This window comes from Leptinotarsa decemlineata, unplaced genomic scaffold (genome assembly GCF_025532065.1).
Source record: "Leptinotarsa decemlineata unplaced genomic scaffold, Ldec_3_MD MMD2_tig00003736_RagTag_RagTag, whole genome shotgun sequence".
Taxonomy (NCBI): Eukaryota; Metazoa; Arthropoda; class Insecta; order Coleoptera; family Chrysomelidae; genus Leptinotarsa; species Leptinotarsa decemlineata.
This window is the reverse complement of record NW_027412593.1, coordinates 4,703,175-4,847,353: the sequence shown is the minus strand read 5'-3', so window position 1 is coordinate 4,847,353 and position 144,179 is coordinate 4,703,175. Positions and strand designations below refer to the sequence as shown.

Sequence of the window (144,179 nt, the reverse complement as noted above, 5' to 3'; positions counted from 1 at the left end):
GTGGAAATCAATAAAGTGTTAGTTGAATTCAACATAACATATCAAAGATTTTTTATCGACTTTCTTTGGGTATTTTCACCTTCCACAATCTGAAAAATATGAAAATTATATTGAAGAACTTTAGGTATAGTTGTCCTTACAATCCTTACTAAATATTCATCTCTAAAAATAACACTTTTTTTATTCTCTGCAAATGCAGAAAAAGATTATTATTATTATTGTGTTAAGAAGTGGATCTTGCTGACAAAAATTTCTGATATAAAATTTGATGTATAATTGAATTATATAATTCCATAAATATATACAGTGTGACAATTTGAAAACTTACAATGGCTATATCTGAGCAACCAAATTAAATATAAGGATGAAAAATGAGAAATGCAGTTTTGTTTGAAAATGTTCTTATAGGACGAACCTGCAGTAACGTTAGTTACAAATAAAAATGGTAAAAAACATAAATAAAAAGTTTCATTTCTCATTTTCTCGCAACCCAATTTTATTTTCTTCAATGACAACTCCCCTACTTGTGATACCTTATCTAAAACCTCTTAAGAAATGCTCTTCAATTGTATTCTAAAAAGCTACATTCGATGTAGTAAGTTTTGGTTAATTAATTAAAACACTATTTTAATTGAACTTTTATTTTCTATTATTAATTTATAGGTGGGGAACCCACGATGCAAAATGGGGATTTACTCGAGCGTCATAGAGACATATTAGGTTGCAAAGCTTAGATGATAAGAAAAAAAAATGTTATATAATATAAACCTTTTCATCGGTGGGGCTAGCGGCTATAGGTTTTTAAATATGTAACAAAATAATGTTGCATGGACATACTCGAGCGCGTCAGATATTGATAGCATCAACGTTCTACGTATTTTTAATAATGTTCGTATGTTAATCTGATCGTTTGCATGATGCGGTTGGTTGTATGTAAGGGTTTAAAGTGAAAAGAAAAAAATTTAATCGAGTGCGTCAGATTTTCTAAGGGGGTATTAAGTACACCCAAGAAAAGCTCTCATTCAATAATCTGACGATTTCGATCTGACGCAAACTCGCGGCCATCATTATAATGTGCAAAAAAAATTCGCCATTCTGAAATACTCGAGCGCGTCAGATTAAGATATATATGGTTCATCTTTATGTTCTAGACGTGCTGTCTCATAATCTGACGATTATCTAGAGGGATTCGCCTAATCTGACAAAAAAAATAATTTTTTTCAATTTTTTTAAAATCATTGAACTTAGTTTATTGAAAAGCTCAGGAAATAGCATGCAAATAAATGAGTGTATGTTTTTTAAATACAATACTTGTATTTATAAGAATATAATTTAAAAAATATGATCAAAAAAATTTAGTTTTTGTAATCAGTTGATTAATTAATCATCTTCATCACGAACGAATCTCTGTGATCAGCTGTGATAGCGTTATGGCAACAGAATTCAGAGTGGAAACGGAGTGAGGGAGTAATAGATAGAGAAAAAATGAAAAAGGAATAGAAACGCGGAGAGGGAAATATAGATATCACACAGCTGCACACATTAAACTTTATCGACGAATTTTTGTTATTTCGAGTTGCGGAAATCGTCAGATTATATATTTTTCGTTATCCTTGAATTATTTCCTTCAAAATAAAAAAAAAATTGCTACGCTCGAGAATGTCGAAATGACGTTATTTTTTTACAACTTTGCTGCCCTTCCCTTTACGTCACTCTCAAATTGTCAGATTACTGGAATATACACTTTTTAGCATGTAATTAACTCACCCTACCTCAATCTGACGCGCTCGCGAATTTCTGATCATCAATTTTTTTTACTAATCCGATCCTTTATCCCTCACAGGCGGCCTTATATATGGGGCTCATATTTGGTGGTACTTAACCGAGTACAAGGTATCCCCCTGTATATTAATCTGCCGCGCTTTAGAAAATCCTGAAATCCCCGCTTGGGCTCCCCTATGATAAGAAATGTTTGAAAACATTCTTATTACCATCGAAGCATTAATATTGAGACTCTTGAACATTTTACGCTTGTACTATTTTTGTTTGTTTGTACTTGACTAAATTTGACTTTAGTTGATAAGTAAAAGTAACAAAAAAGGGGTGTTTGAAATATTCGTTTTTTAGAGGTATTTTTGTATTGCATTTTATTACTTTAAGATACTCTTATTGAAAATGATACTCTCATTATTAATACATTTGGTTTTTATTTTGAGAAACAGAACAGCTGAAAGTGTGAAAATGATTTTTATTTATGGTAGAGAAGATCAGTGTTTGTTAAGAACAATTAAAGTATATAACCAAAGGCACCCAAATGTACGTCATTTGTACATTCGTCAACTAGTAGCAAAATTTCAAGAATACTAGACGAAGCAACGCAAATTGAAGTACTCGAACAGTTTGCAATGAATCATACTTATCAGGGAGCTACAGTAACCGGATTATTCCACTAATCTGTAAGGAAAGCACTTAAATTTCATCCATTTATAATGCAAATCCTTATAAACTTGGTGACGATGACCCTGACAGAAGAACTGAATTTTGTGAAATTATGACAGCTAGATTTATCGCAGAACCTCGGCTCATCACAAATATTTACTTTAGTGACGAGTGCACTTTTTATTTAAGTGGGCATGCAAATGAACAAAACTGTTATCACTGAGGTGGGAGAACCCACGACTATTTAGAAAAGGGCATTCGCAATACCCCAAAAAAGTAAATGTTTAGGCTGGTATATTGGGAGATGGAATTTTTTGATCCATCATTTATAGAAGGAAATTTAAATGGCAAAATGTATGCTCACATGCTAAAAGATCTATTGAACCTCGGATAGTTCATGAATTAGAGAATCAGAGAGACATACACAACAATTTATTTTCAAATGAAAATTCATTACATTTTCAACAGGATAGGGTACCTCAATATATAGTTCTAGTTAGACAATGGTTTGATAATGATTATGCTAAATAATGGATTGGAAGAAGAGGTCCTATTGAATAGCCTCCTGGATCCCCAGACCTATCAAAATAAAAAAATAAAAATAATTTATTCGCACCCGCTACATAGCAGCCATCCTTAGGATTGATGTATACGTCAAATACTGTTACATTGAACAAAATATGATAAAATGTCACAAACACTAAGAGTACTAAAGAACAGGCAAACATGTGTAACTCTCAGGCAACAAGTAAATCAAAAATTATCATTCAGGAATTCACTGATGGAGTAATAGGCTTTTGCACACAGAATTGTTTTTCATTTTTTTTATGGTCCAGTTTTCTGAGATGTGGAAGTTTATTAAATATCCTTATACCTGCGTAGTCTGGAGATCTTTCAAATGTCTTCAAATTATGCTTTGTAACTGAAAGTGCATCCGCGTTTCTTGTAGGATATGAACGGTAATCCGAGTTTTTTGTGAATTTATTAATATGTTGCTTTTCATATATTGATAATTTATATAGATAAATACAGGGAAATGTTAGAATATTGTACTTTGAAAAAGCGGCTTTACAGCTGTTTCTATCCAATTTTAAAATGTTTTTGTATATTGCCTATTGTTTATGCCTATTTGAAATAAATATATTATTATTATTCTATTTTTTATATTAAAAATGAGACGGATAATTCGCTTTTGACATATGAACGCTCTTCCAGAATTTACACAATCCCTCCATAAAATAACATTATATGCCAAATGGGAGTAAATCAATGCATAGTAAGTATCAATAAGAGCCATCTGATTCACCGTAGACTTCAGTTTTAAAATTGCATATAATCTTGAGATTAATTTCTTGCAAACATGCTGCAGTTGGTCACTCTATGTTAAACACTGATCTAGATAGGCCCCTAGAAATTTTGTATTGGTACTAGTTGATACAACATCAATATTTATGTTATTGTGAATTTCTCGGCATGTGAAATTGATACATACGGTTTTATTCAAGTTTAAGATGAGATTATTTCTATTACGCCAATTAAGACATAAACAGAATGAAAGCATACACTCCAATTGATATGCTATATCTGAGATGAGAATCTATGAGGGCACAGTAAAAAATTTTTGCATCATCGAATCATAGTTTTTTTGATGATACCCTTAGTGCAAAACATTTGAAGTAAATTTTCTTATTTAGAATGACTTTCTCGAATTTCATACATTAATGAATAATAATGCTTAAGAATTTGATTTGTAGAGATCTTATTTAATTTATTTAACAATTTTCGTCATTGCCTATTTTTCCACTAAATAATTAACAAATTGTATGTACTGTAATAATAATCTATCGGCTAGATGTGAGAAAGAAATATAAAAAAAGAAAGGCAAAAATAAGTCAATCACGATCTTTTGACAGTTTTTTTTAATGATTCCAAAGAAGAATTGAAAAGATCTAAATATACATTTTATGTGTTTGCAAGTCTCAAAATTCTACCTATAGAATAATTCTGGCCATAGTTGGTATGATAAAAGGATACTTTGAAAATGTCTGTATTTCTTGTTCTCTTCGGATTCACATTTAAAGTTATATGTTCAACAAGTTCCGGAGAATTGATGCTACCATTGATCATTTTGTGAATTAATGTAAGATCTGATTCTAATCTTCTCTGAGCCAGAGTATTCGAGTTAAGAATGTCTAATATATTTTTATAGTTATATTCACCATTAAGATATCCCAGTTTCAAATCAAATCAAAATATACTTTATTGTCCGAAGATTTGCATCTTATTGACAAAGTCCAAGAAATACAATGTTGATATAAAAAAAGTACTAAAAAAGTATAAATGTAAATATAAAAAAGTTCCAAAAATGAATAAATGTAAATATAAAAAAAAGTTCTAAAAATGTATAGATAAAATATCACCATGTATAAAGTGATAGTACAATAGTAGTAAAAATATTAGTAATATATTATTAAAAGAATTCGCTAAAATACTCTTCCAAACTATAATAGGGTCTATCCACAAGGAGGTTCTTCATCGCCTTTTTGAAATGAACGTTGCTTAAATTTGCAGATCTCATTTCTAATGGTAAATGATTGAACAATTTACCACCATTGTAGTATATGGAATCCTTGATTAAATTCGAAGTTGGGATGGGAAGTCTAAAGGTATAATTGCTATTGCGAGTAGCATAAGGAGTAGAAGCAAAGTTGAACTTCGATTTATGTTTATAAATAAGGCAAACTGTCTTTAAGATAAAAAGTGCGATGACTGTTAACATTTTATTGGCAGTGAACAAATTCCTACACGATTCTCTGGGTTTAACTTTACAGAGACATCTTAGTGCCCTCTTCTGTAATATCAATACAGAAGAGAGGAGGGATGAGTTGCATGCTCCCCAAAAAGGTATTCCATAACGTAGTCGAGATTCAACAAGTGCATGGTAAACGGTCTTTGCGACATGGAAACCCAACTCATTTGAAACCACTCTAATTGCATAACATCCTGAGGAGATCTTACTCTTCAGTTGTTTAAAGTGCTCATCAAATTTCAGCGTATTATCAATGAATACACCGAGAAACTTTGTGTTTAATTTATTTATTTATTTATTTCAACGGACAAGCCAATTTTTACAAATATCTTTTTATAAATTGTACATGTGCTTACAAACTAAAGATACATCAGATGTTTTTAATCGATTTTTTGAAGGATAATAATGATGAATTAAACAATTCCAGGTTAAGTTGGTAATGATTTGCTGATTTCAATATCCTACATATTGTTTCATTCTGACCATAATTGGTTCTACAAAAAGGAATTTTAAAAATATCACTATTTCTGGTTCTTCTATCATTTACAGAGAGAGTAGTACAAAGCTCAACTATTTCTGGAGAATCAATATAGCCGTTTAATACTTTGTGGACAAACACAAGATCTGTTTCAAGTCTCCTATGAGTTAAGGTGTTCATGTTCAATATGTTCAATATCTGTGAGTAGTTATGCTCTCCTCTATTTAATCCTAACTGAAAAGCAACATATCTCAAGAATTTGTTTTGACACCCCTCTAACATCTCAACATCAACATTATAATAGGGTGACCATACAATGGAGTTATACTCAAGAATGGATCTTACTTGTGCACAATAAATCAGTTTTATAGATTCGACACTTAGGTCTCTAGCAGAACGAAGTGTAAAGCCTAACATCTTACGGGCTCGAGAAGAGGCTTCCGTTATTTGGTACTTAAATGACATTTTTGAGTCAAAAACGACACCTAAATCTTTTATATTATCCGTTACTGCTAAATCATTCCCATTGATTTTATACGAGTAATCATATACATTATTGATCCTTGAGAAAGTAATTTTTTGACACTTATCTGGATTCAAATGCAAAAGGTTGTTGACGTCACACCAGCTAGAAAACTGTACCAAATCACATTGAAGTGCCTGAGCATCTGATCAATTTTGTATTGATTTGAACACCTTTAAATCATCTGCAAACATTAGAAATGAGCTGGAGGTAAAAACAGTGGAGAAATCATTGATGAATAAATTGAACAGTAATGGGCCTATATGGGATCCCTGAGGAACACCTGATGGCACATTTATCGGTTCAGATATAGAGTTGCCATATTTAACGTATTGAACTCTATTGTAAAGGTAGCATTCAATCCAATTTAAAACATCTCCCTCTAAACCCAAGGCATTCAACTTAGCAATCAGTAGGTTATGGTTGACTCTATCAAAGGCTTTAGAAAAATCTGTGTATATAGAGTCCACTTGTAGCCTATTTTCAAGATTATTTATGATGTAGTTTTCATAAAGTAATAAGTTCGTAGAAGTTGATTTCCCTTTGGTAAAACCATGTTGTTGATTGATTATGATGTTTCTGAAATCGAATGAAAGTTTTCTAGTGATTAGACAGTCCAGCATTTTTGGCAACTCTGACTGATTGCATATGCCTCTATAGTTTTTAATATTGTTATGAAGTCCACTTTTATGAACTGGTTTGATATAGCTTTGTTTCCAAAATTTTGGGAATATTCCTTTTTCAATAGAAAGATTGAATAGCCAGTGTAGTGGTTTTGCTAGAGTATAAATACAATTTTTAATCAGGTGCAAGGGTATCTTATCAGGATCTGTTGTTAGTTTAAATGGTAGTTTCAAAGCTAAATCTATAACTTCCTTAATATCTATATTATAGTGTAATATTTGTAATATTTTGTAATACGTCAGCGTCTATTGAAATGTCATCAAGCGAACATTTGAATGATATTATATTCGTTTTGGATGCATTTAGAGAGAGTAAATTTGCATCGCACCAGCTCTTCACCTTCTTCAAGTCGGATGATATTATTTTAATTAGCTCCATTGAGTTTTTTCTTTCCACTATATTGTAGTATCATCCGCGAATAGAGTGAAACTACCAGATATGTTGATCATAGATATGTCATTCATATATAACAGAAACAGAATAGGGCCTAACACAGAGCCCTGTGGTACACCAGATTCAATGGCCCTGTTCTCCGAGAGTTCCGTTGTCCTCACCATTTGACTTCGACCTGAAAGGTACGATTTGAACCAAGTGTTCGTTACACCTTTACATCCATATTTATGAAGTTTTTTTAATAAAATGTTATGATTAACGCAATCAAACGCCTTTGAAATATCGCAAAAAATTGCGGCGGCTACTTCACCAGCATTCAATTCAGAGTAAATTTCATATAAAAAAGAGAAGATAGCATCATTTGTATCTTTTTTCTCTTGAAACCCAAACTGGTTTTTGCTTATAATACAGTGCAGTTTTAAGAATTCATCTAAACGTACTTTGACTAATTTCTCAATAATTTTTGCTAAAGTCGGTATTAAAGGACGCAGATTGGAGGGATTATCTAAATCACCACCTTTATGTAGTGGAATGACAACGGAAGTCTTCAGGGAAGAAGGAAATGAGCCAGTTCTGAATGAGGTATTAATAAGGGCGACCAAAGTTTCTAGAGCATTGAGTGGTAAATTCAAGAGAATCTTAACGGAAATATCATCATATCCGGCCGTGTTTTTATTTTTAATGTCATGAAGTGTTTTGAACAATTCATTAAGGTCAGTGTCATATAAAATAAGACTAAGTTTATATGCAGAGTTCCTTGAAAACTTCTTTTGAACACTTTCAAGCATATCAATATTCACATTTTTTATGTCAGATGATGAACATTGTATTATTCACAGGTGGAAGCACTGCATTTGGAGCAAGCTAATACAGATTTCTTCATACTTTGCGAGCTGTTGAAAGATTACCTTGGTCTCCTGGGTGCTGTAAGAGACGCTTTCCATGAAAGAACGAAACTGTTTCAGCACTGGCAGCACTCACAACATATGCTCGCAAAAAAAACGTGAAGCCAAGACCAAATATGAGCTGACAAATCGAAATGATAAAATGGATCAAGCTAATGCAGAAGTTGTTGAGGTTTGTGATTGGTTTAGATAGAAAAGATCTATTAAGCAATGCTGATAGATAATAATATAATTCAAATTATATTTTTTAGTGGGAATCAAAAGTTGAACGTGGTCAAGACAATTTCGACAGGATATCTCAAATGATTAAGAAGGAAATGGAAAGATTTGAGAAATGCAGGATTCATGATTTCAAAGTCATGTTCATTAAGTATTTGGAAAATCATTTGGAACATCAAGCTCAGGTGTGTACTGAAATTTTCTAATATGAATATCTATTTTCACTGAAACTCAAGGTCTTATATTACGAAACTGTCCGTAACTTTGAAAAAGTTATACCAGGTGTCTAACAATATGTATTTGCTCAATCTAGTGAAAAAAATTTTTAACAGGTTCACTGGCGACCATATTTTTGAGGTACTCTCTGATGCCGTTATGTTTTATTTGTTTTCTGTCAATTATAAGTCTGAAAAAATCTATAAGTCTGCCTCTGCCTGGAATCGCTCTTGATTTTCTTTTGCGTATTAGTCGAAGCTGAATTGGTATCTACAACCAAAACTGGAATATTTCCTAACGACTGGTCATCACCATGTGCATCTGAATAACTTTCTGATTCGGAGGTATATTCGTCTTCGGGCTCTGGCAAATTTCGTCATCACTGCTATCTTCTAAACACTGCAATAATTCTTCATCTGTGAGTGATTTCCTACTGCAAACATGTAAATTAAGTTCTTTTTTTTTGAAATTCAGAAGGTTCCAGGTTTATCGTCCGTGTTTAATGACACAAAAAGTAAAAGCCGCGTAACCAAATATAACACGTGCTCAACAAATGTTTTCAAAAAGACACCAGTACAGCTGAAACTTCCTCTAGCCAACGCCGAATGAATACTGATCTTTACAAGTTAGGCATACACAACACTCCGGTCTGATTGGGTGGCATCGTTTATTGATGCTCGTATACTCCGATCGGAGTAATTGGTGCTCAACCTGTTAATCAAAGTTACATGTATATTTTTTAAGGGAACCACCATTTCAATACCATCTGAATTTTTTCTGAATTTCTGTGAAATGATTAAGAGAACATCAAAGTAGCTTATAATACTCTGATATTCATTTTTTTTATACTGGATGTGAAACATAAGTGGAACTACCTATTGAGGGAACACCCAAGTCAGTTTGCTGAGTTTTTATGTCGGTGTTGGTGGAATGACCAATCTTCAAAACCGACAGCTGTGTTAGCAGAACTTTGAGAAGCTATCCTGGAATGTCATCGGAAAACAAATCCACATGTTTCTATTAATGATATAAAATCAAGAAAGGTTAATGCAGTCAAGTTGCTGGAAAATAATTCAAAGACCAATATATTGAAATTGATCATAATACAGTAAAATCTCATTAATCTGGTACTTCAATAGACTGATAAATCCAATAATCCGGCACCTTCCACCCGCGGCGCGTTCGCCCCTCTACGCCTATGCGCTCCGTCGCCACGTCATCGTCTAGCAGTCTAACCTCAAAACTAAGCATGTGCACGTGCGTGCGTATTTACATGTTGTTTTCAAGTGAGAATACTGTGTAGTTAAAAATATCAAGTGAAGGGAAACACAAGACACTATTTTATTCACAATGATTTTTTCCTCTATAATCCAGTAATTCGAACATTCCAATAATCCGGCACCCTCTAGTTTTTAATAGTGACGGATTAATCAGATTCCACTTTATATTTTAATACACTTTCAAAGAAACGAGGAGGAATTCCTAACTCATAACTTTTCAAAATTTTTAGTGTCCGACCGAAAGTTCGGTTTTGGACGAGTTTGGGCAAAAAAACGGGTTTCGGTTTAGTTTCGATTTCGGCGGCAAACCTGCCAAAACTACGACCGAAACTGCATTCGAGGGTTCTCGCGCTGTGATCGGTCATGTTCGGCGCGTTGAATTTCATACAAGCCACGAAGACATTTTGCCGCGTCCACGTGCCTAATCGTGTCGTGACTTTGTGCTTTACTCTGTTTATTACATAAATATTAAGTACCTATTGTGATATTAGGTAACAACTCAAATAAGTAATTTTATGTTTAATATTTTTGAAAAACCATTAAAGAAGAATCTACACCTACTCAAACACCTCGCCTATTATTTTTGAGGTGCAACTAATATTTTTTCTTGAATAAGGGGTTGTTATGTTGATTGGTTGATTATCAATAAGTGAAAATGTCAAAGACTGCATAACGTTGTGATTTAAAGATAAAAAAATAAAGATTGACTGAAGGAAGTTTAGGTTTCGGCCGAAACTGAGACCGTTGCCGAAATTCGGTTTCGGTAGTAAAAACCAGTTTCGGTCTGATATTAAAAATTTTCCATGTACTTGTTTTATTATTTTACCGCAGCAATAAAAATATATAAAAGAGAAGTATATGGATTGTTCATACAGTGCGTGTAGCATAAGTGTTACCCCCCCTATCGAGCTCCTTACTGGACTATTGTTAGGAAAATCGCCGAGACACGTCGATTTTTCATTTCTGCAGTGGACATTTTTGTATGAATAGTTCACCCCTGACTTCATCCCTTACTGGAGGCGAGCAACCCTGCCGAATAATTTAAATAGCATGGGGTGCTGAGTGATAGCTCATTTGAAAGGGGTTTTTATCCTTATTTAACCGTGCAAAGAATTACACCACAAATTGGAAGGCAACTCAACTAACACAATTTTTTTCTGTTATTACAGTAAATGTTCAAAATATTCTCTGTTGACCGCCCAGCAAAAATAGAGTCTACTTTTACACGCTCTATATTAGCTTCACCTGTATGTATGTTTGTTTGTAACTCTCAAGCTCGGGATCTGTATTGACAGAATTATCGATGTTATTGCTTGATCTATTCGTGGGCAGATGGCGCTGTATGTAACCTCCTTGATAGGTTGTTCAAAAGAAAATGAAAAAAGTATTGTTTAAAAAACTAAAAAAAACGCTTATATAGCATATGAAACTAAAAAGTAAAAAATAAATATAGTTAAAAAACTAAAAAACACGCTTTTAAAGAACATCGAACTAAAAAGTTGAAAATATATATAGTTCAAAAAAACTAAAAAAACACGCTTTTAAAGAACATCGAACTAAAAAGTTTAAAATATTTTTTTAACTAAGCTTAAAACAATAACTATCGAAAAATACTAGTATTATTGTGACAAAAGCGTGGGCGCTTTGTGCCATATTTTTTGTATATCTATCGCCCAGGCTTTTTTCACAATAATACTAGTATTTTTAGATCGTTATTGTTTTAAGCTTATTTTAAAAAACATTATTTTTAACTTTTTAGTTCGATATTCTTTTAAACTATATTTATTAGATTCAGTCCTGATGCTTTGCAAAATATCGCGATTAATTGTTGCACACACTATTTCGTAATCCACGCACGCAACTCCTGAATAGAGTGCCACTGAGTCTCCTAGACTTAAGATTTCAGGTAACCCCATAAGAAGAAATCTGAAGGAGTTAGATCTGGTGATCTTGGAGGCCATTCCACAGATCTTCGGCGCCCGATCCATCGTCCTGCATAAAGAGGCACCAGTCAGATTTTCTTCAATAAATAGCGGACCTCTAATGTGGTTAACCAGTATTTTCATCGGACCAGTACCTCACATTTTGTCTATGCCTCATCACTGAAACAAATGTGTTTCAAATAGCTAATCAGCGAAACCTCACAATTCAAGGCAACAGTTCTTCTCGATGAGGACAGATTATTCACAAACTCGTTAATAATATCCACTTGTTTATCTTCCCCTGTAGTTGATCGCCCAGACGTGTTTTATTTTGCACAGTTCCGTTCTCATAAAACTTTTCCACTATCTGTTTGAAATAGTGTCTATTAATAACACCTACAAAAACGTGCAGTTCATATCTACTCAAATGACAAATACGTTTTACTTGACGTCTGAACCAAAACCGATATCATACAGGGCCGAATTTTTAATTCTAAGGGTGATTGCGCTACGTTAATTGTCGTTATTCTCAAACAATCATAAATCTTGAAATAAGGTAGCGAATTTCAATTCCTTTGCACGGTAGAATAAAGAATAAAACCCCCTAGCTGATGAGCTATCACTTCCTACCCCATGCTGTTTAAGTTTTTCGAAAGGGTTGCTCCCCTCCAGTAAGGGATGAAATTAGGGGTGAACTGTTCATATTCAAATGGACATTGTAGAAATCAAAAATAGACGTGTCTGGGCGATTTTCCTAACGAGAGTCCAGTAACTTATGATGCGCCCTGTGTATTAGATACATTTATTTATTTATTTACGGGCAAGCCCATTTAAAGTATAAATTACAATGTTAAATTATAATTAAAATAAAATCAAATAAGGTACTGAAATACAAATTGCAACTAATAATAAGATTGAAATGGGTGAATTTTAAGTTTAAAAGGGGTTTATTTTAAAGTATAAATAAAACGACAAGAGACAATGAGCGACAATAAAACATATACCACATACTTGTGATGCACTGTTTGGAACCTTTGGTGTAGTATTGAATATTACTGGAGTTTTGCCCAACACCAAGTGATCATCTTCAAGAGGAAGAATAAACAGAGTTGAAAATAACGATTTGCTGTTGGGTAAAACTCCAGTAATATTCAAATACCACATATACTACCTCAAACTATACACTAAACTAAAACATTAAAGCCCAGTATTTCCTAAGTGAGTTTTAAAACGATGCAAGGAGATGTTGAACATCTCAAGATCAACGTTACTATTGGCTAATCGTAAGATTCTAGAAATGCAGCTATTGAATGTATGGTTCAAACGATAAAATGGTACATAAAATGTTTGTTGCTGTCGATTTAGTTTTACCAATAGTTAGCAATATTTTCATTAACATCAATGCATTTTTCAGCTCGTAAAATACTGGGAAGCTTTCTTACCAGAGGCGAAAGCTATTGCTTGACTAGAGGATATTTGCAAAGAATAGCAGCGTGTACATTCCTACTGGAGATTTACAGAAATATGAACTTCTTGTTTCTCTCTATTCTTTCTGGAATCTCATACCTATCTTTATTATTTGGCAAATTGAGTGCTATCTCATCATTGTAAAAAGGTATCTAGAAGGCGAATTATGCAATATGTGTATTGTTTCTTAGGTTATTGTTAGCATGTTCGTGTGTTGGATTTAGGATAGTTTGAAGAGTATCCTCAAACTCAAACTTTTTCAAAAAAAATGTTGTCTAAAATTACTTTACTTACCATTGAAAAAGGATTGTATCAAAAGCAATATTGGCAAAGAGAAGACTAGATCAAACGAATGTGAACTATTTTGATCCAACTTATCTTTTAGAAAATCACTAAAACTTCAGGTTTACAATATCAAAAAGCAATGGAAAAATTAAATTAAAATTGTAAATTAGAACAACAGAAAATTTTTCAAGAAATAGTGAAATGAAAATGGTAAATAGGACAAAAAAATGACACTCAGTAAGTTTTGTCATGAAATGTGTATATGTACAATTCTTATTTTGTTTTTTTTTATTCAAATTTCAGAGTAAGTGTGAAGGCAATTCTGTTCCTCAAGATATTCAAGATATTGACACAAATCCTTGAAATATAGTAATGTTCGACCAAAGCATCTTTTAGGTTTTTTATAGTATGTAATGAGCACTTATTGATAACCTTTCACATGATGATGAGGGAGTTGAACAAGAAAAAAATTAGGTAATCCACACAACTTTTTGTTTAACGCCCTGGCATTTTCAATTCCTAAATTGGATAGCTAAGCGAATGATATTTTTTTCTTGTATAGGGGATGTTGAAAATTCCAATTCATGAAACCAAATGACAGACAATGATTTCATGGTGACATCCAAAAAAATGATGCTGCTCCTAACAATATGGAAACATAAAACATGCATTATGAGCAGTCTTAGATGTGCATTTTCTACTGGAAAATGGGTTAGAAATATTTTTTCTGTACATATTCAGGATCTGAGATACTTTCAAAATTTATTCATAACCTTGAAAATGAACACTTTGATGAAATCAGTTAGTTGAAAGCCAGTGAATAAAGGAATAGTCTGATTTAATTTCCATTACATTGATGATGCCCCCAATATACTTGGAATATGTCGTTTTGTGGGGCATTTTGATTATTCATCTTCCAACATTAGGTTGAGAAATAGGATAGTGGGTAAAAATTCCAAGAACGACCAAGCAGTTATTATCAACATGAGATTCCCATTTGGCCCGTGTGGATTTATAAAATGTTGCATAGCATGTAGACAGACTGGATCAAGGGTAGACAACAAGATGCGAAAGAGTTTCTAGGTTTTCTTTTCAATGGTCTCAATGATGAAATGTTGGAGTTGATGGATTTGTTAAAATGTTGTACTGAAGATGGAAAACCTCCGGTTAAGTCTGCTACAGGCAATGATTCAAGTGATCAGTGGAAGACGATAAGACTTAAAAATAATGGATATGCAAGCAGTAGGACCAACTTGGCCAGTACATTGACATCTTTGAGGGGCAACTGAAATTGACCGTGCCGGAGATCACATTACTGAGAATATCCAGCCTTTCCTCACACTGCCTCTTAACATTGAGAAAGTTGATACTGTCAGGGTGGTGATGATTTCGTTAAAAATTAATGACTAGGTCGAAGTGTGGGAGCAAGTAATACTCATATCGCATATATATGGTTGAGGTACAACGATTCCTTGGTCAAGACCATGCAAAAAGAATATGTGCTGAAGCCCCAGCGAGTTCCTTACTTGTTGTTCTACAAGGGCAGCGATATGAACCGACCTAAATAGCGCCCCCCTATCTCAGCATCTGGGTTCGTTGGGAATTTCTTGGTCGGATTACAGTAATAGTACGTTTATACATTTCCAATACTTACTGATTGATCATGATTTGTACATTTTCTATTTTGGAATTTCAGTTTATCACTTCCTTGCAACCATTCAAATACAGTTACTAGTAACTTCCTTGGATATGATAAAACTAAACCCCAATATTGATTTATAATAACTAATACCCACATTGAGTTATTATCTTGAATCAAAACAGATGTTTGATATTGCCCATCAACAATCAAATGTCAAGGAGTTTGTTACATATATAACTTGATTTCTGTGTAGATCCAATATCCAAAAGTACTGAAGAATTTTATCAAATTTGTTGAGGTAATTGAGAGAGCTTTGTAATATATGTCGAATTCTGCCAATTGATTTCTGGATGTATGTTACATTATATTGCATATCATGCTCATAATGGTAATGAATGAATTTTATATTTTATTAATTTACTTCCTATTATACATTTATATTATATTTTACTATTGGCTTTCTCTGAACTCGCGATCATGTTCATCAGCAAAAGATCTTCATAAATGGTCGAATAAAATTTAAATCGGTGGTCTCTCATTTCATTATTAGAAATATCATTTTTCAGTTCTCGCAGATAACATTTTGGTCCTAATCTAAAAAATTTCTAGTAAGTAGAGATATCCCTACTGACTTTAAATTTGATGTAGAATCATATATATATAGATATTCATGAAGCATATTCTAATTTTATTCATTACGGAAATTTTATTAAGTTATAGCATGGTAACTGTTGCTCAATTTGCATGAAATCAGTTACCTTGTCAAGTGTAAAAGTATCTACATCATTTGGCACTTCTGCAGTAGAATTTACATTGTATATAGGAGTGGTAGGATTAATAGCTAGTTTTTATACCAGTGTACTTTGAATTCTGTGCAACTGGAAGCCCACCATTAGACTTTCAACTTGTCTGAATATTGTCCCTATAAAAAATTCTGTACTTAGGTTTCTTGTACAGTCAGGTATTTCCAGATAAAGCTGAAAAATATGGTCCAGATTTTTTTGTACGTGAATGATTGCGTGTCTTGATATATATTATTTTAAGTATTTGCCATTGTCATATGCTATTATATTATGAATATTGTGATAAATCATTCTGTTTAAGAAACATATATATTTAATTTTGTTCTATTTGCCACGCCAACTGGAAATTTGAATTTCGAAGTTGAGCGTATGTTACAAAAAATTATCTTTTCGTAGTTTTAAGGTATTGCATGATGAATATTTTGTTGCTTCAATGATTTCAAAAATTATATATTGTATATTTTAGCGAGTTTTCATTTATCCCGAAAATTTCATTTTTCTATTTAAGTATAGTACGTGCCAACTAAGATGAGATTTTGATTCGCATTTAAATCCATATTTTACCTGCCCCAGAAGATAGCTATTGGTCACAAAAACTGATGTCAATAATACATTGGTGAAATATAACCTAAATGGGCGGAGTCTTTTAATAGAGAATGATTCTTTCGTTTTTGTGCTGACTCATGTTAGTTGGCACGTACTATAAACATTTCAAACTTGTAGTAGTAATCGTTTAAAAAATATAGGAGCAGAATTCTGATTATTTTTCTATAAAATGTAAAAAAAATCATAAATCAATGAAACTAAATATGTTTACTGTTTCACCTGATTTTTGAAATAATACGGAGGTGGAAGAAACGAAATATTAAGCAAAAATTAAAAAATAGTACAGTGATTTCTGTATCAAAAATTTCATCCGATAACTACTTTATCTTCCCTTAACAAAATGATTGAGAGGGCAGTATATGAACAATTGATTGATTTCATTGAAAGTAATAACTGATTATGATAAACCAAACTGGATTTCGATCTAAACACTGTAAAACAGCATTACAAGTTTCCATATTCAATGTCAATAAAACGAAAGCAATGATAATTACAACAAAACAATTCAGTTAACAAAACATAAGTATAAATATATACAATCAAAAAAATGAAATTGTTGAGAAATTCAAATGTTTGGGGTTATTCGTGGAACAACCACTGAATATAAAAACACATTACAATTATATTCGCAATAAAAATGCAAAAAAAATATTTTTCTTTGGCCGTGTAAACAGTTGCTTACCGTTTCAGACTTCCATTACAGTTTTCAAATAAATCATTCATCCCCATTTCGCTTACTGTGCTACTTTACTATCACAACTTGATGCAAATTGTTTGTCTGCATTGCAAAAATGACAGAATAGAGGCTTGCTCCTAATTTTAAAATGTGATAGATATACGCCAACTTCAACAACGCCAACATTAAATTTTAATATTGTTATTTTTTTTCTATTCATTGAATGCAATTCCGAGCATACATATTTTATTGTTATGAAGTTGGGCTATGACTTTGTCCATCCAATTTTAAATGTTTTTGTATATTAGAATGCCTAGTTGAAATAAAGATTATTATTGTTATTCTTGTTTGCTAGCTTAAGCATTCTAGTAATGGATGAACAACTGTGATACTCTGGGATTCCCTAAATTCACATTCTATTAATCAGTTGCGTTAATCCTGGATGATTTGTTGATAAGTAGAATTTGGAACCTCTGGCGTGAAATCTATTTAAAAGAATCTATTGGAAACAATTTTCCCTCACCAGAACAAAAATGTCATCTAAACATGTGTTTTGCTGACCAAGTTAGCATCATCAGGAAATGACTCTTATTTTCAGCTCTACCTGATGGTGATTAGTTGCACCCTAAAACGTCATAGAATTGTGTGAGTGTATGTAGTAGTTCGACGTTTCGGTTTTGACTTTGAAGCCATTTTCAAGAAGCTATCATTACACTGAGGTCTCAATTTGCCTACTCCTCAGTTAGTGACTCGTTGCAAGGGTTTTGTGACTTGACGCCAAGGCCTCAATCTGCCTACTCCCCACGGATTCAACATTGGGAGCCATTTGAATTCGACCCTCTTTTCGCAATCAAGTGTTTCCTATATTTTATACTTTGCTGTACCGCTGAATATTATTCCACTCACTACCCTCAATTCAGTTTTATTTTATCTTGAACCTGGATGCCAAGAATCTGCAGTTTTAGCTTCTGATGGTGAATCCGTTTGCATTTGACCCTCTTTTCACAACAAACTGTTGTCTATCCTTCGCACATGGCTGCACTGTACTGTCTGCGGTCTTCCGCCTCTTTTTATAAGTGATTGTCCAATTCATTTTTTTTTCATTGATATTACATAAAAAAATTGAAAATGAGTTCTTGTTCATATGAAATAAGAATGTCGATAGAAAACATAAAAAAATGGTGGGAAACCTTCATTCAGTAGGTTTTTTCTTGACATATGAGAAAATTGAAGATGGTTTCAAAGTTCTGAATTTATTGAAATAGTAGATGGGGATCAGCTGAGCTCACCCAAGATTAGCATCAAAATTCTATACCAATAAACCTAACACTTTGTTGATAAGAGGTTTCCTCAACGATTTTGCGAGAATAGGATGAAAACTACTTGTTTTATATAATGTATATTTGTCGGACTGAATACATTTCAATTATTCTTTACTACATCAAATTAAAAATATATTAAATAAACTTTACATTGTTTAAATGCCGGTATAAAAACCTAACCCTTCGTGAGGGAATGTGATGAAAATTATCTTTCTTCTAATATCACAGTTTCTTGAGGACACAGCTTCAATTCTTTGAGTGTTTGGTATTTATCCAGCGAGGTTAACTGAAAAAAAGTAAATAATTTACAGAATTTTATTCCGTGCACAAAGATGTTTAATTTGACATAGGGCCGACTTATTAGTGTGGAGAGGAATTTTAGAAATAATTACATAAGTCAATTGAATAAATGTGGGGAAAATGCAATTTTTCAAAGATTAGAATCAAGCATTATGGAAATAAGATGGAATGTGAAAGTTACAGATCTCGAATTACTCTTCTTACTTTTTATTTGCAAGCATGATGATGAGTAAAAGATATACTGTAACATCTGGGCGTAGAATAAATCCAAAACAAACATTTTTCCTAGACCTGTGTTTCACCAACCAAATTGGCATATACAGGAGATGAAGTTTCAGTTTTCTTCATCGTAGTCGTCGAGAAGAGTATAACATTTCTAATGATTTGGAAAAGTGCTTGTTTTGGATATAACGATAAGATTTATTAAAACACTCTGGTTGCTTCGTATGTATTTTTGTCAGGAAAATAGGTTTCAGACTTACTGAGAAAAACACTTTTGAATAACCAGAAACCAAGTGACCAAATCAATGAAGAGTTTGAATTGTCCTTTGGTGTCGACGGACAGAGGGATTCAGAAAGATGTTTGATGAAATTGAATTTTCAAGTATGCCAAATACGGATATCTCAATCTACAGGGGTTATAAAAATTATTAAACATTTTCATTGGAATCATATTTGAAATATAGATGAGGTTTACTTTCTCTCAAGTATATCAGCATAGTAAAACAACAGAACGACTTTATACAAGATACACTCAGCACAGAACAGGAACTATGAAGTTTCTCAAGACCAATTTCACCAAAAATACTAAATCAAAATTATTATTCATGTTCTTCATGAAGGTTGGAAGGTTTTCTTCTAATTTCTCAATATTATAAAAATTATGGTAAAATAAAGTTAGCCTGGTTAAAATGTTATCTCAGATTTTTAAATGAAATGTGTGCTATATACCCATTTTTTAAACCATAATTCTATATACCAAGTGATTCCACATTAGTAGATAGACGAAGCCGATACTGGCTCCTTCCGGTCTGAGCTCGATGGCTAGTAGAGAGCTCAATGACCGAAGCTAATTAGACGAGAAACCTCCGCGGCCCTTGGGGCTGAATTTTCTAGTACATCATATTTTGACTTTTCCTCTCACACATGAGAGGTTCACAAGAAAAACGGACAATACAGGAAATAGCAGTCAGTAACGATTTCTCGAGGGATATAGTAGATGATATAATAAGGAAGAAAAAGTTTAGGTTAGGAATGAACGAAATCTCGACTTTTAAAAATGACGAAAACCAAAATAAATATATCTCAGTTCCATACCACCAATACACGAAGAACTTTGGAAAGATTTTCAAGGAACTAGGTATGAAGGTGGTTTTTTAAAACAAGTCATACACTACAGAGCCTTTTAGGAAACCCAAAAGACAAAGTCGAGAATTCAGAAAAGTCTGGAATTTTGCGATGCCAAAAATTATGGACAGACAAAAAGGTCTATTAAAATAAGATATAAGGAACACTTAATACACCTAAAATATGGAAGACCAGAAAAATCAGCAGTCGCCCATCATATTTTGCAACAAAACCATTTCATAGACTTTAGTTCATTAAGATCAGTAAGACAAGTTAACAACATGCATCTAGAGAGTGCATGAGAGTGTAGAAATAAGTAAACATAATAATATTATAAATAACGATGGTGGACCAATACTTAATAGTATACTATATAGCTTGTTAAAATAATCATCAGATTTACCTTATTATTACATAAGGAAACATTGTAAAATTAATTTAAAACTAGTAAATAGTGAAATGATTTCAAGACACTTAAGACGCAGGTATCTAGAAGAGGTATCTATGGTATAAATAAGGATAACATTGTACGTATTTTTAGTTCAATCTTCCTCCTGAAGATGATCACTTGGTGGTCGAAGCACGTGTCGAGGTGTTAAAATAACGGTTTGGTGTTAGGATAAAACTCCAGTAATATTCATACTTACATCTCTTCTAGGCCAACTAGATATGACTTTGTATTCCTCTGATGGGTATCCTTTCACTACCAAAAAGTCCAGCAACACCTATAACCAAAACCAAACCAATGAGACTTTAAAATTAATTTTTAAATTATTCCAGCCCAAAAAAAATCAACTGATGTTGAACCTTAACTATGTTGATGAAACTGAATATCAACAGGAAAAGAGATACTCCTGAACACTATGAAGGATGTTTATTAAAGTGAATTGAATTTACGATTTATATTATGAGCATTTTTATATTTACTGAATTTAATGTTAGATATTTAAATAGATAATTATTAATTTCAAAGTGAAAAATATTTTTTAAATGTATATTTTCATTAACTTTATTTTCATTGTATTAATTTCAAAAACCACCTCTATTAAATTATGTATTATAGAACAGGGTAAAGAAGCCATCCAAATTATAGAGCCTAACAAATATAACTTTTGCGTTTTCATCATGTGAGACTCATGCTTTGGGAATATTTGAAGTAATTTTATTGTAAAATAAAAACTTCCATCATAAGAATCGAATAGAGCTCTTTGTAAACTTTTACCCTTTCGATTTAGAAATAATCAACAAGAGTAATTCAACAGCAACTCTACTTACTTTGAGCGGAGTATTGGCCTGAAACCTTCTTTCCAGGTTATCTCCTTTTGGTAATCTGAATCGAATTTTAGTGATACCATCCCCTTGACCGAGGGGAGGTTCTGGTGGAAGACTTGCTTCAACTTGTCTACGGTGAGCCTCTTTTTTGGCTTCTGACTCCGCTTTCTCACTTTCCAGTTTTTGCCTCTCCTCATTTTCTGCTCTTTCCTGCATCCTTTTTGCTTCCTCTTTAGCTCTATTGGAAATAATGGTATATAAAACTATATGACTTCACGACAGTTGAAAAAGAGGCTACATATGTGTGTTTACTTGAAATACTGAAAGGGACTGCGAATGCAATCAAATACCTGACAACAACAAGAACATAGTTTTGTGATGACACCATTCTAATATTGATGAACTGAAAACGTCAAAGGGTTTCCAGGAAACGTTTGGTGAAAGGTGACGTTTTTTGTTGTGGTCATAATAAAAAACCCTTTTCTTTTTCAATATTTTCTAGAAGCAATTAAAGTGAAGAATTATTGAAAAATTAACAGCTTACCGGTCTGCTTCTAAGCTTTCTCGGAATGCCATGTCTTGTTCGAATTTGACGAGTTCCCGTTCGGCGCGTTCTTCTTCTTCTTTAATTTCAACTCGTTGATGTTCCGTGAACACTTCCACGCACTCTATCAGACTTGATAATAGTTCATTTACACCTACATTTCCTATATAAAACATAATAAAAGGATTAAATAAAAAGCTGCAAAAAGAGATATGTTTATTTCAATAGGAGAGTATTTGAACGCTTCAAGGCAATATTGAAATATCTGACAGACTGAAAAAATTGTAGTAGAAAAAAAAGTGCTCAATTGAAGATTTATTATACTGAAAATGGAACTATAATATATTATTATAAATTAATAATGGTAATGATACACCTATTAGTAGGAAAGTAACTAATGTACTATCTTTTCTTCAATATACTTATTCCCGAATCATAAATATTTAAAAAGGCCTGTCTGTTTGAAAAGATGTGTCTATTATATCTCAAATGAGGTACTTATGTTCGGTAGATAGTAGATAGATAGTTAATGTCACTATTTATCGCCATTATTGAAGACATTTACTCTTGTTACTTCATTTTGCAAAATGGTATATAAGATAAAATCACATAAATTTGCAATCTATAAAATATTCAAATTACATTAGAAGTATTTCCAAAGACAGACCTGAAAACTAAAAAATTTGCATTCAATCAGGTAAACCACAACTCTTTGATGCACAAGTTACCAAAAAACTATGATTAGTTGTAAATAATTGATCCACAATATCAAATTTGCAGTTCAAAAAAATTGTTTGCACTCAGAATTACTAGTAACATGTTCAAATGGCTTAAAAGATTTGGGGGTCGTTTTTGATGCAACAACTTCGATTTGTAAACTATATTAACCAAATGAGTGTGAAATCATCCAAAACACTAGTTCTTATTTTACTTCATTGTTCGGGGTTTTTCCACTGAAGCATTAAAAAGGATTTATTTAGCTATAATGGTATCTAAATTAGAATATGCATGTATCATTTGGTCTCCATTTTACAATGTGCACTGTGTATCTCTAGAAAGAGTGCAAAATGAATTTTTGAGATTTTGTTCTTTCAAGTTGGGTCTTCAAATACAGTACCGTGACTATTCGATTATATTTCAAAAAATGGGGCTGAAACTTTTGCATACCAGAAGAATTCACGCAGATCTATGCTATGCATTCGAGCTCAATGAACTGATGACTTGTCCTGAATTACTTGAATACGTCTAAAATTCATATTCCGAACAGAAATCTTAGACACAGCCATTTATTTCATACACCCTTCCATCATACAAATTATGGCAAACATACACCCTTGGAAAACACCCTAAAGTTAGTGGATGACAAAAACATCAGTATTTTTGGTGTCTCTTATGGTCGTTCTGAACAATCATTGAATAATTAAGTTGGTAATTGTTTATATAAGGTAGTAACAAGTTTAAATTTCAATGTTATATCCTAAAGTATCTTATGTGAACAGTTGAAACATTCTGTAGTATCCTATTTTATATTTTACCTTTCTAGATTGTTACTCATTTTCTGTGAAATGTGAAATTTTAAAGTTGTAATGGGGTTTATCCAGTATAAATAAATAAATATTTACTCAATTATTACCCATGAAGTCAAGTGTACCACTGGGATCCCAGTGTGAACCACTGATATTCTGACCCATTCATGAACCACACTAATTCATACAGGAATGTAGGCTTTCACGGCTACCGTCAATGTTTTGGTTGGTTTCCGGGTTTTGTTACGGTCTTCTTTGCTTACAATTTCCAAACATTTCAACTGCAACTGTGGCAGTCATCTTCAGTGGCGTGGTCAAAGTACTTCCCTTTCAGTTGATACGTCAAGCAGAGTACTTTGGCCACGCCACTGAAGATGACTCTTGCAGTTAAAACATTTGGATATTATGACCGAAGAAGACCACGGCAAAACCAGGAAGCCAACCCAAAATTTAAATTCATACATTTACAAATCAAAACTTCGGACCTTTATAGAAAATTTATAATTTTCAAAGAAGAACAGCTCCAAAATAACCTTAATGGAAGTGCTGATTGAAGTGAAGCTAATTGCTTGTGTTTATGGTTTTCAGTAGATCCCAGTATCCAATATTTTATTTATTTATATTTATTTATTTATATATTCGGGATACAAACAGAAAAAAATCCACTACAGTATCCACATAATTAAATTAATATTAAATTAGAGTAATATCTATACTACACATGTACACAGTGTCTAAAGTAAGGGATGAATTAAAATCAAATACAATAACAATAAAAACTGAATAATAGTTATTGACGAAATGTGTTAATTATAATTTATTAAAATAATCTTTCAATATTTTTTTGGCAGTAAGCAAAGAAGTATTAAAAATATCGAAGTAGTTTGCGAGAGAATTACCCCATTTAACGCATCGACATAGAGGAGAGTTCTGCGAACAGTTTGTTCTCTTGAAAGGTAAATTAAATAATTCATGTGCTCTGATTGTTCTATTTGGAACATTTAAGTAAATGATTGATAATAACGATGGACAATTGATTTTGTTTATTATTTTTTGTAAAAATAAAATATCTGATATGTTACGCCTATGTTCCAACGATACTAACTGGAGGTCTCGTCTAATTCGCAAAGTATCACTGTTTTCAGTAATTCGAATACCTTGTTTGTAAGCAACGAATTTTAAAAATCGATTTTGAATACGTTCTAATCGATCGATGTATATATTATACTGTGGACTCCAGATGGTTGATGCAAACATTAACTTACTTAATACAAAAGCATTATAGAGATTGTGTATTGATTTTGTTTGATTGAAGAATTTACATTTTCTCTTGACATATCCCAGAGCTCTACTGCTCTTATTTATTACATAATCTATATGTTTATCGAAAATAAGTTTGGAGTCAAAAATAACTCCTAAATCTTTAAATGTATTAACTCGTGACAGCAAGATATTATTTATGTGATATGAATATGTAAGAATATTTTTGTTGCGGGTGAATGATATACAACTACATTTGGAAAAATTGAGATATAATTCGTTTTGTTTACAAAATTCAAATAAATTATTTATGTCACTCTGAATTCTCAAGCAATCTGACAATGATTTTATTTGAAGATAAATTTTCAGATCATCAGCATACATTAAGAATTTGGCATTTTTAAAACATTGTTTAATGTTATTGATATAGATAATAAAGAATAAGGGCCCCAGATGGGACCCTTGTGGCACTCCAGAAGGTGTTGGATAAGGTTCAGATGAATAACCGTCTATAAAGATATTTTGAGTTCTGTTTTTTAAATATGATTCGATCCATTTTAGCATCGCACCACTTACACCGACTTCAGCAAGTCTCCGAAGTAGTGTATTATGACTAATTTTGTCAAAGGCCTTGCTGAAATCTGTGTAAATAGTGTCATCTTGAATTTTATTATCCAAATTATCATGTAAAAATTCAGAGTAACAAAATAGGTTCGATTCAAGAGATCGATTTTTAAAAAAGCCATGTTGCTCAGGTATAATAATGTTTTTAATTAAATGAAATACACTACTTCGGAGACTTCAGCAAGTCTCCGAAGTAGTGTATTATGACTAATTTTGTCAAAGGCCTTGCTGAAATCTGTGTAAATAGTGTCAACTTGAATTTTATTATCCAAATTATCATGTAAAAATTCAGAGTAACAAAATAGGTTCGATTCAAGAGATCGATTTTTAAAAAAGCCATGTTGCTCAGGTATAATAATGTTTTTAATTAAATGAAATATATATTTATAAATTAAGCGTTCAAATAGTTTTGGTATTATTGATATTTTACTTATAGGACGATAATTTTCAATATTATCTTTCCTTCCGTTTTTAAAAATGGGTATTACTCTCGCAACTTTCCAACTGACAGGAAAATATCCACAACAAAGTGACATATTAAAAAGAATTGTTAGAGGAGTACATAAAGTATGAGCACAGTTTTTGCAGAAGATTGCAGGTATTTGATCAGGTCCTGAGCCTTTATTAACATCTAATTCTACTAAGCCTTGTTCTACTTCCTTTTTGCTTATTAGCTTATTTTGATTATGAGCTGAACAACCTGTTTCTTGGAAAGAAATTTGAATACAAAGAACTGGGTATAATTCTAAATTAAATGGTTTGTTTCAAAAAAACAAGCAAATTGAATACCTCGAAAAACTCTAAAAAAAAAAGATTTAATTTCAGAACTATCTGGTGACTTTCCCATTTTCACCACAAACGTTTTATACTGTTGCCTGGTTAGATCTTTTGCTGAATTTGGTACATTAACCTGTATTTAAAATTAGGTTTAGTATTAAGGGAACATAATCAAGTTAGCAATATAATATCTTTCCCAAGCTGCAAGGATCATCAGTTCCATTCCATCGAGTCATGGAAATCTTTTTTCAGTGGGACTAGATGTCAAAATGATGTATGTAATTTGGCATTTGAGAGAATATGTTGATCTTTGTGGATAACTGAGAATAATGTAAGTTTCTTTGGGAAGCAAATTCCCTGACTTGAGAATCAGGCGCATAGGCACATCGAACTGCTCTAAAATCTTATTATATATCGTTACATGCTCCAAGTACGCTGATGAGACAAAACACCTGTTTTTGTACCATTCAATACTACGAACTCCCTCAGAACTCAATTGCCATTGAACTTTCAAGTAACTTGAATTTTTTCTCCCTTCATGGTATTAGTCAGTTTATACTTTTGAAAAAAAAGTGATCGTCCCATTTATAAATAAATAAAAAAAGTATCATACTCACCATACACTACATTGAAAATTTCAGTCGTAGATCTAATCTTCATAATAAGGAATATAGCTGGTAACCTATCTACTGGTATGTTTCTCAAGCTCATCGCTGCTGTTGAACCTAAACAATTGTTCACTGATTGCTGTAACTTTGTACGATTACTCTCGAACGTGACGTCCCAGCCCCACAAAACAAAATTCTTTTCAAACATTTGCATTACACTCTCGAAACCCAACAACTGAGTACAGAACACATTTGTTAAGACACTTGCGTCGTGATGAAGGTAGATGGCCAGGATTTTTTTCTGAAAAATTAATAAAATAAATAATTTATATAACCGCCAGCTCCACGAAGTCATAATGTACATAAATAATTTCATAAACTTTGAACTGATACCAACTACATGTTTTCTACATACTTTACAATTTTTGCAATTGATGTTATTTGAGAAAGTTTTTGGCTTTCTACTACTCTATCTTGATACAAAAAAAGGATGAGGGAATCTTCCAAAGAAAGGAAGTAATCAATTTGAAAATAAGTAACTCTATACATGGATGTGTGGATCATGCAAAGAAGTAACTTTCTTTGGAAGATTCCCTCATCCTTTTTTTGTATCAAGATGGAGTAGTAGAAAGCCAAAAACTTTCTTTCCCAAAAATTAATCACTCCTAAAAATTCAATTCAAATGTTATTTGAAATCATAAAAATGTATTTTTATTGAATAATATGTTTTTAATTGTCATTCATTTTCTTCAATTGAGTTAAAAGGTAAAATACACACAAATCACCAGATAAATGAATGGAAATGACGTATTACATCCTAATAGGTAGAACTGGAATCTTCGGTATCTTGTCCCCATCGTGTGACCTAGGTCAAGGTCGTTCAAGATCAAGCACAAAACTGTCCCTCAAAGTCACCTAGGTTATGTTGTGTCGTGTAGGTTTAGGGTTTAAAAGTGGTGGGGGAGGTTAAGGAATCGGCTTAAACCAACAATCACAAGAAATTACAGTGGTTTATTCACGAAATATTTATATATAAACTTATTATATAACTTCAAAGGAAGCGATTTCCGAATTGGTCATAAGTTTTGGTTTATTTTTCCATCGAAATATCACAAAAAATATGATGCCAAAATTCAAAAGCTTTATTCAGCTTTGCCCTACAAAAATGTACATATTTGTTTATTTCCACAAATAATACAACTTGTCAATTTAGCCTCTTTCTGAATGAAACATTACATAACCTATAAACAATCTAAATGATAGATTTTTTTCTATTGCCATATAATCAAAAGTCTATTGTGAAAATGTTGTTTAGTTTCATGAGCCACAAATATAATTGAAATTATATAGTTGAAATTCTTTTGTTGTGTCCACACTGTACAGCAGTGTCTTTCATTGTGCGACCCCCCAGGGGGTCGCAAAGCTTCTAAAAGGGTGTCACAACAGGGGATACAAAGCCTCAGTAAAAGAAAAAAATAAAGTATAAAATTATAGTTTTATTACAGAAATATTAACTGAAGAGCATTTGTGGGAATGGCTCGTATACCTCACATTCATATTGATGTGAAGGTTGCACCTGTTTTTCGTTAACTAGTTTCTCCCACCATGGATCTATTCACAGAAATAAATTGTCTTCTAAATTTAGACGATTCCTTTGGTTACTTTTTATTTGATCCGTTGACATAGTTATAATAAAATAATAGAATCGTCATAGATAAGGTTTGAGTTATATGTGCAGATTGTCAAAACTAGGAAGAGACTTGAGAATTGTATCTCTCTCTCTTTCTCACAGTCTACTAACAAACGTGCATCTTAGGGGAGGTCCTAAGCCGAGACTTTGAAGTCACATCCAAGAGCTTTAATATAATAAAATGAAACACAAATCAAACAGGAAAGGTTGGAGGGTTGCGATTTCTTTTTATCAAGGGGGTTGCGTCATGAATGAGGTTGAAAAACACTACTATAGAGTGAGTGGTAATGCAAATGCATATCTCCATTAAAAGATAGAAGGTTAGATACAAATATTCAATAAAATATACCCAAAACAAAAAAAAACTTACATCTTTAGCTGGCTTTGAGCAGGCTTCTTTTATTGCATCTTCAAGAGTGCTTTGATAAAACGCTGGATGGATGTGACCGTATCTTGCCGTAAACTGTTCCGAGAAAGTAATACTGCCAATAATTTCGTCTTCAATATTATCTGGAACTGAAAAGGAATTGATATTATAATAAATCCATAAATGAACATTTATAAAATAAAATGTTGACAACATTGAAAAAAAAAGAGAAAAAGAGAGTGTGGTGTGATTTTGAAAAAATTTGCAAATTAGGAGTGGCACATAAAGTTTTGAAAAACTGATTAGGAAGATTTTAACAGACTACATCAGAGGTTGTGAATCAATGGATAAATAGTTTCTTCAGGAGTACCTACAAGATCAGGTTTAATACGCCAGGTGTCCCAACAGTGAGTATTTACTCTATATATTTAAAAAACATATAATTGATGAACTTATGTTAGGAATAACACGTAACACGGCCGTTTTTTTATATGAGTAATTCATTTATTAATTTATTTATAAACATTTAATTGGCCAGTAATCAGAATAGATATGGTGTTATGGACTACAAAGTATTCTCTGATTAATATAATTTTGTAGTTATTTATAACAATACCAAAATAATGAAAACAAAAAGTATATATAAAAAAAAGTGTAAAAATGTAAAGATGGACTTTGAAGGTAAAAAATAAAGTTCCATAAAACATGTTGATGTAACTATTGTTTGATAACTTCAACATGGTAAAATTATACTAAATCAGACTACTTTTTAAACAGTTATCTTCATGTTTCGAAGAGAAGTCTGTAATACAAGCTGTTCCATTTGAAATGATCTCATAAACTTAAATTGACATGGAAAGAAATCAAAGTAACATTTGAAATACCCTGTATAAAAATAACTGATGACCAAAGCATGACATGCTACTTTGGTATTCAATACTTCACTTCGACGGACAAAATTCAACTTAGCACTGGCGCTTTGTGGCTTGAAAAAAGTTAGTGCTGATTAGGAAATAAATGACAGACAAAAAATGGTCATTCCATTCAAAAAATGCCACGCGCATCTTGGCAAACTACAAAAAATAAATGGAATTTTTTAGAAGATTATAAACTTCACACCTATAGCATTTAAATAAATAAATAAATAAATAAATATATATATATATATATATATATATATATATATATATATATATATATAATATAAATATATATAATACCAGTACTATGTTGCTGTATCGCTGATGTTCCAATGTTTTGATAGAATCAGAATCAACTAACTTAGGCATGCGCAGCGTTATAGAACAGTGCTTTCAACGAATTGTTCTACAGCGCCATCTAGTGGCGAGTTACAGAAAAATTGATAGCCTAAAAACCTTCTCTATGAAAAATTACTCATACATGTCAAGTTTCATCACGATCGGTTGAGCGATGTAGAAGTTTATCACTTACCAACCAAACAACAAACATTCATTTTTATATATTATATATAAATATATATATATATATATATATATATATATATATATATATATATTACAATGTAGGTTTTCACGGATGGTAGAATATGATGTGTTGTTCTTCCGGGTGTTCATCCGTTGGGTACTATTCGATAGTCGACGTTTCGCCATCATCTCAGATGGCATTATCAAGACGAGTTACTGCTTCGCTTCGATATATATATATATATATATATATATATATATATATATATATATATATATATATATATATATATATATATATATATATATATATTTACATCCCGCGAGCATTTCGCGTCCTTTCGCAGACAAAGCATTTTGCGTCCACCAGAAGTAATGTCTTTAGGGTGAATATAATTGCGTATATTGATTATTTATGTTATTTCAGAAACGAGACACTATTTTATATTTCTCTATTTTCAAAAAAAAAATATACGATTTTTTCACTTTTAAGTGATTTTGCTTCCTTTCGCTTCACTATCCGTATTGACTCCTTCGTGTATATTTTGCTCACATGTCTAGCACTTTTTTGCATCCGCAAATGTATATTATTTGTACATAACAACTATTTTGCATCCGCGATGTTGCCAAAGAATCAAATCGTAAGATACCAATTTAAATTTAGTTTTCGCCACTCTCATTCATGTTATGTCTTTTCCGACATATGTTAGGATGGAAATGAGCAAGTTTTATGAAAAAGTTATGAACAGAGATGAAGAATAATATTCAGTTGAGATAGTTACAGAGAAATACTTATCAAAAATGGGAAGGGAAATGAAATTAAATGAACAATTAAAAGGAAATTGAAAAAAAATACTAGAACACTTAAATATGTATGCTTAAAATATGTTTTTTCGTTGACCAGCTGTCGAACTCCTACGAACGAAAACTCTCAGAAGTCGAAACTTGTGCGAGATAAGGACTGACAAGGCCTTACCTTTCAACGTGTGATTCCTAACACGAGTTAGACGATATCAAGTGAAAATTGATCGTTCAGCCTGCGCTGCGGCTTGAACCATCGGTCGATTGAGAGAGTAAACAAAGCACCCACGTCGAAACACCCGGCAACCGACCTTATTTCTAAAGAAAACAAATTATTGTGTGTGTTCAATATCTATTCAACAGTCGCAAGTAGCTCCGCTAACATTTTCAATTATCCTTATTATAAATGGAACTTTCCCTGAAATTCTATTTGTTCAACAATTCTACTAGCTCCGTTAACACTTTCAATTATCCTTTTTCAAATAGAAAATTCCACAGAATTCTATCTATTCAACAGTCTCAAGTAGCTCCGCTATCACTTTCAATTATCCCTATTTTAAAAAGAAATTTCCCCAAAATTTTATCTATTCAACAATCTCAACTAGCAAAGCTAGTTGAGATTGTTGAAAATTATCCCTATTTCATATAGAAATTTCCCCAATATTCTATCTATTCAACAGTCTCAAGTAGCTCCGCTAACATTTTCAATTATCCTTATTTTAAATGGAACTTTCCCTGAAATTCTATTTATTCAACAACCCTACTAGCTCCGTTAACACTTTCAATTATCCCTTTTTAAATAGAAATTTCCACAGAATTCTATCTACTTAACAGTCTCAAGTAGCTCCGCTAACATTTTCAATTATCCTTATTTTAAATAGAAATTTCCCCAAAATTCTATCTATTTATCAGTCTAAAGTAGTTCCGCTAACACTTTCAATTATTCCTATTTCAAATAGAAATTTCCACAAAATTCTATCTATTCAACATTCTCAAGTAGCTCCGCTAATATTTTCAATTATCCTTATTTCAAATAGAAATTTCCCCAAAATTTTATCTATTCAACAATCTCAACTAGCTCTGCTAATACTTTCAATTATCCCTATTTCATATAGAAATTTCCCCAATATTCTATCTGTTCAACAGTCTCAAGTAGCTCCGCTAACATTTTCAATCATCCTTATTTTAAATATAAATTTCCCCAAAATTCTATCTATTTATCAGTCTAAAGTAGTTCCGCTAACATTTTCAATTATTCCTATTTCAAATAGAAATTTCCACAAAATTTTTTCTATTCAACATTCTCAAGTAGCTCCGCTAATATTTTCAATTATCCCTATTTCATATAGAAATTTTCCCAAAATTTTATCTATTCAACAGTCTCAAGTAGCTTCGCTAACATGTTCAATTATCCTTATTTCAAATAGAAATTTCTCCAAAATTCTATCTATTCAACATCTCAAGTAGCTCCGCTAACATTTTCAATTATCCCTATTTTAGTTAGAAATTTCCCAAAATTCTATGTATTCAACAGTCTCAAGTAGCTCCGCTAACACTTTCAATTATCCCTATTTTGAATAGAAATTTCCCTAAAATTCTATCTATTCAACAGTCTCAAGTAGCTCCGCTAACATTTTCAATTATCCTTATTTTAAATAGAAATTTTCCCAAAATTCTATCTATTCAACAGTCTCAAGTAGCTCCGCTAACACTTTCGATTATCTCTATTTTAAATAGAAATTCCCCCAAAATTCTATCTATTCAACAGTCTGAAGTAGCTCCGCTAATGTTTTCAATTATCCCTATTTTAAACAGACATTTCTTCAAAATTCTATCTATTCAGGACATATTTCGGTGTATCATTTCCGAGGCTCTGGTCTATTATATATATTTCTCACAGTCGTAGAATCTTTATGTAGAGTCGTAGGGGGCTGTAGAAAATCATTCCTCAGAGCCGTAGGGAGCTGTGTGGCATGGTTAAGTTGTTAGAAACGCAAGTTTATGAATGCACAAAACGGGAATCTCTTTTAACTTCACTAATGCTTTCAATTATCCCCATTTCAAATAGAAATTTCCCAAAAAATTCTATCTTTTCAACAATCAAATAGTCACTAACACTTTCATCTATCTTTTTAATAGAATTCCCCCCCAAAATCCCATTTTATAACCATATTTTTACCTCGAAAATATTTTGAATAAAAAAAAATTCAATAGGTTAAAAATTTCTGATTTTTTTTTTATTTTACATATTTTGCAAAAAAAAAATTTGCACAAGTTTTGAAAAAAATTTAGCCCATTACAAAAATTCTATGAAACCTAGTAAAATTTTTGCAATTTTTTAAAGACACCTTCCTCAAAATCGGTCAAAATTGAGTCTATTTTTTTGCGTACTTTTTGCCTTCAATTTTTTATTTTTATAACTTATATGATTTATTTTTGATATTTTTTTCCTGTAATTTTATTAATTTTTTTTATATTTTTCAACATATTTCTCTTATCACTCATTTTTTAACAAATTTAGCACCTAACACTTTCAAAATTGAATTTTTAATAATTTTATCAAATAATTATCATTTGCAATAATTCAATTAATATGATTTTTATTATTTAATTATATAAAGATTTTCTGGTATATTAAGGATGAAGGAACCTTTTTTTTTTCAAATAATTTTATGGTATTATATAAAAATTATATTTATTAATAATTTATTATATTTTGTTAATTATACATGATTATATTTATATACTAATGAATATATTATTTTTAATTTTTAGTACCTACTTTAATATAATATATAATTCCGATAATTTTGTGTAATGTAATTTTTTGCATTTTTTTGTATTTTTTTAGGACTTTTTCTGATGAAGTACCAGAAAAAACTATGCACCAAAAGTTCATAAAAAAATTACATAAGCTTTTTCTAATAAAGACCTTAGTATGAGTTATAAGAAAAAGTATAAGAAAAAATAAGGAAAAATCCCCCTCATAGAGTTTCTCTAATATATTAAATTAGTCAAAAATGCGCGATATCTGACAAAAGGATAATTTTTTATAGAATCAATCATGTGTGAAATTACCCACCACCACACTCTCGTAAATTACATTTAATGGCATTACTCATTTCTACAAATATCAAAAATTTGAGTACATTGAATACTAAAATGTATAAAGATAAGTTAATTGAGCTTCTGGATCCATACCCCATTTATAAAGGTTTTTACCCATTTTCTTTATAATTATAAATATATTTAAATTATTATTTTTTCCTTTTTAATTTTTGGTGCTCTGATTGCTATTTCTTCATATCCTTGATTTGGAATATGGATTGGTTTGGAAATTAACCTTCTTTCAATCATTTTCTCATTGAAATCCCCGCAAAGATTATACCCCCCTGAATTGGCAATAAAATATTTTATCACACAACGATTGGCATCTGTAGTTGTTTTGTTTTCAATTTTGATATTAAATAATTTAAATGAATTTATTTTCAGAAATTTAAATTTTTCCATAATTTAAATATTGAATTCAGCCCTTCTATTAAAAATTAGAATAGCAAAAATAGCATTTACTTAATTAACTTAGCAAAAATTAAGTCCGATAGTTATTTTAACGTATAATCTTAATACAATTAATTTTTTTGTTTTTATTTCTGCTATAGTAAAAGGAATTTTAGGATTAAATCATATTAGATTACGAAAAATTTCAGTTTATTCCTCTATTAATCATATAGCTCGAATATTAGCAAGAATTTTATTTATTAAAAAATTTGATTTTGGTATTTCTGTACTTACTCTTTAATTTTAATATACATTATTTTTATATATTTGAAATTTTGCTAATTTTTTAACTTTCATTCTAATTACTTTTACATCAATTCCTATGTTCTTATATATTCGCATAACTTCCTCAATGTTAACTTTTTTCATGAATGAATCAATTTTGATCAGCCCCTCAAAAGTTAATTTTTGAATTATTTTATTAAATAGATTTACTTTAGTTGGATTATTCAAGGTAGTACAAACTTTCAACCTTCAAAGTTGACAATAGATTTTTATTTAAGCCTTAAACATTGATTTCACCTTCAAATTTACAATTTAAAATCATTTTTGACTATAAGACTGGCATACATTTTTATTTCGTAAATAAATTTACAATTTATTGCTTATTCTCAGCCATTCCACCGAACAAATGGTTATTATCGACTTATCATAAAAATATTGAAACTTTATATTTTAATATTTTATTTTTGGAGTATGAGCAGAAATATTAGGTACTTCATTAAGAATTTTAATTCGGGCAGAATTGAGAAACCTTAGAACTTCAATCGGTAATAATCAAATTTATAATGTTATCGTAACTGCTCATGCTTTTGTTATAACTTTTTTATAGTTTATAAACTTCAACTTTTCAGACTTCAATACAAATATATGGAAATTCTGATCTAGGAGTCCCGAAGTCACGTTTAATGGGTATTACAGGGTTGCCACGAATAGGAGTCAATTTAATGCGTGGAGTGAAATGAAAATATACATTATGTATATAACGCTCGCGCTCCCAATCGGATTTATGATGAACTAAAAATGTATATTTACTTTCATTTTTGGCACTAACTTACTTCCATTGAATTGTCTATTACTGACATCTGGTAAGGAGAGAAGGAAAATTATCTGAACCAGAAACAAGCCATGAATATATCCGTTGGGGATCTGTAATATGGTTGGTTTCAGTCGTTTATCTAGAGAGATATTTACGATGACTATTTTACGTCCGATATACGGACGTAAAATAGTCACGGAAGCAAAATGTAATGTACCGAGCCTATTGATGGACGCAAAATGATGCTAAGGATATAAATATATATATATATATATATATATATATATATATATATATGTTAGATGATGCCTGGGAATGCTGGGTCTTCTAATTGAAACCACAAATGTGCGGTTGGCTCCTGTTGGTGACACCGTGCATATGTGATGTTTTTTTTTCCATTTTTGGTAACCAGTTGTTGTCCGCCTTTGCAATTGGCTGCACCGCGCTGATGAGGCCAATAGCCAGAAACACGTGTCCGCGGTTTGCCTCCATATTTCTTGAGTGTCATGTCCACGAATTTCCTCCTTTTGATTCATATCATACACACTCAATAATATCTATATCTCTGTATATATATATATATATATATATATATATATATATATATATATATATATATATATATATATATTATATATATATATATATATATATATATATATATATATATATATATATATATATATATATATATATATATATATATATATATATATATATATATATATATATATATATATATATATATATATATATATAAAAATTATTTATTGGACTTAAATTCACTCTATAAACTCAAAATCAGCTGTTTCATTCATTCTGTTAAAAATAATACCAACGAAATCAAAGTTGAATTTCATAGTTTTCATTTCTTTCTATTACACTTGAATTCGTTTTCAACGTGTACTTTCTTGAAACAATTTCATATTTGACTGCAGTTCATTGTTTTTTTTTCAAGATATGTGTTCATTGTAAAAAAATCTTATTTCTGTTACTGTCATTTTATAATACTTTGTAATTAGTTATAGTTCCTAAAAGTCACAGAAAGGCCAACTAGTGGTTCCTTACTCATTTGAAACGGAAGTATCCTTCGAGCAATTCACTGATCATTTTGTAAATATAACACAGAATATTTTTAATGACTGGTAGACCGTAGTCAAATGGAACTTATAGTACCAAACGTTTCGTCCGCTACAGCGGAAAACATCATCAGTAATATGTGTGTTGACTGTGAGGATGATGGTTGTGGCTGAGACATGTATATTAATGATATGGAAAAATATGTTGAATGTGACTACATTCATATATTCGCAGATGATACTCTGATATCAGTAAGTGAAGGGAATATCAATAGAGCAGTGATCAAAATAAATGATGTGCTGAAAAATATTGATAGATATTTGAAAATGAATAAATTGAAGTTAAATGTAAGTAAAAGTAAGGCAATGATAATCACTAGACCTTATAAATACAAACAAATAAATAGTAGTAACATTAACATAGAAATAAACAATGAAAAAATTGAAATTGTAAAGAAATTTAAATATCTGGGATTTATGTTGGATAATCATTTATTATTTAGTAGCCACTTTGAATATACTAAAAAAAAATCTTGAAAAAACTATATTTCTTTTCTAGAGTGTCCCAAAACTTAAGTCTGTATTCCAGAATAACTGTGTATAAGACTATCATTCAACCACATTTTAAATATTGCCCTACATTACTACACTGCTTTGATCTTAATAAAATATCCCAATTACAAAAGCTACAAAATCGAGCAATGAGAATAGTATTGCGATGTAGTAGGTCAACTCCTATATCATTGATGCTGGAAACTTTAGTTATTTACTGTGGAGCGAAGACTGACGTACTTAACTATGATCTATATCTATAAAATGATACATTAACTGACTCCAACTTACATGGGTAAGTTTATTATAACAGTAAACCAAAACCATACATCTGTTTAAAAAATCTGTACATTCATTCAGTACAATAGTTTACCACAATATGTTAAAGAGGCAAGAAGTATACCAAAATTCAAACAAAATTTTATTTTGTATTATAATTGAAAAAAAAATATTCCACCATTATTCTATACTGTATTTAACTTTATAGATATGTATATATGTGTGTGTATATGTATATTTACACTCAAATTTATTATATATCTTTATACTTGCATTTATTATAAGTTATATTTAGTGTAAAATAAATATGTTAACTATTTTATTTTTTGTAAATTAGGATTGTCCTACTTAAATGAAATAAATTAAAAAAAAAGACATTGAGTTATACCCGTCCTCACAATCAATGCACATACCACTGATGATGTCTGTCACAGCAACAGATATCAGATATCAAAGAATCAAGCAAATACTTCAATAAATGACACTTGTTATTTCGAATTTGAAATTTTTGCAAATGATTTACAGGCTAGTGAAATCTAAACATTATTATTGGTGCATTCAAAACTGACAATTGCATGATAGAACTGACTGATACTTGATGAATACATTGAAACATATTAAAAAAACACACTTCAAAGTGAGATTTTCACCATAAAGTTTACAAAACCGTGACACGTGTTTCGCTTTACAATACTGTCACAGTATTGTGACGCCCGAAGATGCCATTGCATAGCGAAACACATGTCGCAGTTTTGTAAACTTTCAAGTGGAAATCTCGCATTAAAGGGTGTTTTTTGAAAACTGACAAATGCTATTTCATAACCTTTTTGATTTGTTTTAGTAGATATATATTTTATGTTATTTAGCTGTAATGAAGATTATCCTTACAATAAAAAAAAATAATAATTCTTACTTAAAGGCTCTGTCCTCTTAGCGGGTGAAACGTCATTGTCTACGAAATATTCATCATCTACAGTAAAACTCTCAGAAGCGTCTTCAAATTCGTCATCATCACTATCAATCTGGACAATCGGTACACTTCTCTTCTCTCTAGTGTGATTAGTTGTAGTAAGTCGGCAAACGGTCAAATCATGTTCAGGATAACTGAAAAAATTAATTCGCTTTTTAAAGTAATTTGCTAAGGATAAATAAATATTTTGATGAATGTTCTGGACATGCTACAGTAAGGAATTACATGAGACAAACCGTTCTCGTGATGGTCAAGTATAACATCGAAGTTTTTTTTGGTTTGAACTTCATTTAGTGGTAAATCATTATTCTTGGCAATAAAGATCCTAAGTATTATTATAAATTTAAGATTGAAATGGTTGTTACCTTCAATTCAACTTTACTTTTAGTTTAGAACAAATTAAATTTCGAAATGTATTTATTAACAGATGAAAAAGAAACAGCTACAGAATAAAGTGAGTGAAAAATCTGAAAAAACATGAAACTAGACTGCTAATGAAATTTTAAAGTTAACTTTGAAGAAAGACAAGAAATAAAACTACTGAATAATAAGAACCATATTTGACTGAGTAGGATTCTGTTCCAATTTCAACTCTTCTAAAATAATGATTATATTTCGAACTTGAAATATCGAGAATAAATCTCAATAAAATCATTTCAAGAAAAAAAAATGTGTCAAATTAGAGAGGCCAAACTCTATTGTTAAACGTTCTTTGGCATTGCATAATTGCATTTTTGTGCCAGAAGCAAGACTTCGGTATCTTTTTGATTTGTTCTGTGGAGGCCAAAAAGTAAACCTAACCTTCAGAAAGTTTGTTAAGGCACAATTCATCTTCATCTTTTACTTCCTTTGTGGAAACTGACATTCTATTCAACTCGTTTCAAATTTTTGTTTATAAAAACCTCATTTTTGGAATTGATTTAAATAATAATTGATAGACATAAAAAAATCTCTTGAAACATATTTAATATATTACAAGGTTAGATTTTACTACCATAATAGAAATCATTAGTGCATATGTCAATGTATTTCATGTCAATTTAGCAGATTCAACAATTCATACAAATTGCTTAGTCAATCATAATAAATTCTGACCTATTACATTTGACTGAAAGAAACAATTCAATTCAAATCAGGGAACATATATGTTGAGACTCAGCAGAATTTAATAAAATGAAAAAACAATTTCTGATTCATGTTATGAAATATGGCAGAAATTCACGGCATATTAACTCTCTCAAATTGTATTTGAATATATCTTTTCAAAAAACCAACATTTCATCTGATTCAACCTCTTCTATTACAGAAATTGTGTGCAATTGAATAACCCATGAGTAAGAACATATATGAAATATAAAATATTTACTTGATTCCTGATAGAGCTAACATTGTGTGGTCGTCTATATTGGGGGGCCAACCACTCCACAATTGATTGCGAACATGAACATTCGTTAAGGTATATACATCTCCTTTAACTTCGAGAATAGTTTTGGTGCCTTGATATTTGAGATTGTACGTCGTATTTTCAAACTTGACATTGAGAGTGAAGGTGCTGCTGAGTTTCTCTGTTACCAAATTCCTGGAAAAATATAATTTAATGAACCTGAGAAGACACTTGAAATTTATGGCTAACTATTAACACACATATGATGGAATTGGTCAATACTTGATGAAAATCCATAACATATTCAAGCAACATTTTATTATGAAATTTTAACTAAACAGTTTACCATATCGCACCATGAATTTCACTATATCGGCATGAGTTTGACCATGACTGAGGAAGCTGCTGTATAGGGAAACAAGTGTTGCGGTTTTGTAAACGGTTCAATAAAAATCTCACAATGAAGTGTTATTTAACTACTTACAACTATGAATTTTTTAAGTATGAAGAAGATTTGAAGCATTTTATATGAATGAAAGAGCAATTTCTGCCTTGATTCATTATGTACAGATGTTAAATTCTGCCATTTGTTATGTTAGGTTAGTATATCTTGTACTGAGTAACCTTTCAATAAAAGCTTTTTTTTTTCACCGTAGTGTGCGCTGGTCAGGCCCTATCCCCCGAAGCCCCGATACATTCGGGAGGACGCGCCAGCATTATCAACCAATGACCACTCCCCACACCATGGGGTAAGTGATCATTGGGTCCGAGAAGCCCTGAGAAGTGCCCTGAGCAAGCGCAGTGAGCCAAGAATGACAGCCTACTGCATCTATGAGGCTAAGATTTCTGCCTTAGTGCGGCAAGCCGGTATGATTTTAAGATTCGAGAGTAGAGAGGACATCATTCTACCAAGGACTCCATACAAACGCCATTGACATTGTGCTACAAACCCTTTCCCAGTGAAATTATGAAAGAAGGAAATGTCCAGCGAAACTCGACCACAAAAACAACAAACCCGAAGGGTTTCATCAATACCTGTTTTCTGTATAATCAGAACAACCATCTTGACAGAGTGATCTGGATAGAGTCTGCGGAGTTCGAAGAGAAAATCTCGATATTTTATCCGTTTTTCCTCCTCTTTTCTGACGATATTCGTCTCGCCAGGAGCTGAAAACTCCACGACAAATATCGTTTTGCTCTGGTGGTCGAGAAGGACTACATCAGGCTTATTAGCTTGTATGAGCCTGAGGGTGAGGAACGAATAGTTCCAATAAATTCAGCACTTCTCGTTCCCCACAACAGATTCAATATCCCCCGGGGCGTAGGGCAACACAGGTGTCTCGTCAATACCGTAAGAGTGCCGTATATGGTAATATAGCACTATTAGGGCCGCGTTATGTCGATGGATATAGGCCGAGACCGCATATGCTGGACATGCTGATAGCAAGTGCATTAGGGTCTTGGGCGTCTCGCGGTAGGCCCTGCACCTTGTGTCAAGAACCTCTATACCCATCACGCGTCTGGGGTGGACTAAGCTGTCGAAGACACCATTCTGGCAAGCCATGATGAACCCCTCAGTTTCCGACTTCAGCCCACTCGACCTGAGAAAAGCGAATGTCAGGCGCTTTGATAAGCCAAGGTCTCCAATTTTATTGAAGAAGACCCCATGCATTGGTTTATCCTTGTATTTCCGCATGAGTAAGGTGATCTCTGCGGCTTTTATCTGAGCTTTTTGCTGAACAGGTTCCAACTCGGTGAAAGAATTGTGGTCACGTCGTTCAGTGTCGAAAACTATACCGAGTTCATCAGCTGCTTGGGCAGCTGCCCTAAAGAGAAATGCTCCAATTCCTGTTCTCTCATGGTCACGAACCATGCAGAGAAGGGGATCGGAACTCCTGACGACTTTACAGGCTGTATTATTATCATTATTAAACAGTCTAATCTGATGATATAGTCTATTTCAAAAGAGTGTAGAGTAATAAATCATGAAGTGTCATAAAATTTGCCTGAATTTCGTTGTCGTCCATGGGCGTAGGCAAATCTTAGGATTATTAAACTTAATAATTAAAGTAAATTAAAAATTACAGACATAGATAATAATAAAAGGCCATTTTTGGGAAGTAATTTGGTCTAAAACTAAGTACCTACATGTATTTAGGTAAGTAAAATTTCTTAAAAAAAGATTAAGATTAATTTTAGTGGTTCTTGTAAACTTATTTAATATGCAATTTGGGTTCATATACTTGAGCATGATTTCTCAAAAAAGGGTTAACACTTAGTTCCGAAGTGCCATGTCATTATAATAATCCCTTTTTGACCCTGCCCACCAATCATGCAATACCTATTAAACCCAGGTAATTAAGAAAAAGGGTTTAAATATATTGTAATGGTGTCTTAAACATTCGAGTTATAATAGTAATTGTTACTACACCAATTAAACGTACAGTGATATTGTGATATAGAAATAGTGAAAAAGTTATAAAATGGGGACATTTACTCCAAAGAAAAGAAGTGTAAAAAATTCTCCGCTATCTGTTTGCGAAAAAGTTATAATTTTAAATGTATATGATTGCATAAAACACGATCACCCTAGTTTGTCTGTGCAAGAAAGTGTTGAGCGATGTGCCCGAATGACTGGAATTGGACAGTCCACGATTTTTAAATTATTGCGAGAAAGAAAGATATCAGGCCAGGTAAGTCCATGCAAGAGAAAATCAGGAAGACCAATAAAAATCTTAGATGAAGACACCAAATGTGACATTCGAAGAAAAGTTCATTCGTTTTATTTTAAAAAGGAAATACCCACTCTTGAAAAAATATTTATCGAGATAAGCCAAGATAACGATATTCCTTTGATATCCAGAAAACTTTTATGGAAAACTTTAAAAAGTATGAATTTTGCCTGGGAAAAGCACAATCGAAAGGCACTATTACTGGAAAGTGATGAAATTGTTTGCTGGAGACGAAAATATTTGACAACTATAAAGCAGTACCGCAGAGAGCAAAAGAAAATTTTTTATCTTGATGAGACGTGGATAAACGAAGGTTATATAGTCAAAAAAATGTGGCAAGATAAAAATATAACAAGTTCTCGCCAAGCTTTCATAGAAGGCCTTTCGACGGGTATTAAAGTGCCTTCGGGAAAAGGGAAGAGGCTTATAATTGCTCACATTGGAAGCGAAGACGGATTTTTAAAAGAAGGTTTGTTAAGCTTTGAGTCGTGCCGGACGGGAGATTATCATGAGGACATGAATTCGGATGTCTTCGAAGACTGCTTCGGGGAAATGTTAAAATTTCTTTCAGCTGATTCGGTCGTGGTTATGGATAATGCAAGCTACCATTCAAGGCGCTTAGAGAAGGTACCAACTTCAGCTTGGAGAAAGCAAGAAATTATTAACTGGCTGTCAAATAAAGGTATTCAGTTTGAGACGAATTCAGTAAAGAAGGAACTACTAGCCATAGTAAAACAACATAAATCTCGCTTCATGAAATATGCCGTAGAAGATGTAGCAGAAAAGTATAAAGTAACTGTGCTGCGCCTACCGCCATATCATTGCGAATTAAATCCTATAGAACTTATATGGGCACAAGTTAAAGGATATGTTGCAAGGCACAATACCACATTTAAAATGAAAGATGTCAAGGTATTGTTTGATCAAGCCATTATGGAAATCACATCAGAAAACTGGCAAAAAGCAATCCAGCATATTTTAAAAGAGGAAGATAAAATGTGGGAACTGGACAACTTGGTCGATCAGGTGGTTGACCCTATAATTATAACACCAGGGGATGATGACAGTTCTTCGGATGAAGACTATACTGATGTAGAATAATTTAATTGAATTGTAAATATACTGTAGCGGGATAAGCAATCTGGACAGAGACCAGTGTATCAGTGACAGTGACACTTTTGCTTAGGTTAGGGTTTAGAATTAAGGGTAGTCTGAATAATTATTTTCTCGGAAGGTTCTCGAAAATTGTACCTAGTAATCTCTAGAACATTCAATTAGGGTATAAATAGAGTGTTGTTAAACGTTAAGGGAAGTTCACAGTTTTAGTATTGTTCAAGTGTCAAATTGTAATAACGTATCCAGTAAAGTTCTTGTCGTTTTTGTGAATAAATTGATTTAAAGTCCCCACAAGTGTTTCAATACGTAAAGTTCGTTCGTGTGTGTTTGTGAGTATTTCCCGATTTCGGTTCGTATATATTTTATTGTTACATTTTATATTTTTTTAATAACACTGTTCTGCTGTATTAAATTTTTATTTCCTTTAATATAATTTTTATGAATGCATATTCTTTTGGCAATTATCCCACTAGCGCGCCTCTGGCTCAGTATTTATCCGTCGATAACAATGGACAAATCCCTTAAAACAGGGTGATACCTACCTGCTCTTTATGAAACGACATAATTTTGCAATGCGGACTAGGGAAGTGACAGAATTTATTGACGGATCACCCTGTAGCGCTTTTGAATACTTAATGAGATTTTATTACTCTACACTCTTTTGAAATAGACTATAACACTATTTCAAAAAGATCTGAAAACTGGGACGTGAACAATTTACATATTGATATCTGCTTTTATAAATTAAATGAAAAATGTCACACTTTATACTCTTTTATTTATAATCAGTTGACATCAGCTAAAGGTAGCTTTATAGTTAATGAACAGTAGCGATTTGGTGAGCATATAAATCATATTTTTGTAAATGTTATTATGTTGCGTTAATTGAAACTGACGATAGCAATCGATTAGGTCAATAAAAACAAATAGTCTCTTTGGCTTTTGTTGCTTCACAATTGAAATATCCGTCAAATATTACATCTTTCCAAGAAATTCGGGGTAGAAAGAGTTTAAAATAACTTTTGGAATTTTGTGCACATAAAATGAATATTGTAACTAAAAACAAATTAGATTTTTGTAGAGTAAGAATAAAAGAAGAGAAAATGGTCTTGTTTTGTTTTGAACTTCTGAAAAGAACGAATAGGAAAACTATCACAATCAACCATTTCTTTTCTAAACACAACTTTAGCAAAAACGCATCTATAGATCACAAACTAAAAGAAAAAATTTCGAGATTACTGGCATAACTCTATCAAAATTCATAAATGTATTGCGAGATGCATTAAAACTTCAATATGTCGATTTCTATTTTAACTAATGGAGAGAATCGCTATTTTTTCATTAGTACACTGTTTTTTTATTTCATAAAACATACTGTTCTGTAGTGGGGTGAAAGCGTGAATGAATAAATGAATATTTTGTAAATTTATTGAATTTTTATTGATTCCCTCAGATATTTTCGGAAGAGTACATGTTTCAACTCTTGGGAAAGAATGGTTCTGACTTTCTATTTCTCCCTCTTTATAAAAAAATAAATAAATGTAAGAATCTTCCAAAGATAGGAAGAAAGCAATAATTTCAATGTAAAGAAGTAAATTTCAGACACAAAACTGGAAAAAAAGCTCTCTCAAGGCAACTACTTTCATATAAAGATTGTATATTCAACGTTCATGCAATGTTTATATGGAAGTAGTTGTTTCAACAGGGTTCTTTTACATTAATAGGTACATTTTTTTGTTGAAATGCATTCAAGCGAGATAATAGCATTCATGATTCTATGCAATATTTTCTTGAAACTAGTTTCAAAATACACCATTAAAAATAAGTATTGTTTGAATAACATAACATTATTATCCAATACGATAAACAAAAGAGCAACTGTTTTCATAACTACAATAATCAGTTGTAACATAAACATCAGATTAGATTGTGATATTTTCACTAAACAAAGCATCATCACTTAGAAATGTGAGACATTAATCACCATGTGGATAAATTTAAGAATGAAAACCTAATGAAATTTATTGCCGTCTATCAGAATAATAAGTATTTCGGCCAATTTATAGACCTACGACTTTGTAGGTAGGTGTGGCAGATACCCAATGGAAAAACAACAACTAACCCAGCTAATGCCGCGCAGAGAGTTAAAATAAAACCATCAGGCATCTGTGCAACGTCCTCGATTTGGAAGATTCGTCGCAAGTTATTTCCCACTAGGAAAAGAAAAATAAGACCGGTTTCGGGGTACTTGCCCCATCATCAGTACCGGGCACGGTCTCTTCAGAACGGTGTGAACCGTCTGAGTATTATGACCAAATAAATATAGTTCCAGCTTGTCATATATATATATATATATATATATATATATATATATATATAATATATATATATATATATATATATATATATATAAAATAAAAATTTACAAATAAAAAATACTCACTCTTCCTCTGCCTGGAAACCACCTTCATTTTCTTTCACAGTAACATGAAGGGAATTTTCTATGGGTAACATTAATTTATACAATGGCATGTTTTCGTACCGGGCTATTCTAGCCCAACTGGAAAGTAACTGTCTGCAAGGCGGCACTTTAATTTCTTGTTGCAATAATATTTTCAGATCATCTACAATAAAAAAATAAATTTCAAACACATTCACGAAATTAAAATTCTTTTTGGTTTGGTCATAACTTGTAGTTGGATATATCACCTTTCTCCTACAAATATGTGAAATGAAAAAGAAATCATCATTTCAGAGGCAAACATCTGACAATATAAACTCGTAAGTAAAATGTCATCATCTTTTTATGATAGTATGAAGTGAACCTTATTCAGTCAAGCATCACCAACGCAGTTAGCACAAAAATTACGCTTCTGAGGAACTTGTTGATTTGGGGAATGTCTTCATTGTGGAACTGATTTCCCAACACCGAAACAAAATTAATATAATCTTTTGTAACAAGAAATTCCTTCAAGAATATACATATGAATGGGCAAAACCACCAAAAATGTGTTTGATTAGTGATTTTATCAGGGACATACATATTAATTAATTTGTGTATAAAAGATGAATTTCATTTTTCGATCCCAATTTAATCGTTATTATTATTTATGTAAAACAAAATCATTTATTGGATGATGATTATTTTCAATCCTATCAATAAAAATCAAAGTCTGATTTGTATTTTCATGTATAAATCAAGCATAATTTTTGAATTAAGGATTAGATATAATAATGATTCTAATTTCAAACCCAGATATGTACCAATTATACTATTTTTACCTGTATATACAAAAGGCCTTTAATTCTATAGGTGAATTGGATAATAATCTCCTTCAGGTAGATGAAATATTAAAATCAAAAGTTTATTCATAAGAAATCAATACAATACAAATCAATATATTACAAATATTGTTTGACAAATGTATGTATCTTGGTTGATAGGTTACTTATTTTGTTTAATTCAGTTTCTGGTGAAGAAGTAAGACAAAGTAGTATCTTTTCCTACTGGAAAGTAGAAAATGTAGAGTTTGTAATGTGAATATTGTGAATAAAACAGTAATAACCATGCACAGGGTCTCCTTTGTGGTTTTCCAGAATTTGTTTAGATTGTTCAAAATGATATTGACTGATCCTTATACTGAAAAATTGAATAAAATAAATTCAAGGCTATATATATATATGTAGGTCAGGCTATATCACTACATAGTATAAAACAAAGTTTTTTCCAGATGTCTGTCCCTATATATACTTAGATCTTTAAAACTATGCAACGGATTTTGATGCGGGTTTTTTTTATAGATAGAGTGATTCAAGAGAAAGGGTTATATGTATATAACATGCATAATATATTAGAGAATCACTGATAGTTTTAGGGGTTTCTAATGTGATGTTGTGAATAAACATATTTTTTTTGCATTTACATTGGAAATGCTTGTTGAACCCTAAGAGATGTTGTCATTTTAAAATTCTTGCAAACTATAATAGGGTCTGCTCGCGAGAAGTTTTTTTGTGTATTTTCTGAAGCTGTCAATACTATCGTAGCTATTTCTAAAATGAGACGGTAAGTGATTCTACATTTTAACAGCGTTATAGAAAATGGAGTCCTTTACTAGGGATGAAGAAGGCAATGGTAATTTAAAATTATTTTCAGATTTTACAGATTTCAAATTTTTACAATGCCTTATCTGTCGAATTTTGTAACTTGTCATTCAGAAGATTTAAACACTTGAAGAAAATATTAACCAAACATCCATTATATGAAATTGATCAATTTTTTGAAGTTATTCAAGAAGACGCACTTTTGTGGTCACCTCCTGAACTTGTTCTCAACTTTAAATAGATATAACATGTCAGTTATATGATTTATAATTTGTAAAATACTCATGGCTGTACATTTTAGTCAATTTTTATTTGTATGGTGCATTTCATTAGTTCGGACTTCCATTGTCTAACATGATATAAATTGATTTGAAATCCCTGAAAGAATCTGTAAACAATTAAAAAGATTAGCTGAAAAATAACAATAATATTAAGCAAAAAAACTGTATTTTCAATTTAATATAATTGTTATTTTTCAGCAAATTTTTTTTACAGATTCTTTCATGGATTTCAAATCAATTTATATCATATTAGACAATGGAAGTCCGAACTAATTTTTATTTTTATAAGATTGGAATTTTTTCTTATTAACTTGTATTTTTTTGTAATTCTAATGTATCTACAAGCATTTTTGTAGAAACTGTATTGTTGAATATTATCCTCTCAAATTTATTTTAGAAATTATATTGACGTGTCTAAAAACTGTGTATTTCTAAAGACTAATAAAATTATCATTAGCCTCGGGTTCATGAAAAATTTGGCAACACTGTTCACATTTTCTCCTTTGTCCCAACGTCGCCAGCCTGTGTCTCATAAAAACTGTGAATGAAAAATTATGGCTAACTTTATACTAATTAGAATTATAGTGACTTTAACTACGGGCTTAGTGATTGATAATTTGACCTTATAGAAACAGTCAATTACTTGAAAATGGAAATGAAACTACATGAATTTACATATCAATATTGCAATATCCAACTAATTACCAGTTTCAACATTAGGAAATAAATTTAACAAAGGAGGATCATTCAATTTAATTGGATCATAGAGTTATTGTTTCCAAATCTTGAATATATGGATTTCTAAGTATTCCAAAAGATTTAAGAAATAAATTTAACAAAGGAGGATTATTCAATTTTATTCAATTGTGGAGTTATTTGAATGATTGATTGCAAAAGATTATGTTCCCAACACTTCTTTCAGATGAAATGAATCATACCTACCTATGTTATTGGCCTATTAGATTTGGATAATCTCTATTTTTCCCAATCTACTCCACCTTTTCATGTGAATGAAACTTTCTTTTTTGTGGCACATATGGAACATTTTGTACATTTCCACTGAACAATAACAATAATAATAATAGTTTAAGAATGCTGAATTTTGATCAAATGAGCAATTTGCCAGAATAATATTCTCAATATGTGGAGTGGTTTCACATGTATTACACAAAACAAAGTGGCTTGATGCATGTAAGGTATTTAGTACAGATGTGTCATTTTGGTAGTGAATAAAAGTTTACAGAAACTGAGAAACAAAAAGTATCAAAACTGTCTCCCTGGACCCCTTGATTATTGACAATTGGAAAACATTGAAAAAAATGTTCAGCTCCTATTCACTAGAGTGGTTTAGATTGGAAAAAAGTGTTATAAGGGTGATTGTTCGAGCCATCTTGAAAGAAAACGAAAAATTACAAACATTGAGCAATTTTCTTGGGAAGTACGTTATTCACGTTAAGTATTTTTTTCATGAAAAAATAAAATGAACAGCCAAAAAATGAATTTTTCTTTTCACACATTTTTGGACAGAAAAGAAAAATGTTAAGAATTTCAACTTTCACACAGTGTCATTAATACATACAATATGAATACTTTTGTATCAAATAGAACAGAAAATATGAAATGTATACTTCACAAATGAAGAGACTTTAATAAAGATTTAAAAAAAAAAGGCTTTCAACTTTCTACTTCTCAATCACTATATAGAAAGTGGGAAGATAAAATTGAATATATCAATAAAAACCTTTTATGAAGATGTACATGCAAGATGTACATTCATGCACGATCTATTTACACATCCCTTTAAAAAGTTTATACTGATGTGTTTTTATTTGTTTCCCACTTCAACATAATGGTGGAAATCTTTAATATTGCCCCAAAAATGATGTATGTCTGTCACCATTTTGAAATAATTCGACAGTTTCTGTTCATGAAACAACTTTTTACAACCTTATGAATGAAACTGAGTACTTGAATTATAAACATTTCGGATTCTTTTGAAGAGACACTTACTATCAAGAAATTGACAAAATTTTACAAAATATGCACATTACTCAAATAAGTCATCAATATCCAATAAAATTTTTCTGAACACTTTCATCCTATAGAGATGACAATAACAAAAATAGGTTTAATTTTGGAAAAGTTTCAAGATTTTGTTTCCCTTCGAACCCAATAGTGCTTTGAAACAATAGGAACTACTTGAAATGACAAAATCAAGCTTTACACACTATTCATTTCTGTTGCATATAACTTCATCCAGTAAGAATATTTTAGATATTAAGAAATAAATATAAGATTTTACCTAAGTTTACAATGAGATTATGGGACCACATGAAAAAGTTTTGTAGGTACACATAAAAGCCAAGTATTTTTACAATGTGCATAGTAATAATTCACTCTATTCTTAATGAATATTTGGAATTGAAAAAGAAGTGTTTATTAGTCATAGTTTGACAGTAAAGAAATATATCAGGTATTTTATGAGCACATGTACAGGTATGTACATGAGCACTTTTCATTGTTTGAATACATATCAAAATATTACTGAAAATAAAACATGGCTATTGTATAACACTTACTAATTGTTCCGGTTTCGGGAAGTTCAAGTTTGACCACCCTATCACAGTACTGGATATTGAATTTGTATATCTTGACACTTCCATTACCAGCCGATGTCGAAGGCATATTATTATCCAAGACAGGTGGCCTTCTTGTTGATGTTGACTGATCCATTTTGTTTGTTTCTTCCACCATATCTGTTCCAGAATCATCTTCTACAACCATAACATCGGGCTCAGCATTCCGTTGGTAACTTTGTGTATCAGGAGGCAAGACTCTACTAACAGCCCGCTAAGAAATAATCTTGATGAATATCAAATATGAAAACAAGTCTCAATACTTACCAACAAGTCCCAATTGGTTTCATTCAGGTGAAACATAGCTTCTGCAAGATCTTCAATGCCAGTGCAAGCCTGTAAACATTGAAAAAAATATAGAAAAATATTGGAAAACAAACTTATCAAAAGTTTGTTAGATATCAAGTAATAGTTTTTCTGAAAAATTGTTCAAATTACCTGAAAATCCGCTAGAATTTCTTCTCTGTTTTGCGACATGATTAATGAGAAAAGTGTAGAAACAAAGCAAAGAATAAATGTGTTTTAACCTTTACAATAAACTCGGAATGTCAAGTCTGAAGTCTGTCAAAATTATAAAATACAAAACACCAGTCATCAAAGCCAAATGTCAATTTTGTATGAATAATGTAATGTCAAAGACATTAATACTCTTTGTTAATTTCTACCTTGTGTCAATGTAATAAATACGAAACAATGTTGCCATATATTTTATTGCTTTGTACCACCCTTGAAAAATTGTATTACTTTCTAATTTTTCTATTAAGGAGTAGCAATTGTTTTTCGAATATTGACCAGAATAATGTAATTGTCTGAAAGGAGATAACCAAATACCAAATTGTATAATATCAAGTAATATACTTGTAGCCCTACTCGAATTTGGAAATCTATACTATTATAAATGTGAAAGTTTGTGAGGATAAATGTATGTATGTATGTTTGTGGCTCTTTCACGTCTGAACAACTGAACGGATTCAGATGACACTTTACATAAATACATCAGAAAAACATATAGGCTACAATTTACAAAGGTTTTGTGTAATTTTTGTCATAATATAACGATGAGTATTAAGTAAGTCCAAAGAATTCTTGCTCCCTGAGAGCTATCTTGGCGTGCGCTGCCTATACCATTGAAATTACATGAAAATAATGTACCGTAAGATTGTTTATCTTGAATAGTTCCAAATGAAAGTCCGTGATAGCATATATCTACCTCTTATATGGTATCCACTGTATACAAAATACCGAGCCATAAATTCAATTAAAATGAATACTTTATTTTACAATGTACGTTTCAGAATATCTGTTGAAATCTTATAAAAATTCATACAATTGTCGTTTCAAGTATTCATTATAGATAAACTTTGTCTTTTACACTAAGTAATTTGGAAAAGTTATCACGATAAGATTAACTTGACGCAACCCAGTAAGCCATTATATGTCGCGTCTACTGTAAGATGACGGGGGACGATGTGTGGGGGTAAAGGGTGCAGTTGGCATATTTTTTTAGTTACTATATTTTTAAAGTAAAAATTTAAATAACTAGCTGAAGTTACTGAACCTAGAATATTAAAATATGCATGTAGGTTCTTAGTATAGCGAAAATAAGTATCAAGAAAGGGAATCAGGAATTTCCACCCCAAGGAGAAAAATAGGGATTCAAATATTGTATTGAATTTAGTCAGTCTTGAAGTTGAAAACCTGACGTTTTAAGTTAATAAAAAAATATTGTTACTATTTGTTTACAATGGTCTGTCACGAAATTTAATGTGATAAACCAAATTTATATTACTTTGATTACTTTATATTAATAGTTTTATATTATATAAGATTTTAAAAATCCATGAATTGATAAAAACATCAGTATATAACTGAAAAAGTTATTTCAACGCAAGAAAAGTCAAGAACCAAAAAAAAACTATTTTTAGAATTTAAAATCGAAGTCGTTGCTGAGAATTCGTGATACTACCTTTGTCCTTATAGCCAATGCATACCTAACGATGATTTTTACTCTATACCTGCCACATTTAATTTGACTCGCACGTCACCAAATAATATGGGATAAAAATGTAAAATACGCCACTATCTTTTATAGGAGCCCGTTGATCGAAAATTGAAACATTCATGATTAAAGAAACGGCACACACTCCGAATGACTTTTCTAATTATTTTTAATGAGAATCTTAACTAGAATCCAGAAAACCCGATTATTTGAGAAAAATACATGTTATAACGAAAACGAAAAGGACAGTTCTTCACCAGCGCTAAAATGCAGTGTCTGGTTATAAGGACAAGTCGAAACACTGGCTCAATGTTATACGTATACGAGTATATTACGAAACTCGCATACCCGTTCAAATAAGAAATCAGAGGACGAAGTTTTGATTATTGAATTATAGCAAGTTGCTATCAAATGCCTCGTGATCTATAAAATCTTGGACATTTTTTCATAAGCAAAGCAGTGGAAAAACCTATCTGAGGAAAAAATTTCTCGAAACCTCGAATTCAGTTCTGAAAGTAACTTCGTGAAGATCAGTGGGTTTCCTGAAGTATGTACTAATTTCTTCAGGACATTTCAACACTAACACAATAATAAAATGAACTCGCGTAGGACAAAACTGTAATAACAAATCCATCAATTCATTAATAGTCCTTATTAACCGTACGACCATGTGGTAATAAGAACTCCTAATGCACAACGTCACGGTAATCGAAGAAAACAGTGAGACTCTTGGGAGTCTTTGGCTCTCCTGGGATTTTCCATTGGAACAATTGGACTTCGGTTTCGATGTTATAACCACATATACCTATGATTTGTCACCAGTTATAGTCGTTTCAAGCAAATTTGGATCGCCGCTGACGTCATTCAATAGTTCCTGAGCGATACTCATGCGACGTTTTGTTTTTTGGTCAAAATTCAACGATTTTGGAACGAACTTCGCTGCCACACGCTACATGCCCATGATTTCCGAAACAATTGCATGGCATTAGCCAACCTATATGACGGCATCCCAGCAAATTCTCTAAAACTGATTCGACGATTTCCCATAGGTTGGGTTAGATAAAAAATGAAAAGACCTATTCGACCGTCCACCGCAACCCACACGGTTTTATTGTGGCTCACACCTATTCAAACTCGACAAAATAAACCCAGCTTCTTGACGAAGCCGATTAGTTTGTGTGGTGAGTGATATTTCAGGTCATATGGTAGAAGTGTGGTTCTACCAAACTCTAAAAACCTGATTCGGTCCGCAGCGGGACAGGCACAAAGTATATGCTCTGCTGTTTCATCATTTTCCAAACAGAGGCGACAACGCACACTGCCTTCCGACAGTCAAAATCTCTACATATGATGATTCAGACGACAGTGATCTGTAAGGAGGCCTGTTAGACATCCTGGAAGATTTGCCATCCAGGTGTTCAGTGTTTGTTTGGCAAAACCTAAAGCAATGCCAATGACAGATTCTGGTCCGATGAAGCTACTTGCAGCAAAAGGGAGTTAGCAGCCTCATTTCCTCCAGGCCAGTAATCCAGACCAGAGGCAATTTGTTAAGTCTTCCTATTGATGAGAGTCGTTTTTGGCAATTTGGTACCAACTTAGACGTTGCTTGGTAGGAGCTAGGCAAGAGCTTCCTATGCAATGACTTGTGTGTGAGTTTGGATTCTACCAATCTCTCCAGACACAATTCAATAGCATAGATTTTCGCTTGAAATACAGTCGCATAGGTACCTAGGCAGGTTGACATATCTGTCCTGGGTCTGCAACTGAAAACACCTGCACCAGAGCCCGAAGGCGTTTTTGATCCATCTGTGAACCAACAAGTATCTGCTTTCAAAATTTCCTTCTCCCGGAGGATCCAGTCCTCTCTACTCGGGAACAGTACTTTATAAGGCAGTTCGTAATTGATAGTTGGAGGCATAAAGTCAGAAGTCATTCCCAAAATGCTGTGACTTCCAGTATCAACCAGCAGTCTGTTGTACTCTTTCCCCAGAAAAATGTGGAGAGGAGGTGGTTCTAGAAGGATCTGCTCGGCCGCTGGCGGTGTGGTACTGATAGCACCACAGATAGTCAGACAAGCCTGTCTCTGTAAACCCAGAGAGCTTCGCTGGAGCCGGTTTCTGTAAAGCCTTCGACCACCAAGCAATTGCCCCATAAGTGATCATTGGTCTGACAATCATCACTTATATCCAATGGATTTGTTTGGGACCTAAACCCCAAATTTTACCACAAATCTTTCGACATTTCCATAGGGACAGTCTGGATTTGTGTAAAACTTTTTCCAAATGAGCGTTCCAGATGAGTTTTTTATCAAAGACAATGCCGAGATATTTCGCCTCCGTTCCAAATGGAATAACCTCATCATTGAGGGAAAGTGCATAAGCTTGCAGATCTACTTCTCTTCTAATGAGGGCATCAAGCAGACTATACATCAGGAGCGATCACAGAAGGGAAGATAGTACCCCACCTTGAGGGCAGCCCCTGGTGACCTGAACCTAATGGCTTCGTCTTGAAGAGTCGTAGTTGCAGTTCTGTTTATCAGCATGGCATAAATCCATCAAGTTATGGTCGATTCTATGCCTTTTACAGCCAGGGTTGATCCTATAGATTTATGTAGTGCATTGTCAAATGCAATCTAGATAAATACAGCAATCGCAATATTCTTGTTGTCAAGGGATTGGGAAAATTTCTCTACAAGATTGTTTATTGCTGAATCTGTCGATTTGCCGGTTTGATATGCATTCTGGTAGTTATTCATATTCCCCATAACAATTATCTTCACTTTCTCAACATTGTCATCGGTTGTTGTGCTGGGGCGTGCGTCGTCTTTCACATCTTCTTCGTCTTTCACATCTTCTCGACCTTTTGTGGAAAGCTTGTACGACTCGTAAACATTTTTCTGACTCAGAGTACAATCACCGTATGCCACTGTCAACATCTCAAGTATTTTTGAGCACTGCATACCATTTTTCACACAAAATTTGATGCAAATTCTTTGATCCATTTTTTTGATAGCATATGCACACACGCATACTTTCAACTTTTATGCATCAAACAAACTGAACATGCTAAACAGCTGAAACTGAACTTATATTCGAGACGAGTGTACCAACATAAAAAATAATAAAAAAACCGCCAATCAAATGTACGTAGCCCGCGAAATTTAAACATTCACCTTATTTTTTGAACAGCCCACGTATATTGCATCCACTTGGAGTTTATTTTCCAAATCAATCGAGGTATACTTGGCATATAACATCAAAATTTTTTGTTCATTTTACTTATTGCTTTTTTGTATCTTGAAAACACTCACACACTCACTACCCCCCCTCTAAAGAATAATACAGTAACGTGTCCCAGCATGAAAATTAGCAAAGTAGAAGGTTCTAGATATATTGAAGTTACAATACTTGATCAATATCATCAAACTATAACAGTCCTGATTCAGCTTCTTGAAATCGATGTTGTTTTCGCATGTAAATGTCTCAATTTTGAAAATTCCAAGGGATTTAATATGTGAAGCAACTGGTAATCTTTATTGGCATAACTCAATGTAATCATGGGTTTCAAGTGATTTCTCAGGGTTGAGTACTAGCCTAGTATTTGTAAACCAGTCCCTAACATCTCTCATCATTTCACTGGAGACATTCATAAGATCTGGAAAGCAACCAGCTGCGAATACTACGATCGTTTAATTTTTGTCAGTAAGCGCAGCCCTGAGGAACACCACTGTACATAGTTACCTGTTCTCACGTTCTTGATTGTGATCTTTCTTTCCTCGAAGGTAAGATTTAAAGCACTTTAGGGGGATACCTCTTACCCCATAGGTTTCTAACATCATTTCAAGTATATCGAAGTTTATACAATCAAATGCCTTAGATATCAGGCCTTCTTAAAACATGGGTCGCAATCTCAAATGGGGTCACGAGAGATTTGAATGTCAAATATTTCACGATTTTATAACATCTAGATGTGTATTCGTGCAGAGTCACACTCGCAGAATGGAAAAATTGCTATAGAATATGGACATATGGTGCAAGAGCGATGAAGGACAAAAATATTGGTTTTAAATCATTTTTTCATGCTGCTCATTATGATCATATAACTTTCACTTACTGCCTTATTCACCGAGATGCCTTTGCAGCAAAAAAAATAGCACCAGAATTGAACGATGCGCTTCAGGATGCTGTTAAGATTATAAATTTTATTAAGAGCCATACCCTTAACAGCCGCTCATTTTCAAATCTCTGTGAGGATACGAATTCCAACTACACAACTTTATTATTACATGCAGAAGTACGATGGTTGTCAAGAGGTCAAAGTTTAAGTAGATTGTTATTGAAGGCAAATTCGAAATTTTTTAACCAAACGAAAATGTAAACTTGCTGCTTTTTTTTTAAATGACTAATGTCTATCCAAGGTGTGTTATTCATCAGATATCTTTGTGAAATTAAACAATTTCTCAACCTGCCTCTTCAAGGAAAAATTGCGATATATTTACTTTGAATGATAAAATTGAAAGTTCTATTAAAAAGATCAATATTTGGAAAAGTGGGGCAAAAAAAAATCGTTTGAAGTGTTTTCCAGTGTCGACAATTTAATAACCGAGAAAAATCATTGTAGAACTTTTATGGCAAAAATTATTGTAGATCACTTAAAATCGTTAGAAACACAGTTCTGTACATATTTCAAGTTAAATATCGGTTTCAAACGGGAAGCTTGGATTCAAAAGCCGTTTTGGATTGGCTTAAGTGAGATTGATAATCTGCCACTTGAAGCTCAAGAGGAATTTGCTGAGCTTTCGAATGACTCAAACTTAAAACTACAATTTCTAAAAAAGCCCTTGACTGAATTCTGGATCGGAACTAGAACTGAATTCCCAACAATCGCTGATATGGCGTTAAATGTTCTTCTGCCATTCAACAACACATATTTATGTGAAGTTACTTTATCAGCTTCAACACATAATAAATCCCAATATCGTTCATCGCTAAAAAATGTTAGGTCTTACGTCCAGCAGTGACAAATATTCCACCAAGATTTAATTTGTTATTAAGCATTAAAAAAACAGGCACATTCATCTCATTGAGTATATATATATATATATATATATATATATATATATATATATATATATATATATATATATATATTTATATATATGTATATATATATATATATATATAAAGCGATGGGTAGTCTTGACTGACTAGTTAAGGAGAAATACGGAATAATGTTGGGGATGCAGTCAAAAATTGCTGGGCTGTTGTTTAAAGAATACTCTTTGTTATATGGTCGAGCTTTCGAGAATGTTTATTCCCTTTATCAAGACATTAACTTGAGGTTATATTAAAAAGTCGAAAATTTCACTGAGAAACACAAAAAAGTCCTTTTCATTATGTAGAAAAGTGTCACACATTGAAATTTTTATGGTTTAAAGAAAATATATATATAAACTTTATTCAGAAATAACATTTAGAGGATTTGAAATTTTAAATTTTATTTTAACGGCCATGCATGGCACTTACTAGTGGCGTGGTAGCAACTAGAAAGACTTTCTAGTTGTCTCGAAAGCTCGACCATATAACAAAGAGTATTCTTTAAACAACAGCCCAGCAATTTTTGACTGCATCCCCAACATTATTCCGTATTTCTGTATATATATATATGTATATATATATATATATATATATATATATATATATATATATATATATATATATATATATATATATAATACTAGATATTGTATTGTCTATATTTTATCAATTTTAGTCAATCTACTTTATATACGAATTTTTTTTTTTTGACTAGTCTGATAAGTTACATATTCTGTAGTTTTCACCACACAATGTGATTCTGATTCTGAGCAACGACTGCATTCGAATATATTTGAGCTAACTAAGATGGCTACAATTCCCTTTTATTTATGTTATTGCAAAAAATGCAATTTTTATGAAAAATAGGGCATAGAATTTTTGTAACTACAATAAATACTATTTTACAACTTTTTGTGCAATTTTTAATTTTAGATTTTTGGATGTTTCTAAACGAATTCTAAAACTATATATTTTCATAATGTATATTGTTACCTAATAAATAAATCATCAAAAAATATTTATTTATCTTTCTTTTATACCTATATGGGGTCGTCTGGAAACTCGCAATCATAAATGGGGTCCTGAATGAAAAAAGTTTAAGAAGCCCTGCTTAGATAAATCCTGAGAGGTAACTGAGATCATCAGGTAAGGAGAATTCTGAGACAATATTATAATGGACCTCATATTCAATAAATGTTATTTGGAACTAACAGCTACTCGTACAACTGTAATTGAAATTAAATAAATACACATAATTATCTCGGTACACCTCCTCCCCTTTTGACCCCACCCCACACGAGCCTCACATAATTAATGTATACTTCTTTTCACACAAGGTTCCATTGTTTATTTTCTTATTTCAAAAATGCAACTAAGCACATCTGTAACAATATCAGAGTTCAAAGACAGAAAAAGTGAACATAAAAATTGCTACTTCCGTTAATCAAATATTTAATGTGTTTGAACTACCAAGGGATTTCCTATACAATATGTTTCACTTGTAGGTATATGTGAGAGTTCAGTGTGGAGGATTGAATGATGAAGATTTTCCATATTTCTGCTCCCACAATTTCACATATTCCTTCTTTCTTTCCTCTCGTCGAGCGAAATACTCAGGATATTGAGCTTTTTCTAGAGGGTGCCAGTAGTCTACTACCCAGTCTGGAGGGGTAACTACCCTTCCAAAAGCCACACCCCCAGGAGACTCAGGGACTGAAAGGAATGCATTGAAAATATAAGTAAAATTAAAAATAAATAAAATTATCTGATTCAATTTTTTGAAGTAGTATCAGAATAAAATTAAAGTATATATAAGCAAAGTAAGATATTTCATTCTAATCAATATTTTCTAAGATGAAAATCCTCTTTTTTAAAGGTAAAATTCATAAAGGCAAAGTATTTTGAAATATTCATTTGGTGAAATCTCCTGAATATAATATATCAATATAATATAGGTGAGGTCGGGTAAATATTTGGAACAAAGGGGAAAAAGTAGTGTACACTCTAAATATATTTGAGTTAAATGAAGATGTACTTGGGTTACATTATATTCTATTCACTAGAACAATAAGGCAAAAATCCATCAAAGGACTGATACAAACTATATAGTACTGAAAACAAGATTGTTGGAATCAGTAAAGAAACAGCTCTCAATTTAATGAAAAATTCTTGAAAATACAGTTGGTTGACAACAGGATACATGTGTGTCATCAATTTGTGCATTCAATATGAGTAGACAAATTAATTAAAATGAAACAATATGGGGTTACTGCCATGTTACGATTTTGGGTCATTTTCATAAAATACGTCAACACTTTATTGATTATTTTTTGAGAACATATGATGTCTGTTGAAAAAAATAAGGTCAATTTTAATTTTCCTCAAAAAATACTTGTTTATTGAATATTTTCTATTTGTCCCCTTCAAAGTAGTAACCCTCAGATATAATACACTTGTGACAGCGTTTTTTCCAATCCTCCAAGTAGAATTGATATGTTCTTTTTGGTATATCCTTGAGCTCTCTGCGATCTCAATCGTGGCAAAACGCTGTCTTCTCATTGGTCTCTTCAATCTTGGTTACAGGAAAAAGTCGCAGGCGGCAAATCTGGTGAATACAGTGGCTGAGGCATGATTTTGGTGTTGTTTTTGGTAAAAAATTTACGAACAGGCAATGACGACTGAACAGGTACATTATCGTACATATAGATACACTTCCACAATACCGGAAGTTTTCTTCGTATTGCTTCTCGCAATCGGCGCATAATAAATTGATAATGCACTACACCACGGTATTCGAAGAAAACATTGAGCAAAACTTCGACATTTGATCGAATTTGGCATGCTTTTTTTGATCTTAGCTCTCCTGGGCTATTCCGATGGGACGATTGGACTTGGTTTGGGTGTCATAACCATATACCCATGATTCGTCACCAGTTATAACCCTTTTAACAGGTTGAATGCCAACTACTCCGATCGGAGTATACGGGCATTAATTAGCGTTGCTACCCATTCCGATCGGAGTGTTGTGTATGCCTGACTTGCAAAGATCAGTATTCATTCGCCATTGGCTAGAGAAAGTTTTATCTGCACTGGTGTCCTTCTAAAAACATTTGTTGAGCACGTGTTATAGTTTTTATTTTTTGTGTCATTAAACATGGACGCCAAACCTGGACCTTCTGGATTGCAGAAAAAAGAACATAATTTAAATGTGTACAGTAGGAAAGCACTCACAGATGAAGAATTATTGCAGTGCGCAGTGTTTAGAAGATAGCAGTGGTGACGAATATTTGCCAGAGTCCGAAGATGAATGTCCCTCTGAATCAGAAGCAGAAAGTGATTCAGATGCACATGGTGATGACCAGTGGTTAGGAAATATTCCAGTTTCGGTTGTAAATACCAATTCAGCTTCGACTAATGCGCAATAGAAATTCAAGTGGACAAAAACAGGGACATTGAACAGTTTACATTAAAAAAAAATCAAGAGCTTTTAGTACCGATTCCGGGCAGAGGCGGACCTATAGATTTTTTCAGACTTATAATTGAGGACACGTTTTTGTCTCAAATTGCAGACCAGACAAATGATTATGCTATTCAAGTTTTTCTTAGTAGTGGAATATCTGCAAAGTCACGTATCACATTGCATTGAGAATATTCATTTTATTTTAATTTTTTATGATTATTTGGGCATAAACCAAATTGATTCTTGTATTCTTATGTGATGTTACCAGTTTAGTTTTTATTTCTATGAAAATAAACGTATTTAACATAATTATGGTATGTTCTGAAAGCAAATTTACACTTGTTTTTATTGAAAGTATTATTGTTAAAATGTAAAACACCTCCCATCGGAGTGTTCGGTATCCGGTGAAAATATTAATTCTCGACGCCAACCACTCCGATCGGAGTATTTTTTTATCCTAATTTTAAAAATAGAAAGAGAATGACAAACTTGATAACACTATTATTTAAATGATATATGACACAAAGAAAGGCAAAAAAACAAATAAGACATAACGGCATTCGAGAGTATCTCAAAAATATGGTCGGCAGTCAACCTATTAAGCAAATCAGGATCGCGGTTGACATAAAACAATTGGGAAGCGATGCTCATGCGAAGGTTTTTTTGGTAAAAATTCAGCTTCATGCCCAAAGTTTCTGAAAGATTTGCTCGGCATGAACCGACAGATATGCCGACATCCTCAGCAATCAGCCGATTTTCCATAACAATTTTCTTCACTTTCTCAACATTTTCATCGGTTGATGTTGTGATGATACCACTGTCAACATTTGAAATGTTTTTGAGCACCTAATTCCATTTTTTACACAAAATTTTATGCAAATTATTTGATCCATTTTTTCGATGGCAGAAAATTGCCGAACACAAAACACTTCTAACTTTTATGCCTCTCACCAACAAATTCAATATGCTAAAACTGTGAACATACGTTCGAGACCAGTGTACCAACATAAAAAATCGCTAATTGAGAAATTTGAACATTCACCTAATTTTTTTAACAGACCTCGTATATTATTTTCCATTTTTCAACTACGATATCTGGTAAATCAAATATTCCAGTCTGTGGAACATTAGACAAAGCCATTACTATTCTAAAGTTGAAATTTATAATTACAGTATAATATTGTCTTGCAATGAAACGTGAAATATCCACAGTCTATTATTTGTTTAGTATAATAAAATGAATCCATAAACTACATGTGAGCAATGTAAACTGTCAGAATAGTAATACATTATCAATTGGTCTGAAAATCTAATATATCAATCTAATCATATGTTTTCAAAATCAAATCACTCAGTACATCAAAACCTACTTTATTGTCTTGCTTCATACTTTGTTTGATATTCAATCAATAATTTTGGAATGCAGTAAACCAAGTCGATTATTGTCCATATTCAAAAGTCAGCAATAATTTTTTTTGGGAGAACTGAGTGGAGAGGTTGGGGGTGTACGTAAAGTAAACATACCTCGTAAAAAATTCGACAGTTGACACATCTCCTTGAATAAAAATAGCCCCAATAATGTAAGTACCATTTTCTATTATTGTACTCATTTCATTTATATAATTAGTGACAAGCAATACCTGTTTTGTCAAAGAAAGATAAGCCTAATGTTACTTATTACATAGGTATTTTATGGATGATGCATGAGAATGCACTTCTCGACCCAACTGAGTACTGTCCGTTTTAGACAAATTATTGAAAATCTATCAAAATTATTTTCTTTTCCAAACTGTCACCAATATTGCCAACGATAATAAGGAATAAGCTTCTAGTGTTAAAATTGTGACGCCTGGATTTGAGCCGAAGATAAAAGTTGTTTAACTATTTTTTTTGAAAACTTTGCATTTATTTATACTCCTATTATGAAATGTCCGAAAGAAGGTTTGACTGAAAAAGATCACCTCAGTAAGTAATAACTAGAAAATGTTATCTGAAACAATATTTTCATCAAGATTCTCGGCTATTTCTGACAAATTATATTGAAATATCTGTTGAAATGAAAAAACCTTATGTCTGGACTGGCATGATTGAAAATCAAACACTATACAATTCGATGAATGAGATTCATTTAGTGATGGTCTTACATTTCCGTGGGTGCCAATGTTCATTTTTAAACAGTTCTTCCTCTCCCTTTGCTATAAGTTCTTTTGCAATTCTGGTGTCAGTTATATTTTTATTGTCATCAAATCTTTTTCTCATCAAAACTGCATGATACCTAAAGACTTCTCTGAAATAAAAACCATTACATAATCTGGAGTGTAATCAAAATCAAAATATAGATCACCTTCTGTCGTACCAATCTTCTAAAGATCTCACGGCTCGCTTATATAAGCTCTGTACCTTTCGTGTATGGCTAATTAGTCCAGTTAGTGAACCAGACATCTTTGAAATTTCAATTCTATTTAATTTTATTTCAATGACGTTCTTCTAACCTATAAATTACAGCTGCTTTCGATTTGAAGTTTAAAGCACCGGACAGTATTGCCAGATAAATTTTTTTTATCTCATGACAATTTGGACGACTTCTGAAATTCACGACGATTTTACCGATTGATCCGATGAATTCATCAATTTCAGAGATCGAAACTCTTGTGAGGTTAAGTATTAACGAGGCCTTTCCTTCCAACGTACGATTCCTAGCACGTTGCAAAAACTGTGATTTTTTGGCATAGATATTCTGTTACAAGCTAGCATTGAACCGCAATTTGACAAAACAATAAGCTATGTGATAAAAAATGTGCAAACATATGTACGAAAACTATAACATAGGATATGACTTTTTTTCACTCAATCACATATTGTGTTTAGTAATTATGCGATGTCAATTGCAATTGTAACAATCAAATGGGGCCAGAAAGAAAGTTAGAAGTATCACCGTCTGATTGTCATATATATGCTAATATACCCTGCCACTCTCATTTCTTTTTCCAAAGAACAGCGCCGAGCAGATGTGACGTAACACTGGTGACACATTTAGTAGCTGCCATAAGATTTTTTGAAGATTATTTTCGGACAGTATTACATTGTTTTCATTTATTTTGAATGAATTTTTATTTAACTATACCAATTAGGTTTCTGAAACATTGAGTTTGTTATTGTGAAAGTCGTATTTTTTTGTGCTTTTAGACATTTTTTAAACTGGTGTCACGAGTAGACGCCATATAAGACTCTGTTATTTTCTTTCGTTTTGAGGTTTCTTTTTGCCATTGTTTGCCATTTTTTTGTTTTTTGAACATTTTTAAATTAAATTAAGGTAAAATTGGAAATATTCACATTTTTTAAGGTAATAGCAATAATTGTCTAACCATTAAATAACCTTGTAATTTTTAGTTAAAATGCCTGGTCGTCCATTGGAAGTAATTTACCGAATCAGAATGATCATTCTGGGAAAAAAATCTACCATCCTCCAGGCTGCAGTAAATACTGAAAAACCGACAATAGAAGAATATATTACTCCAAAAGTCATAAAAAAGGTGGAAATTGAAATTAGCAGTAGCTCATTTTCATCTAGTAGATCTGATATTTCTACTAACATTCCTTCAACTTCAAATACAAATATTCCAGAAATAATAGAGGACTCTTTAGAATACATTGCTGAATACTTTGCTAAAAAGCATGAAAATGGCCTACTTGGTTTGGGCGATCATACTTATAAAATAAAAGCAGTAGATCATAATTATTATAATATTCCTTCTTGGGTCCAGCAACTTTCATTGGGAGGTCATATTAAACCCACAAATGATTGGTTAGAAAAAATTAAAAAGTGGAACAAGCTTTTCGAAAAACATCATTTGAATGGATTTAGAAAAGGGTCAGGAGTTGTAGAAACTCTTTCAAAAAAAATTGCAAAAAGGGAAGATTTTCCTTTAAATATTATTTTAGAATTTTGCAAACTGAGAACAATTATCGGAATGAAATATAATAACTTATAGGCCGACGAAAATAGGTCACTTAAAAAAATTAAACAATTCTGATAATAGAAAAAAAAACGAAAATTAAATAAAGTAATACATTAGTCCTTTAAATTTATTTTTCTACGTTCATGCAAGAAAAATTCAAATATATTTAGTGGATAAAGTAGTTCCTTTTTATTAACTAATGTAGTATTATAATATATTAAATTGGAGATTTATCAATTTCATCATTTATGGAACAAAGTTTAAGTTGAATTATTATCTGAATTTCTCATTTTTTTAATAAAAAATAAAAACCGTATCATGTATTTTCTGTCAGATAAAAAGTTGTTAAACCTATAAACAATTTATTACTTATATATATTTTTTAGCATCAAGCGTTTATTATAAAAGATGGAACAAAAAGTTATAATTTTTTTTAGTTGATACTATTATCTAAAACAAAGTTCATTACAAAATGTTTGTGGGAGTTACAGTTTTCACGAAAATAATAAAAAACTGATGAAACCTCTTACCTTTAAAAAGGGCAAAATAGTTCGCCCTATCATCCACAAAAGAAAAATGTTTACTTAGTAATAATCCATTTATATTGAGTATTTAATTCTATATAAAAATAATATTTTAATAGGGGATTTACATGAAATTTGTTTATTTTAATTTAAAAGTGCAGTACCGAATCAATCCAGAGTCACCACTGTTACGTTACGAGGTCACGTGATGTGTCTAACAAAATCGCAAAAGTAAGCAATCCTGTATGTTTATAATCGTTGACCAACACTGTCATCAGAATAATTGACAAGTGACAGCCTCCCACATGATGCAAAGATGGACTGAAGCGATTAGCGCATGCGCAGACACTCCATCGTATGTGAAATGTAAATATTTTGAAGTGGTTATTTCAAATATATTGATTTGATTACTATTTGCACTAATATTAATTGAAAATTCTGCATTCACTAATCTAGCTTTAGCTTATATTATGTATCAAATCAAATGACAACACAAAGTCTCCTAAAACAAAAATCAATAGGGGTGAGGTAAACTACCATCTACCATTCTTAAATATTTGTTTAAAATTCGTCGTTTCCCTTCTCTCACAGTGGATTTAGTTATCTTTTAGCGTCAGCGGTTTTCGACAGATTTGACATTTGACTGATCTGAAAAATAAGTGTTTTGTGCTCTGTGATCGACGTGATCGTGATCTATGACTTCTATGACAGACGGACACGCCTATTATAATGAGACGGAAGACAGAAATAGACAGATTACTCGACTATCGAAGGACGAAGTGATTGAAATTTGTAAATATATACCGTGGCCTCGTTCGAATCATTTCAAAACCAAATGAAGTCAAAATGTATGCTTTTCGTCAAAGTAGTATGCATGTACGAAAAATATTGAATTTTATAGCAATTCGTACAATTGTATAACCAGGAGCAGCCCTGAGAATAAGTGGTTTCTTGAATATCCATCAAAAAACAAAACATATTAGGCAATTATTAGATATTTATACTAAGATTCCTAGAAACCCTGGTGTTGGTAACGCTTAGATTTTGTTTTGAACTTTTTGAAGGAACCACCTGTTGCTTTTAACAACACTTACGAGAGTTTTCCCAAGATGGCGCTATTCTGAATTGTTCGAGTCCCCGCTGAGTCAGTCAAATTAATTATTATCTGTCATTGTCAAAAAGAATTTTCAACTTTTGGTATTTTGAAATTGATATTTTTTGTCATCCCAATCTTTACATTGTTCGCATTTTTTATTATAGTTTTCGTTCGTTAGTTCTCAGTTATTTTAGTTTGGTTACATTTTTCAGTAGTAATAAGGAATAGTTTTATATAGTGTATAAGAATACTTTTTGTAAAATGGGACAATTCTGTATTTTGTGTGAACAGTGTAAAAATTCGAGTAATCATCTGTATTCAGTGCCAAAGGTAAATGAAACATTTTATAATTACTGTCAATCCACCACGGATAAACTAAGTTTGTATCAGCCTACACCAAAAACCAACTTCATATTTTGAATAATCCTTCACCCTTTCAAATCCACCTTCTGCTACTAGAGTATCATTACTTTCTTAATCATAATATCAAATTGAAAATAAACATTCACTTATGCTTTTTTAATTTTTTTTTAAATACAACTTAATACCTAGTTGCAAGAAAAGTCTACTCATAGAATCATAGATACCTACAGATGAATATTACAGTATGCAGAGAGATTTATTGCATTTCTACAGAATTATTATGAGAAGTAAGTAAGTTTACAGTTACATGAAATTTAACATCCATTTAAAATATCATGATATTAATATCAGCATAAAATTTAAAACTAATAAAAAATTAAATCTATATCAACAATTAATAAATCATAGATTAAGTTTGAAAATCACTCTCTGAGTAGGGCTCCATGTCAAACAAATAGTTCCCCAAGCCTAACAGAATGTTGTATATTTTTGAAATCTTGTGGAAAATTATTGTAGAAATCGAGGGTGTTGTTGTATTGTGGACTTGTATAAAGAAAATTTATTGGGTGGTTAAAAGACTACTCATGTATGATGAGAAACCTAATGCTCTCTTAAATATATACTCATAGTAGTTGTTAGCATATAGAATTCCAAGCAACCAAACAGTATGCTCTTTTAACTTTACTTGTTCTCAATTGGTGATTTGAATGGTTTTATTTGTGCATTGTACCTGATCAAAATTTATAGGATGAAAACAAGAGGAAACTGTGGATGGATGCTGTTAGAAAATATCTGCCTGATGGTGCTTTTATTTGCTCTAAGCATTTTCCCATCCATTTCATTGGTGAGAAAAAACTATTGAAGGGTGCCAAACCATCATGCATGTGAGTATTCAGTTTCTACAGCACTACCTATAAATCCTATCAAAGATTTGTATATTTTTTTCAAGGTGCACTTATAGAGAAGTACTTAATTGTACGAATTTCAAGAAAACGTGCACCATTTCCAGAACCAGTTTACTAATAATTTCTGTAGTTGGAAAGTATCCGTTGAATAAGGTATCAAAAGCAAATTTGATCACATACAAATCAAGAGAGAACACTTAGTGTTATCAAAATGATAAATATCAAATTATTCATATATGAAATGATAGATAACCCCTTCTAGCTTTACCTATCTACAAAAAAAGGTTCTTTTCAACCGGCTGTCCTCTAACGGTAACCCTGACAAGTTCGCAGTTGGAAACAAACACTCTATGCCATTCATTTCTCTTGAAGATAAAAGATTGTTGTTGTTTTCAGTTCAACTCAAGCATATCAATGTCCTTTTACAAATTTCATATAAGGCTCATAACGGACTTTAAAAAGAAAGTTATTGATAACATAATATGAGAAGAGATATTTATGTAACCATTATTTAATTGAATCATGTTGAAAAAGGGATATGTTACAAATTGTCCAAATGTGTGGAGTTTAGTTATAACATTTCATATTATTTTTCATTTCAATGATCGCAACTGCTGTTTTGTTCAATATTTTACATCATATTTTCCCTTGATACCTTTCATAAAAATAGATCATTATTCAATATGGGCTAATATGTGCTAATATCATTCTATAAATAAAAGGTGATAGTGGAAGAAAGGGGTAAAGTTGAAGAACATTTTCTATAAATGCCTTATTCACAGAAAATTAACTTCATTAACTTTACCCTCTATTTTCTGATATTTCATATTTGTCAATATCTGTGTAAGCTTACTGCTTACACATGGAAATAATAAATACGTTGTCATTATTATAAACAGCCTCTTCTGAGAACATAATAAAAAAAAGCTGTATCTTTTAGAATCTTCTTGTGAGACGGTTATAATTAAATGCCAGTAGGAATTTAAAAAAAAATTAATGAAAAAGTTGTTATCGAACAAAGGGTTATATTTAGCTTAGAATCGCACGTTGAAAGGTAAGATTTCGTTAATCCCTGTTCGCACAAGTTTCGACTTCTGAGGGCTGCCGTTCGTAGGGGAACGACAGCTGGTTTACAGAAATACCAATTTTAACAAATACCATTTTAGTTTTTTGTCCATGTTTATTTACAGGGATCTCAATTTATTCAGTTTTGTTTACAATAAATTATATAACAAAGGAAGCTTGTGCTGTAACCACTTTTACTACTACTACTGTAATTATTATAGACACATTTATGTGTGTTTAATGAAGGACAAAATTAAAGTAATGAAAAACATTTGCATGAGTAAAGAGTGAGATTCTTAAAAATATTTTCATCATCACAGAAGAAATTGATTTTATCAGAGTAGTTATTTTCAAGTCTCAACATTTTAGATGTTGGAGATGGAGAATGATACCCATAGTTAGTTAAGTGATATGGTGTAATAAATAGCTTTATTTGTCTGATGGACCTTCGTGGAACGTTGAAAGTTATAGGGGAGAGAATTTCCGGACAATCAATGAAACCAGATACAATTTTGAATAGATAAACTAATGATTTAATGTAACTTCGATTCTGAAATCAGCATGAAATATTTCTAAAATTGAACTGAATGTATAAACTCATCCTGTCTAATTTCGTAATAGTTAGTTTCCTGGTTTTGCCCTGATCATTTTCAGTAAAAATATTTGACTGCAACTGAGACAGTCATATTCAGTTGCGTTGATGAAGTAATCTTAGAGAATAAAGTTGATACTGAAATTAGTTTCAATGAATATCTTATGAGGAGTACTTCGTCAACGCCGCTGACTGTCGTAGTTGCACTTGAAACGTTTGGAGTTTACCAAAGAAGACAACAGCAAAACCCGAAAACCAACCAAAACATTGAAGTCAGTCATGAAATCATACTGCATGAGCTGTTGAAAATTATTGATGAAGGATGCTGAAATTTTCCCAGATTCAAAGATTGATTTTCATTTTTTTATAACTGGTTTTATTTTTCAGTTTGCAGTTGGATTATCCAGTGGAAAAAACATTCATGTTTGAAACATGAACAACTGAAATACTTGAATTCCTATGTTTAGTTCTGTGATCAGTTTTTTCAAAGAATATTTGATAAAGCTTCTGCCAAATATCTGATAAGGATTGTGTGATTATTTATATAGTTTTATTAATTTAATTAAATAACATTTATTGATCTAAAGGGTAAAACATGTTTTAGACAAGTAAATTGATGGATATATAGCCGTTACTATGTGGTAGAAGATCATTATGAAAAATTTAGATTTTAGACAAGTTCTATTGTGAAATTGACGTGATAATCATTTTTATAATAAAAATAGGTATTTTGATATTTTTTATTTCTCAGTGAAACTGCTCCTGAACTTCCAATAAACGTTTTTCCTAGTCCATCCTGTAGTATTCTACCCGATTCACACTCTGTCACAAAACATCCATTGGCAAATTCTAGCAGTATTCAACTAGAGAATATTCCTAATCCCATTTTGGTTTCAAATACTTGATGACATCCAGATTGAACCAAGATCATTTGGAGGTGATAATGTTCACATATCCATAACAATTCCAATCAACTTTGTTGATATCATTTTCAGCATTTTTGGGATGATGAGAGCTGCAGGTGGATGCAATACTCATCCCAAGTCAATTCAAGTTGGACAAATATTCCGCCTAATGTCCCTCTATTCTCTGATAAAACCGCCCAGGGAAAGTAATGTTAGTGGAGGAGAAATGATGAAATCCCTTCTTCATATTGGAGATCTGAAAGAAAAACAGCAAAAATTTATATCCTATATTGAAATAGAAAAAACTATCTCCGAAATTGAAGAGGACTTCTCAGGTATTGATGAAGCTTTTGCTTATTTCTGTGAATATGTTGCAAAAAAAATTAAAGGCAACACCAAATGTGGAGAATGTGTGGATTCGATATTGGAGAAGGGAAATGAAATATTCAATTCCCTCATAAGAAACAAGAGCAGAGGATTTTTAACATTACCATCACAAAAAATTAATAGCTTTCTTCACGATGTTGAAGCCACAATAATATCAGGTGTTTTTGAGAGGGAACTTAAAAGAAATTACTTTCCAGTAATTTTAATCAAATTGTCAAATTTTTCTCCCAAAAATATTGTAGGTTGTGAACACCACAAGGAAGAATTGTTAAGAGAGGCACTGAGGGCATATTTGATCTCTAGATTGAATGTCTGCTGTGCTAAAGAGCATAATGAAAGAGCCCTCGAAAATAAAAATTTAAAAAATTACAACTTTCTGTGAGTCAAATTTCGAAAAATCTGAAAATATCTGTTGAGATGTGATACTCTCATCAGATGTATGTTTTTTTTAAATTTGATTGAATATTTTCAAAAAACTACCATCATAATTGATGATCACATTGTTTGAAAAAAATAACTCTTTTACACACTCAATGTAAAAGGTTGTAGTGAGCAATTAAAGTATATCAGAAGACATTTTGTATTTGTATTCTAAAAGACGCTAATCTACTTTCATGCAGTCTGCAGAAATTCAACCTAGTGTTCTCTGAACATTACGGTATTTTACTTTTCGTGGGAACCTGAATATAAAAGAAATCCCATCACAAGGAAACTGGAAGTTAATTTACCACTGGTAAGGATATTAAATACAATTTCACCTCAGACTGATAAAAAACTAACTTAACTTTTGAACAGTTTGACGTAGAAACATGAAAAAAACGTTTGGGGGCTATTACCGATACAATTTTTTGAAAAATTTGAAATTTTAATTGGCATGGGGGTCAAGTGTCAAATTGATCTATCAGTGATGACCTGCACATGCAATCATTGCAAAAAATATGACTCAATGAAATCAAATTAAAATAATAATAATGGAAGATATTTGAATTAAACTTTGTTCAATTTATGCTGGAACTGTAAATTTCAATAATTATAAATACAGAAATCTTATAAACTTTAATATACTTTTACAGACAATAAATAGTTCACCTTCTTTCTGAACCAAAGAAGTTATTCAATACATCTGATGATCAACGGAAGGTAATTGACCATCTTACATCTATTGTAAATTAATAAATTTTGCCTTGTAATTTCTCTCAAGTTATTTGCAGAACCCAAAGGCTTGCATGACGAGTTCAAGGTGGGACTGTAGTGCTATTTCTCTTGAGTGATTTTCTGTACTTAACGAGATGTGTATGTATAAGAAAATCAATGTCCTGATTCATGAGTAGAACTGCTAGGTGTGATACACATACATCCATAGTCACTATGAGTAGATGTATTTTGGTTGAATATCTATTAGAAAACATCTGTGTTTCTACTCATTACATTGTTCTTCGTATATAAACCGCTTATTCCAAATTTTATGCATCAATGAGGAAACTTTTTAATTATTAATTAAAAAAAAAACGGTTAGAAGTTGGTGCTTATCAAAATGATCTCTTAACAGGTAATCGAAAAGTTCGACAAAGAATTCACTGGGAATATTTCTTTGTAATCTAGTGAATTATTCAGTTTTTCCATTCCAATACCATACTAAAAACATGTATTCAAGTATATAATCTTTATACTTACCACCTGTTTTGCGGAATTCGTTCCGATAAACAACCAATGTCAACTACATAATATCTACCAACATTTCTTGAGTTGAAATATCAAGAAATTACACGAAATGTCTTCAAAACTTTGCTTGGGTTGAAACTTCAACTAATAATTCACCAGAACTTGGACACTTATCTTTCAATTTAATACTGACAATTCGTCAATAACACTTAAAACACAAAAAATTCATTAACTCACTTTTTAAGTTATCCTAAAAGCACAGTAGGTATGAAAAATGAATGTGGAATTAAATATAAATACAAATACACCCTGTGTGGTCTTATGATTACAGTTTACTGTAATGACTGCTTGCGCCATCTGAAACGGCGTTGATCTCTGCTAATCAAGTTAGCCATAAATTCCTCATTTTACCCCAAACTTTTGCAGGTATGAGTAGATGCACCAGGGTTTTTAGACATCTTAATTTATACTAATATGAAGAAGAAAGCAATTGGAAGATGGGTAAATTTTTGTTTAGGAAAAATCATTGAAAGATAAAATACACCTTAATTGAAAAATACAAACTCGTGCTGAATTTTCAGGGAATCATTCGTCCCTTCTTTAAACATGTATGATTTTGATTACCTCGAAGTAGAAAATGAATTTCAACCGTATACTGTCAGTTGAAGCTGGTGCATGTGATCATCTTTAAAATGTGAAAACAATAACCCAAGTGGGAGAGGGTACCTACTCTATATGTCAAAAGTTCTTGTACTGTTCTCATAAGTTTGATTACTGATTATGACTGGGATCTATTTTCTAACTGAACGCTGTACAAAAAAGTAGAACAAGAAAATAGAAAACATTTTTTAATTTCTGAAAAGTAATATACATTTGCAATTCTTGTACGGATTTCGTCAAATTAGTTTTTTATATAAAAAAAACCGGTCATGTATTTGATCATGCCTCACAAGAATGAATAACCTTGAGCTCTATTTCTAGAGTATGGGGTTGATCTCATGTTAATCTTCTCATGGACCCATGAATTTATATGGCATAACCAGGGTTATGGGGGAGATACGAAATGGAGTCCATTTTTGACCTGAAGAAAGATGGAAGGTGTGGTTAGGACAGTGAGCTCTATACCACAGATTAAATATTTAATTATTAATTATTAATTAATACTCATTAATTAATATTTAATTATATTTAATCTGTGTCTATACTACGTACATATAGTTGTGGAATTGGCCGCGGTGGTAGTGCGCCCGACTCACGAGGGGAAGGCCGTGGGTTCGATTCATGCCTCGAGCAGATATTTTTCTCGAGAGAATTTATCTGTTTGAAGCTGGGATGATTCTGCAACCGTGTTAGGAGTCACACGTTAAAAGGTAAGACCTCGTTAGTCCGTAGCTCGCACAAGTTTCTCAACTTCTGAGAGTTGTCTTTCGTATTTGGGCGAAAGCTGATTAACGGAAAAAAAGATTTTAAACAGATAGTAGGTATACATTTCACTGTGTTAGAAATAAGGTTGGCATCAATAACATAGTGACAGCAATTTTGACGTTGTTACTGATACTGAGTTTGAATCACAGACCATATACCCTCTGTGGTTTGAATTCTAGAATTGAAAATGACTTGACGAGATCAGTTTATGGGTGGTTTATGAATTTTCCTAAAATTTCTTTGGTGTTTCACAATTCGTTTATTCTCTTCATAGAATAGAGTACATTACTAGTTTGTAATGTTTCAATAACGCCAGTATATAAGTGCTGTGTGAATACATGTCTCCTGGTCACTTTGTACTACATTTATTCTTTGTGTAATTGAAAAAGACACCATTCACAGAAACGCTAAGCGTATTTACCTTTCTTGCCTTCATTATAAGAATGTGTTGAATGAAATGAGTAAAATAAATATATGTAGTGATACTTTTCTACTGAACATTTTTTTTGTTCATGTCAGAACAAAAGTGTACACTTCCTTCCATTTTATAAAAAAAGGTTCCTGGCACACACTTTGTAAGTACGATGTTGACAACGATACATATATGAGATTGTCGTGTACCCACTTCGGAGGGCAGAAATTCAAACAACGAGAAAACGTGTACAAAATGGACTTGCTACTCCCCCGTTTGTTAGTAATAATAATAATAATAATAGCTTTATTGTCCAACAGTTACCCATTTACAGGACAATATAAAATTTTATACACAATACTTAACCATAAACGAAAAATAAAATGAACAAAAAAGAAAAACTAATTCTAATTACCTACTTCAAGTACATGTTAGCAATTCTAATAATGTGAAGGTTAGTGAAGAATAAATCACCATGGGCACAAATGATATTGAAATTTGTGCACATAACATATATTGGGGAATTGAGCATTATGTTAGTTCTTGCTCTGAGAGGTCTAAAAATGGATTAAGTTCGTGAAGCTGGCCGTGGTACATTGAAGTTGATTTGTTCAAGAATTTTAGGACAATTAACTCTCTCATTCACTAACTTGAATAAAAATATGAGCGACGCACATTTTCTGCGATGCTCTAAACTAAAAAGTTCCCAACGTTCATATATGACATCATTACTGATACCTCTCTCAGAGTAAGAACCATCTATTCTGAAAATTAGAAATTTACCAAACTTTCTTTGAACTCTTTCAATGGCTATGTTATGAACCTCATAGAATGGACTCCAGACGATACTTGCATATTCTATCTTTGAACGTACGTAGGTGAAATACAACAGCTTCATGGCTTTAATATTATGAAAGTTTCTGCAATTTCTAACAATGAAACCATAAGCTCTGAGAGATTCTGAAACTTTTTGTGGAATATGTCTACCAAATGTTAATTTATGATCGAATATTACCCCTAGGTCTTTGATCTCATTACATCTCAGCAGATCTGAATCCTGTATTACATACGGGAATGTATAAACCTCTTTTTTCGACTATAACTCACTACTTCACATTTCTCCATAATGATGGGATCATTTTTGTTGAAGAATTTTTGATTCTGTGTTAGGAATCACACGTTAAAAGGTAAGACCTCGTTAGTCCTTAGCTCGCACAAGTTTCTCAACTTCTGAGAATTGTCGTTCGTATGGGGGCGGCAGCTGATTAACGGAAAAACAGATTTTAAACAGATTTAAACATATCATATCTGGGCCTGATGTCAGTTTGTCCTTTAGTTTTTTAGTTGCCAATATAACCACATTTTCTTGAATGGGGTGAAAATGAATATGAACATTCACTGTACCAACTTTGTTCAAAAGTGAGCCAGATTTTGAATACACCTCACTGAAAAAATTACTGAAGACATCAACAATATCTTGAGGATTCTCGAGTTTGTTTCCTAAGTAGGTTACTGATCCTGGTATTCTGGTGCTGTTATTCTTAGAGTGAACATATGGCCAGAATCTGCTAGGATCTCTAGACAACATTGTTTGTATGTTTGCAAGATAGTTATCATGTGAGGTTTTTATTTGGCTTTTAATCAAAGCACGCAAACGTTGGATCAGTTTCCTCTATCTCTTATACAAAGATGGAAAGTTCGCTTTCCTAAAGTTATATGTGATGTTTGATTGGTTTAACTTGAAATTCTTTTCTTTGATGTGTATATCAGCTATTTTGATACTTAATGCAGGATGGTGGTTATCTTCAGGTACAAAAGACAAATTTTCATGGGTAACATAACAAGAAAAAGGCGAAAAAACTAGATCTAACATTCTGTTCAGATAATTAGTTATACAGTTTGATTGTTTATACTCAAGCACGTCACTTTAGATGAACTTCGGAACATTGAAATCGCCAAAAAAAATTGAATTGCCCTCATATAAATAATCTAACTGTTCCACGGCCACGAAGCTTCATCCGCTTCCCTTGATAGCGAAAGTCCAAAAAATAATTTCACGAAAGTCATATTGGATGGACCTCTATATGCAGAAGCTCTGTCCCCAGACGTACCCTGAAGTTACTGGATTCCACCCAGAAAAGAGCCATCCGCTTTATTGGAGACGAGAATATCACGTCCCACATAGCAATAGATATTCCAGGTATATTTCATGAATATACATTTAAGGATATTGTATTATGCTATGAATATGCCATGGATATATATATATATATATATATATATATATATATATATATATATATATATATATATATATATATATATATATATATATATATCTTCTGGAGAATATTCCCTGGAAGTGCTCCTGGCAAACCTTTGATATATTTTAAGAATATTCCTTGGGAATATTCTTGGAATATCTTATAATATTCTTAGAATATCTAAGGTATATTCTATTAAGAATATTCCAGGAATAGAACCCGAGGAATATTCATAAAATATTCAGGATATTCTTAGTTTATTGTAGGGATATACAATAGAGAAACACCATACAATATTCTTTAAATATATTTTATGAATATTCTAGGAATATTTGGAATATTCCAAGAATGTGACGAGTAACCGCTATTAGGCATGTATATATTGCATTTTGATACAAGATTCACACAAGTAATAAAACACATAATATTCATAAACAAATATATTTTAAAAACAATATACACTGAAATATTTGGCGTTTCAACCAATATTAAAAATAAAAAATCTAATTCAAAATATTTATTCACTGAATAAAATATTCCTGAATACTGTCATATTACAAATATTAGAAATGTATTCAAATTAGGATGTTCCTACTCTCAAACAAATATATACTAAAAATATACTAAAATTAACAACTCTGTGAATTCATCAGCACTAATAAAAAAATAATAAATATATCATTTCATTGAAAAAGAAAAAGTGTATTACATCAAGAAATAGGTTAGGTTAGGTTTCTCACTTAGAAAAATAAACCCACAAATGAAGTATTTAAAATGAGTGGTATGATGGGTTCTTCAATGAATTTCACTTACTTAAAGTTATTCAAACTTTGCTCACCAGAATAGTTTTCCTTATATTTGTCCAACAATGCATCAGCCAGTGTTTCAATAGTAATACCTGGAACAAAATGTACATTAACGTTCATTATCACTATTTGAAAGTGGCACAATAAAACTGGAATAAAAATCAAATAGATATTTTTCGCATAGGTTACTCATGAACATTTACAACATTTTATGACTTGGAGAGCAACTTGCATTGTCTTGTTGAAAAGTAATCATTACGTTTTCAGTTTACTATCGATACTATTGCATTTTACTTACTTTTCTTGAAGACTGAATAGATGCAACTCTCCTGTTTGAAGATCCAAAATCAAACTATTCGCTGTACTGCAAATTGGACAACCCCAAATTATAAATGGTACACTGAACGTGACAGAATTATACTTTGATAATAACACCAACACATCATGCATTACACACGCAAACCTGCCACGTCAACCGCCATGTTGAATCAAATGTCGAATTTAACGCAAACGCAAATGTACCATGCATTAAGGGACAGCCGCTTTCACAGAGCTTATTCGACTGTCGCGCGCTACACTTCAATTGACCAATGAGAAACGTTTACTCCAATTATTCACTTCCCCATTTCTCTGTTTCCAGGATTTTTCGCTTTGTAATTAAATAATTTCAAATACAAAAAGACAAATAGGATGAGAATTAACCAATTCATTGATGCAATTGGTTCATTTATTGGCCCATTCAATTTTTTTTTGTCGTTTCCAACAGTTGCTGTTGGAGCAATTCATCCAGAATCTTTGCGTTGAGTTCAAAAACTGGTTAACACTATCAGGGTTATATACATTAGGTTATGCATTCGATTAAGATCTTCAAATATTTTTGTTTTTAATAATATTGAATTATTTGAATACGTTATTATAAGATAATTCAAAATTCCATTGTATAGAATATTCCAAAATATACCGTGGGGACATATTCTAAGAATATACCATATGGTATATTCGATCGACAATATTCTTAGAATATTCAAGGGAGAATAATCCATTTATAGACATTCTATGCACATTCTTTCGGGAATAATCCTGCCATATTCATTCAAGCATATTCTATGAATATTCTAAAGGTATGTATATATTCCAAGAATATTCTATGAATATTTGGAATATATACGTTCGTTTTATGATATACAGGGAATATTCCAAGAATATCTAGTGCTGTGTGGGGTGCAACCTTGATAGCCTACTGGAACATCGATGAAGGGTTGGATATTTGTCTCTCTTTTATAGATACTTTCACGGGAAGTGTTCAAGTGACTTGACACATTTGATTCCACCAAGAGCGGTACATATCAGAAATACGCGACGCACTGTGGCTGCTCATCGTTTTGAGGTTCAACTCAGTTTACCTTGAACTTCACTGTTTAAGAACTCTTTCATTTGGAGAACTGCGTTAATGTGGAATAAACTTCCTGAGAATGTTTTTGAAAATGGATTTAATCTCCAGCGATTCAAATCCAATGTGAATCGCTACTTTCGCACAGGTACCGCTCTGGGAGCACCTTAAGGATTTTCCTGTACTGCTTGTGTTTTGTCTTAAAAAAAGAAGATAGTCGTATATGTAATGTAACTGTGTTGGACATTATTGTCATATATGGTTTAATATAAAGTGTATGGTATAAAGTATTATAATTAAGTTATTCGCGCGATAACAATCAAAACTTCGTGAAGTGATTGATTTTCATTATTTCATTTAATTTTTATTGTTCGCATATACCTAATCAACAGTTCACACATATTGTGACAAAGCTACTTTCTGGGTTTGTTGGTCTGCAGGTTTTTATGCTTGACATTTCGGCTACAACTGCGGTAGCATTTATGAAAAGCGATGTGGCAACGAACGAAATTCACGAGAGAGTCTTCGGTTTTGTTTTATTAGTAGTAGGCGTCTTCGTTTCTATTTGTCAAATCTTTTCTACGAGTTGAATTTGGTTAGTGCAGGTAGTCAGACCTTATTTATATCAATTCCCTCTTCTTTTCTCTTTGTTTTTGTGTTTTTGAGTTTCCATTGACTTTCTATATAGTCTTGGGTAATAGCTCTAATTTCTATAGAGTACCTGGGTCTTTTCAAACGTGATAGCGTGGATATGTTTGTTGTGTATGTTCCGCTAATGCTGATGACTCGTCGATATTTCTCGGGTGACGATTTCTCTTGTGTTCAGAGAGCCGGGTACTTATATTTCTTTTCGTAATTCCAATATAGACCAATTTGCAGCTACAAGGAATCTGGTATAGTTCCGCAGCTTCCGGTGTTGCAAAGGTCCCTGGGATCCTTGGCTGACCTTAGATTATCTCTGATGGTTTTCTAAATAGGTACCAATTTCATTTTGTTTTTCTCTAGAATTCGCCCAATTTGGCCCGTAAGATATTTTACAAAGGACAGGAACACGTTTCCATTGACTGGCTCATTTGAAATTGCTTAAGCGTTCTCTTTCTTGAGTCGTGTTATCCGCTGGAATTCAACTTCTCGCTGTACCCATTTCCATTTATACAAAAAATATAAACATTATGAATTCTACTTACTGTATCATATTCAAACTACTTATGGTTAACACGTATTGAACAATTAGAGTCCAGATGAGATTTACTATTCAATAAAATAGTCGACAGGCTCAAGAATGACCTCATTCAAATCTCATTCGAAAAATGACGTACTTCGACTAGGTTAGAATATTTTTTCACAACCTAGGCAAGACACATCCAAGAAGTACAGTGAGGTATTATCAAATGGACAAGTTTGGTAAAAAATTTCTTACCTACATCTGCGATCTAGATTTATATAGGAAACGTCTCAGGAATATTCTTTGTGAGTATACTGAAGAATCCCAAAATATGATACCAAATGAAAACAATGACTGCACACACACACACACACACACACACACACACACACATATATATATATATATATATATATATATATATATATATATATATATATATATATATATATATATATATATATACATCCCGATATCAATATGGCATCCATACATTGAATGCGCTGATAGGGCGTCCATCATAATTTGAAGAATTTACCGAATATATTTCATGGTAAGTACTAGAAAACTGATTTCTGTAGGCTGGCATGACATTTTTACCACCATAAAAAAATTGAGTCCACTATTGATTCGATAGTAGAGCGTCCGTCCGTCAAACATTCATAAGAACTCCTCAGTATACACCATCATCAGACATCTGATTGATAATAGGGAGTCCAATAAGTATATTTTCATACATGAAATAGATTATTGGGAATCCTTACAACGTTGCCAATATTTACCGCATTAAATGTAGGCAGCAAGTGGGTTTTAATTTCTTCACATCTGTTTTTCAACAAGCGTTGTGCCAACGACAAATTGCGTATGGATTTCAGGTAGCCGGTATGTATTTCATTTTTACATAGGTACCAAGTGATATTGACTGATCATGAAAAGTTTATTCCATAAAGAAATTTTCAATATCATTCGATAATTTTTGTCTTGGTTCGCATATTTCCATTTTAACACTGTATGATATTTAAGCGAGCCGAATATAATGATAGGAGAAGTGAAACCGACACATGCATGGTGTGATTATTGAAAGTTCAACTTTAATTACAAAAAGTTCATTGTATATTTCCATTAGAAAACAGCAAGAATTCAAAGTATTCAAACTAGTTGAAGACGCCAAAATGACAGACGATAGGATAAATAATATGAATTACCAAAGAATGTAAATATAATAATAATAATAATAATAATAATAATACGTTTATTGGTCCTTAATATGAGCATACAAGAAGCTATAGGGCAAGTCAAGGTATACAAAATTGTAGTAAAATATAGTATTATAGGTATATATATATACATATACACATACATATATACACACATATACACACACATACATACATATATATCCATATATATATATATATATATATATATATATATATATATATATACATACACACACATATATACACATACACATATATACACATACATACACATACACATATAAGTGAATAAAATAAAATAAATAAATGCTAGCGGACAGCACAGTACATTTGAAGACATAAGAAAACTAAATACTAGCATAAAATAAATATATGTATACAAGTGAATAAAATATGTAAATGCTAGCGGACCGCACAGTATATTTAAAGACATGACAAAAGTTAGCACTAGCAATTGCGACAATATTCAAAATACTCATTCAGATCGTACGGTGTAATATGAAGTAAGAAGTCTTTAGTTTTTTTCCTAAAAATGTGTGCCTGATTTATTAACTTCAATTCATTGGGGAGGACGTTATATAGTCTCAATCCCATATTCACGGCCGTAGATGACAGTGTAAAATCTGTTTTCAGCGTTTGCGTGGTTTGCAGGTTTTTATGCCTGACGTTTCGTCTACTACTGCGGTATACATTATCAGAGGCGATGTGGTAACGGTTGCAAAGCCCGAGTTCGTGGTCGAGTTGTTGTTCCCGTTAACTGAGTTATTGAGCATTGAAAAATTTGGTTGTTGAAAATTGGACGTGCCTGAGTGTTTTGTTGAGCACAGTCATATTTACTCAGTGTCATATTTATTCCATTTGGCTGATACACACTACACAGGATAGCCATCTAGAAGGCATCAAGACCTGTCAAGATTCATTTCCGTGTATGGTATACGATTTTTCGAGTCATGCATTTTTCAATATTTCTTTAAGGACTGACCTAAATATTTTTTAATTTTTTCTAGAGTTTTTCGTTTTTAATACGCTTTTATTAGGTCGACCTGTATGTATGTATGTAACTATGTAGTCAAATCTAAGAAAACTAATTTAACCATCTTTTAAAGATCGTAGCGTTATGAAAATTGGCAGTTTTATGTGATTTTGATGACAATATGGTAGGTACTCTGGAGCTGATCTGATGATGGAGCCGGAAGATAGGCACTAGGATTCCATGATGAAATATCGTATCATAGTCGTGTTTGGTCTTGTAATGAACGTGAATCTCTTTTTATCAATGTGCTCCACAAGATCACATTATAAAAGTTCAAAAACATTATATTTTGTTCATTATGATTTTTTTTAGTAACATAACATATTGTTTTAATTTTTCTATATATTTATCATTATATCCTGTTTCTGTATCAAATAAAGACATTCGGTAAGTTGAACAAACTGTTTTAGCGCAATTTGTTTATAAATTGTGTATGACCGTATGGGAATTCAAAAAATTTTTATCTTCATAATATGATATTCAGAAAAAAATACGATTTTTAATTGTTTATGAACGTTTTTTTATATATCTCGAATGTTCAAATGATTATTCGGAGAATGTTTTCTATTTTGAAAATCATAATTGACATTTCTCTACAAATTGACAGAAACATTTTTCATAATTAATTTTATCATTTATTACCAAAACAATTTATTATTAACGCATTCTTAACCGTCAGAGTTAGTATCTGAGTTTGATACGTAGAATGCCTGAATCAGTTTTCGATATACTGGATGGTTAGTATTTTGTTGATCAACAATCATGCCGTACTCGAAGTTGAAATTGTCATCATCCCAACAACATCGGATGCACTCATCACTGTTTTTCTACTGCTTTAAGTTTTACTGCAGTTAGATACCTACTATGCAACTACAATGAACTAGTTTCAGTAATTCTAAACCTGCCAATGATTATGGTGTTTTCATGGGCAAAAACAGAGTCTCTGTTTTTTCTCATCCCCAATCTGTAGCTGTTGAAAGATTGTTAAGCTATGTTTGAACTTGACTAATCTGATCAAGAAGTGCTTTTTTCCGAACTTTCTTCAGCAGTCTCCGAAAATTATGGTTGAGGTGTCATTCGATTCGGAATAGCGTCTAGAAAGTTTTTGAAAACGGACGACTTCCGAAAATGAAAATAGCAAAAGTTATAAACAATTTAGAGAATAATAAAGAATGGATTTAATTTTTTGAAAATATTTCTAAAACTAATTGAGATATTCAAAATCGAAAATTCGAAAATAGGAAGAAATTTCCTATAAAAAAGTTTCAACTCCCGGAACTGTAGGACCAATATATATAATTTTCCCGAAGCCCTGAAAATGAGCTCGAAATCGGCTGTCTGGCCGCGCGTGAGCCGTGCCTGTTTGGGCCATTTTTACTAAAAAAAATTTCAGCATTTAAAATATATAAATTAAGGAATGAAAGAATTCAGGCATATACTCAAATGATAAATGAACAATAATCTGTCGGTAAAAAATGTTTATTGCAGTTATTCGATTTATTACGCTATTGTTAATTAACAATTTTCTATCGCTCGATCATCAACAAATCAGAAGTTAGATGAACATATTTCTTTAAAATTTTTATCACTCATTGTTTAAAAATTTATTATAAACAAATGCATTGTTTATAACATGATTGAATTTTTTTTGGATCTTAATTTTTGATAAAAATCATGATTTTTTTCAATTGTCTCTTGAAGAAATTTTTACAATGCAAAAAAACGCATTTGTTGAGTAACAATTTTTTTACCACCAATTAATAATATTAAGAAACCAATTTTTTAAAATAATTATTCATCTTGTTTTTAATTCGGAACAAAAACAATTTAATTTTTAAAATTCTCCATTGTGTATTGAATAAACAATTTGTTATAAACAAATGAATGTTTTCATTTCATTTCTGTTCCAGTTGCAATTGATGAATGAAAAAAACCATGCATTTTTTTATTCACTCCATTTTTTATCGAATTTATAACAAAGTTTTAAACAATAAGTGATGAAATAAAAAAAATATTTTTATGTAGCTTCTGATTTAAAAAAAACATATCAGTAATAATGATGAATAAAAAAATTTTTTCGATTATTTATTAAACTTTTTCATTAAAAAATGCAGTAAATGGTTAATAAATAACTGAAAAATAATAATTTTTCAATATTTTGGAAGTAAATCAATTCCTAACCGTTATAATCATAACTCTATGGAAGGAAAAAAATTCCACACTTTTAGTTTGAAAAATATCACACTTGCAATAATGATAATCGAGTGATAAAAAATTGTTAAGTAACAATAGCATAATAAATCTAATAATTGCATTAAAAATTTTTTACCGACAGATTACTGTTAATTTATCTTTTGAGTATATGACTGAATTTTTTCATTCCTCAATTTATATATTTTATATGCTATAAATTTTTTTTTGTAAAATTAACCTAAACACGCACGGCCTACACGCGGCTAAACACCCGATTTAGAGCTCTATTTCAGAGCTCCGGGAAAATTATAAATATTGGTCCTACAGTTCCGGTAGTCAGGACTTTTCGATAGGAAATTTCTTCCTCTTTTCGAATTTTTTTTTTTCGATTTTGAAAATTCCAATTAGTTTTTGAGATATTTCCAAAAAACTGGACCCATTTTTTATTTTTCACTAAATTGTTTATAACTTTCGCAATTTTCATTTCCGAAAGTCATTCCGAAACATTGGCAAATGTTTCTCTGAAAATAGCTCAGCATTCTTGGATTATTCTTTCCTTCAGTGGCTTTATTGAATCAGATTGCGTCGTCTTTAAAACAACCTATTTTAAGTAAGTGGCATAGAGGAAAAAATCTAGAGGAGATAGGTCCAGGGATGTGAGAGGCCATTCAGTAGAATCTCTTCTTCCAATACATTGATCAGCATAATTATTATCTAACCATTGAATAACTGGAACTACAAAATAATAAGGTTCCCCATTCTGTTGAAAATGTAATACATTTTCTTTCAAAGATAAATTGCCGTGTATGTCTCTGTGATTCTCTAATTCATGAACTATCCGAGGTTCGATAGATCTTTCTAGCATGTGATCATACATTTCGCCATTTACATTTTCTTCTATATACAGTGTGTAACAACGAAAACCTAACAGAGCCGTTTTTGAATATAAAAAGTAAGATTTTCAAAAAAGCTCGGACACGTCGATTTCTAATTGAAGGGGGACACCTTTCAGACTAATCAGATTTTTTGTAGTACGCACCCCCTCAGAGAGGTGCGTCCGACGACCTTTATTTAGATGGGGAAAGTAAGTCGAGTGGCACCTTGTTTTAAAGGTCTTTCGAATACCTTCACAACTCTGTTAAAAGAAAATTTTTGTAACGATTAGTTTTCGAGATAATTTGAAGTTAAAATTGCCATGTTGATAATACATTAGACAGACCACTCGGTAACTTGTATGCCTAAATAAAAAAAATTTTAAGCAGTTCTTCTTATCAATTTTTTGTTAAATAACAACGTTCGATTGTTTTGTTGAAACGGGTCGTGTATTGTTATTTGTTTAAACATTTCTTTCACTACTGCCGAAAGGGTTTCAGTTATTGCTTCATTTTTTGGCAACGACCAGAATGCTAATAAAACATCAATTTTATTTAACGAGCAAAAACCTGGTAAACACCTAAGCAGAAATCACGTTCTGGATTTGGTCACAAAATTCAGGGAGACAGGTTCGGTTTTAAATGAAAAAAGTGATGTTCAGAGAAGGGTAGTGAATGACGATAATGCGATTGTAGTGTTTGGTCAAGTCATCGCCAATCCCAGGTTAAGTACCAGAGGTTTATCCGCAATGGCAGGAATAAGCCATATGATCGCATGGAGAATCCTTAAAAACCACAAATACCATCCTTACAAAATTAAACTTGTTCGTGAACTCAATGAGGATGATTTTGACCGAAGACAGGAGTTTTGTGAGGGCATGAGTGAAATATTAATGCAAAATCCCGAACTGCTTTATAACATCTGTTATTCGGACGAAAGCTCATTTTATTCAAATGGTTGCGTGAACCGTTACAATTGCCGTTATTGGTCGGATGAAAACCCAAGACAATACGCAGAAATACATACCCAACATCCCCAAAAGTTGAATATCTGGGCCGGAATATTAGGCAATCATATTATAGGTTCATTTTTCATTGATGGAAATTCAACCGGTGATTCTTATTAACAACTTCTTGAAGAGGCAATTCAACCTTCATAAGTAGGTGCCACTCAATTTACCTAAAATGTAATGGTGGTAACCAACCCCATCCCCCGGAGAAATCTCCTCGTAATAAATAAATAATTCGACATCAAATGGACACGTATTAGCAGGTTGTCATAAAAAGCAAAAATTTATTTTTTTTATGAGAGTTCTGAACGTAACTTGCACCTTAAAAACAATTTGATTTATTTTAAAAAGAGTTGAACTCAATGCAAATACCTTTAAAAATTCAAATTATCTCGAAAACTAATCGTCACAAAAATTTTCTGTTGACAGAGTAGTAAAGGTATTCGAAAGACCTCTAAAACAAGGTGCCACTCTCCTTCCCTATCTATCCCTATCTATTATCGAGACGAATAAAAAAAAATAGAAGAGGCGTAAAATATTCAAGTCTTAATATTAATGCTACGATGGTAAAAATCATGTTTTTGAAAATTTACTAAATTAATAATAGAAAATAAAATTTATTCTGAATGAATTCTTTTATTTGATGAACCAAAACTTACTGCATCGAATGTAGCTTTGAAGAGTACCATTGAAGAGCATATCTTAAGAGCTTTCAGATAATGTATCACAAGTAGGTGGTTGCCTTTCAAAAATATGAAGTTGTGGTGGCTGGGGGCAAGGGTGTGAGAGAAAAAACAAGTTAGTCATCACATCATTTGTTTCTCCCTTTGTATTATGAAAGTTGTTTTCAGCGATTTCTTATATTTTATTTGGTTGCTCAGAGATAGACCTTGTAAGTTTTCAAATTGTCACCCTGTGTATGAAACCGGCGCCGACCTACAAACATACCAAATCAACGATATTTCTAACAAATCATTGAGACTTTCCTCTCGCAAAAACTATTGCATTGTTGTCAGTTATATGGACGCCTCATAATCTTAGACAAGGAAAGATATATGGACTCGTAACAACCAACAGCATGCTGAGGCAAATCTGCACCAAACGCTAAACGCCAGTGGCGTATCTATGAGAAGGGTTCAAGACATAATCCTTCCATAATCTATATATCAAAGCAGTATGGACTGAATTATTTTATCGCCTCATCATATGGAGTCTTGAGTTAAAGTAATAAATAAATAAAAGACTTCCGGTGTATTGTTATAGGTATTTCACCTATAAACGATGAGATTGGAACCTTTGGTGTAAAAGTTGAAACTACTTCTAGATATTAATTACCCTAACACCAAAACTGATATATTTGCACTTGACGCGCGTTGCGCTAACTAGCATCTTCAGAAGAAAATTAATACTGTTAGCGAAACGTGCGTCAAGTGAAAACATCAGTTTTGGTGTTAGGGTCTAGAAAAAGTGTTTGTATTAACACACATTAATTGAATTTTAAGACTTATATTTATTGCACTTTCAGATTAATTCACACTTTATACCAATTATTATGAATAACCTGAGGTATATTGAAGTTTCAACTTTGAATATTTCTATAAAAAAAATTGTAACTTCATAAAGCATTATAAATTAATTCAAAATATTAACAATCAAACTCGTAATAAGTAAACATATTTATTATATTGTTATATACATACATACATCCAAAATTGTACAATATAGCCCTACTGCCCTTTAAATAAAATCATTTTAGTGAAATAGTTTCGAATAGCATCTTTTGCTTCACTCTGCTTTTTCATTATGAAGTGTATCCTTATATTCAAATATTTTTCAATAATTGATTTTATTAAAAGTAGACATGATTGACTTCATTGTCTAAGATGTGGTTATTCAGACATTGAAACATATCAACCGAAAGACATTGTCTCAATATAGTATTGGTTAATTTTTTAACATTATTTCCTTTTGGCAAATCTTCGTGGTTGTGTCTTATAAGTTTTTCACTAATCTGGCAAATTTTAACATCAGATGAGGGATATATTAATCCGCCTTCAGTTTTTTGGGAAATAAGGGAATTAAGAAAATTCGCTTTGTTACCTATTAAGCCAGTAACACATGATTCACATTTCATTTTCATCGACAAATGTTTAGTAACAAAACCAGCTATATAGGTTACAATTTCTTCTGAGCAATGAGATAAAACATTGGTGTTCATGATATAACTATGTTCAGAAAAAATTGTTTCTAGTGATTGAGCTTTTTTTTCGGTTTTTAATAAATTGTCTTCCGTTATAATTGGTATTGAACTATTTATTTGCTCCTCAGGAGTTTTATTGGTTGTACTTGAAACCGATAGAATAGAAATTTGTTCTAAAGGTAAACAATTACCTATGCCCCCACTTCTCACTTCCGTTCTTATAAGGAGACGTTTATATGCAGCCATAAATTGACGGGCGGTTGGATTATTGTTCCAACCCCCTCTAGAACGAATTGAAGAAAAAAAGAGTTCTATATGGTCTTGACTCATTTTATAGAGAGGAAAATAAATCAAAAGTTCTTTATGCCATACTATGTCATCAAACAGATCCACTGCACTTTTGAGATCTAAAATAAAGCCAGTTTTTCTAGGTGAATTTATTATTTTTTCATTATTGGGAAATTTCAAAGCACAAATATATTCATTGAATTTCGCAACAAAAGCCAAAACTTCAACGATTTTGCTTGGGCACAAAGCTTTTTTATAGCAAGGTGCTTGCACAGTTATCGAGTTTAAAATATCAAAAGCGGTGTGGATATATTTAATAAAACGTACTGTGCCTTCACAATCTTCAAAATCTTTTAATTTTGCGGGGTGTATCTCTTTGCAGTTGAGCACTTGTTGATGGATAAGGTTCTGGTGTTTGGGGTCTAATTCGTTTCCTGTTTTTCTGGAAAATAAAAATTTGTTTAGTACACAACTCTCTTTATGGTAAGGTACTCTTAAATACTTTCAATCTGCTGAACAAAAAATGCATATTCTTTAATCTCTATTTAGCTGAAAGACATTGTCGACTGGCCTCTAAATAGAGAGTATCAATAAGGTTTGAAATATTAAGGTTATCAAATTGTTTTTGCAGTATACCTGTATAGATTGAAGACTTGTAGGTCGTTCTGGGAAAATAGTGGGTACAGCTTCATTCAACAATTTCGTTTTTTCCTCAGTTCTATAAAAATAACAGGTTTCAAAATGTTTTGAGCAAATACGATCGTTTTTTGATGGGGACCAGTTTGAAATCTTCATATTAGCTACCCAAATGGCCCGTCTATCTTCATTTCTAGGAAATCTGAAAAATGAAATAGTATTTAATAATAATCTATAAAATTTTCTTGTAATATGAGTAATGTATTGCACAGATCTTTTTCAATGAAATAGAAAAGAAATATTTAATTTGTCTAGGGTCCACAATGTAGTCATTCATTTTTTTCAATCAAAAATGTATTTTCAAGATATTCCAAATTTTCACTCGATCTGACCCTGCTATAAATGCACGCCTATGCAAAAAAATGGAACTTTCAAGGTGAATCTGAAGTCTATCATAAAATTATGAATGAAAATTCACAAAGTAAGCACTGAAATCTTCTTTAACCGTAGATTATCCACCACTGAGTTACATACTTGAAAATCTAGACATTTGCATACATAGTTTTCACATAATATCCATGTTTGGCCTACTGTTCCTAAATGTACTGATGTTTTCTCACCTGTGAAATGATATACCGGTTTCCTTTTTCTCGCTATTACTACTACAATAGTAAGATGAGCACTTCACCATGTTTATACAGTACTCACCCACAAAATAGTTCAAAATACACTCAATAATTGCACAAAATCGAACAAGCACCAAGATCAATGTTTAGCACCAACAATATGGCGGCCACTCGGAAATTGGTCACAAACTCGATTCGTACGCAGAGGTTGGCGTTATGTATCCCCTCTTTTACCTAATCTAAGCTCATAATCGCTGACATGTATGAAAAATATACGGCACAAGTATACGCGTACCTCCCGAGCGCCACCAAAATAAAAAAGACTCAACTAGAATATACGCCAATACATATAATTTTGACAATGAAATTGATAAATAGGCGCCCATCTGAAATTTTGTCAGATGGAAGATAGGGAACCTCTGAACTGCCTGGCATGGTCAAACAATTCGGCGTCCATATATGGACGCCTCATTGAAACCGGACGCCCGATTGATAGAAAATTGTAAATGTACGGAAGCTCTATTGATAGTTGGATATATATATATATATATATATATATATATATATATATATATATATATATATATATATATATATATATATATATATGTGTGTGTGTGTATATATATATATATATATATATATATATATATATATCAATCAATCAAATATACTTTATTGTCTGAAGAACTACATCTTGTAGACAAAGTCATAAATAATAATATACAAAAATCTACATGAAATAACATAAACAGTTTAAACAAAATACAATAAACATATGCTAAAAATGTGAGATACACTGAGATATTCAGCTGGAAATAACAAGACAGAAATAAAAGTTAAGATTCAAGTGAATTGTCAAGATACTCCTGAACTGAATAATAGGCCCTATCAACAAGTAGCATTTTAACTGCTTTTTTGAATTTGTTAAGCACTATAATTTCTTTAATTCGGGCTGGTAAGTGGTTAAACAGTTTGATCCCGTTGAATATAATTGAATCCCTAACAAGGGAGCTCGCAGGAATAGGCAGATCTATTTACTATTGTGGCTACGAGTATTATATGAGGAAGGGGGAGATGCACAAGAATAATTTTTTTTTATCAAGCAAATTGAATCCAAGATAAACAGGGCAGCCACTGTTAAAATACCGTGAGCTTTAAAAAGAGGCTTGCATGGATCCCTGGGAGCTGCTTTGCACATATATCGGACAGCCCTTTTTTGGAGCACAAAAATCATTTGAAATAAATCTCTAGAACAGACTCCCCAGAAGGCAATTCCATATTTACTATGGGGATCTATTAAAGCGAAATAAGCTGTTCTTGAATAGGAGTAGCCTAGTTCTCTAGAAATCACTCTTAGTGCATAGCAACCTGAGGCAAGCTTCTTGCTTAAGTTTATTGTGTGATTTTTAAATTTCAGTTTATCATCAATGTTCAACCCTAAAAATTCATAATTATGTACCCTGTCCAAGATTTTGTCACCAAGGCAGATCTCAGGTAAGTTGCAGTGGAAGGTAAGTATGCTAGTTTTATCGATATTGAATGATAACTTATTGCAGTCGCACCATTCTTTGATTTTGTTGATGTCAGCTGAGATGTCATCTTGAAGGGTAGGAATGTCCTTGTTGTGCCATAATAAAGTGGTGTCATCAGCAAAGAGAGTAATTGTGGCCATTATATCTATAAAAGCCAAGTCATTTATGTAGATAAGAAACAAAATTGGGCCAAGGATCGATCCTTGTGGTACACCACATTTGATAGTTTGAGCAGAGGAACACTCGGTTGTTTTAACTACCTGTTTGCGACCTGATAAGTACGAATGAAACCAGTGGAGAGTGTTGCCTCTGAAGCCATACTGTTACAACTTATTAAGAAGGATCTCATGGTTGACACAGTCGAAAGCTTTCGATAGATCACACAGAAAATAGCAACGACTGCTTCTTTAGCGTTATATTCGGAGTATATCGTTTCTAACAGAGAGAATATAGCATCATTAGTACCCTTATTTGCTTGGAATCCAAATTGACGAGAAGTAAGGATGTTATTATCATTGCAAAAACATAAAATTCTGCTTTTCACTAGTTTTTCTATGAGTTTAGCAAGGGTAGGAATAAGTGCTATAGGCCGGAAGTTGGAAGGATCATCATTGGGTCCACCCTTATACAAAGGGATTATCAGAGATGTCTTCAGAAACGATGGGAACTCGCCAGATTCAAAAGACTGACTTATGAGTTGTGATAAAACCACTAAGGTTGAATAAGGTAGATTTTCAAAAATTTTAACAGAAATATCGTATATACCTTTGCTATTCTTGTTTTTGATATTTTTGATAACTGCTATTATATCCTCAGGATTTGATGATATATTTTCGGTAGGTTTGTCCGCTATGGTGCAATAGAAGTTATTTAAAAAATTGGGATCCAAGCCTACTTCGGATGAATGTTTATTGGACTTTCCTCTGAGATCGTTGATAATGGATCAGCTTTCCTTAGATTTATTTCTATGTTTGTATATATATATATATATATATATATATATATATATATATATATATATATACATATATTCATCTGGCACTCCTCAAACTGTTTTGAGGCCAGATGATGACAGTACTACCAACTGTCGAAAGCCCTCGCAGATAATTAATAGAAGATATAAAGCTTCAAATCCTTTTTGTAGAATTTAATATTGAAATATATATATATATATATATATATATATATATATATATATATATATATATATATATATATATATATATATATATATATATATATATATATATATATATATATATATATATATATATATATATAATTTTTTTTAATAATGCAACTCATTTTCTTTTATTTTCAGCATTTCAATATTAATATAAGTTACAAAAAGGATTTGATGCTTTATGACTCCTTCCTATTTCTCGCCATACGTACAAAATTTTCTCGTTAATGGAATATTCAATAAGAGTCATGATACTTAACTATTTTGTCAATTCAAATGTTTTTTTCTTCAAAATATTGAAAAGTTGCACCAAAATTTAAAATGTTTCTTAGTACGCCCCTGTGATTAAAAAGAAAATGGATATGGATAAGATAGTACCTGTGTGATAGTTCCTTTTATATCTCTTTTTCCCAAGACAAAGAATATGAAATAAATGTACATCTATTTGAAAGAAAATTATTGCATCAATTCAAATCCGCAATTTTCTTTTACACCAACGTTTAGTGTCCTTGACTGCGGCAGAAATTGAGTTCGTCGCGCTGGCGCACGAAAGGAGGAAATGATTTTGGGATGATGTTTTTCTATCTTTGTTCACCTCACAGGTTTAAACGATCGTCGGTTACGGTGTTTTCCTTATCTAAATTCTCACAATTTTTTGACTTTTGTTTGAGATTTGAGTTGAAAATTTAAGGATAGGTGAAGTGTAATTGTTTCTGCTGGCCAACGTGTTTATTGTCATATTTTGTGTTAGACCGTTAAAGTAAAGTTATATAGAATGTCCGACAAGAAAGGTGAGATAATTTATCCTCGATAAAAGATGGTGGGTAGTTGGAACCAAGTGGGTACATTTTTGAAGAATAATCGTTTTGCAGACGATTATTCAACGAAAATACTGATAATTATTTTCGTTTTTACTCAATTCATGTGTATTTACGGAGGTAGAATCAGGCGAAAATCCATTAAAATTGCATAATTATGCAGGATGTTTAAATCAATACTAACAGTTAGGTTATCTCTCTCTAACTGGGTAACCTACATATTGCCTAGATGTTCTAACTCAGTCTCTCCCAAGTCTTTTTTCATAGCCTTGCCCTACATTACCACTGCAGTGTTAGGGATTTTAATCTATGTTACATTTAGGAGGGCGAGATGATCATGAACGTTATGTTACTTCCAGCACCTGGTATAAAATCTTCAGAGGAGGATGAGCAGTGCAACCCTGGATATGGACTTCGAAAAAACGAGTATTATATTTATTTTCATGTGTTAATACAGTGGCTGATATGCTTGTTGGTTAAATACCTGCTCAACGATTTACCTTCACTAGATTTTTTGGTTGGGAATTGTTTGTAACTCTGCATTTATTCTATACTCAGCTTTATTAAAACATATTGAAAGGTCTCACTGATAGTATTCCTTTCTTCCTGATATGCTTGGATGACTCAAATATAGCAGAGATTATTTTTGGACAGTTTCAGGCACCTAAATTTAGCTTACATTATGCGGATTTATATATTCAACTAAACTAGGAAGAGGTTTATAAATATCAAACTTCAACTCGGACTTAACTGCGAAACAATGTAAAATCTTATAATAATTTCACACTGTTTCTTAGTTGAAACCTGAAATAACTTTTCTGAAATATTCATTCAAAACAAACACTTTTCTGATCATATGATCAAAATGAACCTGAGGTGAACGTTACACTGATAATGTTCTTTTCTGTTGTCACAGAGATCTTCAACCAGCGAAAGCTTTTAGAAATATGAACCGTTTGACAGTTCATTATTCAGATTACTGGAATAATCTCATTTTCAGCCAGTTTTGTACTATTTATTCAAATATGAATAACATTTTGCAATATGTTTTGTAGGCTCTGTGGCTCAAGTGTCAAGTTAGTATGCTGAAGATAACCCTGACAAAGCACATTTTTTATTTTGGAAAGTAGAGAGGCAAATCAAAACAATAATTTATTTTCTTTAATGTTTCAGTGTGCATATGAACTGCAAAAAAATTCGTGACCAAATAGCTCACACATAAAACTTTGACTAATAACATCTTCATAGTTCTGAATTTAATTCACAGTTGTGAATGTATAAACTACAAAAGAAACATTTTCAAATATACATCTCTGGATCTTAATTTATAGTTGATTCATTTCATAGTTCAGTTTGATATATAAATCTGTCACTAATAGAAGTAATCTTCACCTGTTTGTGGGGTTTTATTTCACATGTTAATTCGATCGAATAATAAGCTCTACAATAAGAGACCCTCCTAAACTCTTGTGAAATGTTCCATTCTAAAAATCAATACATTTGTTGTTGAAAAACGTATGTGAATACTGCTTTCAATTATCAAGAGTGTATGGTTCATAGTCATTATCATTTCTGTATAGTCACAGTTATATTTATTTAATGATGGTGAAGGTGATTCTTGATAACAATATTTGTATTCACAAATAACGAATAATTGATTTGTTATAAAATTTATATGTTCGCCATCTGAAAAAAAGGGTTAAAAGACTTCAGATTACTACTAGCTGAAAAGTGTTCTGCAGCTATTACTGACTTGTTCTTTCTTACAAATAGACTCGCCATTGCAAATTTCTTATTGACCACATTTCCATATATTTTCACCTTTTCTAACATTTTCCAACCATACTGCAGTTGTTTCATTTCCTGTGTTTTATTACATCCAAGTCCATATTCATTCTTCTGATTTCATTTGATATTATCTTCATTGCCCATAACATTCCATTTCAATATTATATAATATTCCATACAGCCCATGTTATTATTTATCACCTATAATCTCTGCTTCCTACATCATGATTCTTGGAACATTCTTCTGTAATAATTTTCAATTTGTTTGATAACTATTTCAACAGTCAATTATCTGATATGGGTTTTCGAGAGACTTGTCTAAACTGAGGAATTGACTAAGCTCCTGCAATATACACTGCTTATTTTCTTAATCATTTTAGGACTTGTGACATATTGAATAAGGCACTCCTAGGCTATTTTTGTTCCTATTTTCAAAAACTACACCTCACGATTTGAGGTGTAGTTTTTGAAATTACTATGGATCTTCATCAAGTAACGGCCGAATAAATCAGAATATTTTTATTCCATCAGCCATTTTCGAAAACGAGTTAAAGACTAAAACACACTGAATGATGATCATGAGTGTATGAATATGATTTGATAATGACTATTTCATAGTTTCAATTTCACCTGGTAAAATCTCAAAAATAAGTAAGTAGATATATTTTCAATAATTGAGATTTTTTTGATAAGCAGAATTTGGAACATCTGGTGTAAAGAGAATATATTGAAATCACTTTTCCCTCACCAAAACAGAACTGCTGTCTCTCGAAGCGTGTTTCACTAACCAAGTTTGCATCATCAAATAATGACTAAAACTACTCTAACAGCTGTGTTGATGTTTTTATGTGCATCTAGACAAATCATTACCTTGCATGAGAGTCATTAAGTTGGATCCTAGTGCTTTCATATTTATTTTCTGTCTGATACCCAATCTCTACCTGTAATACTGCAAGAGTTCGAACAATTGGCTGTTAGGAATGGTACCTTTATTAAACTGGTATCTTTATTAACCGTTCATAGATCTCATTCCATATTTTTCAATTTCTAAACTTTTGAAGGCATCTAAAAACTTTTTGTCATGTACCGGTCTCCTCACACAGTCTGTGGCTATTCTCTATGGTATGTTGAACAACACTGGACTTCCTTGATCCATGAAACGAATATGTAAAACATGTTTCTTATAATGAGCTACTTCAGAAGGGTACAAAATTCAATTGTTTTTTGTTGCGTACAATTCCATGGCTGTTGTTTACTAATTTGAGGTCAGTGATTTCAAATCTACCCTCCCCTTTTTTTCAACAGCTCGAGTTTATGAGATACAGCCATTGACCATATTTGTGTACTAGTTACACTTAACTTTCATAAAACTTGAGTCATTTTTTCACAATTTTATTTTTTATATATCAACAGTATATATATATATATATATATATATATATATATATATATATATATATCACATCAACTTGTGCAACGACAGTTAGAAAATATGCAGACTTGGTGTGAAGTTAACAAACTATATCTTACTGCATCCAAATGTTAAGTAGTGTCTTACAGTAGGAAAATGTCGGTCATTGAGTACAATTATCGGGTAGATACCATTTCACTGTCACATAGTAATTCAATTAAAGTGTTGGTGTATATTTTGATCAAAATTTGACTTTTTCCAGCCACATTAGATCTAAAGTAAGCAAAGCATTGAGAGTTTATGGCTTTATAGTTCGCAATTGTAGATCTTTTTCAATCATATCTGCTCTAATTACTCTTTATGCAGCCTACATAAGGTCCCTCATTTAAAGGTCCCTGTATTTGAAGGATACACGTTACTTTCAGCTATCTCCTTGATAACCTTTTCTCAGTACCATCTTTGCTCAAAGGAAATGTGACCAGTGTATGGACAAGGAAATGTAGTATCACGGATATATCTGAGAGTGATAGTATTTTTTCTATATACATCAAATTCTAAACCCTTATCAGCGTTTATTATATCTGCAACATCCAAGAATGGTAACTCTTCTTTATTTCCAATTTTATATTTGATTTGGGGATCTGTTGTTGAGACAAGTCACAAAACCCTTTAGCGTTGCCCAACGTGTCATAGCAAATGGCGACAAATAAGTAAGGAGACCTGTACATGATAATGAGTTTTAAGATACCTTTGAAAGTATAGAAATCGAAAAATGTGGAATTAGATCTATGAACGGCAGAAAACGGGTGAAGATTAGGTATCAGTATGGTAGTAAATAATAATAGGAACAATAACAAAATACTAGTAATTAATCAATGACCCTCATTACCCATGCAAGGTTATGATTCGTCTAGAATGTAGATGCATAAAAAACATAAATACGAGGGTTGCCTTTTATATTTCGGGATTGGAGAACAAAAGCAAATATCAATAATCGAAAATCACTTTGTTTTTCAAAATATTCCCCGTGAAGATCTATACACTTTTGCATGCGTTTGAACCAATTGTCGAAGCACTTTTGCCACTCTGATAGAGGTATCTCCAAAACATGCATTCTGAATGTAGCAACCGCTTCTTCAGGTGTCGAAAAACGTTGACCTCTCAGTTTGTTTTTTACGTGCGGGAATAAAAAGAAGTCATTCGGTGCCAAGTCAGGACTATACGGCGGATGACTAAACAAATCGATGTATGAGAGCCACGCATTGTCGTAGTGAAGAGTGATCCGTCTTCGGCGGTTGGTTTTCCTGATTTTTTGGAAGATAACTGGCAAACAAATGGTTGTGTACCACTCAGAATAGAGTGTTCTGCTTTGTTCAAGTGGTACGATTGCGACATGTCCAGTTTTTCCGAAAAAACAGGCGACCATTTGCTAGGAAGTGTTTCGTGCGCGAACAACTTTTGTTGTATTTGGTTCATCTTGAAACTACCATACAGTCGACTGCTGTTTACTTTCGGACTCATACGCGTAAATCCACGATTCATCACGTGTCACGATGTCACAGACGTGTTTCGAAGCACCGCGATCGTATTTTTTTATCATTTCCTTCAACCAATCGACACGAGCCTTTTTTTGAGCGATTGACAAATTGTGTGGGATCCAACGCGAACAAATTTTTTTGACAGTCAAATGTTCATGCAATATTGAATGTATGCTGGTCCCACCAATGCCTAAGGTTGTCTCAATCTCACGATAGGTCACGTGACGATTTTGCAATATCAGTTCGCGCACAGCATCAATGGTTTTCGAAACAACAACTGATTTTGGACGACCTTCAGGAAATTCGTCTTGTTGTGAACCACGATTGAATTCACCATAACATCGATAAACACTGGTCCTTGATGGAGCTTCATCGCCAAAAATTGAATTAAGTTCATTCATGCACTGTTGCTGAGTTAATCCACGTCGAAAGTTGTAAAAAATAATCGTATCACCTCAAAAATGTCCAACTTTACGATAGAGCTGTCAGTTGCCAGATTGAAAAACTAGGGTTGCCAAATCCCGAAACATAAAAGGCAACCCTCGTATAGCTGTAAGAAGTGTTTTTATAGTCATCTACTGATGATGCTAACTTGGTTGATAAAACGTGCGCCGAAGAACTGCATTATTGTTCTGGCGGGGAAAAATGTTTTCAATAGAAGAATTGAGATTTGTATCGTCAATTTTTGAAATTGAACCTGTTATAATCTAAAGAAAAGGAATGTTGATATTTTTTAATAACTGACATTTATATTGTTTTTTTTGACAGAAAAAACGTTCATTATTGAATTAAAAAAAACGGCTTGAAAGTAACGAATAATTAGATGTATTCCAATAATTATCCATTTTGTCAAATTTGAAATTATAGCCCCAGGCTATAAAGAACATGTGAGTCAGTCAAAAGTTGAAAATGCTTTGCTCAAGAATGAATGTGGAGTTGCAACAGTTACTGTAGCTGAAGATGTAAAAATATTATCAGTGGTCCAACATTTAGACTTTTTATGGTCTATACATTCACTGCATGAAAATCAAAAAATATGTAACAATACTGAGTTCAAATAAAAATGGTGTTACTGCACTTAGGGATAGGAACTCGATTAACTAAGCAGAAATTTAAGAATATTTTTCATGAGACAACAAAATTTATGACATTCATATAACTGAGTTGAACTGAAAAAGAAGTTTCTGTTTCAAATCTGTTTCGAATCTGTTTTTTCCGTTAACCAGCTGTCGCACCCCTACGAATGACAACTCTCAGAAGTCGAAACTTGTGCGAGCTAAGGATCAACGAGGTCTTACCTTTTAACGTGTGATTCCTAACACGGAAAGTTGAAAGTTGAATCCGTGAATTTACTGTGCGTTGGGGTTTTGGTGGTAATTATATTACTGTGTTGTAATATTTTTAGATATAAAAAAGGAATTCGATACAGTTAACCATAAAATTTTACTAGATATTTTAGTTATACTCGTGAGTAAGATGTCATTTCACAAATTATTTCAAAATTATTTTCAAAATCGAAATCAATAGATAGTGATAAATAATTGTGAAAGTTTTGAAACAATTTCAACCTTAGGTGTCCCACAAGGTTCGGTTTTAGCCCCAATTTTCTATTTGCAGATATCATGCATTGTTTTATTCAGAAAAAAATTATAATTCATTGAAAATACATATAAATAACTACATGAAAAATATTGAGAAACGATTAAATGGCTTCAATTCAACAATCAACTTAGAAATGACGGTTTTCATGATTTTCAAGCAAAAAATATGAACAATATAAAACTGAATTGAGAACAAACTGAATTGAGAATAAATCAATCAACCAAGTTGAAAATATAAATATTTAGGCCTAATAATTGATGAAGATTTAAATTTTGAAAGTCATATTATTAAAATTTAAAAACTGCTTGTATCATTATAATCATATACAAATTCTAATTTATAATATTTTCTCTCGAATCAGGTATATCATTACAATTTGTTCATCCTGCTCTAAAAGGCAAATAGTTATAATTTATCGTTTGATGAATAAAGTTATTAAGGTAATGTTTAATAAACAAACTATGGGATACCTACTCCATTTCTATACAAAATGACTAATAATATGACTTTGAATTCATTTATTGTTTAAGAATCTCCGAACAGACATATTCGATAATGAAAAAATTCTAAATTGCATGATCCTTATACAAAAGGTTCCAATAATATTCATCTTGATGTAGTACATACTACCACAGGAAAGAGTAATCCGATTTCAAATTGTTTAGAATGTTTCACTGGCAGATTAAAATCATCAGATGATGTGGTGCTGCAGGTTTTTTCGGTTTTCCTGCAGCTGAAAAAGCAAATGCGCCACTGGAATCAATGAAGTCGCCCCGTTGCGCCAATTAATTTTTTTTCGTTTCATGATGTCTTGATTTGCATTACTTTCTTCTTTAATTAATCACAAATATATTTCACCAAAATAGTTTTCGAAAAATTGCCATAAAATCATCAAATTAAAATTATTTGATTGTTCATATTTTCTCATTATCAAAAATTGTTATTACTTTTTATTAACTTCCTTATACCAACATAATCATTTTTTTTATCATTTTAATTTTCACTGTTTGCCAATGTTAGATTTTTAAATTTTGACAGTGGTTCGAAAATATGCTTTTTTATCATAAGCATACACTGTTACCACTTTTTTGTTTTCTACGTCAGAGGCTGTTATTAATAGAATAGTTCCAATTAATGTAAACTGTTTTCTAGTTCCATTATAAATTCTCGTCCTTCATTTCGATAGAAATATGTGACTTCTTAACGACCTAGGAAAAAAAGTGAAGTTATTTAATTTTATTTCCAAACAATCAAGACAAATATTCGGGTGCAAAAGTAACAAGTTTAGAATATTTTGAATATATTTGTCATATTCTCAAATAATTTATATTTCATATAAATTTTGTAGGTTGGGATATATGTTCAAAAGATACTTTTGAAAGTTTAGTGTTAACGGTGGTGAAATTTGGTTTACAAACTTCAAACAGTATGCAAGTATACTGGTGAAGATGCAGTAGTGATATTTTGTTATTTTACAAAGACTTTAAACTACATCAATTACAAAATGCTGCTGCAAAAGCTTGAAGTTGATAGAGTAGGAGTAACGTATAACTGCAATTCCAATTATATTTATCATGTCCCACATCTGATTTCAATACTCTTGTCGTAGATCAATTGTAAATGAAATATGACATTTCAAACGATTCTGTTCTCGAATCACTTTTCTTGCTTTATTCGAATTATTTGGATGATACACCCGTTGGATCTTTTAAAATGTTAAAAATCAATATGGTTATTTCTAAACGCATTTAGATTACATTACTCTTTGTGAGTAAGTCATTATTTCGGAACATTACATTAAATTGTAAATATTTTCACTTGAAATAATTGTTGAAGGTGATCACTAAATTATGCAGAAAACTGCCTTTAAGTTGCTATGCCATGAGAGATATAATTATCTCTTGACTTCAACCTGAATATTTATCTTAGAAAGTTTGTCTTTGTCCAAAACGCATAGGTTTAATCTTACATCAGTATTCAGTCATCGGTCTTACGATATTTTTTCTAATCCCTTGATCTTACAATGGTAGAAAAATTATTATCATCTAACTTTGCCTTATAGAATATACCGAGTGTCAATTTGAAAACTTCTCACCCTTACTTCCTTCCAGTAAACAATATGAGGAATCGAAAAAAAAAAAGGTCAATTTTATTGTCGAGGGGGACACTTTTAAGGACTATTTTTCGACTTCGTGGTTCAAATCCCTAGACGGGTTAGATGTTACCCTAAGAAGTGGCACATCATTTTGATTAGTGTTCAATTCTACTTCCAATGGTACACTGACCTATTATTTTTTGATGAGCATTTTCCGAAAAATAGCGTTCTAAACTAACACATGCTATTAGAATTTGCCTGTTCTGAGATGCATTATTGTATTGACTCCTTTTAATAAAAATAGTTAGAAGAGTGTGACAAAACACATCTATTTGATTTATTTCCATTTTAACTTGTATCATTTCGCCATCTGGTGAATTTTCTCAGTAACTTATCCGCCGCAGTGGAGGCCGATTCCTGTTTACAGTTTTCTACCGCTCATAAGTAGCAACGGCTCTCATGCCCTCCGGGATAGGCAACCAATATTTCACTTTGACAGGTTTTTTGCATTTGCAAAGTATTTCCAGTGTCGGGTTTTTTATGAACGACTGTCGATATTCTTTTTCGTCTCTAGAGACCTGAGTGAAAACGTTTTTGATGCGCCATGTTTGCTCGAAAATTTTTCTTGCTTGCCTTTTAAAGTGAACTTCGTTCTAAATTACCTTACTGTGGTTCTTAAGGACAAGATTCGCCGTCGAGTCCCGTGCCTATAATTATTTTAGGTGGGTAATGATTTTTATTACTATAAATGATGTAACAAGTGTGTGAAGTTTTTATTAACTACTTTTAACAATTTTATTGAAACATTTGTAATTATTTTAGAACTAAGTCAAAAACCAAGTAAGTACTCTGTCTTCCCCTCGAACCGAAAATAGACTGTTTCGCACCCTATCCTGTGTCTCATTGGATCAGCAGCAACCCCTTTCAAAAAACCCTGAGATTGAACCCTCACAAGTAGGTTGCACCGTTCCAACCCTGGAATGACAGGAATAAATGTATTCAATTTGGACTTTTTCATTTGTTGGTTATTTCCTTTTTCAAAATAAAAGTTAATTTGCGAGAAAGACATTTCAAACAAAACCTACTTCCTCCTATCTTATAAACTGTGCTCTAATATTACGTTAAAACTTCAATAGAAAATGACTGGCATGCTGCTGTAATTTGTCTTTTAAGTTCTTCAATATCAGAAGGTTGTGTTTTATAAACATCGGATTTAAGATGCCCCCAAAGAAAGAAATCTAAGGGTGCTAAATCCGGTGACCTCGGAGGCCATTCATCTATTCGGAAATCTCTCGTTTAATCACTGTCGGACGAGAAAAAAACATTGAGGTAGAGCACCGTCCTGCTGGAAATGAAACGGATCCCCCTGCAAAAGTTCATTACCTTCTGCATCCATTTGAGTTTCTACCTCGTGAGTTATAAGAGGATCGATCGTCTCTTCAAGCATTTCAAGGATACCAGCCCAAACATTAACTTTTTGTGGGTGTTGTGTACGCCCTTCCCGAAAAATATGTGGATTTTTATCTATCAACATCATCATTTAGAGAAATGAACATTAATTGCTGGAACAGATGTTTAACAGAAGATTAGGGATGGTATTGACTCGATGAGACATGATTTCACAAAACTCTATTCTTCCTCGAGAGCTCTTGAAGAATCTACATTTTATAAGGATGGAATTTATGCATTTTTCAATGCTTTTCTTACAGTTTCTGGTGACATTTCCTTCTGTTCTGATACTGATCGTAAGGAGCTCGTGGGCTCTGCAGCAAATGTTCCCAAAACTTCAATTTGAGTTGCTTCATTTAGTACTTTGGGGTTATTTTTATTTGTCACTGAACCAGTTTCAGGCGCTTCATTTAGTACTTTGGGGTTATTTTTATTTGTCATTGAATCAGTTTCGTAAAACTTATTCACCAACTCAAGCACATACCGGTGACTTACATTACAATTTGGATGTCTTTCGTTAAAAAGACATGCCGCACTTCACTTTCCAACTTCTCCATAAATTATAATCATTTCAATTCTGTCTTGAAGAATATAAATCATTTTTACACTTTTATACACTTATTAAAGTAACCACTAAACAGCCTATACTTTTATACATTTATTAAAGTAACCACTAAACAGCCCAACAGGCATAACTGTATGCACAATATCATCACATCTTTCGAATTTGCGAACCAGTTTTTTGCCTTAAAACAAACTTTTTACAGCAAAAGTAGCAATAAAGGACGGTTACCTATACACTTTCTGCGATGAGAATTGAAAATTCAGCATTTACTAAACACTATCTACGTTTTACTATTAGACTACTTTTTGATGTAAATTAATTGGAGCTAATGGCAAAGGTTACCCCTAATAAAGGGTTGGAACAGTACCACCTAATATAGGCGTACTAATAATTATGTACTTCTGTTAGTTTAGAACGCTATTTTTTGGAAAATGCTCGTCAAAAAATAATAAGTCAGGGTACCATTGGAAGCAGAATTGAACGCTAATCAAAATGATGTGCCACTTCTAAGGGTAACATCTAACCCTTCTAGGGGGTTGAACCACGAGGGCTAGAAGTAGTCCTTGACAGTGTCCCCCTTGACAATAAAATTGACCTGTTTTTTCGATTCCTCATATTGTTTACTGGAAGTAAGATATTAAAGGTGGGAAGTTTTCAAATTGACACCCTGTATAAATTTAATACACAGTGTCATTGACATGTGAAACTGTTAGATTCTATATTCTAAAGGAGTTTTTTAATGACAATCTCTCTTAAATCATTTAGTATTGTCAAATTCTGAATTCAAGTACCTAGTTTTGAAGTATGCTCTCATAATTATTCTGCAAATCATATTTTATTAATAATTAATTTGCCTTCCACTGATTTACAAGAAATATTTCAAATGTGTGTTTATTTCATTGATTTTTAATATCATGAGATTTAATTTTTTACGTTTTATTGGACACATTTTTTAACATTAGTTAGTTTTAGGGCACCTTGTCAAAAATAATTGGTATTTTCTGATAATAAAGCATTTTTTATTCTGATTCAATCATTTAATATTTATATTGTTAAATGTAGGCTATTTAACAAACGGTAATCAATAGAAAAATGCTCCCTTCCATAGTTTGATATGAATTATCTAATTTAGAGTGGTCACAAATGAAATGATTTCCAGGATTAATTCACATGTCACTTTTTGAAACAGCCTTAAATAAATCTATTTTCATAGCAGATTAGCAAATTGCATGAAATCGATAGGAAACTACAAGATGATGAGAAATATATTCATTTCGATAATTTTTTCGTAATAGAAAACTGCATCTTTTTAATGCAGATGAAGAAATGTCTGAAACTTTTTACAAATAATCGTTGTTGATATTTCACTTCACTTTAGAAATAATGTCATAATATAACATTAGAAGAATAATTGAGATTTGACTCTGGTCTGTGATGATTTTCTTCACTCCCATTGGTTGAAAAAATTATACCTATTTGAAACTAGAAGAGTTTCCTGCAAAACTGCGATTTTGGCTGCCAAAAAATTTTTTGTGCTGATAGTTTAGATAGTTTTCAGTCTTGTAATGTTGAAGTTGAGAGTTTCAATTTTATGAAAAACTTATTTGGGTGATTTTTAATATATACTTCTGATGTAGACTGTGTGGAGACAGCTAAACATTACTTTAGAAGTAACGACTATTCTAGTTCATCGGATTACTAAAATCGCAAGAGTTCAATACCAGAATGGATTTTTTTACATAAATTAATATTTAACTTTATATTATGTGATTGAAATTACTCCATTGAAGAAAACATTTTGTTACAACACAAGGTGTTTTTTGACAAAGTTTAGTGAGATATATTTTGAAAAGTTAGTACGGTGATTGGAAATCTAAAAATTTAGAGTAATAAGTAACTAATAAAATATTTTGAACTTGTCGTTGTTATACAATATCGTTATTATACAATAAGTTGTTAAAAACTGTCTTATTTCCAGTGGAACATTTTATAAATTTTCAGTAGACGATATCAGATAAGGATTTCATTTGGAGCACATGTATTTCTTCTTAGTTGGCTTCTTCGTTTATCTGTCTTTAGTGTCGCTCGTCATCTCTAGATGATGTATGTATTATACATTTTTGACAATTATTTGCTGTTTGAAAGTCATTTTTATTGTTTTCATTTTATCGCCTTTATAAATAAGGATTTTGTTGCAGCACATGTTGGCGACTTTGTATTTATCATATCAGCTGTCAAATGATGACACTAACGACAAATAAACAGGGCCGCCAACTCTGAAAAAATACCCGAGCTTCAAATGAAATATTTATCTGATATACAGGGTGTTTCAATTCGATCCTCACCATTGGGATATCGGAAACTATGAGGGATACGAAGATATGCCGTTGAGAAAGTTCTGAAATCTAGTTTCTGTTTTAAATAGAACCAGATTTCACCTTTTCAATGATGTATCACAAGTTATCATGCTTTTTCGAAAAATTTGAGATATCGAGAAAAATTAATTCTTATCATAATAGGCTTTGACTTTGATGTTTCTAAATTTGACTTTGAATTTGTTACACTCAATGACATTTTGTTATTGTACAAGTCATTGAATTTTTGGCGAAAAATGGCTTTCAAGAATGAAGAAAAAGGAGCTATTATACAAATTTATTACAAATACGATAAGAACAGTGTTAGGACATCGGAAATGCATTTAAACTTGTATCCCGAAAGACGACAACCACATTGAACTATGTTCAAGTTGTAGGATCAAAATCTCACCGAGTTTGGTTCGTTTGAAAAGCCAATGAAAAAATACGGAGACAGAATCAACAATCAAAATTTGATAAATGAGGTGTGTGTGAGGTAAATTAGACATTGTGTCCTTTTCAATGAAAATAGAACTTTGAACAAATAACAATTATTAACTAAAATATAAAGACAAAAGTAAATCACAGCAAACGCTCAAAATGCCGGTCTTGTTCATAATAAGACAACTGTGCCCTTCTTTGAATATTATTCACTGCACGATTAATTTCCCTTCTCGTCAATCTTCCGAATTCTCTAACAATGCTGTGTTGAAGGTCCTCAGTATTTTGATAGTTCCTCTGACCATAAACTCTATTTTTCAGTGTACCCCATAAGAATGTATCCATAACACTTGAGTCTGGAGACCTTGGTGGCCACCTCACCGGCCCATTATTTCCTTTCCATTTATCACCAAACATTTCAGACAGGTAATTAGATACTCGTCTGGTAGTGTGCAGTGTAGTACCATCACGTTGAAACCAGATGTTATAGTTAGCCAAAGGTAGATCGTCCAAATAGTCTTCGAAAATCGACATTAAAAACTGGTGATAGGTTTCCCCATTCAGAATTCCGTCAAATAAATAAGAACCCTCGCGGAAAAAAAGCCCCATTTGAAGAAAAAAAAGTTCTGTTTCATCAAGGTAATACACCATGTCGTAAATCAATGAAAACAATGGTAAAGTTGCATGAATTCGTGAATTGGGCTTCTATTTGCTTCTGCATCCTCCGTATTCTCCAGATCTGTCCCCCAGCGACTTCTTTCTGTTCTCAGACCTCAAGAAAATGCTCGCTGGAAAGACATTTTGCGCCGATGAAGAGGTAATCGTCGAAACCGAGGCCTTTAAGGCAACTATATTGGTGGAATCCCACCTTTGATAGTCCGCCATATTGGATTTAGAGTGATTTCATTTCATTATTCGTATTCTTTTCAACATAAAAAAGTCGTTCAACATCTTGGTGGTTCGATATATTGGAATTACAGTGACGTCATGTTATTTACGTATTTCTTTCATTTTATACCGATATTTTGAAAGAATATTGTCAATTGTGCTAAATTTACAGATTTCCAATTGCAGAACATTTCGAAATATGTCCAACAAGCGGTCGTCATGAATTCATCATTTTTAGAACTAGTTCATGACCAATTGAATTGGTTAAATTTTATTTTTAGTATTGAAGTCACAAAATGTATTCAAATGCGACTGAAGTATCAGTTTCAGCATCATCCGATTTGCCGATATATTAAGATTTGATATCAGAAACGGGTAATATGATATGCAAAAAGTAATATATGTAGTAGGTAGGTACTCAAAGTAAAATGTTTTAGACCAAGAATATATGTATGTCGGAATTGACAGTAAATTCCCAAATCAAAATTCAGAATTAAAAGTTGTCTGAGACATTTATAATGTTCTCTTGTTGAACATTGTTCAGAAATTCTTGCATTGTTACGTATTTTTTGTTATGTGTGGGAGTAGGGTGGTAAACCTACTGGAATCACCCGGTGTTTGCTACAATGTTGGCTATACTGCTGCAGCACATTTACGTCGCAAATACTATTATTGAAAATCTTTACCTATCGAATGGTGAGAAGAATCAGATGGTTTTTTCCAATTTCACGTCCTTCGAATCGAGATATTGCCAGTGTGACTGCAAAACAGTTTCTGTTGGTTTGGAAAAAATGGTCTCTTTGGATGTAGGTATATCTTTCAGAACTTTCTAGCATTTGATAGGTATAGAATATTTTGCAACACAGGTCAACGGGGTTTTTTGTATTTATAATGTTTTGAACAATTTATTATTATTAATATGTGACTAACTTAGAATAAGTAACCCTTCACTAGTATAAAGTCTAAAAATTTATGATGATTTTGGGATATTCACTGACTAAAATTAATTTGTGCGTTTCACAAACTGAACTGATAATAATCAGATATGTCTCACATAGTGTTCCAGAATCGAGATCGCAAATGTTAACCTGAGATTTCTCATGATTTTGACAATCTGTCTTTTACATTTTACAGGCAAATGTACCAAAACAATATATATTTGAAGTGATAACTTCTTATAGGAGGGTAAACCGCTTCGTTATCTAACGCGTAACGGCGCCAGTTTGGCTTTCATTTCTCTCACGGTCAAGTCAGCGAAAGGCAAGGTCCTCCTCTCTCGTCGGACCGACGATCATAGTTAGACATGTACTGATGACAGTATTATAAAAATCTCACCAGCAAACACGTAATGTACATTATTAGTATCATTATTTAATCCTACAAAAGTAACAGTTGGTTTATGGTAGCTATAATACAGAGTGTAAAAGTCAGAGTGTAAAATTCATTATTTCGGTTACGGTACATATTTTAACAAAATCCCGAAACGTCAAATTTAAATTATAATTTGACATACTTCAACGGAAAGATGCTTCCCCTAGCTTCATCCCCCGTCGAATGACAGGTACAACCTCCAATTTTTTAAACGGGAACTATAGGGTTGTGATATATCGTTTGAAAGGTCTCTTCATTCTCTATTCAGAAATATCGCTTTCAAGTTTATTGTACAAATTAAAATAAAATAAATTAAAATCATGTGGTTACCGAAATTCGATAAACGATAAAGTAAACTCAAAACTTATTTCATGTTGAAGTATTGATAATAAGAAAGTAAGCAAAAACCGTAGCAATGTTATTTTTAGATGGTATCCTTTAAAAAAGTGTAAATAATTTCCGTGGCAAGGTTAGTTTAAAACGCCTTGTCAACTTGTTTTGTATGTTACATTAGTTGTCAGTACTTTAATTTAAGTCAAAAGTTCGTTAACTTCAAGTCTGACAAATGCATAAAATGACAGTTTTACAAATGATTGGTTACGGAGATAAAACCCGAATACAATAGAAAGTAGCTCGCCTATTTCATGAGAAATTTTCTAATTTACAGCCCATATCTCAAGGAATAATAAGCAAAATAGAGAAGCAGTTTCGCGAGCTTGGTTATGTGGGACAGATAGAAAAAGCAGCTGCCAATGCAATGAGTGATGAACTCAAATTAGATGTGTTGCTTGAGTTTGAGGAAAACACACATACATCGAGTAGACAGGCATTCATTACATTCAATGTTAGCCATATATCGATAGTAAATATATTAAAAGAAGATAAAATGCATCCCTATAAAATGATACCTAATCAGGAACTCATGGAAGATGATTTTGATAGAACTTATTTTTATGAGCAAATGATGAAGACGTTATGTTTTCTGATTAGTGTACTTTGTCTCTTAACGTTCATGCTAATCGGCAAAATTGTTGCTACTGGTCAACGGAAAATCCTCACTGGATGAGAGAAGAACACACGCAATACACTCAAAAGCTTAATGTTTGGGCAGGAATTGTAGGAAACCATATAATTGGTCCCTTTTTCATTGAGGGCAACTTGAATGGCGATAATTATTTGGCACTACTTCAAAATGATGTCATTCCAAGTTTAGCAAATTTATATCCTGATCCAGGAAACCCTCAAGCTCCAATGAATACGATATGGTTTCAGCAGGATGGAGCACCACCACATTACCAAGTTGATGTCCGGCAATACCTCAATACATTTCCTAATCGGTGGATAGGGAGGCGAGGATCGATTGAATGGGCAGCGCGGTCACCTGATCTTTCATCATTAGATTTCTTTTTATGGGGATATGTAAAGAGCAATGTGTACAAAAGTAAACCTTCAGATTTGAATGACTCAAAAGAACGAATAACGCTTGCGATTAGGTCGTTCACGCCTGATATGTTAAATAATGTTGGAAGACAGTTTTATTTGAGATTAGCATGTTGCCAAGACGCTCGAGGTGAACATTTTGAACATTTACTTCGTTAACATCCGTAGTTTTTTTTCGTGGCATATGTACAGTAACCACAATAATGAATTTATTTCATTTGGAATTTACACACTGTATATGTACATACATAAAATAATCAACAAAAGATTTTATTAATAAATAACCTTTCCTTACATTATCATACTAATATACATAAAATTCAAGTAATAACCTAAGCTTTTCTCAAGGAAAACAATTTCAATATTCAATGGTTCAACTTAGATTACTTTAAGTTATCACGTTTTTTTATCTTTAATGCATTGATTGTAGGTTATATTACCAATTACAACTATGTGACATTCTTGTGAAGTGTTTTCATATTTGCTAATATTTCTTTAAAATAATTCCTGTTGAACATTTTTACATTCAAATGAAGATTTCAAGTTCAACTTCAATCTTGTGGATTGTGTGCATTACAAAAACAACGTATTTCAGCGATTTTAGCTATTGTTTCAATTTTTGCGGTGATGAGCGTTTTAGTAATCCAATGGGTGATATTTTATACGGAGTTCCATAGGGCTCTATTCTTGGTCCAAAGTTGTTTCCAATTTACACTTGAAGTCAATTTCTTGACTTCCCTTGAATCGAATTCTACAGCTCTATGCTTGTGGTATATATAGTTCAAGTAAACGATAAAGTGCAACCTACCTTCCAACAGCTCCCCTATAATAATATAGTCAGGGAGCTAACTAATTTCGTTTTTCAATAATCATTTCTGATTATATAAGAATCACAATAACTTTATAATATGTATATAATAAAAATATGTATAATAACATATATAATAAATATTATATATGTTATTATATCATTTCCACCAGAATACATTGGAATACAAATATTCGACAAACTGCCCGATCATTTAAGGGAAGAACATAATTTTGTGATGTTTAGGAGAAATTTGAAGAGTTTTTTAATTGAACAATGTTTTAATTCATTGAATAAATTTTTAGATTAGATAAGTAGGGTATTTTAGTTATAAGGTGATGTTTTCTACTTGTATGTTTCTTATACTCTGTCTTTATTTTTACTTCTTTTATTGACTATTCCTATACAATGTATATTGTCTACATGGAAAATAAAGTATTATTATTATAATTATGGGAAAGTAGGGATTCAAATAATAGGGTGATAATTGAAAATACTTCTGAATACTACTTACTCACATATTTATACCATCGATCGCTTCAAAAACACTTCACTAACTTTCTTCAAAAGCTTTTGATAATTTCTTTTACATATTCTCTGTTTCACTATCATTGTCGTCATTTAAATCAATAATGAATTTATTTCCACTATTAATATGGAAGTGTCCAATTTCCATATAGTCTTTTTCAACTTAAATTACTTTTTCAATCCTTTTCTGTCAGTCTTCTTTGGTAATATTAGATACTTCTTCTTTAATTAGTTCTATTACCGTCTTATCAAATTTTGGAAAATTATTTTTACGCCTGATGCTTTGTTTCAATTTTCCCCAAATCATCTTGATGGGATTGAAAACACAAAAATAGGGGGGAAGTCTCAGTATGATGTGTCTATACTTTTCAGCAATACTCTCAAGGGCATACACTTTTTCAAATGTTTTTGTCTGTAAAACTTCAAGTTGATTTTCGGTATAGTTATCTTCAAAATAAAAATTGTTTTCTATTAAAAAAACTTTGTATTTCATCTTTCCTCGAATTTTTATTCGTTACTTTGATGAGCTATCGCGAATGATAGGGAGCGTTGTCAAGAACTGTTTATTCGCATCCAAATTAGGGATCAATGTGTTTTCAAACCATTCCTCGAAAATATTAGCTTCCATGTTCTTATGATAGTCAACATTGAAGTCCTCAAGTTTTTTTCCACATAATTTCGAAGAATTCGGAACCCATCCTTTACTTCTTCCGCAACTCACAATGATTAGTCGCGATCCTTTGTTTGCAGACATGTTAGGCGTACATATTCTCAAACCATCAGTCCATCCTTTTGTAACTGTGTCGTGAGTGTCATACCAAGTTTCGTCCAAATAGAAAATTGGCCTATATTTGATTATTTGTTCTAAGTATTTGTTACGCAATTCCACTATTCTTCTGCTTTCCATAACTGCTTGACATTTGTTTATTATTTTAAATCTAAATCCTGGTTTCTTTATCCAATTCTGAAGAGTTTGGCTCAGTTGTAGGAATCTCGTTGCTTTTGTAACAGTCGTATATTGTTTTTTTAATGATTTTATTAGGTAAACATCTAAAGGTTGTGGTAATCCCGTAACACATCGCGTCTTGCGTTCATAAAGTTTGTTTTTGACTATTTTACGTACAGTTGAGTAAGGAATTTCGTTCAAATCTGATGTTGCTTTTAATAGTTTGTTTCCCTCGAAACCAAACTTGAGATGTACACTCCTATATACATTGAAACATACTCTCTGTGTTTCAATACTCAAATGCATCCGAATCTTATTTAATGGTATGTCTTTTTCGCATTGTTCACCATCGCTATTGGAATCACTACACAGGAAAAAGTCTGCGTTGTTATCACACTCGTTATTACTATTAGTACTCATTCTATTCTTCATCGTAACATGACTTCAAATTTAATTTTATGACTCTTCAGTAAATCATAAAACTCGGTTAGTAAAAATTATCCAATACGAACCGCCAATTCTTCAATCCACGTGGACTAGTTGGCAGCGGCTTTATTTCTCTGTATTGTTTTTTTTTGTCTTTGAGAGCGCCGACACCTTTAACTATGCACAATACCGGTTACATCAACTATAGTATTGGTGATCTGGAGGGGGTCCACTTTGAACTTGGGTAAGTTATGTTACATCAGGAATCTCAGGTGACGCATTAATCGATCGAAAACTAGAAAAATTGGTTTATGCCGAATTTATGTTTCTTTAAAACATCATAAAGTCCCAAGGTGATTCAGAATAAATCGAGATGGTCTTTTAAATTTGTCTATGTATGTACATATACTTTCATTTTAGAATCTTTCTGTTAACCAACCGACCGTCGCTCATTTTGAATCATCAAATTATTGCATGTGTAGTTTGTAGAATATAAGGCATGTAGATTTTTTACGACATCCACAACAGAAGTGTAAATTACTATAAAATAACACAACTCACATTTTTGCCAATAAGTTCCAAGAGAACCTTAAGATTTGGCATCATATGTTTTAGATGAAATTTTATTTGCTGTTTTTTATTTTTTATATCCATAGCACCTAAAATAATACGCAGTAATGAAATACATTATTTCAAAATGTTGCCCATTTATTTATAAGCTTCTTTCTAGATAAAATGGCATACAAGTGAGGTTTTTTATGGTGTTCAATAAAAATATTGTCATCTTAACTGAAAAACAATTACCTATTGTTCAAACCTCTCTTCAATCCATAGTACTAATTTATTTGCATGCTAATGTTTATTTTGTTTGGCTAAGAAAATATGTTTCAAAATCTTTAAACTGCTATCAAGTAACGTGGTGGGTAAAATTTTACCTGATCCCCCAAGGAAATATATTTTCACAATATTTTTAGTTTGCATGTTTTCTTCAAGAAAAAAGATTTATTTTGCCAAATATATGAATATAATTTGAGTTTATTTATAAATATGTGTTCATTGAATATATTTATGTTGAAAATGTGTGTAACATTTGTGTTTTTGAGCATAATAAATCTTTCCACCTCTTGCATGCTACAATAATAGAAAATTAATATCCGTACGAATTTATGATTGGAATAGTGGGTATTAGGAGTAGCTGTGAATGAATATATTTTTCGAGATAGCACTAATTTTTTACTGTGCCTATTCCTACCATTTCAACTTATAAATTCGATTTGAAGAACGTAAATACTACACGATCCCTATTAATAATATGAATATAAATAAGGATATACATTATTGAAATGTCAATGTATACGTTTAAGATATTTTGTGGATATTTCTTCACTGATACACTTCTCTTAGGTATATGTTTATATTCATAAATCGCAAATTGAAATTTCTCCTTTTTAAACTTTTTAGGGTGTTTCATTTTTATATATTCGATATAACCATACTGTGATACAAAAAAAAACGAAGAATTGTATTCAAACATTACTTAAATATTGAATTACTATAAAATCGATCTTTTAAAAAACCCTCCGAAATTGATATTGTTTTCTCGAACAAATAAAGTGAAACACTTTCATGTGATAAGTTCTCACTTCACGAAGTTTTTCCTAAAACTTTGAGGATTTTTTTCTAATTTCACTAAACAGTAATGGAACATTTTTTGAGTTTGATTTTGCATCTTTTCAGATCATGTATAAATTGTAAATAAATTCGACCTCTCTTATTGAATTTCCAGCAATTGGTGGAGCTGGTCCTCCTCAAACTACTGGACCATCTTTTACCCCACAGCCCCCACAGGCTAACCCTCCAATGCCCACTTCGCAACCGTATGGTGGTAAGTGTCTTTGCATCAAACTCATGAACAAATTTGACGCCAATTTTCCTTGATTTATATTTTTTGTTATCATAATCAGCGTTAGGCTTTCTTATTTCCCATTCATATAAGGGCAACGAGCCCTTCATATGTGCGCGCACGCCCGTGTGTAAGTGCGCGCGCGCGCGCGTGCGCACTCACATATAAAATGTTTTCTTGAACATGGTCGATATTCAACTGCGTCGAGAACCTTCTAAACTTAATAAACAGTTCGTTGGCCCTCAGATACTTCCCCAGAAGTAAAGTACCTCGGCCTTCTAATAGACCGCAGGCTCACTTGGAACCCACACATTATATCAGTCAAAACAAAGATCGAGGGCCGGATAGCCAGTCTGTACCCTCTGATCAACAGAAGATCCAAAATGAGTCTAAAGAATAAAATTACCATCTACAACACGATGTTCTAGCCTGTCATCATGTATGCTTCAGGCGTCTGGAGACAAGCGGCTCCGTCTAATATCTCCATTCTGGAGAGATTGCAAAATAAGTTAATAAGGATGATTGTGAATGATCCTTGGTTCGTACGGAATGAAGCCATCCGCAGATATTTGCAGCTACCTTTCATTCGGCAGTCCATTCAGTCGAGGAATCAACAAGTTTTTGATTGCGCAGAAACTCATGATAATCCGTTAGTTAGGGAAGCTATAGATTATGTTGTAGACGACCCCTCCCGATATAGAGGGCCCCGACACTCTGTCGAACGAGGCCCCTATGTCCTCCGTTAAAAGATGAACGATATTTTCATCAATCTCACCCCAGCCAGGTAGGGGTACACCATGAAGGGCGGCACTGATGTTCTGAGATGACCTATTTGTCCCTCTGACAAACATCAGTTGAAAGGGTAAGGGAGCCGGCTCCAACCTGTTTGAAATCACGACGATGAACAATGGTCGATATTGACAATGTATGTAGTTGAATTTAAATATATGTTTTGTGATCTGTCTCTCTGTCTGGGATACATTGCTTTAGTTTATTTTGATAACATTTTTCACAAGTCTGTTCAGTTCTTAGGTATTTATGTGTGGTGTTAGAGAGTATTAAATTTTTCTTACTGTTTTTTGGACATATAACCTTCCACAATCTGAAAAATAAACGAAGCTGATTATAAAAATTAATGCACAACTATTCAGTAACTTGTCATATTCATAAGTTTTTCTTCAGATGGTCGACATTTAAGAAAACAATTTTTTTTTCAAAACCCAAAATGTCCACTTCATTACTTTCGCATCAATTGTAAGTAGCTACATTTATTTTGAGAAAGAAAACTTTTGGCTTTCTTCTCCTCCATCATTATACAAAAAATGAGGGACATTTCTAATGTTCAAAAAAATAAATTTAAAAGATATATAGCTAATTGACTGACTCAAATTAGTCTTTTTCTCTCTCAAGTTGAAATTCATGTCAAAAGACATTAACGTCAGAATGACGTATTAAAAAATATATTTTAATGAAGAAAAGAGAATTGAAACTTTCTATGTTTTTTGGAACTTAGCATGCAACCACAAGTTCCCGAATCTAAACAATACGGAAATTTTGCACTGTGTAAGGAAGGGTTGCAAACTCAATTATTTAGAATCCTTGGAAATTCACAAGCATAAACATTGCGGGTGCAACCTGTTACCGAAACCATCGATGTCTCAAAGAACGAAAATGCTCGCATACCTTTCCACAAGAGTATGGCTGCTTTGAAACGTAATTCTATCATTTCTAAGAGGATACCGAAAGCTGCCAGATTTCTTTCTGCTTCTGTCCTCTCGAATACCATCGATGAATGTATCAAATACAATTCCACCGAGTCCTGGGAGAAACTTCTTTCATTTGGTTACAAAAACTTCAAAATTCCATATGATGATGGCAAACGCAAAATATCTCTAGCAAGTATTATAAAAAAAAAACTTGAATCAAACAACATTGGAACCTGCTGAAATAAAATTTATCAAGAAATCTAAAAATCCGGAGTCTATCCTAATCAAGATGGTGACCAATAAAGTATCAGAAGGAGATCTTTCAGGAGCTGTGAAAATTTTATGTTCTGATGACAAACTGGCAAATTTTAGCACGGAAACCTTTCGTGAACTTCAGTCCAAGCATCCTCAGTCGAAAACTGGAATTTGTTACCAAACTAACTCCTTTTCAACTAGTCCTTTAGTAGTGAATGAGAATGAAGTTCGTCAAGCAATTATGTCTTTTCGTACTAGTTCCTCTGGAGGTTTGGATTCTTTGAGGCCATCTCATCTGCAGGACTTGATAAGTTATAGTGCTGGTTCTGCTGCATCGCTAACATCCCTTTGTAATGTTTTACTATCAGGTACTGTGAACGAAGAAATTTGTCCCATTTTATTTGGTGCTTCATTATGTGCTTTGAAAAAGAAAGATGGTGGAATTAGACCGATTGCCGTCGGCAATTGTTTCGCCGTTTAGTTGCAAAACTGGCTTCATTCAAGCTGAAGGAAAAAACAAGGAAATATTTTTCGCCCATTTCAATATGGTTTTGGATCTCCAAGTGGTTGTGAAGCCGTATCCCATGCTGCCCGAAGATATATTAATGAACACGAGTCCAAGGACAGAAAAGTTTTTCTTGAATTGGATTATAAGAATGCTTTCAACATGCTGAATCGGGACTTTATCTTGAAATCGGTTCCATGTAGTGTTCCAGAGTTATATCCTTTTGTACTTCAATGCTACTACCAGCCTTCAATACTGACGTTTGATCAAAACACAATATCATCAGTGCGTGGAGTAGAGCAAGGGGATACATTAGCACCTGCTCTCTTTTGCCTGTCTATAGACAATATCATCAAAAATTTAAAAACAGAGTTCAGTGCTTGGTATTTAGATGACGGTTCTCTGGGAGGAGACTATAAGGAAGTTCTCAATGCCCTTTCGTCTGTTATTAAAAAGTCAAAGGAAATTGGGCTTGAACTAAACTTCCATAAATGTGAACTTCATTTTCTAAGTGAACCTGATTTGAATATTTAAAGAAAATTCAATGACGTTGCTCCTGGAATCAAAATAATTGAGAGGAATAGTTAAATTCTTTTTGGTTCCCCTCTCACAGAAGAATCATTCATCACTTTTTTTGAGGAAAAATTACATAGTTTCAGAATTACCTTTCCATCTTCTCAGAAACTGTTTGACTATTCCAAAGCTCCTCCATCTCATGAGATGTTTTCCAACCTGGCATCGCCAAACTTATCTGATTAAGTTTGATGAAGAAATTCGTAACACTCTTCAACTTTTATTGAATGATCAATTGGAGAGCAATGCATGACATCAGGCTACTCTTCCTGTATCTTATGGAGGTTTAGGCATTCGTACAATCACTGATCTTTCACTACCTACCTTCTCTTCGAGTTATAGTGTGATCAATATGATAGATTCAATTTTACCCTCCTCCTTTCCATCGGATAAATTTGAGCGAGGCCGAACAACTATGGATCTCACGAACTAATCTAAAAGTACCAGGAACCAGAAAAAATCTTCAACACACCTGGGATATTCCTCTTGTAAGAAATGCCTTAAATAATTTGTTAGACTTGGCTAAATCTCCTATAGATAAGGCACGTATAAAAGCAGTGTGTTGGATGCCTTACCAGTTTCATCCCTTGGTACATTATTAGACAATGATGTAGTTGATGTAGGCCTTCGACTAGGTTCCAATATTTCTGTTCAACACAAATGCAAGTGTGGAGTGGAAGTAGACACCCGAGAATATCATGGATTGAGTTGTAGATATAGCGCCGGGCGCTTTTCCCGTCATCAAGCTGTAAATGATGTCATCAAACGTACCTTAGGTTCGGCAAATATACCTTCCATCTTAGAACCCCCAGGCACTTGCAGCGATGATGGGAAACGACCAGATGGCATGACTCTCATTCCTTGGCGGAAAGGAAAACCGGTTGTCTGGGATTTCACATGCGTCGATACTTTGGCTCCTTGTCAAGTGCCTTCGACTTCTGTATCTAGCGGTGCAGCAGCTTCATCAGCGGAATTGTCAAAAATACGGAAATACAATTATTTGGGAGATAATTTCATTTTTTATGCAATAGGAATCGAAACATTTGGTACTTTAGGCCCCCAAGCATTGGAGTTCGTTCGTGAAATCGGCATTAAGATATCCAAAGAAACGAATGACCCAAGAGCTACCTCTTGATTCAAAAAATTAGCATTCTGATTCAAAGAGGAAATGCAGCTTCATGTTTAGGTACAATTCCTCAATCAAAAACCCTAAGTGAATTATCAATGTTTCCCATGAACAAAATATATCGGCATGTACAGACAGTGCAAGAACTGGAGTTGTGCAGTTTGGTGGAAGACTCGCAGCAAAACCGTCAAGCTTTGACAGAAAAGGAAGTGGGAACTCTAAATGAGGCTGAGTTTGGTCCTCTGGCTGAGCCCTCACAGTACCCAAAAGAACTAATATCTAATTCAGTTTTGAGCAGTTTTGCTTCGAATTCCTTATCCTACCAGTCCAATGAAGGGGTGAATCATCCTATCCGTGTTTACTCAGAAGAAGATCGTAGGGGCAAACGTAGTTGCAACAATAAATCGGTGAAACATTCTTCAATCAAAACTCTTGGGTTCAATGGTTTAAAAAATCTTGAAAACACCTGTTTCATGAACAGTATAATCCAATGTTTATCAAACACGGGATGGTTGCTGGAATACCTAAAAAAGTATACATACATGGAAGATATCAATACTAGTATTTCTAGTATGAAAGGTGTTTTAATCAAAGCGTTCGCAGAAGTTATCAAGGAATTATGGTCAGAAGATTCATCTGATAGAGTAATTAACACAGTCTACTTCAAAAATCAGATTCAAAGATTTGCCCCTCGATTCATGGGTTCTGCCCATCAAGACGCCTACGAATTCCTTCGATATCTTTTAGAAGGTTTACATGAGGACCTCAACAAAATTACTGAGAAACCTGAACCGATCTTAACTGAGATTGACGAAAAATTGAGCGATAACGAAAAAGCACAAGAGTCTCGGCAGAGATATTTGCATATAAACAACTCCAAGATTGTAGACTATTTCGTTGGTCAATTGAAATCCACTATGAAGTGCACACACTGTGGACACTCATCAGTAACCTTTGATCCTTTCTGGGATTTGTCCCTTCCCATACCACAAAGAACTGGCCAATTGAGTTTGTCACATTACTTGGATTCTTTCACAAGAGAGGAAACTCTGGATGGAGATGAAAAACCAATGTGTTCGAGGTGCAAGCAAAGGAGAAAATGTACAAAGACTGAATAAACTGAATAAATAAGTTTCCCCGTATTTTAGTAATTCATTTGAAAAGATTCTCTCCGATGGAAGAGTTCAGAGGCAAATTGAATGTTTCCATAGAATTTTCTTCAGATGGATTAGATATGAGCAGTTATGCAGCAGACAATGTGGCTCCTTGTCGTTATAATCTATATGCACTTTCAAATCACAGTGGGACTACTTACAACAGACATTACACAGCATATTGAAGACACCCATATAGTGGTACGTGGCATGAATACAACGATTCAGACGTGTTACCAATTTCGCCAAAATCACTTGTGAGCAATGAGACATATGTCCTCTTTTATGAACAGGAGGGAACGAAGCAGCACCTTTGATCTGATTTTTTTTTTCTTCTTTCCTTTTTTTTTATAATCTTACTTGTTTGAATTGATTTGTATTTCATGATTGTTCCAAATTTCATTATTTATTGTAATATTCAAAATTTTTGTAAAACTTACTGAATATACCTGTTGAATGATCAAATCAATTTAGTTTACTCAGCGGTTTTCAAATTAGCACATCCGGATTGTAAATTGTAAATTCAGGTATTCAATCAAGCCAAGTACCTCTATTATTCCCTACAGGGGTTCTATATAAAGGCTAATGTAATAAACCATTGTACGTTGCCCGAACAGAACACCGGTTTTGATAAAACAATTTGATTTTTTGTGTTGTTGAATGCTATATCCGTCCATGGTGATTTGGCAAAATAGACTGAATAAATGACAACTAATTTGACAGACGTAACTTTAAGAATATGGCCGTTATCAATTGTCAAAGTTCGGAAGTCCCTCTTGGAAGACCGTACATAAAGATAGAGAAGTAGAAAGTCAAAACCTTCCCTTTCCAAAAATTGATCTCTTTTAAAAACATACCCCTTCCAATTTTAATATTCATAAATATTTTTGAGCTTGATATGTTATTGTATTTCCATATAAAGCCTGCAAGAGCAATATTGAAACAATAGATAAATTAAATTTCAAATTGTATCCTTTGGTGTTGTCTTTGGAGGTTTGCTACCCTTCTCCGCTTATATCTAAGACTGCCCCAGTGAAGGCGAATTACGTTATATATTCTATCTTCAAGGGATATTAACATACAATAACTATTTTATTTTAGTGATGCCCGGAATCCCAGGGGGCAATCCTTATGTCATTCCTGGACAGACCCAAATATATCCTCAAGGCCCTCCTCCAACCTATGATCAAGCTTTGACCCATCCAGCTGCAATTGTTGGTCAACACGTAAGTACTAATTTCTTTAACCAATGTGTAGAAAACGATAAATGAACATGAAATGAGTACAGGGTGATATTTTTTAATATCATGAGTTTTCGTAACTCCATATCTCAGTAGATATTTATTTTACTATGTCATTGTACATACTGATCGCAAGAGAATTTTGTACTCTATACATTGATGCTATTCATTTTTTCCAAATACCCCGAAGTGGTCGACCTACAGTAATCTAGGATGAGGATTCTGGTGGAAACTGACTCACTAACGGTGTGTGAGATGGCGGAAGAACTGGGCGTCAGTTCCCATGAGGTTTTTGATGGTTTAAAACGTATTGGGTATGTCATAAAGCTGGGTGCGTCTCCCGATTTGAACAATCTCCAGAAATTGTTAAGTTTCGAGGTCTGTGTGATGAAAAGTGAATCCTCTACAACAACAGGAGACGTTCAAGATAGTGGTTGAATACCGATACCCAGATACTTCTCAAAGCCAAAAACCTACCACTAACACAAAACTGCTTTCAGTCAATAATTTTCACTGATAGCAAGAGTGCCGTGATTCGGCTGAAAAATTTCCGAATCTTAATCAGTTTTCTGAATTGGAAATAGAAATCGTCAGAGCCCATAAATTAATTATCTTACAAAATAGGAAGGAATCTATAATTTGGATAAAAAGGACATTCCGGAATAAAAGGACGTTTCGTACTACCAAAAAGACACTTAGCCAGTAATTTATTTGGTTCACCCCATGGTTGTAAGGGGTGGAAAACGCAACCCCTAAAATTTATTTCCAATGTAACTTTTTGTCTTATTATTTGTTTACCATTTAAAATCTTATTTCCGATAGCCTGTTTCATTCTAAACAAAAAATGTCTCTTGGGTTTTTTGCCCAAAATGAACCAGTTCACAGCAAAAAATTATTTTAGGAACAACTACAGAAATACATCGTCATATATGCGAACTGGATTTCTTGTTATTTTGTAGTTAGTACTTGAATTAAACGATTAAAGGGTAATAAACAAAACTAATTTATTAATAACAAAACACACAACATGTACAAATCATAGTAAATATTCAATATGTCTACCTTCAGACATTACGCATGCGTCTAGATTTCGGCAGGTTCGTTCCAACCTTGAGTCACAAACAGATTTCCAACTGTTTGTAAATCGTTGTCAACGCGCATGTCTGGTAAATATTGGTTTCTGATCAATTTGAAATTTCTGATTGGAACAGCTGATAGTTCAACTGAAGTTTGGCATGGAATTTCAACATAACCTTTAAAAATAATTTGGGAAAGAAAGTTTTTGGCTTTCTACTACTCCATCTTGATACAAAAAAAGGGGATGAGGGAATCTTCCAAAGAAAGGAAGGAAGTAATCAATTTGAAAATAAGTAACTCTATACATGGATGTGTAGATCATGCAAAGAAGTAACTTTCAGACACAAACTGAAAGAATGTCCTCCTGAAACAGCTACTTTCATATGAGCATTGAATTACACGAAAGAGTAAAAATTTTTTTCGAAACAAATACTTCTATATGAACACTGAATTATACAGAAGATACTTTTCTCTACTCAGTTTGTATTTCAAACATTCCACAACGAATGTCACTCCTAAAAATATAACCCCTTCAATTCTTTAAAAATAAATCTAATCAAGTGTATTTCTGGAGAGTAAAAGAAGGTTGCAGTATTTTATATCTCTATTCTATTTACTTATCAACATGGAACTGAGAGGTCACCGCAATCATTAATTTGTGTAATTAAAGATGTTCATATTATAGGTTCACTTAAAGAATTCCCAATTTTTCCTGCGCCAGCAAATACATAATTTATTTTATAACAATTTTTGCAGGTTATGTTGTTTGTAAGTTGCATGAACATAAAACAGAAACAGTAATACGGAATACGCATGCGTCAGATTGATGGTTAGAAGATAATCCTCAAACCATTCTGATAGATTTCGAACAGGTTTGAATCTTGGATGGAACAGAAAACTGATAGTTTACTAATGGTTGGAAACTCACGTTGGAACGCAATCACATTACTGCGCAGAATCCTGACTGTCAGAAACTGTTTCTGACGCTGGTTGGAACGAACCTGGCGCATTGAGCCACGTATTCGCTCAAATATTCCTGGAGTCTCTCTGATTACCCTGCACGCATCGATGATGCGTGCTTAAGTCGTCTACATCGCGAACAGGAGTACGATAAACCAAATGCTGTAAATGGCCCCAAATAGAGAAATCGAGAGGATTGAGATCCGGAGATCGAGCGGTCCAGTTCTGTGGTGCTCCTCGACCTATCCACTGATTTGCATATGTTTCAGTTAAATGCTGACGTACTACTTGACTAAAATGGGCGGGAGCCCCATCATGCATAAAAAACATATCCCTTCTGACGCCCAAAGGAACTTCCTCCAGCAGTACTGGATGCACTTCTCTTAAAAATTGAACGTATGCCTCACCATTTAATCGAGGAAGTACAAAATGAGGCCCAACTAAATCATCCTCAATAACTCCGAGCCACACGTTAAGAGAAAACAGTTCTTGATGGTTAGTTTCGACAATAACGTGAGGATTTTCATCAGCCCATATGTGGTAATTATGAAAATTAATAATCTTGTCCCGAGAAAAACTATATTCGTCTGTGAATTCTATCGTATTCATAAAGTCTCAATTTCTTTTAATCATTTCCACCATACAATTGCAAAATTCAAGACGGTTCGGAAAGTCTCGCGGTAAAAGTGTCTGTACTCGTTGCAGATGGTAAGGGTATAAGAGTTGTTCCTTTAAAATTCGAAATACCGTCATATGATCAACATTTAGCTGGAAATAAATTTTTCTAGTACTGGTAGTAGGTTGTTCTTCAATCAAATTAAGTACTGCTTCCTCAAGCTGTGGTGTTCGTACTTCTTAATGGCGACAAGAATCCTGCGGTTTTTTGTCGAATGAACCATATTCTCGTAATCGTTGATGAAGTCGAGCAAATATTCTATGTGAAGGATGCTGCCGTTGAGGATACATTTCAGCATATCTTCTAGAAGCTTCTAACCCATTTCCCTGCGACATACCGTAAACATAGTGCATATCAGTCATTTCCTCATTTGTGTATGCTATTTTAATAGCAAGTGAATTATTAAACTAACAAATTAAGAACAGAACAACAACACACAATTAGTATTAATTCAATTTCGAAAATTCACAAACTGACAGCGTCATACCAATTTAATTGTCACTATCGCTAATAGCGACCTACTAGATAGATTACTTTTGTATTTTCGCATTTATGACGATGTATCTCTGTAGTTTTTCGTAAAATAATTTTTTGCTGCGAACTGGTTTATTTTGGGCAAAAAACTCTAGAGATTTTTTTGTTTAGAATGAAACAGGCTATCCGAAATGAAATTTTAAATGGTAAACAAATGATAAGACAAAAAGTTACATTGGAAATAAATTTTAGGGGTTGCGTTTTCCACCTCTTACAACCATGGGGTAAACCAAATACATTTCTGGCTAAGTGTCTTTTTGGTAGTACAAAACGTCAGGTTAATTTCAATATTGTAACTTTTTTAGTGCTTGTGAAAAAAATTGTTATACAAATTTTATTTACCCCCTTTAAGGGGGTGTATCTTAACAAGGGCTGTTCCAATGAAGTTTCTTTATATGAAAGATCCTACCTTTTTTTCGATGAGGAATCGCCTCCTTAAATGTTTCACACTTATTTAGTTACACTCTGTATGTGCGAAACACAGATCCACATCGTGCACTCGATGTTGAGAAATATTCTTCTTTTTCACCTCTTTATTGTGTTTTCATCTCGAATACATTTCAATTTAAGTTAAAGTAATGAATATATTACCAGTCCGCCATTTTACCTTAACATTTTCAGGATTATTTAAAAAAGTCGCAAATTTTACGATAGGATAGTAATTACGTACGTTCAAAACACGTTAGTTCTTAGAGTTAAACCAAACATACAAAATAAAATACATATAAAATAAAATAAAAAATTTATAAAATAAAAACCTTTCAAGGGTGGTTTTGAGAACCTGAATTCTATCAGTAGTATTCAATGATTCGGGCATTTTGTTATAAAGTTTAAGCCCCCAAGTAAGAAAGTGAGTTAGCGGTTATATTATATTTGACGGGATTTATGTGGAAATCATTGCACTTTCTCGTATTTACATTCTGGTGAGATGAAATGCGATCATATTTCGACCTATTGTTTATGAATATATTTCAAAAAAGAAAATATCCGGGAATGTTAAAATTTTTAAAAGTTTGTATAAATCTCTGCGGGAGGTTCTCTGATTAACGCCTGCTGAAATTCGTATATTTTTTTGGGCAATAAATACATTTGGAGCCAATGAAGAGCTTTCCTAAAGGTAAATGCCATATCTGATTGTAGATTCTATATGTGCATAGTAATAATTCACTAACTGTTCAGTGGTTAATATCGGCTTAAGATTTCGTGTCCTATACGAAACAGAACTTAGTTTCAATATCAGTTTATTACAATAACTTTTCCAGTTCAGACAATTATCTAGCGTGAATCCCAAAAATGTACATTCATCGGATAAAGAAAGTGTGTTATCATTTTCATTGATTTTAATTTCAAGATTTGAACAGATTTTTTGCCTCTGATGAAACCGTACTAATAAAGTTTTTCGAGAGTTGAAATAAAGTGAGTTGGCGGCACGCCATGAAACCAAACGATTTGACACAGTGTTACAATTTTTTATCAAAATTGTATCGTCTATGCCCGAAATTAGAAGTGATGTGTCATCTGCATTCATAACGCACATATTCTCATCAAACGCGGCCCCAACATCATTACAATATAATATAAATAATAGCGGTCCCAACACTGATCCTTGAGGTACTCCATTGCTCAAAACTTGAGTATTTGAAATACATTTATAATGACTATTTTCAGATCTTTGATTCACCGAAACAAATTGACTCCTGTTTCTGGTGAAATGCTCTTTCCAGTCAAGGGTATTTCCTGTCATTCCAATGAATATAATTTATTTAATATCGTGTGGTCGACGCAGTCGAATGCCCTGCTGAGATCAAAAAATATTCCAACAGGGCATTCACCAGCCTCGATGAACTCCAAGATTTTTGGGTAAAAAGTTGTCACAGCAGTAATAGTGAACATTTTGGATGGAAAACCATGTTTCTTCAACTTTCTGATTTACCTTACCTTCAATCATACTAACGTTATTACAGAAAAAGTAATGTATGCACTGTAGGCATAAATTTCTGATATATAAATTTTCTCTCAAGATATTGACTAGGTCAAGTTAAATAAAAAAACAAGACTGTCGTTAAAGTAAAAGAAAAATCAAAGTAAAAGTGTGGTGTATAAATGTTCCTATTGATTTTCATTGACATTTTTCAATATAAGAAAATGAATATTTCGAAATAAAATATTAAAATACTCATCTCTCCCAACTACTTACCAGTAGGTTCTGGTAAATGCATGCCGGAAAATAACTACTTCCTCGACTAATACCACGCTGGATATTGAATTATATCTGACAGACATTTATGCAAAATACCTCACAAAGGTAATTATCGCAGATGTTTCTCGTTCATCCATCATCAGGACCATGCTGAAATTATTCGCGTAGATCACCTACAGACCAGTTTGAAGCAAAAGTATAAGATAAAGTTGAAGATTGATGTACGAATCAGCCATAACTTTCTCAGTTAAAGTGCTTACTGTAGATTTCTCATTTAGCTGAGTTGTACCGAAGATTTTTTATCCATCAACTGCATCGTATTTTTTTTATTTTATTTTTTTATTTGAAAATAACCGCATTAACCTTATGGTTATTAGCGGCGGAAAAGATATTTACAAGCAATAACTATATATATTGATTACAACATTATGTTTTGTTAGATAAGTTCAGAGCACTTGAATAATTTAAAATCTTGCTAGCACTAAAATAACTCAAAGGTTTCCTGCGATTCCGTCGATATTTTGCACATTTCCCTTTCTAATTGAAACACTGGACACTGCACTATGATGTGATGTATTGTTAGTGCAACTTCACAAATTTGGCACTGTGGTTGATCTGCTAGAGATATCAAGTATTCGTGGGTTAGTTTAACTGCATCGTAATCTTTTGTTATTGGAATATTTGGAAGGCTTTATTGAAAATGTGTTTCGTATATAAAAGTAGTATATACTTGTTATTGTGTGTACAAAATGTGGTGTACAAGTATGTTATAGATGGCAGCCACTTCATATGAATTAGAAATAGAAATAGTTTTATTCATCACTAAAATTTTCACACATACACAATTACAATATTAAATACATGAGAAAACTTTTTGGACTAGTCAAAAAAAGTAAAATACTAAAAGCTAAATACAAATGTTTGATCTTGAATAAATTTAAAAAAAGACTACATGTATAAAGGAAACTATGATATTCATCTAAGCACTGGAAGCAAGAAATTCAACCATACTGTAGAAGCAGTTATCCAACAAGAAACCATATAGTTCATTCCTCATTACAGTTCTACTTTTATTGATCCCTATAAAAATTATTTTCTAATTTCACATAACTTCACCCCCACTGTTACAAAAATATAATTATTCATATTTATAATACTTGGATTATTAAAAAAAAAATTATATCAAGACTGTGATAGTTTCAAAGGAAAAATGTTTAATGAAACTAAATCTAATCTGTAACCCAAGTTAGGCAACGCTAGATTCCATAAATGTAAATGAAATTTAATATTAACTTCCTCTGTTGTAAATTTCTTGGTGGCAAAATGGTTTTGCAGTTGAATTTTTAATGAAAGAAGCTTGTTATCTCCCGAAAACTAGTCTCTCTCAAAAAGTACCCCTTTCAATCTAAAGAAATGTAATGAAACTATTCTCTAAGGCCTAATAAGGCAAGCAATCTTCATAAAAAATAACTGAATTAAAAAAAGTGAGTTCTAGAAATTCGAAACTCATATCACCAAAAGTGATGTAACTATGAGGCAGCACTGTTTGCAAATGCTTCTAGTTTACTGATAAAAATTGAATTTGTTTTCAGATGTATCCACCGGGAACCATGTACGCAACTGGTTACCCAACATATCTAGGATATCCAACATACGCTCCTATGCAGTATTATCCATCTCTAGGTGCCTACTCATATGCCATGCAACCAGCACAACTGAGGCCAACCATTATGATACCGGTAAGTTAGATGGTTCAAACTGTATGATTTATTCTTCCTTCATCTGAACTTCAACATCAGATATCTTCTTTGACTAATGTCTGAAATCAATATGTTTGTTGCTGCATTAATGCAGGTTGGTAGGCATTTAGTACCACCTGGAACAAAACTTTGATCATGATGTGAGAAAGCAATTGTCGTTGATACTCTTGTCTCTTATCGGAAGGGTTGTCTATAACTAACAATTTCATATGATCTGCATTCTAATTTATAGCTGATTAAGCGGGCAGTGCTTCTTACACCATTGACACAGTATTCCAAGAACCTCATTGAATAATTAAAGCTATTAAAGAAAGTTCTAGCTGGCATCCTGCCTATGGTGTTGAAAAAAGCCCTGTCCTACTTTATGCAGGGTGTTTTAAGTAGCTTATTTCGAAGTGTAATAAGGTTTATAGAATACTATTTCAATGAGGTATAACCAGTTAGGTTGGATTGATTTCTAATTTCAAAATTTGCCTTTCAATGTGTTCGACGATCACCCAATTTCTATGCTGACGGAATTAATCGACTTGTGTTATTTTAGCAAAAGAGCACTGATTCAAATGACGCTTATTCTGAATAAATTGAATACGTATTAACTAAGATATTACAGTTTAAAGTTGAAACGACCTAATAATTATAAAACCTGATGTTTTTTAATCATTGATTTAATCCAAATTTTACAATTTAAAAAAGTAATTAGACTTCACCAAGAATTTTTGACCAGATTAATTAATATCTGATCAATATTTTATTTACTATGAGTTTATAGTATAAACCTTAATGTATAAAAACAAAAAAATGTGTGGTAAAAACCTTGGACGAGATTGGTATTGTTAACGGTATCTGGCAAGATGGTATGTCTTGCAACAAGATGTTTCTACGATACTTGTAAACGATGAACTGTATTTTGTTATACGCTGTAAAACGGTATGTCTTGTTACTAGTACTCTCCGATGCAGACTGAAATTTATTTTCACTTGGTACCTTTTGAGAGAGGGTAATTTATCAGAATGGGCTGGAATTATTGTCAAGTCATGTAGTCCTCGAACCTCTTGGAAAAAAAAAGGTGATTAGGTCGAAATTCCGCAAACAGAGAAATTAGTATGGATTGTAGTTGATAGTTCTCATAATTTCAAAAAGATAGGAATGCAGAGAAATGTCACGTTATCTTTAGAAATCTCAGTATTTGAATACGAATGATATAGCCATGAAGAAATAAAATAGATGTCTTGAGAAAGTTAACAATAGAAGCTTTGTATATAGACTAACCTAGTAGGCTAATGTACGTGTATTTCCTATTTGACACAAAATCGCCATATGGCGCAATGGCGCCTGAAGCGCTATTGTGCCAAATATACTCAATTATTTCACTACAAAGGTAAGTATGTCCAAGAATAAAATCAACCGTAACAACTTAAAATCAATACTGAAATTTTGATTATTATAATTTTTTTTTCCCAACTTTCAACACACAAGGAAATAAATTTTTGATATAATTTTCTAGTTCAACCAATCCTAGAATATTGTGTTTGGTCACCCACTACAAAATATATTTCTCAGAACTTTTACATTTATATCAATTATGCCCCTGTTAAACAATAAAACTCAAAAAAATGTATTACTTGCTTCTAGACAAATTTTGAAAATGAGCTGAGATCTGATTGGTCTGTAGTTTTCAGATGTTTCGGGGTTTCCTTTTTTTGTAATATGGTTGTCTTAGTGCAACTTTGAGATTTGAAGGAACAATTGCAGTTTTGGGTGAAGTATTGATGATGATATTTTGTCATACCATGAGCTTTTTTAGTTTTCAACTTCTGTCATATTTTGTACTGGTACAAAAAACAGAGATTTTTCGTTTCGAAATATTTTACATATATACTCAATTTGTAAATGTCTCTAATGAACAATTCATAAGTGAAATGTGGTTTATCTATCCAACATATAATGTACAACTAATGATGCATAAGTTTCAATGAACAATCTGTATTCTATTTTTCATTAGACATTTTTTATTTGTAAAACATTATTTTGGATGTTTACTGTGCAAAACAACTGTTCCTCTCAATAATTCTACTAAAATGCTTGCAAAATCTGAAGTCACTGACCATAACATTCAGAATTCCAAATTTCCTAGTCGGAGCATTTCTCAAATTGTGCACATCTAATTTAACTTATTAGTTGAGAACTCAACGTTTTCAATTATAAAATATCCATTGTGTTACAACAAAATGAGTAAAACCACACATTGGATACAACATCTTCGACTTTTATGGATTGTGCATTCAAATTCTTATTTTCCATTATGTCACTATGCTTATTCGTTTACTAAATTACCCTTCATACTAAAAAAATATGACAACCACACTTTGAAATTAAAGTTATAACCTATGTTACGCCCTGTAGCACCTTTCAGGATACTTAACTGGAAGTCTATAGAACCTCAAAGATTTGTCAGTCCTCGCGGTTTGACCACTTTTATAAAATTGACATTATTTCCAGCCATCTGAAAAATAACAATAGTTGTTAATATTGCAAATTTCAACTGAAAAAATCATTTAACTCTTTCATTAATGTTTCCGGATTTAAAAAAAAAGTTTGACTTCCATTGAAACTGGTAGACTACTATTTATAAATGTATCCAAAATGCAAAGAAGTTTAGAGTCTCCAAAAAAACACACTACACAAACGAAATGTTGATATCAAATGCAACTATTTCGAAGTTCTCAATCATGTGGGCGGTCGATAGCCAGGCGGTTTGACGCGGGTGCCTTGTTCACTCACTCGAATTGACTGCCGTGTTGGTCGGTGGTTCAAGCCCTAGTCTGAGCGATCGATTTTCAGTTGCTATCGTCCAACCCGTGTTAGGAATCACACGTTAAAAGGTAAGACCTCGTTAATCCTTAGCTCGCACAAGTTTCGACTTCTGAGGGTTGTCGTTCGTAGGGGTGCGACAGCTGGTTAAACAGCTGGAGAAACAGATTTTTAAACAGATGTCTAATTATAATTCAATACAAAGCACATTATCTAGTTGTTAATCCAGGCTTCCTACATCCCAATAATCTACCTGATACACAAGAAAAATGTAAACAATGAACCAAAACCATAAATATCAAGAACTCGTAAATAATGTCCCTAATGCAAATGCGGATCTGTTTGCATTGCTAAAGGTCAAAATTATCAAGGCAAGCAATTTTCGACCCTATTGATGGCGGGGAGATGAAATTCAAACGCGAGTCTCCCTTTTCAGTAACGCCATCTAGTGATAGTCTCCTTTTCTGTCAAATACAGTTTCCATAAGTTTATCCTACTAGGTTAGTCTGTATACAATGATAGAAGTATAGGCCTTTTATTGAGGGTTAAGTTGTAGATTTACCCATCATAAATAAATACCAATAGGGTGAAATCCAATTTCAAATCAAGAGAAATGAGTACAATAAAAACTTTGAGATTACAATTTGATCCAAGGGTCAAAAATGTTAAATCAAAAAATTATAGAATCCTTAAAATTATGTCAAAAACACTGAAACATTTGAACAGCCAATAAGATAAATGATTAATTATTGTGACAAAACAGTTAGTTTTTGGAAAAATAATTGAAATACAATACTACTTCTAAGGAAAGGGGGAATTTATAAATATGTCAGTTATTGACGTTTTATCAAAACAATTTCAGTAATGTCGAATGAATAACTTCTTGTTGGTCATTTGAAAGAAAATTTTAATATTCACTTTTGATTTCCGGAGATTTCAATAGGTATAATTTTCGTCCTTTATTTTCTGTATGTTGCTGTCCATGTTGAAATTGTGGTTGTTCTGAAAAAAGTGGCAGGCATAGGTGGAATTAGTTTTCTTCAGTTCAAAACTTCTTTCATGTTCGGAGATTGTCGTTTTTAAATTTCTTAAAGCTCTTCCTATATAAACTTTTTGGAACGACCCACATGTTAGTTTGTAGACCCTGATTTGTTATCTTTCTCATTTTTGACGTTCTTCATTTCTACCCAAGAAGTTACTAGTCTTATATGCTTATATTTTCTCTTTTTATGAAATCATCTGAAGGAACAATTCAGTCAGGCTAGTTCTTCCCTTACCTCTACAGTAGGTTTATGGACTGACTCCTATCAGAAAACAACTACTCACCTGGCTAATACCACAAAGGGCGTTGGATTATATTCGGCAGGTGTTAGTGCAGGATTCTTCACATGCTTTTGGCGATACAACTTCCGGAATCGATTTTCACTTATTGAAACGGGCACGCTTACATACCAGTTCAGGCTATTTGGCCTCTCGTCAGTGCAAGGTAGGTACATAATTGAAAATCAAATTCATTCAGAGTATCATACCTTGAACAAAAACCCACAATAGGTGAAATTTATTTCCTCATAAGAGGGTTTGGGCCATTCGGATATGCGGTAGGTTAGTACCTCGTCTACAGGTAGATGGGGCGATGATAGATTTGTTGCTTGTCGTTTGCTTTAGCTTTGTTCGGAGTATGATATTCTAAAAGAATTTAATTTTCAATTATGGGAAATCATCAACTTTGTGTTGATGTAGGGACACATCTTGCACTGACGAAAGGCCAAATAGTCCGAAACCATTCTGCAAGTGTGCCCATTCCAAAAATTGAAAATCCGGCAGTTGTATCACCAAAAGCCCACATACTATTGGTGAAGTGTTCTCTTTTGTTAGTAGTCTTTTTATTCTATCCGATTTTCCTCTATATGTATAGGAGTTTTCAAAATGAGAATCTCCAAAATAAAAGAAGGGGGAGTTTTTCTCCCACCCAACTCTTGTCAGGAGTTCTGTGAGGATCATTGTGCAACTGTAGATAGTGTATTGACGGATTTCCGGTAAAGAGCTACTTCTGTATGGTTACCATAACTTACCAAATGTCGATGCAATACTGCAATACATAATAATAATAATAATAATGTTCAAATCCTTGTTGAAATTGCTGACAACTGTTTGCTGCCTTGCAATCCATATCACCCAGCCACAATTTCACCAATTACCTCTAACAAAGATTTCAACAATCTGGAATATGACAACTTTTACTTCGACTTTAAGAGAGGAGATTACATTGGACTTAACTTCTACCTGTCCATTGTAGACTGTTGAAAATGGTTTAAATTTTTTTAGTTTTTTTGGTGCAGAATTGATATTTCACTCTGTATATATGTATGTTTAGCATTAATTAAGTCAATTATTTTTTTTTGTCATTAAATCATGCTGATAGTTATTATGGACATACATAAAGAGTGAAATATCAATTTTGCACCAAAAAACTAGTAAAAATTTAAACCATTTTCAACAAACATCCATATACTAGTTTGAATAATAAATTAAACTGAATTTTGCATTGGAATATTATTATAGTAATATGAGGGAAGCGCCTAAGGTGTATATGAGATACTAGTTTCCTTTATGAGGCTAGAACCATAAAAAAATGTTCTTTTTGTTTTGTTACGTAGGTGGCTGTGATTTCAAATCTGAATAGCTCCTTTATTATTGAAGAAATGTTGATTCACCTTGGCAAAACCTTTATTGCATCACTTAATTTAGGACAATTTCCACGTTCGTGGAAATCTAGTTTTATCACCCCAATATTCAAGTAGGAATAAAGCAAATATACAAAATTATAGACCGATCACAATTCTAAGTGCTATCCCAAAATTATTAGAGAGTCTGGTCTTTGATCAAATAAAAAATCTATTGAACCAATTATTATACAAGAGCAGCACGGTTTTTGCCCGTGTAAATCAACAACTACAACCCGTGCTAGGAATCGCACGTTAGAAGATGAGACCTTGTTAACCGTTACCTCGCACAAGTTTCGACTTCCAAGGGTTGTCGTTCATATTGACCAACAGATGGTTAACGGAAAAACAGAGTTTTAACGTATATTACCTGTTTTCCTAGAAGTGATATTGTAATTGTTTTTTCAAAATCTTCCTGTTTGACCAGAATTCATTATTTATCTAATTATATTTTTTAATTACTTAGTGTTACATAAAAGACATTGTAGAATAGTTTGATGTACCAGTCCAACTGATAAAACTACCCTTGAATAAAATTTATAGTGATGATTTTTTAATTAGTATCATGGATAACCTCGAAAATATTCGGTGTTACGCCTGCGCAGCAAAATGGTAGAGGTTGTTAGAGAAATTGTAACCAGAAATATTTTTTCATATAATTTTCCTAACATCTCCCATATTTGAGATAAGGTTTTGCAAAAAAAGCTAAATTTTTTCATTTGTTTAGTAAATTTTTTTTTCTCAGAATGGATATGATGCTGGTGCACGATTTGATGGACTGGGGCAACAGGTTCTGCCACCAGCGCCCCCTGGTGTGCCCCCATCAGCTGCTCAGTTAGCAGCCATGGCCGGTCATCAAGTTGCTTTAGGACAAAAGAAAAATTCATTTCTTGCTGGAAGTTCGGAAGGAGGTTACACATTTTGGTAGAGGTTGTAGGTACTTTTAAAAAAGTGCAAACTACAATAGGCTAAACTAAATTGTTTAATTTCTTTCAGTTATGGACAGATACCCCAAACTGAGTACATAATCAAAACATTTGATTGGGGTTTTTGAATCTAGTCCTGAATATTTGTTTTCGTCTTTTTCATTTAATTATGTCAAAGTTAAAAGTAATACTATACATTTCGTGGGTTTATTTCTTTGACAAAGAGACGATACAAACTTTTTCATTTTTGTTGAATTTTTCCCACGATTTGATGAAAGAAAATTATCACCCAAATAGTGAAAGAAAGTAATTTATGTTGATGTTAAACAGGATAGATATCATTTCATGAATAACTTAGAACACAAAAATAATAAAAATGAAAAAATTAGTAGATGAACTTATGATTTATGGTATTGAACAGAAAAAATATCATAAAAACAGTTAATAATATTTTGAGGAATACATTGATAATATTTATTTTAGTGAGTGAAGTTCTCATCTGGACTTTATTTCGATATTAATTGCTAGATTGTACCTAGTTATTATTATTATTAAAATGTTTATTTTTTTTACCCCTTTTAATGCATTTAATATTGAAATATTCATCTGTTGAAATTACCAATTTAATATTTCAGATGTTGCAATGAATATAAGTATGTTCTTGAAAGCTACATAATGTTGATTATTTCGCTGTATGATTTTTAAAAATATATTGTGGCTTTTGAATTGTAGAGGATGTTGATAAAATTCAAGTTTCCTCTTATTAATCAAAGGAAGTTGAGAATATGAAAGTGAATTTTTATAAAAAATTTAATTTAAATAAGTATGGAATTGATGAATATTTGGATTTCTTTGATAGGCAAAATTAGAAATTTAATACAAGGTAACGACAAATGGAATAATTTCAAGCAAATATACTGTTTACTTAATTAGTAACTTATTGGGTTGAATCGGAAAGTGTTAACGTTCTATGCCTTTTTCAATTTCTCATTTGAATGTTTTGTTTTTTTTTCAGAATGTGGAAGGTAAAAAATACTCGAAAATATTTTGTGTGATATACATGTATTTTAAGAGCATACTATTGTGAATGGCCTCAAAACCTTTGTATATTTCATTGGTGAATATTTCAATGGATGAATGTGTTGCAAGAATTTGTGCTTTTGAATGAGTCATCTATTTCTATTATTTACTAACATAAGTCTTTCGTTTTATATATTTGATCCTCTCTTATTTTCCAAATAGCACAAATTTAACTTGCAACTCAAAGCCCAGATTTTTATTTTGTCAAGGTTGTGTTAAACGTTGATTTATTACTTCAATTTATGAATTCTTCTGATAAATAAAATTAGAAAATTGACCCTAGTGCAATAAAAAAGTGTCTGTCAAGCTCTTCTTGTTCTGTTCTAAATTTTCCGGAACTTGTTTCTATTTTCATTTTTGTTTCTCGGTTAACAAGTATCCACCCGTAGTGAAGGGCGAGTCATTTCAAAAAGGAATTTTGAGTACTGGAGAGAGTTATATGAATTTGATTAGGATGATTGGCGGAAAATGGTGAATGGAGATTTTTTGTTTATGAAATACAATTCAAATGCTCTGTTAGGGGCGAAATAAATTTTAAGAAACTTTTCAATTTTTGAAAAAATGTTTTATTATCACTCTCTACCTCTATAATTCATCCATTTAAAGTACCTCTTAGCGTTATTCGTGAGTAAATATAGTTTATTAGGTTTGACCTCAAAAAATGAAGGTTTGAGCAAAATATTTAAAAAACGATTTCTCATACAGAATCGTTTTTCTCAGTAACAATTTGATGTATCATAAACATAAAGAGTATATTACTTGAAAAACAAATTATTTTTTCTACATCTTCAAGACCAACTTGTTTTTTTTATTTGACAATGTTCTTCAAATTCATTTCTCATCGAGTAGAACTTATTTTCATTATCTTGAAACAAAATTCAAACATTTTCAGTCCATAACTCCATCAACCACCTAATAAAATTATATTTAACTCTCTTGAGATATTCTATAATTTCGTATTTGTTATATTTTTTTTATAACTACCTTTCATTTATAGTGTCTCACTCTATAAGCAACATTTCGTAGGCAATAAATTCTGTTAAGAGCCCTGGTAATCTTTCTTTGGGTTAATATAAGGAATGTGGAGAACCCGTTCTCTTTAAAGTGGGTTATTAAGAATCGCTCGATTTTGAGATTATCTTTTGTTATTATTGAAGAAATCGTAGAAATTCTTGCGTGCGAGATTACACCATAAAAGTGGCATCATGGAACAGTTAATTTCATAAGGTTTAACTAGTATTAATAATTATACATAAATTTTCCAATATAATTCCAATTACTTATTACTTATGAAATTTACAGAGAACAAAACTTTTGTACTGGATACTTTTTTGATGATGTTTCATGATACCATTAAAAATATTTTAAGATCGAAACTTTATCAATTATTCAGGATAATAAAAAACAAGTCTTTTCGTTTTCTATCATTTATTTTTCATAAATGTTGTGTCGTTCGAAAATAAATATTGACAACATGTCAATGGGAGAAATATAAAGTAATTTGGTGGTAGTAATGAAGTTGAAATAATATTCATATTATTTGTTGTTTAATAAAGCTTTATCAACTTTTTTTATTAAGTAATATATTTTGTTTCCTCATCAACCCGATTGGAAACAAGATGTTAGCACTGAATCGCATATTTGATAATGTTCTGGGGAAAAATGAAGTTTTGTTTTTGAAATCGTCAGTTAACTATTTCAATATCCTGAATGGAAAAATGTCCTTCATCTTATTCAAAATCATTCTTTTATGCACTGAATAATTTCCAAAAACTACCTATCACTACTGAAACAGTTTTGATTAAATGAAGAATCCAACATTCTAGAACCGAAATGTTCTGATGAATTAGTTGAAAATAATCTTTGAAAAAACAGAAAAGATGAACGAGTATGGAGTGTAAAAAACACTAATGTATAAAGTAAACAAAGTATTGTGATCTGAAAGTAATATTACTTAATAATATAGGTTATAAAATGTTGTTAATTGTAAGTCAAAAGTCAATAATATACAAAAATGATAGAAACATAAAAGAAACATTTACGATGCTTCAATTGTTGATACTAACAATTGAAAAATTGTTGAGTAGACTTGGTTTGAAACCTTTTTTCTGTTTGTTTTTATTATTCTTGCATATCAATGGCATTTGAATAATTGTTGATATTTCCACCTGATGAAAGCTGCGTTTTTTTTCTATAACTCCGATAATGGAATGGGAAAAATGCAACACGTGTTTCGCTATACAGTAGCTTCTTCAGGCGTGTCTACACTGAAGAAACTATCAAATAACGAAATACTTGTTGCGTTTTTGTAAAACTGGTGAAAATCTCACAAAGTGTCGAATTTTATACTCAATTTAAATTTCTTACCTTATTTTTTAATTTCAACTAACTCATTCAAGTCCTAGTATTTTTAATATTCCATTCGTTTTATCTTGTAGATTCAAATCAGTAAAAACTATTTTTGAACAATGATAGGTCTGTCTCTGTCAGTCAAGAGTATTTCTCTAAACAAATTATATGCAACCTTCAATTTAATAAATTAACAGTAAATGCCACACTGAAAAACTATTTTTGCAATATGGATAAATCTGTACAAATGGGTTGTATCATCAGTGAAGTTTATAATTTTGAAGTTCAATGTGATATGAACTTTTTGGTGCCAAATTGGAAAATGGAAGTACCTATAAGGGATTGAACTAATTCAAGAGTGGGTTTTTATTTGAATGTTGACGATCAACAACAAAGACCACCATTAAGATAGAAATTTAAAAATCATCTTTGCACGATCTGCATAATTCATTTATGAAAAATAAAAATTGTTTCAGTGCAGCTTGTAATTGATAATGATGGAATTACTAGTCAATCAAGTTTATGATAAACAATCGAGAATCGACTTATTGTCTATTGTAACATTTTCAAATGAACACCAAGAGAATTTTTTCTTACTTGCCGCGGTTTTGTTGTACTGATATTTTTGTTGTTGTATTTAAAAAAGAAACATTTACAATGAAATTTACTATTGTGAGACATGTGGAGATCTATTGTGAAATATATTACACCTAAAAAAATAAGTTTGTATTTATTTCTGTTTGATAAGAAAAATTAGGTAATATTTCTCTATTTGATCTATTTAATTGAATTCTTAGTGAATTGTGAGATAACCAAAAGGGCAATGTGAGATCTCAGAATTATATTCCAAAATTCAATAATTTATAAAATCCAATATTTTATTGATAAGAATCGAAACTCGTCTAGTCACAAATTTTGATAGAGAACTAGAGTTGTGATGGAACTGAAGTTGAGGCCATTGTTGTCAAATAAAAGAAATGATGTGCAAAGTGGGTGTCTTCCACTATAACTTTAATGATGCAGACTTTGTTCTAAATGTGCCAGTTTTAAATACATAATTTGAAATAAATTGTTGAGATGGTAAATGCTTTTATTCACTCACCTTCGTGTGACATAGACTCTAATATAAAAAAAAACATCACACAGACATCACAGCGCCTAACTTAGATCGATCTAATAGATGCCAATTACTGTTTGTATACAAATAACGTTAATTATACCGAATCTTGCATAAAATGGAAATATGTTGACGACAAGATACCCAGAAAAATGCATCTTGAGAGATTAAGTAATTGCTATCTCTACTGATTATTTCTAATTCTTTCATTCTATTACTACTTGCAATTTAGAATTATTATAACATTTTAAATATTCTGTAGTATCTGTTTAAAAAAAAATCTGTTTGAAATCTGTTTTTCCGTTAATCAGCTGCCGCCCCCATACGAACGACAACTCTCAGAAGTTGAGAAACTTGTGCGAGCTAAAGACTAACGAGATCTTACGTTTTAACGTGTGATTCCTAAAACTGAAATAATTGATCAAAAGACAGGTACAGGCCCGACGCAGTGTTAGGAATCACTCGTTAAAAGGTAAGACCTCGTTAGTCCTTAGCTCGCACAACTCCTTTGAGAGTTGTTCGTGGGGGGCGACAGCTGTTCAACCAACAAAAGATTCTTTCCCATCCTCTTTACTACAATTTCAAGCTTTCCTTCCAATCGTGCATAACAAACTTAATTCACTACAGAAACCGCCATCTATTTCCATGAATATGTAGCCGACCTTACATCCTTCTCTAAGCGATTTATTTTCAAAAATATTTGCTTCCAGGATGTTCAGTGTTATTGGCCTAAAGACCTCATCTAGCTGCTGAGTATGTTAAGCTATAAATTCTGTTGAACTACTTTACAAAAACGAACCCACTTTCTATATTCATTTGAAAGCAGAAAGATGATTTTAATATGTCTTTCAAATATCTGTTTCTCGACGTTTTCTAGATTTAGAGTAGACCAAGTTGATAAAATTAAAAAATATTTAATTTTAGCGACATTCTTGAATTAATGAATAACTTATTTTCGGAATATTATTAGGTTATTCAGATATTGTATTCGTAGCCTTAATTATCGAATATTTTGATATGTTTCTATGTGTGAAAAAAGTTCATGTCTGCTAGGTATCAGATAAATTTGTTTTGGCAGGTATTACAAGCCTTCTGAATAAAAAATCATTTTTTTTAGTACATTAAATTTGTGACATAAGGTTTGGAATATGCAATGTGAAAACTGAATATATTTGTTAAATATGAGGTCATGTTTCTGTGGTATAATAGGGAAAGAACTCTGAAGATGGTAGTTTTCATCTTTGATAATATTTTTGTTCAATAATTATTATAATGAACATTTTGGATTTGAAGAACATTAAGAAAATTGATATTTTAACATTGACATGACATTTTTAATAAAGTCCTAACAGTTATAAATTTACAAGACAATGTAAATGTTGGGTCGATAATAAAGAAAAAAAATCTTGATAACGGGTTCAGAAAATAAAGAAAAAGGGAAAAATCCGTAATAACGGGCTCAGAAGACTTTATTATCATTGTTTGTGGTTAAACCAGTTAAAGCTCAACAATCGCATAATATGAACTACTAAAAACATAAAAAAAACTTACTAATAAGATTTATTTTGAGTTCAAAAAGGTTTACAAGACAGCAACATGTGTTTCGCTATACAATAGCTTTCTCAGCAGGATTTAATTAACTACTTTAAGATTGAAACATCTTATATTATAAGGCGACAAAGCTTAATTGTCTGGTGAGAACATACACTGTTCAAAAAAAGGTGAATTTTAATTTTTCTAAAAAAAAAATATTCATTTATTCATCAATTTCTATATTGTCCCCTTCAAAGTAATCCCCCTCAGATATAATACACTTTCGCCAGCGTTTCTTCCAAACCTCGAACTCTCTCAAGCGATTCGGTTTTCATCTCCTCTATCGTCGCAAAACGCCGTCATATTATGGGTCTCTTCAACCTTGGGAACAGGAAAAAGTCGCAGAGGGTCAAATCTGGTGAATACGGTGGCTGAGGCATGATTACGGTATTGTTTTTGGGCAGAAAATTACTAACAAGCAATGATGAGTGGGCATGTGCATTATCGTGATGCAAAAGCCATGAATTGTTTTTCCACAATACCAGCCGTTTTGTTCGTACTATTTCTCGTAAGCGGGCATAACTTCAAGATAATACTCCTTATTGACTGTACGACCATGTGACAAGAACTCCTGAAGCACTACACCACAGTAATCGAAGAAAACAGTGAGCAAAACCTAGACATTTGATCCAACTTAGCATGCTTTTTTTATCTTGGCTCTTCTGGGCTCTTTCACTGGGATGATTGAACTTTGGTTTCGATGTCATAACCATATACTCATGATTCGTCACCAGCTATGACCCTTTTAGGCAAATCTGGATCGCCGTTGATGTCATTCAACAATAGGCTCATTTAACATATTTTTTAATTTCATTATTTGAAAGTTTATATTTCAAATAGTACACCTGCAAAAAATCTGAAATTTCACTCTTTATCTTCCCCATCAAATTATATTAGTTGAATGTGGTGGCGATGGCAGCGATTCATAATCTCCAACTACAGACCCGGTTGCCACCGCTCGAAGCTCGTTGCCTGGTGTGACGTCAAAATGTATCGCGGGCGATCTCACATTTTCAATTGCTCTTGCTCAGTTGTAAATTGACATAAAAACCGGAAAATTTTGTGGGATACTTTGGAGGTGATTTACTTTTATAATATATGATTTTCAATAAAAATCTAAATTAGCCTGAATGAGCCCATTCCTGAACAAACGCTGCCACACGCTTCATGTTCAAAATTTCCGAAAAAATTGCACGGTATGAGCCAACCGATACGCCGACATCCTCAGCAACTTCTCTAATAGTGATTCGACGATTCTTCACTTTCTCAACATTTTCATCAGTTGTTGATGTGCTGGGGCGTCCAGGGCGAGCGTCGTATTTCACATCTTGTCGTGAAACAAAACTAGTTTGAAATTTCACGAGCTCCAGTATAAGGACCGCCCACTCAGAATGAACAACACGAAAACGCGGAAAAACATTGGTTTTCCCAAGATATTTCAGCTTAGTTTCGAAAATTAAGTTACGAAATGTCGTTTCCTAAGCGATAGAAAAATCTTTTGCAAGATTATTAGCCTTCGCTAATTTTTAAATAGGGAAAAAGCTGATTTTATGGAAAATGGCTTTTTCAGTTAGCTAGACAGGGAAATCGTGCTTTCTTCAAAGAAGCATCGATAGAGATTCTTAGCAGCTATCGTTTGACACCTCGATCACGTTTCCAGTGCTCGTGGGTCAATTTCTATTAGCATTTGAGTTTGAAAAATGTAAGATTTTTCAAACGTACATTTTTGCAAGAAGGAATAGGAATATCGAGACGCGGCATAAGACTTTTTGTCTTAGGATGCTGAGATCTATATGAAATCAAGGAAAACGAAAATTCAGGTTTTTCGTGATATTCCGAAGATTTCCGAGTGAGGCCGAAGACTGTTAGATTTCATTTATCGTACAACGCAAATTGAGGAAGCGAAACGAAACATGAAAAGAATGAGACAGAAACAGCGGCATATAGACGTCAATGGAAATTAGCAGAGCGGTATTCCTACTTCAAAGCCCAGCGCCTGCATAAAAACAGGTCGTAAACGCTGGCAAATCCATACGAAATGAGTTTTTTTCGTAGTGGAACTATTGAAAGTAGGTCAGTCAGGATCGCACGGCTTTTGGCGATCTCTGGTTGGCTGAAAGTGGCGCGGAAGAGAGCCCGTTTATTTAGGATAAATATGCGGAGTTCCGAGTCACGATAGTTAGTCGAAGTCAAAGTAGTGAACAAGTAACAACG

At 32.4% G+C, this 144,179-nt stretch overlaps 5 protein-coding genes and 2 long non-coding RNA genes across 10 annotated transcripts in view; 2 read left to right on the top strand and 5 right to left on the bottom strand.

The window, feature by feature from the left end:
* Positions 1–16,530, top strand: part of LOC111508456 (sorting nexin 1) — a 35,040-nt gene extending 18,510 nt beyond the window's left edge. The window contains 4 exon segments of the mRNA XM_023163958.2: positions 8,166–8,321; positions 8,323–8,403; positions 8,483–8,635; positions 13,283–16,530. Of these exon segments, the coding sequence (XP_023019726.1) occupies positions 8,166–8,321; positions 8,323–8,403; positions 8,483–8,635; positions 13,283–13,333 (441 nt within the window). The 3' untranslated portion in view covers positions 13,334–16,530.
* Positions 16,531–18,730: 2,200 nt separating this feature from the next.
* casp (Fas associated factor casp) lies at positions 18,731–51,555 on the bottom strand. The gene is made up of 12 exons (XM_074178336.1): positions 51,396–51,555; positions 51,225–51,293; positions 50,901–51,171; positions 46,383–46,563; positions 40,074–40,286; positions 38,651–38,841; positions 28,988–29,133; positions 26,937–27,228; positions 22,133–22,295; positions 21,592–21,826; positions 20,964–21,041; positions 18,731–18,955 (listed from the first exon to the last, which is right to left on the bottom strand). Exons 1-12 carry the CDS (start codon positions 51,432–51,434, stop codon positions 18,875–18,877), a joined length of 1,959 nt encoding a protein of 652 aa, XP_074034437.1. The 5' UTR covers positions 51,435–51,555; the 3' UTR covers positions 18,731–18,874.
* Positions 51,556–59,487: 7,932 nt separating this feature from the next.
* On the bottom strand, positions 59,488–64,052 carry ND-B22 (NADH dehydrogenase (ubiquinone) B22 subunit). Its single transcript, XM_023172316.2, has 3 exons — positions 63,857–64,052; positions 63,657–63,799; positions 59,488–59,765 (listed from the first exon to the last, which is right to left on the bottom strand). The coding sequence occupies exons 1-3, from the start codon at positions 63,952–63,954 to the stop codon at positions 59,572–59,574; spliced, it is 435 nt and encodes a 144-aa protein (XP_023028084.1). The 5' UTR covers positions 63,955–64,052; the 3' UTR covers positions 59,488–59,571.
* Positions 64,053–70,510: 6,458 nt separating this feature from the next.
* LOC141483593 (uncharacterized) lies at positions 70,511–73,432 on the bottom strand. The gene is made up of 2 exons (XR_012466178.1): positions 72,983–73,432; positions 70,511–71,177 (listed from the first exon to the last, which is right to left on the bottom strand). It is a non-coding gene; the product is annotated as an uncharacterized lncRNA (long non-coding RNA).
* A 4,064-nt stretch (positions 73,433–77,496) lies between these two features.
* On the bottom strand, positions 77,497–79,095 carry LOC141483592 (uncharacterized). The gene is made up of 2 exons (XR_012466176.1): positions 78,176–79,095; positions 77,497–77,969 (listed from the first exon to the last, which is right to left on the bottom strand). It is a non-coding gene; the product is annotated as an uncharacterized lncRNA (long non-coding RNA).
* Positions 79,096–89,591: 10,496 nt separating this feature from the next.
* On the bottom strand, positions 89,592–90,755 carry LOC141483526 (THAP domain-containing protein 2-like). The gene is made up of 3 exons (XM_074178202.1): positions 90,505–90,755; positions 89,885–90,086; positions 89,592–89,690 (listed from the first exon to the last, which is right to left on the bottom strand). Exons 1-3 carry the CDS (start codon positions 90,573–90,575, stop codon positions 89,592–89,594), a joined length of 372 nt encoding a protein of 123 aa, XP_074034303.1. The 5' UTR covers positions 90,576–90,755.
* Positions 90,756–93,830: 3,075 nt separating this feature from the next.
* Positions 93,831–140,340, top strand: LOC141483590 (DAZ-associated protein 2). Of its 4 annotated transcripts, XM_074178333.1 has the most exons (7): positions 93,831–94,019; positions 94,406–94,472; positions 115,483–115,581; positions 122,020–122,144; positions 129,199–129,345; positions 135,646–135,837; positions 135,897–140,340. In XM_074178333.1, exons 2-6 carry the CDS (start codon positions 94,433–94,435, stop codon positions 135,826–135,828), a joined length of 594 nt encoding a protein of 197 aa, XP_074034434.1. In that variant the 5' UTR covers positions 93,831–94,019; positions 94,406–94,432; the 3' UTR covers positions 135,829–135,837; positions 135,897–140,340. The 4 variants fall into 4 exon arrangements, with proteins under 4 accessions (XP_074034434.1, XP_074034433.1, XP_074034435.1 ...); XM_074178332.1 differs by having other exon boundaries at positions 135,646–140,340; XM_074178334.1 differs by lacking the exon at positions 94,406–94,472 and having other exon boundaries at positions 93,833–94,019; positions 135,646–140,340.
* The last annotated feature ends 3,839 nt before the right edge of the window (positions 140,341–144,179 follow it).

Bases quoted from the DNA above. Each gene is read 5' to 3' on its own strand.
- LOC141483590 (XM_074178333.1), top strand. From the start codon at position 94,433: ATGAGCAGTGCAACCCTGGATATGGACTTCGAAAAAACGA. The intron at 94,473-115,482 runs GTATTATATTTA...TTGAATTTCCAG, and splicing joins TATGGACTTCGAAAAAACGA to CAATTGGTGGAGCTGGTCCT. The intron at 122,145-129,198 runs GTAAGTACTAAT...ATTTGTTTTCAG, and splicing joins CTGCAATTGTTGGTCAACAC to ATGTATCCACCGGGAACCAT.
- ND-B22 (XM_023172316.2), bottom strand. From the start codon at position 63,954: ATGTCTGGTTCACTAACTGGACTAATTAGCCATACACGAAAGGTACAG. The intron at 63,800-63,856 runs GTGATCTATATT...TTTTTATTTCAG, and splicing joins GAAGATTGGTACGACAGAAG to AGAAGTCTTTAGGTATCATG. The intron at 59,766-63,656 runs GTAAGACCATCA...CATTCCTTTCAG, and splicing joins ACATTGGCACCCACGGAAAT to TCCCTGAGTCTCCTGGGGGT.
- LOC141483526 (XM_074178202.1), bottom strand. From the start codon at position 90,575: ATGGTGAAGTGCTCATCTTACTATTGTAGTAGTAATAGCGAGAAAAAG. The intron at 90,087-90,504 runs GTGAGAAAACAT...TTCATTTTTCAG, and splicing joins ACCGGTATATCATTTCACAG to ATTTCCTAGAAATGAAGATA. The intron at 89,691-89,884 runs GTATACTGCAAA...TTTATTTTCCAG, and splicing joins CAAGTCTTCAATCTATACAG to AAAAACAGGAAACGAATTAG.
- casp (XM_074178336.1), bottom strand. From the start codon at position 51,434: ATGTCGCAAAACAGAGAAGAAATTCTAGCGGATTTTCAG. The intron at 51,294-51,395 runs GTAATTTGAACA...CAATGTTTACAG, and splicing joins AAATTCTAGCGGATTTTCAG to GCTTGCACTGGCATTGAAGA. The intron at 27,229-28,987 runs GTAAGTTTTTTT...TTAATTTTTCAG, and splicing joins GCTCAAAGCCAGCTAAAGAT to AAAAAAATCCTGGCCATCTA.